The 144179-nt window shown below is 32.3% G+C and overlaps 5 protein-coding genes and 2 pseudogenes across 12 annotated transcripts in view; 3 read left to right on the top strand and 4 right to left on the bottom strand.

Moving 5' to 3' along the window:
* The window catches only part of LOC111030891 (melatonin receptor type 1A-like), a 117945-nt gene extending 102767 nt beyond the window's left edge, over positions 1–15178 (bottom strand). For both annotated transcript variants that reach the window (XM_022310600.1, XM_022310601.1), the window contains exon 1: positions 14956–15178. The gene's annotated coding sequence lies outside the window, so the exon portion shown is untranslated. The remainder of the gene's footprint in view (positions 1–14955) is intronic.
* Positions 15179–24824: 9646 nt separating this feature from the next.
* On the top strand, positions 24825–46604 carry LOC111030880. The gene is made up of 6 exons (XM_022310586.1): positions 24825–25024; positions 29105–29570; positions 33049–33157; positions 44228–44560; positions 44638–44906; positions 45129–46604. The coding sequence occupies exons 2-6, from the start codon at positions 29116–29118 to the stop codon at positions 45625–45627; spliced, it is 1665 nt and encodes a 554-aa protein (XP_022166278.1). The 5' UTR covers positions 24825–25024; positions 29105–29115; the 3' UTR covers positions 45628–46604.
* A 2020-nt stretch (positions 46605–48624) lies between these two features.
* Positions 48625–90548, bottom strand: LOC111030881 (proton-coupled amino acid transporter-like protein CG1139). Of its 4 annotated transcripts, none has more exons than XM_022310589.1 (10): positions 80524–80678; positions 80248–80325; positions 72664–72783; positions 71250–71400; positions 70030–70151; positions 69051–69135; positions 67871–68143; positions 67291–67469; positions 66678–66850; positions 48625–48715 (listed from the first exon to the last, which is right to left on the bottom strand). In XM_022310589.1, exons 2-10 carry the CDS (start codon positions 80292–80294, stop codon positions 48642–48644), a joined length of 1224 nt encoding a protein of 407 aa, XP_022166281.1. In that variant the 5' UTR covers positions 80295–80325; positions 80524–80678; the 3' UTR covers positions 48625–48641. The 4 variants fall into 4 exon arrangements, with proteins under 4 accessions (XP_022166281.1, XP_022166282.1, XP_022166280.1 ...); XM_022310590.1 differs by lacking the exon at positions 48625–48715 and adding an exon at positions 61641–62101 and having other exon boundaries at positions 80524–80677; XM_022310588.1 differs by lacking the exons at positions 48625–48715; positions 80524–80678 and adding exons at positions 63084–64394; positions 90451–90548.
* On the top strand, positions 49000–53630 carry LOC111030885 (annotated as a pseudogene).
* LOC111030884 lies at positions 54730–60980 on the top strand. 3 transcript variants are annotated; one of them, XM_022310593.1, is made up of 4 exons: positions 54730–55104; positions 57194–57445; positions 58077–58162; positions 60646–60980. In XM_022310593.1, exons 2-4 carry the CDS (start codon positions 57403–57405, stop codon positions 60868–60870), a joined length of 354 nt encoding a protein of 117 aa, XP_022166285.1. In that variant the 5' UTR covers positions 54730–55104; positions 57194–57402; the 3' UTR covers positions 60871–60980. The 3 variants fall into 3 exon arrangements, with proteins under 3 accessions (XP_022166285.1, XP_022166286.1, XP_022166283.1); XM_022310594.1 differs by having other exon boundaries at positions 57177–57445; positions 60664–60980; XM_022310591.1 differs by having other exon boundaries at positions 57177–57445.
* LOC111030883 lies at positions 83884–84607 on the bottom strand (annotated as a pseudogene).
* A 21988-nt stretch (positions 90549–112536) lies between the features above and the next one.
* Positions 112537–134014, bottom strand: LOC111030879 (proton-coupled amino acid transporter-like protein CG1139). 2 transcript variants are annotated; one of them, XM_022310584.1, is made up of 11 exons: positions 133661–134014; positions 123486–123590; positions 120381–120469; positions 117289–117417; positions 117040–117190; positions 116805–116926; positions 116629–116713; positions 116269–116544; positions 115133–115311; positions 113933–114105; positions 112537–113753 (listed from the first exon to the last, which is right to left on the bottom strand). In XM_022310584.1, exons 2-11 carry the CDS (start codon positions 123558–123560, stop codon positions 113500–113502), a joined length of 1533 nt encoding a protein of 510 aa, XP_022166276.1. In that variant the 5' UTR covers positions 123561–123590; positions 133661–134014; the 3' UTR covers positions 112537–113499. The 2 variants fall into 2 exon arrangements, with proteins under 2 accessions (XP_022166276.1, XP_022166277.1); XM_022310585.1 differs by lacking the exon at positions 133661–134014 and adding an exon at positions 123688–123877 and having other exon boundaries at positions 113500–113753.
* Positions 134015–144179: the final 10165 nt, after the last annotated feature.

The raw sequence follows: 144179 nt of genomic DNA, 5'->3' as shown, positions 1-144179 counted from the left end.
TGTTTAATATTAAAATAAAATATGATTTACATAATATTGACGTAGTTAAAACGATATCGTCGAAGGGTTTAATTATAAACAGTCGAAAAATAACATGGAATCATAATTTACATTATTCAGAATAATATATTTTCCAAGGGATCGCATATCAAACACATTTCAAACATACACGGAGCCGATAGATTCACAACGCGCCTTCTCGCATAGTTCTGACGAAATAAAAAAATAAAACCACTCCTGGGCTGAAACAAGTAACTTATTTTATGATTTTTGCAGGTTGCAAAATATATATTTGGGTAAAGCGTTCGTGTGAAAACATGTGCACATTCGATTATACTATATGTCCGATGTCGATGCTTTATATAAAACACATTTGTGTCGATTTTTTATAGATGGATGTATTATTAGTTGTGTATAATACACAAACAATCGAATACCTATTGTAATGATTATAACAAAATAATAATATTACTTAAACATGTTAGAAAAATAAACAATTCACGACGGTTATTAATATCTTGATATTTAAATGTCGACATTTTTTTGTAAAAAAAGGATTATAATTATTATTATTATTTTAGTTTACCTAACCAGGCTAAAACGTAGTCAGGCGCAAAAGGGTACTCTGCGGGGCTATTATCACTTCATAAACCAAAGGCCCATGACTCCGTGCGGTCATCCACAGGTAATACATATATTGTATTAGTATCAAAAATATTTATTACGCTTGCAGAAATTGGCATTTCTATCATCACATATAATAAACTGAGGCGTGCTCTGGAATTTTCAGTGAGGTAGTCCGACAATTTCTGTGACTGCAGATCCACATAAAAGAGGGGATATAGTTGACTTAAAATATGGTTTATGACGAAAATGAAAATAATTATGTACAAACTTAAAATTTCGAGTATTTATTTTATAAAAAAATACCTCGTAGTGAATTTCAAACAAATGTATATAGGTAGGTAGTGTATTGGTAAATAAAGTCAAACGGAGCAAAAGGTAAATACTGCAGTGTTTTCAAAGGTAATCGAAAGTTGTTGATGAATTATTGCCGGTACGCATACGTTTCAGAATAAAAAACCAAAACATCCGTGATTCTTTCAAATTATTTGTCTACCGTAAAATTCAAGGGTTAGTGTTGAACTTAATTTTAAAATCGACAAAGCCATCATTACAGTGTAAGCGAGGCATGAGAATATTACGCTCAATCGTACATAATATACCTCTCAATCGCTTAGCCTTTTACTTTTACTATATTTATAATTCGCTTTTAGCTGATAAAATGAGCTCAGTTCAGCAGATCAGATACAAAAAAGTTAAAGGTCTGACAACCTTATTAGTTATTTTGGATATTCATTTAAAAATTCGCACCATTAAATAGTTTTAAAAAAAACCGATTTACCACCGTCATAGCCCATAGGTGGTAACGCATCTGAGGCTGACAACTATGCACGTGTATATAGGTACCTATTATACACAATTGATTAAGGTCATTTGGATATACGTAAAGCATGTATACGATAACCTGTCGAGTATACTATACACAAACATTTGCGCCTCCGAATATTGGGTGGTTTATAAATTGTAATTATAATTATAATTATTTTTGTTTCTTTTTCTTTTTCTCGAATCACCTGTATGTTCGTACATGGGTATTACAGTCACTGAGTCATTCAAACAGAGTTATAAAACATCGCCCAAGATCAGAAAAAAAACGGAATAAGAATAAAATACCGGTAGCCGTCATGTTTCCCCACGCGCATCGTTCCGTCCAGTGGCCGAGCGCGTAATTATTATTACCGTTCACCGGTGTGTAATTGGACTGACACACACGCCGCCCGAGAGACCGTCATCCTCCAAGATACTCGTCCAAGTCTCCCACTCTCTCTCATTCTCAGCCTCTTAATTTATCTCTGTACGGACGCTGGTCCTCTTTGCAAGCGTCGTCAACGGGGGAAAAAAAAATCAGTAGAAGTACCTATATTAATAAATAATAATAATAATAATATTCTACGTCCGTGTGCGACAGGAGGTGTGCGTACTTTGTTCGATGTATATTTCACGTGTGTAGTTTCCATGACGAACGCGATGAAAGCGATAAAAATGGACGAATATTAAAAGAGCCGATTGGATTAAAAAAAAATCGTTTTTTCATCTGAAGACCGGTAATCGGCGCCCGCTAGATTAGCGCCGCCGCCAATCCTGTGGAAGTCCAATAATAATAATAACAATTAGACATCCTCGTGATTGGCCCGGGCATCCGACCTATAACGGACGTGACTCAACGATTGTTTCTGCAATGAACTATAATTTAATTTCATATGAGAAAATAGCAATAAGTTCGTACCGGTGTAATAATATGTATGACAAGTAATAATTTTATGTAAATAATGGTATAGTGAGTTTAAAGGAAAATAGTAAAGAGTATACAACGCATTTAACTCTCGTTCAATGATAATCGCAGTAGAGATCGACAAAAAAAACACCAACAAAATCAGTAGATAACAAAAGTTAAAAATTTGAACCAAATACTACGAAGTTATGAGTATCAGCTTCTCCGCGTAATCGGTCCATTTACTTAATCTGTATAGGTATTATATACTTGGCCAATTCGATTGACAGTAATCTAAAAACACGTTTACTAAAATACAATTTCCTGGCAATGACAAATTTTGTTTTAAAGACAGATGAAATTGCAAAATATCTCATAAAAACTAAAAATTCCTCAAAATATGCAAAACACAATTTTTAATTTGAGTTCTATGTATCATGAAATACATTTTTACTCTGTTTTTTTTTTTTTTTAAGTTATCTTATAAGAAATATACAAATGCTATAATTTATAACTATCAATAATTATTATTTTTAATTAATTCTTCAGAACATTCAGAAGTTGTAACAATAATTAATGCATCTGAATTGTTAATTATTAGTTGTGTTCTGTGGTAAAAAATGTTGTTTTTATTTTATTTATTTTTACAGATTTTATATTATTTACAAATTTTATATTTATTATGGTATCGTTTAGCTATCTAATTCAACTCTCAAATGAGCATTTATTGTTTTTTTTCTTTTTTATAAATGTTTAATAACATTGGTGCATATCGGTTAAAATAAATTGTTGTCAAATCCCTTTTATCTTTTAGTTCCCGAAATTATTCAATCATTATTAGAAACATTTTAAAAACTAGAGTATAGAAAAATGTTTATACTTACATATTATTTACATATTTTTTTCTTTTCATAAATATTATACATTTTTTTTTAGGAATACTGCTATGTGTACTGGCTAATAGAGCACATCAATTAAAGAACCCGCAAGGTGAATAATTCACTAATACTAATAATTAATTATTAATCCAACAGCGAGAATTCCAGTTGTATTGATGGAAAAAACTGCACCTTCAAATAATTCATTGTCACAATGTATACACGTCTTATAATGTTCAATATTTATACAAAAATAAAATGATACCCAGGTTATAAAAATATTTTGTATTTCTTTTATTTATACTTTCATTTTTCAAGTATAGTTAAGTTAAAAAACCATAATTTTAAATATAGATATATACTATATAGATTTATATTATTTTGTTTAAAAAGTATCTAGTTATCTAGTTATCTACTATATTTAGAGGTATCTATAATAGTTTGAACAATTTCTTCAATAAACTTATTGTAGATGAACGTCTTGTCGATTTTTAGAGTTTGGTATACTCGAAAAATAGTATATTTTTTCAACTAATAAAAATAATCTTAAAATATTGATGATGCTGAAAACTTTGACTGAGTAGGTATTATAGTTTCTGAACTAAATAAAAAATCTAAATGGGGCTTTAATTAGTTTTTACTTTATTTCAGGCATATTTTAAGTAATATAAAATATAATTGTTAAGAACCTAATTTAGGAACTATTTAAGTATCAATTTTAATACAAATAAATAAAGTTTGATAATTGTCTCTGTATTCAATAATTTTATTAAACAAGAAATATATATTCTTTTGTTAGTATAACTTTTTCAATTGTATATACAACTGTATATGCAACTAAAACATTTATTTATTTTTTGCTCGCGTACTTTTAACCTAACCCTAAATGGCGCAGCACAACATGCGCCGGACGAATTTCTTCGTCCGGCTCCAAATTGTGCGACGCTGTTTGGGATGTATAGGCTCGCTGGCCAACAACTCCTGACGAGTGACGTCACTACATTTGTCATGCGCTTCGGGTTCTGGTTGGTCCATCAGTGAACAACGTAGAAGGATGTTCGGGGCTGAGGACCACCGACGGCCACCGAATTCGCTTGTCTTCAGGATGCCAGCTGAAGTTACCCGAAGTTCCGGCTCAGACGTACACGTTGTCGTGTCAACTCTATCCGATGTATCCACAACGGGGGAACTAATCACATGGTCGACCAACTTCATCTTATCACTCGTATCACTCAATTGCAGCTCGATAGATCCAGACGAAGTAAACATATCCAAAAAAAACGAATTAAGTTAGTACAATGATATAGCAGACTCGCAAGTCGATGCTTCAAGGTAGAGTAGCAAGTGGGTAATGACTCATATGTCAATAATCTTCGAGTGACAAAAATAATTTATACTCGTCAAACCTATCGCAACGATGTTTTGTTGATTTTGTATCGGCCAGAAAAATATTAGGTTCTCTATTAAATATTGTTACACTTACATTAATTTAAAATTTTAAAAAAAACAAACGTTTTGATTATATGAGTCTTGGGTCGACCTTTATGTTTTTTTTTTTTAAACAGGAATGTGGTACTTCTGTGATAATATCAATTGCATTACACTATGGAACCTTTAGGAGGAGTTAGCTGAAGAAAATATGAAAAGGTGGCAGTGTATACGTTGGCACCTCTCTTATTTTCATGGATTATTAGCTAGATATTAAATTACTTAAATGACAATAATAAATTATATTATAACATGTTGTATACATTTTATAATTAATTATAAATTATTTTATATAGTTTGTTAAGGTAAACGGAGTCAATTTAGTAGATTTCAAAGTTCCGCAGATTGATATTGGCACAAGAAATAAACCGCACTAGTCGTCTAGTCCCCCTCCCCACAAGTACGTTTTTGAGTGAGGAATATTTTTCACGTTATGTTAACTAGGTATAGCTTAATACGTATCTGCTATTTAAGCGGTTGTATAAATTGGTACCGGTTACGACGATTAACCAAATTTCGATCGCCCTTACCATGTTTGAAAGCGAATTAAATGTTTGTATAACACCGTGGTATAGTAACAAATTATCGGAAGTACTTATAGCCTTATAGGTGTAACCACACGGTATAACAATATTCTATAAGCACATTCTCGTGGATTACGATCGCAGTACAGTGGCGTTGAATATAAGCCAAACAATACAGTGTGTATTTGGTGAGTACACAGTCTTGTGTATTTGATTATAATCGAGTGTAAGGCATTATATTTTGATAGCAAATAATTTGATAAAGTAACACATACTGCCAATCCTGGGAAAATTATTAATAATTTTTAGTTGAGTTAATTTAAATTGATAGAAGATTTTTTAAATAAGTTTAAAGTTAATACAATAATATAGTAAGCTTAATTTTTTTTTACTAACTCAGTTTATTTAAAAATTTTATGGAAGTTTAATTTGACTTAAATAAAGCTTTTTTTTTAAATGTATTATTATAGCCAGTTATATAGCTTCAAATATTAAAGAATACATGCCCATGCAATTTATCATCAATAATAATTGTATTATATTTATTATTTAATTATTTATAAATTAACGAATTGGATATGATTAAGAACAACTCGTTATCTATTAAATTTAAAACATGGAAAAATTAATTAAGTTACTGAAAGTTGAATTTTAAAAAGTTTAGTTAAAAATGTAAAACTAATTGAATTTTTAAGTTAACTTAAGCTCATTAACACGTGCATGCCCAGAATTGCACATTGGTATGGTTAAAGTTGAACGGTTTACGTTACGGGTGAGTGAAATCTCATGGGGTTACACTTGTACGGTAATGGCCGTCGTGCGATTTTCTCTGTGCATTTATCGTTACCCCGTGAGCACGAGGACACTTGAAAATACTATCGAAATACGTAAACGACAACGACAACCAATTGACATTATATCCAAAGATATAATGTCTAGCTGCAAGCTTTCGCAGACGATGAACCTTGCGTCCGCGCAGAGCAGTTTCTCAGATATCACGACCATCACGACCTGACATCACATGCATTATAATATTGGTTTCATAATAATACGACTTTTTTTTATTTTCTCCGGCGCCATCGCGTCGCGTATAAATTAATAACCCCAGACGTTCGCTTATGAATATTATTATCGTTATACCACTATAACGCGTTTACGAGTTCCCCCCGAGAAACCCTCGAAGGTGCCCACGGACACGTTTCCGGTCGAGACGTGCGTGCGGCAGCCGTACGACGACGGAGTTTCAATAGTCTGATCGCTTTGTCGGTGCTATGATAATAATAATTAATTATGCACGCGATAGCGCCACCGCAATAAAATCGTGAACAGCCGCGTATGGCCACCCATCGTAAGTCATCCGATGATAACTGCCTCGAGCCCACGTGTTATTATATTATGCCTACACTGTTGTAATATTGTTGTTGATTGTCATCGATACCTACTGGGTTAAATCGAAATTGCGATGTTTTCACCACAACATTCGGAGTCGTGTTAGATTTGTTTCGCATTCCGCGTGACATTCATTATATTTTATATGGTGCCTAATTAAATTAATTGTATTAATATTATTGTTGCAGTGGAGAGCAAATTGTGCCGACGGTGGTGTATGCTGTCTACTGGCGAGACACAATTCATCATGCTGATATCATACTCGTTCGACGTTGGACATAAGTCCTCAAACGCGTCTACGATAATTCTAAACAATAAATACATCTTCCTTGTGTTACAATATTATTATTTTCAAAATTAATAGCAAAATACAATACATCGTATGGTATATTAATATATTTGAACGTGTCTAGATTACTATACCTACTTAAAATAATATTTTTCCATTTTTCCCCGTACCTACATATATTAATAAAATTTTAATCTGTTACAGCACAAGTTTCAGATAACATTAACTCGATATTATGACTTAAGGGTAATTTAAAACTGTTGATAACTGATACATCAATAATAACATATTATATTACTTTCAACTCGATCCCAGCACCGGACCACTGCACGTCTTGTTTCAAGTCATTTTGGCCACTGTGAAGTGTACCTATATACTTAATACTTAATACTTATGTATATGTGCCTTTTGTACATCAACCCCTGCCAGAGAAACAATCGAGTGGCATGTGTGGGCACAACGATATCGGGTTCGCTGTTCGGCCGTTGGCACGGGGCCCTTTTAATCTGCAGCTCTGTCTCGGCAAAGCGATCCCTTGGGGTCGGGTTGACTATACGATATAATACGGTAAAATCCAATTTGTACGGCGATAATGACTTATATTGTTCAGTATATAATTAAATACCTAAAGTGGAAGTTGTACTTTATCCGTGGCTACATCCTACATATACGGGGTGATTCACCAAGCATGCTCACGCCCTTTTTTCCATTGTACAATGAATTTGTTCAAATTCTGATTTTTTGTCACTTTCAAATATACTTAAAGACAGTATTTTCAGATTCTTAAAATTGTTTTATACTACTCAAGAAGTGCCCTTTGCCGATACAAACTTCTTATTTCAAACGAGAATCCCTATTTTACAGTAAATTTATTTAGTGCATAATTTTTGAAAATTTGTATGTACTTAATTCAAAATTCGAACGAGTAGTTTTTCAGTTATTAAAATATTTTTATTAAGAATATAAGTAAAAAAAAAAAAAAATGGTTTTACGAAAATATAAAATATATATAATATTGGATAGTATTTAGTAAACAGTAAACTTAGACCATTTTTATAAGCTATAATCATTGATAGATTAATATAAATAAGTCAAATTTTCAAAATGTTGTAGCCCCCATATCTACCAGATCTATCATCATGATCCATAGACTTATGATCCTGAATATCTACACAAAGTTAAATAACTCAAAAACTATTTGTTCGAATTTTGATTTTGATACTTCAAAATTTTCAGAAAAAATATAGTAATTTAATAATTTGGATCTATTAAGAAATTTCAAGAATTTGAAAATAGTATAGTTTTTGAGTACCTGTATTTGAAAATTCCAAAAATCAGAATTCGAATAATTCATTATTAAATAAAAAGAAATAGGGGTGAGCGCGCTTGGCGGATCACGCTGTATGTATGTAGCCCAAATAATACTATTTAAACACCGCGGTCAAAAGATCCGATTTCGAGGCGGACTTTCGATAATTATTTGAATTATTATATTACTAGTACCTAAGTGACCGATAAAAATAGGTCGGTACCGTCAATACGTATGATAATTAAACACATAATTCACGCATAAAATAATACTTAATATAGATAACAGCGTTCGTCGATGACACTATTGTTATTTGCTGCAAACGAAATGCTCTTGGCAATGTAATATTAATAAAACAATAATACTGTACATTACACCACGGTTACGTCCACATCATTATTATCATACTTAATACCTCTAGATATAATATTATTGTAATAATAATGCGACAAAGTTTTTATCGTGTTCGCAGTTTGTACGCGCCCGAAGCTGTATAATGACATTAGGCGTATGTACATAATATATGCGTGTCATCACGTCGTTTGTCTAAAAAAAAACAAAAACGCGCTAGACATATATTACACACATATCATTAAACTGTGGATGGTTTTCTCCCTGGAGTTTTTTTATAATATTTATATCCGATCCACTTTGAAAAATTTAAGTAGAAACCCCTGTTTCGATCCCCGAGCAGAAATCCCCGTAGAGTATTTATTATGCTACATGTCATAAATATGGCTGCAAAAGACTGCGTGCATGCAAGTCATTAAATTTTACACGCGGTGCACTTATATATATTATATTTCAAAACGGCATTTGCAAATTTCCATCGCGTTCCACCACCCCCATCAGCGATGAAAGTTTTTTACTGTTATTATTTTTTCAGTATTGAAACATTCTGATCAGTGACTGAGACTGAACGGAGCCACGTCGATTTCATGACGACGTGTGTTTGTCTCTCGTTTTTCTTTTAACCAAAAAAAAAAAAAAATTGATTACATTTACTACAGACTTCCGTTTTTAATGTCGTTTATTCTTGACCCGTTTTTAACTTGTACATTCTAACGTTTCCCTGCCTTTAAGTAAAACGATGAACGGAACTTACATTACGACTCACAAGTTCGAGGATGATAATATAAATTGAACAAGGATTGACCGTTTTTGTGTAAACTTATACACAGTATAACTTATATGTAATATATTCAAACGTCCCAATTATTGTGTAACGTTTAGTAAAAACTGATAGAATTAAAGTATATTATATAGTATAATAGCAAGATAATTATGATGGAGCTGAACAAAGTGAGACAAACGCTAAACATAATAATATTATAATCACGTCTTGTATCCTGAAGTTTTCCAGGGCCAATTTTTTTTCTTTAGGAAAATTATAATTGTTAAAATATTTCCCTTAAAATAACTAACTTAATGATTTCCGTATATTATATATGGCCGTTCCTACCTACATTAATACCAATTAAAATTCTTTCTATAGCCTGGGTATTATATTTTATATACGTACAAAGAATAATCTACTAAACCTACATAATTATAATTTATCCTCGACACCCGTTCAATGGGGTAATAACGTGTACATTTTTTTTATCACGGCATTTCCTTTTTTTCATGTATAAGCACAATAGACTTTTATGTACATTTTCAAGTCAAAAAATTCTAATAGAACAATATTATTGTAATAAAATGTAAATTCTTAAATCAATTCGCTTTATTGGTTGATGTATAATTCAATGTTTACGGATAGTACATTTCACCGTTTTCGCCCATATTGTGTAATGCATTATATTATCTGATATCTATGTTTAATTGAATTCTTTTTTTATATAAAATCGCTATAATCAATCATATGGTAGATAAAAAAGTGATGCTTTTCTGAATTCGATTAGTTACCCGAAATACTCGATTGTATCAAAAGCGAAATATTTTGAATAAGTCTCATTAAAATATCCGTCATTTACAGAGCGTTCACCAGTCACCACGTCTGTCTTCGCGCGTACACATCTCCACCTAATAATGTGCACACATAACCCATCTCAAAGTCCAAGATATAAAACGTTCATAAATATTTGAATATTTAAATGATAATATTATAAGTTCACCTTTTAAAATATTTACATCAACTAAATATGTAAATTAGCCAATATTAATTGATAAAAAAAAGTGAAAAACAGCAAATTTATCCGTTTTAAATTTGAGTGTGAAGAAATAACATAAACTGAACAATAGAACTTTAAATCTGTAATAAGAAAATAATTTTCCAAAATATCAAGTGCAAAATGTATTCACTGAGATACATCTGGTGAAACATCCTGCGGTATGTAGATGGTTTTTGAATTCTCCAAAGATACATGAGGAGTAATTATACAATATTTGTCGTAGTCGACCGTTGACACTATTTACCCTTGGGTATCATGCACACATCAGTTTAAAAAATACACCGTCCTCAGACGGCTTAAAACATTCAATAGGTATACGAATAAAAATAGAATCAAATTATTCAGTGGATAAAATTCCATTTTATTCATTAAAAACTTCAAATCAAAAATTAATACTGTGAGTTATAGTGTTGTTTTTTTTTTTAGATGACCGAAGTGCACCGGTTCATATATGCGTATTGCGTATATACGATTGGATTTATTTGGATTTTATATTTCAAAATATAATTAAATTTGGAAAAGTTAATCGATTCTCTTTGAGTAAAATAATATTTTTATTTAACGACGGAAAGGGAAAAAGTATAGATATTTATGAAACGGAAATATTACTTTTTCGTTCTGAAATAATAACCCATACATTTAAATCAGAAGGATAATTTACCGAAAAATGATTAATGAAAAATTTGTAAAAATATATAATATAAAGGCAGTAGGTACACAATTTATACCATTTGCCATTTATGTAAAAACAAGTAGGTAATAAGTACAATAGTACATTACACTAATTATGATCGTATGGCGAAATACAATAAAATTAATGAATCTAATACATTTTGGCAATATAATTAAACAATCTTGAAACCTGATAAAATATAAACCGGTAAAATACTAGATAATTTCGGTATTTTAAACTTTATAACATAGTCTTACACTCTTACAACAGATCCAAAATGAATCGATATTTTTTGTTTTTAATAATTAAATCACGTCTTAAAATAAACGTTAAATAAACAACGTATAAAATTAAAACAATCACTAGTAATATTTTAAAGTTTTAAAGCGCAGTAAAAAAAAGTTTATCTTGAACTCGTATCTTGCAATAACGTGGGCGAGGGGTTTTTCAGCTTTTTGCAATTATCTAAAAAAAATACTAGATTTTAGTGGCACAATTACTCGAAAACACAGAACAACCAACACTCTATAATTGTTATAAAATGGATAGTAATCATTTAACCTCTCAAAGCCCGTGAAATTGGATCTTATCATTAAAACTAAACGTTATGAAAAAAATGTAATTAATTGCAATTATTGTAATTATATCAATTCTGTAAATAAACTAATGAATTTTCCGAAATGTTCAGATTTAAATTATGAATACTATACTTCCGTCTTTCCAAGAACTCTTCAATCACAATTTATATAGTTAATTTCCGACATTTTGAACATACAAAGACATGAAAGGTGATATTTTCTAACACACATTCAAATTAATAAAATGAAAAACATATTAACGTAGTATAAATTAAATTGTTTTCAACCTTCGTTTACAATCTAAAAATAAATATATATTTTCGAAATTCATGATCAGAAACATTATATACCAAAAAGTAACCAAAATACTAATACTTAATACTATTTAGTTCGATATTTAATCTGGTCTTATATAAATCTATCACAATGGTTATCGTCATCCCTGATTAAAAAATTTTGGTTTCTTGTAAAGTTGTAAATGATGGTACTTTCAAACGTTTACGGAAAAAGTACTTGATGACTATAATAATAGTAATAATAATACTTTTATCGTAATATAACGACTGAAACGTTTTAATTCAACCTTATCGTTAACGTTCTCTGAACTTTTTTCTCGTGGATCACAATTCACAAACCTTCTGCCCATCCTGACGCAATACAATATACCTATATAGTAACATGGCTGTACACTTCAAATTTTACACCAGCGGGCATCAAACTTTTGTTCCTTTCTCTCTTTTTTTTATGATTCACATAATATTATAAATATGTATACATCCATTAAAAAATCTGTTAAAAAATAAATTATGATTTAAGATGGTACATTTTACTGTACGTTATCATGCCTGACTACATCATCTCCATTCAAAACCAACCTTCCCCTACAAGAAAAGAAAAGAATTGTCATCTACATTGCATATTTTAAGTACATAAAAAACTATTAAAGCAAACGTCATTGTTCAGCATGGTGCAATTAAATATAAATACCGGGTATAAGCTTAAAGTCACTATTCATTCAGGACTCAGCATTTGCATACTTGCGAATCCGTAAATGACCAATTTTTTCTTCTAAATTTTGAATTTTCTCAACATCGTTCTAAATGGAACTATAATTATTTATGAATAAACTCTTTGTAGGGTCAAATTTACACTAATAGGCAGATAATACTCATATAACTTTGTGTTAACAATGTCACCTTTTAAAATTAGTAAACATAATTATTAAAAAAATTATAGGACGTTGTCGGTCTTAAAAATATGACTTCAGTGAGTGATGCGTGATGACCGAAATAACAAAATATATTCACTGTACACATAAACGATGACGGAAGCATCCTTTACTGATATTTGATTTTCAGCTTCCCCGTGGGTATATTATCCTTTGAATATATAATGTATTATAACCCATCCTATTATCCATCACGGTAGGTGGATTATTCTACTTTACACCGTGATATTCTTTGCTCGTGAGTTATGTTGATCTTTTAGTGTAAGTGTCTTGTTCAATAATACTCTTTAGAAATATTTAATTGCAGTACATGTATTACAAAAAGTATAACGACTAACGGCATAAATGTTTACAATACAATAGTGTAAGTAATTTTAATGATTATAATTATTTATTGCTTAAATATATTAATTTAAATATTATGTTTTAGTATAAAAAAAAAAAGTTGAAACTCGTTTACTTTTTTTTTTTAATACATATAATATTTCTATAAAACCACTCAATATAGAATTACTTATATGACTAATTAATTGTACCTTTAAGTCCATTAAATAAATTAATAGTAAGGGTAATATATTAAATCAAATCGAATTAGTTTCGTTGTTTGGTGGTCAACAATTAAAATATTATTTTTAAATTCTATTAACCGTACAAAAACTATTATAATGTCATAGGTAATAAAAAAAAACAGTTAAAATTAATTTTAAATAAAATTGTTATTTATTCATTATCATTTATCTCCGTTATAGATGATATGCTTTGAACTATTATTTTGGTGTTCGATAACCGTTATGTTTAAAAATAAATAAATATAAAAGTTGAACTAATGCATGTAATATTATAGTACGTTCGATTTAACATTAAACATTATTTCGGTAATAATAACATGGATTTATGTGGCTATACTGTAGGTACCTAACCTAATGACGTATGGCATATCAGTATAACATATTATTTAGTTTATTGAAAAAATTGTAATTTGACTGAAATAGTTATGTATTAATGTTCATATGTATAAGTGGAAAATAAATAAAATCTGATATTATATCATTTCGGTTTATTGATTAACAGCATAATATTATAAATTACCTGCCAGGTTACACATAATTGAATTGTACACGGTATTACCATAACATGAGTTATTCCATTGTACAGAAAGCCAACGGGGAAGTCTAAAATTGTTTCCATTCCGCACTCTGCAACTCCGCGGTATTACAAACGTCCTTTGGCTATAAAGCCCCTCCTCGCCCTCCCACCGGTTTGTTTCGATTTATAATTGTTGGTTTGAGGGGAAATCTTGCTATTTTTTCTGTATTATTTGAACTGTTCTCTCGGGCGGGCGTAATTGCATTACTGTTACCTGCTGTCACGTTCGTGTATAGCCGTTAGCGTTAGAGACCGCATCTGGACGAGGAGTGTAGATACATAGGTGATATAACAAGTGAAAAATTTAAACGGGATTATATACGTTTATGTTATACAATATATATTTATAACAGGAGTGACTAGGGGAGACGATTCAACAGAAACGTGTTCGAAATACTCCAACGTTCTGTAGATCCCGAAAGGACTATCTGCAAAGGCGCAAATCCTTTTCAAACTCGCATTGTTCGCAGTCGATGATTTGTATAATTACTCGTCTGTTGCAGCAAGAACATACGGTGGCTATATAATGTATATTTTTCTTCTTTTGTCTAGTAGGTATAGTACGCGCTACATCGTCGAATAATCGATCGATAAATAACAATTAATATAAATGTCGGAAATGATCAAACTATCGACGACACGTCAGTTCACTCATTACAATGATCATTTCCGCCGACAAACTTCCACCTGTACACGACCACGTATGGTATACCCATGATATATAATAATATGTGATACGAGGCTCTCGACGATTGCACAATCAAAACGCAAAATATGACACATCGACTAATTCAACTAGTATTTCGCCAACAGACTCTCGATTACCCCTCGGGTATATCCGCATATACATATCCAATATAAATATAGATAGTGATAATAATAATAAAAAGCGACGATAACGATATATAACGATAGTTTACATTTTACACACACCGTATACATACCTCTGTGCACTGTGATGACCGTGCGTATAATATTATGCGCGGATAAAGGCGTACGTTAAGATGATATACCGCGCTACAGGTGTGTCGACCCGGTCGGACGGTTGAGAAAAAAAAATTTGATCGAAATTCAAAATCGGTGCACGTACACTCTATATTTAGTATTTGATAATATTATATGATACGATACGCGTTCGGAACGTCCAGCTCGTGGTGTGGTCGGCTACACTACTGTTTCCCGGGGGTAGTGAACGCCGCGGGTGGAGAGCGGACAGCCACCATCGCCGCCGCCGCCGCCGTTGCCGCGGCGCGCCGGCTAGTCGTGTGGTGTGACGCCTCCGCACACGCTCGTCCCCCCCCCCCCCCCCAACGAAGGGTCTGTTTTTGCGCGGGTAAATGGCTCCCTCGCACCTGCACCCAGGTTACGAGCAATATACCACGACCATGGGTGTACGACGACAATAATAGTATGACGCGTATAATGTTATACCTACCCAGACCTGCAGTATGTGTCATGATATATACATCCGTTATAATGATCATTTGTCAGCAAACAATAATGTTAAAATGCAATTAAAAATCAGAACTCTACACAATTCATTACGTACTCATTAAAATCAAAAAAAAAAAAATGTTTAAAATTAAACATCTTTTTAAAAAAAATATTTTTCCAGGTAAACTTCGATGTCTTAATACCATTTAAGTCAAATCTGTAATATCATAAAGTTGTTGCCTGATTTTGAAAATAGTTAATATGGTATCACAATTTGTTACGAAAATTAATTAGAACTAGACGTCCTTCCAAGTCTTCTATTACTGGACTCTATCTTAGGATATTTATGCTGCAAGTAGTACCAAGTTTACTTCAGTTTTTCGCAAAATTTGACTAAAACTACAGTTTCCCAAAGTTTCCGGTTCTAAGGGCTTCTAGAACTCATGAGCGAACTTATAGCGGCTAAACTATTATTCATAAAACATTTTAAAAAATGTTGTAACAAGTCCAATGTCCGACGCTTTCAAAAACTATGGCAATCATTTTTAAAAGTATTTAAAATATATTTGAATGAATGTATTTGTATCTGTATTTAAGTTTAATTTGAAAAGTATCTTTTACAAAACTGGCTGTATACCGCTGCAAATGTGTCGTCTTAGGTGTAAACGCTTTTATGGTTAATTTATTTTATGATGATAAAATTGACAAAATTACTACTCAAATTTATCGAAATAATAAATATAGATCTAGTCGTTTTCGTTATTAACTATATTATCATCCAATATACACGGCTACATACAGACATACAGATACAGCTTTGTAGAGAAGATAAAATCTTGTAAATAATATATTATTATACAGATTAATCTTTTCTACACAATTTGCATCTTATAAACTAATAAACTAGTTAACTAGAATAATACAAGTGTGAAGTGATTTTTTATCCGTATAGACGTATAGTATAATACAGGTGTATTGGTTTTATTTCGATTTTATTTTTAAAAAATGTCAGAAAATATAAATACGAGGTCGAAATTTCGTCATGAGTGGCAATTATGACAATTCAAAGAAAAATCTTAAAAAAACCACGATGGTTTTTGTCTTCACCGGTAATTATCATGGATAAACTAAAATACTAGATTTAGATAGGTAGTCGATTCTCAATATATTATCACCAGTTGTTGTATTTGTATATCACTTATCCAAAAATAGCAGAGCAAATCCAGTGGAGACGCACCTTTAGGTATTTTCATGGGCGTTTTAGCGACGTTGTAGTTGCGCAGCATTTGTCATAATTTTAAGTTGCACGGCTTTAGTGTTCCCTGGCTGCATAAACATGGTATATTAGTACGATGGCCACACACAATAACAAGTGGTCGGGCCATGCAATGCGCCGATCACAGAACCCGAGGCCACTGTTTAAAAGTTGAAAATATAAAGCGACTTTTTAATACATTGCTTAGATACCTATATTGAATTTATCTACAGTACGCAAATGTTTCTAGTTGTGGCCTGTGGGACGGTCCTGGACAACACGTCCACAACTTTTAATATAATGACAATGAATTTTATTATTGTATTCTACATTTTAAATTCTTAGCGACTTAAAAAACATAAGTGTTTACGAAGTTTTTATGTAGTCTATTGCTCAAACTCAAATGTATTGTTAATATTATAGAAAATAATTATACTTATTACCGACTATATAATATTATATTTATGTGTTATAATATATGTAGTGTTATTTAATAAATATTATACATGCATAGCAAATATTATACGAAAGCAAAAAATCGAGGTAATATTTTAACCCAGATAAATAATATATTAGTTGCAAATCGAGCAAATATTCAATACATGCGCATAGGTTCAAAGTATGCAATATATTATGCAATAATCATCAGACCTTTGTATATTACATGCCAATGTAATGGTAATTGGTGTAGTACTATAGTATATGAACCCAGCAAGATCTTAAAATAATAATTTAATATTTAAATTAATGGTGGAAAGTTTTTCAATTAGGTACCTCTAACACGCAGAACATAAATGCATGCACATTTAGAAACTCAACTTAGCAAATTCGCTTGAAAACTTATTCTGAAACTCCACTAATACATTGGAGAGATCCCGCGAAACACTAAAAACATTATCGAACAGCGAGAGTGATTAATAACTATTATAATAATAAAATAATAGGTATGATGAAATACGTAAAGTTCGAAATTTGAAGGTGTTGTTTTTTAGTTTGCTTGTCGTCGTATCTACTCCGTCATCATATGCGATGATGATTTGTGACAATATAGGATACATTGTATATATAATGCATAAGAGTTTATTGAATAGTATCAAAATTGTATTGTTATTAGCAGTTAATGTATTTAGACACAAAATTAATGGATGTTTGTATTCACAAAACGCTTATTTGATTGTTCAGTGTTAAGTCCGTAAATGATTATATAATATAACTACAGCAGGTGTAATCTGCCAATGCAATGTGTACACTGTACAAGCACACGGTCTTCAAATACAAATTTACGATTCTGAAAATTCGTTCCCATTTACTACGAGAGAGGTGTGCTGCTGTTTTTATCATAAATTGTCCTACGAATTGCTATTTTTATTTGTAAAATATAACATAATATTGTTATTTGTAACAGCGAACGACGTTTTGAACGGAGTTTTTGGGTAAACGACCGGGACAAAAAAATGATAATAATCTTGTTTTAATATTGTTATTTACGGTGCAACAGTTAAGCATACCAAAAATCCGTTCTAAAAAAAGCTTAGGTACCTACAATAATTCAAAACGAAAAGACAGTTGTATACAACGACGTCCACGAAAACACTTCGGAAAAAGTGGAAGCGTTCGGTTCGCTTTTAAACTTGTTTTCGAATGTAATTGGTGAATTAAATCTGATTATTATTGTTTATCTTATTTTTTTTTTCATGCATACAGAACGTGCAAAATCCCATGAATTCCCTTCGCATTAATCCAGCAAAGATTGTTTTTAATCATTTTCATATTTCATTTTACAACAAATAAAATATATACCTAAAAAGCATACCGTACACCAACAACACGAATTTTTTATTATCTAAAATTATAGCGTCATATTATATAACTAGGTATTACCAGAAGTGATATAAGACTATTTATTTTTGATTAAACTTTAATAATGCTAGGTAATAATAATAATATCATGTACGATTTTTGTAATATTTTTTTATTATTTGTCCCGTAGCAAAATATTCTTATGAAAATATCGATACAAATGTGAATTTATAAATTATTGTTGATAATAATATAATAACAAATTTCAAATTTAAATGAATGATAATTGAAAGCAGAAAATTTGTTTTACTCGTCAAGAAATATAGTATCAATTGATATTTTAAAAAGTATAGAAAATCATTACAAGTCAATTATAATTTTAAATCCAAAATAATTATGATTTCATAACAATAAGTGGAATTTGCTGTTTATACTATACACAAGTATGCATAAAATATAAAATTTAAACACTCGAGAGCCTTTATTATATATTATTATATTATATTGCCGAATTACGTATACTAAAGCTCTGTCCTCGGTGACGCCCTCGGTCCAATAGTACGGACGGAGACTAAAGCGTTCGACTACTTTAATTATGGTAGATTGGTAGGTACTTCGAAAATACAATATCCTAACCAACATGATATATTTTCAACATTCAAGTATATTTTATACACCCCATCGAACAGTTAACTAAATATTAGTGCAAATATAAACTCAAGCGTACTGTAAAACCAATTCAAAGTTATAAATCTTTCTTAATTGTTAATAATATTCTCTTGAATATTTTTCCGATTACGTTTTTGATTTATTATACCGAAGTTAGTTGTATAAAAAAGCAAAACAATAAATTAAAATATTTGATCGATGGTATAATTTTCAGCTTTACTAATTGGTAGGTATTAACAATATTTTTTTTCTGGTAATTTATCTTTATTCGGAAATTAGCTGTTTCTATACTTACATATTTATCCATATCCAAGATCGTGAGAGTATCTTTTTGTTTTAGTTAAACTACTTAATATTGCTTTTGAAACCGCTTTTGACAACAGACTTCGTTGCATGTCATCGGTCCTAGTCACCTTGTCGGTTGACATTCTATTTTAGATACACCATTCATAATACATTATTGTATATATCATTTTACATTTACCACACAAGTACACAACTATAGTCTCATCGAAAACAGGCAATGCCAAGACAATAACAACGAAATGTGATATTAATATAGTTGGTCGATTGAACATTTGAACAATACCCTATCTTTGAATCAGTATTCTGTTTGGCTCCTTTAAATTCAACTCTAAATTGAAACTTACTAAGTTACTTATAATACCTATTTTGTAAATATACACACCATACTGATAAATGATAATCGTCTTTTCATATTTACTTGCCGCATTTATGAGTACCTATTATTATACATAGTGTGGCAATTTATGGTCACTTTGTTTTTCTACATAATATTATTTTAATATTAGGTATTTCTAATAATAATAATACTTGTATTATAGTCATTCGCAATATAAAAAAATATTAAACGATGGTTGGATTTTTGTCACTTAATATTTGTAATCAGTTTTAAGTTCAGTTAACAAAACATATTAGTATATTAGTATCTTACTAAATATTAAAGAATAATTTTGGAAAAATGTATTTAAATAATGATAAATATCTTTTCATTTAGAAAATATGAAGTACCTGCCAATATGTTACATATTATTGAAAATTCATATAAAAACAAATATGATGTTCGGTTAGTGTAGGTTTATTAATTATTTTAGTATTTAAGTATAAGTAAAACCATTTTTTAATCAATCACCCTGGGCCCAAAAACAACAAAAATACTCACTTAATCACTATTTTGAATCTTTAACATAATAATATCAAAAACAGGATAGAAGATTAATTTTGAACTTAAAATGTACAAAATTCGGTCCCTCCTAAAATTTGAAACGAAACCCTATTATATTGATAATATACAAAAACATATCGACATCTACCTATAAATGTATTTAACTTGATTTAAACATATTATAATGTGTTTGACAACATAATATTTTCACACCATACAAAAGAACTTAAAACTTATATCTAATTTCTAATATTATAATAACTAAACTCCTATACAACCAAACCAACTAACATTGTTTATAGTACTTTATACATTTGTACTGCAGATTATCTCACGAAATATACCACCCGACGCAATACTACATATTATACAGATAGTGTCGCGATGAGGTCCTACGTACTATTAATTTGACCTCTGTATAAATTCGCATTATATCCAATTACACTTTAATCAGCAAAGACTCAAAACATCCTTATAATTATACAAATAAACCTCACCTTGATAATGCACATTAAGTATTATGTAATTGAAGTTTATGAGTTTAATTTTATGATATTATATTATTATAATATAGTAGGAACTAGCCACTAGAAATACTGTGTTTCCACAATGATATTACAAAATGTCGCTAACAGGTAATAATACGTTCGTAAAAGCACACTAGACAATTAAATAACTTTCAATAATTTTGAAGTTTAATTAAAACGAATCACTCAAACAAAACTCGCACATAAGTCTATACTAATTATTATTATTGGTTTTTTTTACTAATAATAGTCAATAATTGTATCAATGAAGTGTTATTTAAGCTTTGGATCTGTAATATTTATTGTATTTATAATGGACTATTTAATGGAATTGGATTTACTGTAAGGTGCCATGAAACAATTTAATCAAATATTTTCAGTCATATGTAACAGAATTCACGATAACCGACCGACAATCTAATTAGGATTAAAGTTCCAAATATTATACCTAAATAATATACATTATATACCTAATATAATATAATAAGGTACCCATTAATCGGGTTGTTTTTTTATGCTTATAACCATCGAAAAGTTGATCTAAACAGAAATCTCCGAAGGTCTCATTGATTCATTGGCTTTGGCCTACAAAAAAAAAAAAAATGTGCATCACCATTGAAAAGTATTTATAATAAATTATAATCCCCATGTTTTATAAATAATTATCTGCAGCTTAGATTTTTTTTTTTTTATCTTTTTACAGAATTTAAATATTATTATTTAAAGTAGGTTTTATTCCATTAAGATTTTACGTTTAAACAATGAAACAAATATTGAATGAATACAATAATTGAAGGTCCCAAAAAAATATTTTTAAGTAATCCAAATAGTGAAATCATTTCTATGTTTGATAATTCGTAGTGCAAAATCGCAGGGAATAATAGAGATAATATGACGTTGAGTGTGTTTACCGGCGTATTTAAAAACTTTCTGGTGGCTTTTAGATTATGTATCGAAGATTGATGGTTTCATTTAAGATGTTCAGAAAGATGAGCCATGTGTCGCTTGTATATCTGTACGTATTTTGCAGAATTTAAAGTTAACTTTATGAACTTTCACGCATTAAGAGTATTTAGGAAGTGCATCCCGAGGCTAAGTCACTATTATAGCGCTCTTGCGGCTAATGCGATTTACTGCTCAATGTGCAGTCTTAAACCAGGTTCATCGTCTTACCCACGATTGCAATAGGAATGTATAGCCATATAGGATCAGATATTCAGATGTAAACGTAGTATAAATGGCAATTGCGGGAAAAGGGTTATGGTGGTTGTCAACTTTTATTTTTGTGAGGAATACTAAAAAAGTTTTACAACCATCCTAGTACTTTTTTGTTACTTTCTACAATTTCAAGTAGCTTAAGGGGGCTGGAGCAGGAACAAATAATCACGTAAAACCGGCCGAAATGTAGAAAAAACTGTAAGACTTCGGTTTGGTGGATTTTAATTTTGAAAACTAATTGAAAATCTTCAACAACTCTACCAAATCATAGATGTGGAAATGTATTATTATTGCAAATATTAACAGCATACTTATATATATAAAATAACAAAATTCTTATTTTTAAATTTTTGATATTTTATCGTAGAATTTGAACAAATAAAATCCCCTCATCCATCCCTAATCGACACAATAACTAATTTTAATATCAATTTTCAAAATTAAAATCAGTTGAATCCAAGTCCTTCAATTTTGTCTAGCTTTTTTGCATTTTGTCATTTGAATTGCATGGCGTATATTTGATAAGATCTGTATCCTTGACATGTTCTTGCGAGTGCTGAAATTTATATGCGGGCGGTGACCCGTCACCCGTCGGTGCCGGTACTCGATAACGAATTTTACGAATTGCACACACTATCATTCATTTACTTCTCTCACAATAACACAGCTTAAATATAATTGTTACATGAAATGCCTAAATGTTACTCCTTAGAACACGTCATGCTCCAGCCCCTCTAAAGGGAACATTTGTCGAATGTCGTGAAAAGTTTGACACACACTTTTATGTATTATGTAAAGCAATGAAGTGATATAGTTTAAGAAATGATAGGTACCTGAATTTTTACCACAAAATGTTAAAAAAGTGTCTGACGGGAAACGACACTAATATAAAATTACGAGTATCATTTTATACACCACCACTGAATCCAACCACATTACACATCTAACTATTTAGTAAAATGACGAAGATATACGTTCTACCTTATACTCATACATGTAGTCAAAGTTATTATACTTTGTGCGTTGAATATATGATAGTATAATAGTGGGATAAAAAATGTACAAAAAGTTCAAGACAAAGAAAAATTCTGAATAACTTATATCATATTAATATGTACTATATGTTTATAATGTCAGTTTTAAACTCTCATTTGTTCTTCGTCTTACATTCTTAACATTTTCAACAATAATTTTCAAAATTAAATATGTAAAAAATAAATTGAATTGTTTAATGTGAAAACTTTTTCATAATATGCATGAGGATGTAAAAAAAACACATTTTTAACGTAAATAAAACACAAAAGTATTTTTACATACAGTGAAATCTCCCAATAACGAACGTTTTCTTGTAAACCAACTACAAACTTCCTACAATTTGAATGCTATGAATAGCAGACACCTCCGAATAACGGACAAAATTTTAGGGACCGAGAGTGTGTGATATTAATAGGTTTCAGTATATAAAACATTATTTAGTATAATAAAATAGAGAGTTACACCAAAATCTAAATAATACTATTCTATTATATTTGAAATATTGTTGTAGGTACTCGAACATGCTCTTTTTAAATTTGCGAAAGTATGAAAATATAATTAAGTTATATTAATACATAATTATAACTTCAGCTATCCATGAATTTCTAAATAGTTATACACTTCGAGCACGTTAGGAACATGTAAAACTATCTAAAACCGAGTTTTCCCATTCCCATGTTAACAAATCATACTCTTAATGTGCTCGGAGTGTAAATTAGTGCCTATCAGGCTTCAGGGCCGGACATTTTAACCAGAAAAAATGTACAAATGTATTGGACTTACATTTTCCTTCAAAAATAAATAAATTAAGTAGCCTCGGGGATAGTGTGACTTTCTATTAGTAAAATAATTTTTATAATTTTCGGTAGTTACTGAAATTACCCCTTATATATATGTAAACAAATTGTATATCTTTGTAATATTAGTATTTATTTTGCTAAATAGATATTATACCTAACGAATTCACAAAACGCCATTCAGAAGTGTTTGAATGTTTAGTCGTTGCAGTATAACATTATTATAACTTTTTTTTTCTGTTTGAACCGACGACGCCGCGGGATCTGCTTTCGCATTGCTTCCTCGAATAATAGTTAATAATTATTATAATTTATAAGTAATTGCAACAACGTTTGTTTTATTATATTATGACGCTATATGTGATAATGTCTTTGAGCTCCGGAAACTTTTGAAAGTTTAAACGGCTTTATGCATCACCGGCGCCATCTTTGGAGATAGTAAGTACGAACGAAGACAACGCGACGTCAGTCCGGTGGATGTCGTTTGCCACGAAACGTTTTCGGCGTGTTGTCGTCGCCGAACAAACCGTCACGGGGCAACACAACTTGCACTCACGACCATGAACGTTATCACATACGATCTGCACGACTGCCATGATGTTCCGTTTCCCTTATCAAGCACCGCCGTCAAATCGGTGTCGCGTTATCGACACCGATAGTCGTGGATCACTGTCTGGTCTGAATAAAAAAAAAAATGACAAACGGGAAAACGCAACCTGAAAACCGTTGAAAAATATGAAAAACCAAACGAGTTGACGAGTGCGTGTGTTTGGGCGACGGCGGATCAGAATTATATTTTTTGCCCGGGCGATTATCGCAAAAACAATCGATTATTACTGCGCACAAAAACAATCGCAGCCGCAGCTGTTCGGGCCCGTGTCGAGTGCCCGTGCGCGTCGTCGTGTCCGTGCAGTGCGTTTCGATTTTGCTAGTCGCTTCGTCGTCGTCAGGTCGTCGCGCTGTTCGGGAGGAGTGATAAACGACAGCCACAACTTTTACACACGTCCGCCGCTCTAATCCGCGACACCGTCGACTAGTTGTGCGCGCATCGTGGTGACCGCGGCCGAAGGCAGAGTCGTCGCACGTTTGATGGTGAGTTTTTGCTTTTTACACGGCTACTTATCTCTGGGCTCGGACGATGGACGAGATGATGCCCCATGTGCTACACCATTACCTTATTACTTATTTTGTTGTATTTCATGTCGTTTGTTTGTTTGTACGTTGTCGCTCTCCGTGGTCGATTCAGATGTTGTGTCATCGGTCGTTGAGCACATCCGCCGATCGCGGGTGTAGCGGTACCCTAAATCGTTCTGGGGGACTTGTAAACATAACGCTGGGAGATTCGACAGTGTTAGATCACATTCTGAACAAATAAAATGTTAAAAGTACCAATGTCAAGTATGCAGCTTACAATCCAGCCTTCTGTAGGGTAGCATGGAAATACAGCTAGGACAGGTACCCTAATATTATTGAAGGTATTATCGTGCCTCCCCTTCAGTCAATTATTGTTGCACTCGGATGTGGAGCTATTGTACTGCTGAAAGTTTTCACTTTTTAATGATTCGATAGATAGTGGTCTACTCAATAACGTTTGAATGTCTACCTATTATATTATGTTTCACTAGGCGCTCGCATCACTAGCATTAAAAAAAAAAAAAACAGAAAAATTATATAGTTACAGGAGGGATACTCCATTAGTGTAATGTAGGTAAATCAGTCCAAGTCTTTCAGATTTATGAACTGACCAAAATCTGGTAAATAATTGTTTATATTATTATAAAATAAATTATTAAATGATCACGACTCAGTAATGTAATAGGTACCAACACACACCTAATGTATTAATTTTAATCGAGAAAATAAAACGTATAAGTATTAATGTGTTATATTACACCCTACACTTACCTATTATCAGTTATTAATTTATTCAAATATGCCAATGTGTGCTGTGATAATATTCATGTTACTCTAAAATTTGATGTAGGATCATAATTTACTAAGTTGCTTATTTACCTCTTAAACTACAGAAATAAAAATTGTTACATGCATACTTAAATCAAAACATAATTGAAACATCAATATATTTATTAGATAATTATAATAATTGTTTTCCCAATTAATTAATTAATTAATTGATATTTAGAATATGCTTTTTCATGGTGAGAATTTGGTGATAATTGTTTAAAATAAAACCTATACATTTGATAGGTAGGTAGGTCAGTCAGAAAAATCCTATTATATCTATTATGTATGATAACTTATTTACTTATTTCATGCAACTATGTCTAGTTAATCACTTTTTAATTATCAACATATTTGAGGAGGTTCCTTATTAAATAGGTATACTATGTTCTCTCTATTAAAATGTTTTCATTTGGATTTACAAAATCCAAACTTTATAAATTAGTTAGGTAGTAGTAATAGTTAGTTGTGATATTAATTGAATAAGAATGATTATAAGTTATTAGTTATTATTACCAAACCAAAGTATTCCAAATTCTAAATATTAACCCCCTCCCCCTAAGAAAAATGTACATTTGTACCTATGCACACAATTTTATATTGGTTTGTTGTTTCTATTTAATCTGGATAGTAAACCACTCTTAAATAATTTGTACACTATATTTCTGATTTTCAAAAATTGCTAGAAATGATTTCTTAAGATTTTAAGAGAATTAAAAAGGATGACCAGAGATTTCCAAAAATTACTTTTCTTTATACCTATGTAGTTTATTTATTAGAATAAACCCCAAGCAGTTTTTAAGAACAGTATTAGCAATACAAAAATTAACTGATCTTATGAGTTATAAATAAAGATGGAGAAGGATTTAAAAATATTATAAGAGTATATTAGGACCAAACAACAGCACTATATTCTAATGATATCCAATATAGCAAGCTTTGGTTATGTGTTAGAGAGGGGAACAGTAAAGACAATAATAAATACCTACACAAATTTAGTATACATTATGATAATATAAACATATCAAAGAACCTACTTAAAATATAATAAATAATAGGTAGGTAGGTACCTACTATCTAGGGAACTAATATTGATTTTTGATTAAGTATACTTAACTGTACTTACTTTACACTGTAAAAAAATATTACAGGTATATTATATGTATTAGGTATTTAACTTACTTCTTATTCAGGCTATTTTCTTACAAAGTATAAGTAGTATTGTTTTAGTCAGTATCGTGGTGTTAATAATCTGGTACCTAAATATTAATAGAGGTACCTTACTACTTTCATATTATTTGTAATTTTTATTTTTTAGTTTTTGAACAATGTTTGACCTCACATTTGATATGTTCACAAAGGATTAAATAAAATTAATATTTTACACATTGAATTAATATTAATTATTAGTTTACCAAAGGTTTGCACAATAGGTACTTACCTAGGTAATTGTTAAGTTTATTTTTGATTTATTTTATTTGTTTGAGTACCTATTTGTTATATTCAATCAAGAATTAATCCCATGTTGATTTCAGAATTTACATTTTCATTAAAATTAAGTAAACAAAAATAGCACTCAAACGTACAAACTAGATATAATTTCTGATCTTTTAACAATTTCTATATCTATCATAAACTTTTTGACCCGTTTCATGATGTAAGAAATAAACATCATTGTAAAACCATTGGATCAATTAATTTTGCTTAGAATATAAAATACCAAGATACCTTCCAACATTTTTTTTTGTTTTTAGAAGAAAAAGCAAGTCACAAGTGTGTACTATGTGTACCAAGTTATAAATTATAAAATAAAGTATGCCTAATGAGAATCAAAATAACATTGCATAAAAATGAATAGCTAAATAAATATTAATACTTTAAACCTTCTTTAAACAATCTTCTTCCTAAACTTGAATGATTTGAAAACAACTAAATAGGTATACTAAAAAAACTAAAAATACATTTTTAAATATATAAATTATAATTTAATACATTTTCTTCTTTTTGTAGGTGGGCAATTTAATAATTAACTTTATATCAAGCTTTTAATATATTTTATTATCTCTTTAAAACATTCAAATTTAACAATATTAAAATAAAAAATATTGTTTGCCATATCATTGTAAGTTAACTGTTTACCACTGGTATAAAATATTACAAAAAAATAGGATACCTACTTGAGAGATATAAGAATGGTTTCCAATGAAGTATAACATAATATTATAATTATTTTTCAATATCTTTGACAAAAGGAAGAATATCACATCATAATAGCATTAGCATTAGCTATTGATGACTACTATTTTCTTTGATTGAACATTGAGTACCTACTGTAACACATTTTTTTAAGACGGAAGGCAAATTTTACCAACACAAAATACTTTTAGTTTTATGACTACTGTAAGTTAGTAGCTCATTCATTACTTAATTAACTCAAAATAGTTAATACCTTGATTCAGTCGCATGTATGCTCAAATAATTTTTGGTGGCCCATCCCTCATAATGTTTTTATACCTATCGATAAAATGTACTATTTTCCTTCCATCAATACCTAGTACCTACCCACCCATATTTAAGGTGTTACCTGACCAAAACTCGTACTTTATGTTACATGTGACTGTCTAGATTGTAGAAAGGTAGGAGGTGTATATTTCAGATATTATTAATAATGATGCCTCATACTTAGCATTCTAAAATTTAAATATAGGTAATAAATTATTGTTGGTATTTAAACAAAATGTAAAATTAATTGCTCATTCAAGGTATTCCTTGAGGTATTCTTTCTCATATTTTATAATAGTATTGACTGGTTATTATATAACAACAGCCCTGTGGGTTAATAACTCGGTTAATACATTAATCTGAATGACCTAATTTACAGAATAATGTTAATAGTTATAATTTGTATAATTTTTAGTTTTCATTATTTAATCAATAGTCATAAAATAATTGTAATTATTAATTACTTTCATAATACCTACTTAATAAGGTACCTATTTAAATAGGTAGGTTAGAAATTTAGTTTCAGATTTGTTTTAATTTAAGCCAATTCAATTAAAATTAAGTGTTGGCTATTGAGTATTGCTCATAAGCATAACTCATACCTAAGTTTTACATAGGTAGAAATAGATTATAATCTCTCGATTAAACATTATTTTAGGGTTTATCACTCAACTTTACTAAATGTCTTACTTTAACTTTATGTTTTAGTATCCTTCCATATGAGTTGCAATCGAGATACAATGGCTGATATAATGGTACATTCGGCTGACAACTCACCTCGGCGTGAGGTGTATCGATGTGGAATGCTCTCGCCAGTACTTGGTCCACGTAGTAGTTTTCGTATGAATAGTGAACTTAAGCATAGCCGTAGTGATGATCTTATATTACAAGGTGCTCCTTATACTCCACCGGATATGCAGCACGGTATAAGTGATGCTGCATTTCAAATTCAAAAAGATGCTTGTGTGGTGTATGATGATGAAGTCAATGATCATAGAATATCTGTGGCTTGCTATGAATCACCTATCGTTGCTCCAGAGTCAAATCCAACACCTCTATTGAAGCTTACTGGGGATTTTTCATCAGAGGGTGCTAATAAAAGATGTAGTGTAATTGATCGCATTGACCCAGAAGATAGCATTGGTGACATCATATCTCAAAATGACTTTTACAGGTAATAAACGACAGTTAATATATTTAAATATTTTAGATATAAATAAAACTTAATTTGGTTCTTGTATGTATTGTAAATTTTTTTTTTACCTATTTAGGTAGTTGAATTTTTTTTTTTTTTATTAATCTTAAGCTTCGGCAACTGAGGCCATTAGCTGTAGTAGAATTTGTATTGTAGGTTTGTATTGTATATTTTTTGGGACGGTAGGGGAGCACGTGTGTATTTGTTTTTGGCAGAATTTCGAATGGGGCACCCGTAGGTTTCTGCCATGCCCCGGGGGTGGGGGATGGCAGCACTTGTTCTCCGGTCACCGCGACTTGTCCGGAGAAAAATGCCGCCTGGTAGCCGAGGATCGACCCGCGACCGGCTGCGTCGCAGCGGACGCGTCAGACCACTCGGTCACCTCATCCCCCGGTAGTTGAATTGTTCATAGTACTGTTACAGTTACAGTATATACCTACTCAATAACAATAATTTTTTTAGTATAAAAATGTTAAATTAAACATTCATTATTATTAACAAATTACGGTATGTTTATTGTAAAACATATTTTTCAAAGACTGATTTGTTCTAAAAGTATTGAGTAGTAACTATTATACCGTACTATACTTATGCATAATTTATTCAATATATATATTACATTTTTATTAAGTTTTAACATGGGTATTGCAAATAGTTACTTAATTATAAAACAATTTAAAATTATGTTTCATTTAGTAATTTAATACCATTCATAAATCATCATGAAACAAACACATGCCTTTACAAACATAATATTGTCTTATTTGTTATTTATTTTCTTTATCAATATTTTGATCAATGTGACTATTTTGCTAAACGTGGTAAATTTTAGTTTAGTATTTAATTGTATACCTATGTATATAAGATAAGATAGGTAGTACGTCAATACACCTAATTGCAATAAGATGTACTTCAATATTCGCAAAGCATTCATAACAATTGCGCGAAATAAATATCAAGCTATTTATTATACATGAGCATTATCCTTGAGCATAATGACGAACACGTTTATAACCTCAGGGTCTAACTCATGTCGAACTTACTTTACCAGTTTCGTGGTAAGGTGTGCTGTTGTGTTTTGTTCATTGTTCATCAAATGTTTGTGTTCAAAGATTTGAAAATAAAAATATTTAGCTTGAGATTTGAATTTGAAGAATTCAAAACGAGTTCTTCTTTTATTTACTATAGTCTACAAACATAAAAACATGAATCATTGTAAAACCAATAGATATCTCACTCCGATCAGAATCTAAAACTTACACACTAATAGACATGGCTTTTATATACCAACGTTTTTCATCAAGTTATATAATCTATTATTAGTTATATTACCTAGTACCTATATGTACAAATAAATATTTGCTTGTATTAAAAAAACGTCTATTTGGTACCTAATTTAATTTAAAAATTATTAAACATTTAAATAAAATTATTTTTATCCGTGTGAATCTATTGATTGAATACATTATTACGTGACAAGTACTTATAATTAATAACAGTAGGGTTTGATTGGACTTTTGTATTCTCATTAATATTTACCACTTAATTCTGTGATATTATGATGAGTTCCATAAAATTAGCCATAGCACATACTAACTTAGTGATAACCAAGGAATAGTGTAGGACATAATATTTTCAACTTTATATTTAATAATTTCAATTTAAAATTTAAATACGCCATCTATGTTATATTTACCAACTGGGAATATGTTATAATGCATTGTATTTATAAATAATTAAAAAAAGAAAATTACTTCATTATTTTGATTAGGTACCTTTATGAGTAATTTTAAATTAAAGTGTATATGGTTACCTATATATAGTATATATTCTTGTGAAGTTGTGAGCTATAAAATGCAAAAATGTTGGTATTCATAAGTAAAGTGCTTAATTTAATTAAAAAAATTGCGTTTAAGCGTAAAATTTTATTACTATAACATAATATTAAAACTGTTATTCTATAAGCTTACATTAATATATATATTATGTAATAGTATGTTCTCCAAACTAATAATTCTAAGTTTTAAGTCTTAACTATTTTAATTGTTAGGTTATACAACTTTATAAAGAAAAATACTAAGTTTAAGTTGTTAAAATGTATTATTTGCTCAATTATTTAGAGTCTCATTTTTGTTTGTGTTAACTACTTAGACGATAAATACCAAATGCTTTGTATGCGTTATAACAGCATTATAACTATATTATAATTCATAGTACCTAATATTAGTATAATACGAAAAATGTTCTTATAGTAGTTGGTAAATGAATCGATCAACTGATGTGCAATAGTAATAAATGTGATTTTTTTTTTATTAAAACCCGTTGTTTACACATGCGATATATCTAAACATCGAATTGTAACGCCGAAAGGTGAAAATTGTTACAAGACAAGTGGTTTTGCTCTGTCGAGTTCATTCATGTTACGAGAAATCAAATCACAAGGTTAATTCGATAAGATTTCCGGTAGCTAAATTCCAAAGGAATTCTATCTAATTATTTGTAAAAGAATATTGTTTCACTTCGAAGTAGTTTTGTAGCTGCATACACTGAGTGTATTTACGTTGTCTAAAACAAGAGATTATAGTAAAAATCATTTTGTGAACAACATGAAAATAATATTGAAATGACAAGATAATTACTTAAAGATTTGTTAAGACTTTAATGGTTATGCGAAAATAGTTGAAATTTCGTTGAAACTTGAACAAATTCTATTCGAGATTCAAGTTCTACATATCATTAAGACAAAAAAGTTTAATTTACATTCAATTTGTTTATTTATTTTTATTTCATGATAATTAATTGTGTAGTGGAATGTTTTCTTTATTTATAATATCTTGAAGTAAGCAATTAATGATGATCTAGATTATATTAGACAGATCAAATAGATTCAAAGCTATAAGTGGACGATGTGCGTACAAAGCGACGTATCCAGAGGGGTCGATTAGGGGTTTATAAACCCCCCTTCCAAAAAATGTTAAACAACAACATTTTCACTGACGTACATTTATTATATTTAATATTATATAACAATAAGTCATTAACTTCGTTAACATTTAATTAATAGCTACTAAAAAATAAACAGCAACAATAATAATTTTATTTTTTTAAACATAACACATTCCTAGCCTAAGATATCTAGTGATGTTTGACAATTTTCCAATTAGTTTTAACAGATTAACGTGATAATTAAAAATATTTTTAAATACTATGGATAATTGACAATTGGTAATTTTAGATATACAGAAGTAAATTGATTACAATAATGTAATAACTATAAGTAACAGAGAGGTTGTAGACTTGTAGAGTGATCTGGAAGAAGCGCATGTGTAGAGTGAAGAATTATATCTCATACACCTTGTTTTCTGTAATATATTATTTATAAACACTATTTTTAATTAACGTTCTCTTTTACGGTAAATAATAAAGATATTTAAATTATGTTCATATTTTATTTCAGATTTGTGTTGTTCAAACGTCATTACGAAAAGTATCTGGACATATCGCGAAAATACGAAGAAGCTCGAAGCTTGGCATACTATTTAGAAGAAAAATATCATGAAATAAAGGTGAGTTTTTCTCTTCCCATATACGACCATCGTTTGGGGAACTGTTTAGAATAATGCGGAACGGATACAATAATATATAGGTCGATATACTCGTACATATTGTTTTATTCGTTATTCCGTGGCTATTAGCACTTTCACTATTCCTACAGTATTCGATTTGAACGACAACACCCACAATAATTTAAAACCGCATTAGGAGGCCAAAGATGATGATTATATTCGTTTAAACTAAGCCTAATCATCAACTCTACAGAGTGGTGGGTCTCGATGACACTAATATTGTATTTAGGTCATCGACCATAATTACGCGTATGATCAAAACAGGAGAAAGCATAGTACTACATAATAATTTGATGTATTCGAATCGTTTCCAATATACTTAGGCGTTTCTACTAATTGTAGATATTAACACGGGCACCGAAAAACTTTGATCGCTCGAATAGTAATTACTGACGAAGCAAAGAAAAACCAATAATTTAACTTCCTCTCCATATAATAAGACGTGGTGTTTTTAGTTTTTGAAACAATTAAACTATTTGTTATTTAATAATTAGCAGCTAAATACAAAAAAACACTAGTAAAAGTTAACAGCCTCGTGGTTTATTAAAAAAATGTATCATTACGCTCACATAATATAATCGGCGAAGGCAAGTAGTAATTGTAATTGTTGTCCACTCATTATATAACTGCGAACGCGAAGTGAGAGTTGTTCGTGTGGGTACCTACTACCTCTACCGTTATTCATCAGGAAATCCTATCGATCAGTTTTTCGTACTCGGCTATTACATTATTATGTGTATGGTTTTGCTGACCTATTCGCCCAAGTCATTATTATACAATATCATTAAAAATAACTATTTTCGAATAAATAATAATAATATAACACACGAGTCGCCTTGATGCATACGCTTCCAAGGTAAAAGACGACTGACTGCGGGTCTCGAGCTCGACCGTAGGGGAACTGCTATGAGCGAAAAAAAATATTATAACCAGTGACGCGGTGAGGCTGTTTTCTGTACAGTTGTGGTGGTGATTGTGGTGTGTACTGTGTACGCTGCCTTTAGGCTGTGTACTGACACTATCGTTTTACGAGAGATCGACTTCTTATGTGACCCACTTTGATATCGCATATGCGAAATGGATACCGTATCGGGAAAAAATCGGTAGCGGCGGTGGTTAGAATGCGTTTCATATAGTCAACTCGAATAAAAAAGTCGGGTAGAAGTCTTTATTTGTATTTTCTTTGCCTTTTTGCGTAGCTCGAAGAAAGTATTATATGTCAGTTACTGTGAATAATCTAATAAATGCCATGCGGCGTGAATTCAATTTTACGACAAGTATATCTGTCGAACATAATATTGAAAATTATGTTTCCATTAATCTTGCTTCTCGAAGCCCAGGTATTGTTTCGTGCCGATTTCGTTAATAAATATTTACGTTTACTATATACGGTTATAAATATAACATACAAAACCAATCGGATCGCACAATTATTGACATGTCAAAATTTGAGTGCACAACTATAGCGGTACGAGTTCTGAGAATACATTACGGATTCTATATTGGTACTCTGTAATTATATTTTGTTTCATAATATTTATGATTTAAACTATGTAGATAAAAACGGAAAAGATATTTTCGATTACCGAACTAGTCTTAAATAACATACGAGGAACTATTATAAAATTATTTTAATTTTAAACGTTTTTCCTAGACGACCACCACGTTTCACAAATACAATACTTGGCTTGTAAAATTAAATTAGGTAACCAATAATATTAAGATAGTATTATGTTTTCTGGAATAAGTTGAAAATCAACTAAAATAAAAAATATCTGTAATTAGGTATCATTTTGTCATATTGTGTTGAATTGGTTATTTTAGATATTAACAAAACAAGTAGCTCGATAGTTAATAAATAAAAGTATACAAATATACAACACAAGTGTAGATTACACAATTATAAAAATAGATGTTAAATGAATGTGTTGGAAGTTAAAATATTGCCCAAAAAAAATATGAATAATAAAATTATAATTAGGTATGTTGCAATGTTGCATATTATATTCTATTCTTTTAATTGTAAATAATATGATAGGTTATATTGATGGATATTTTGTACGCCTTAACTTTAAAGTATTTGATATTGATACGTTTGTTTAATGTATTATATTTTACTATTGGTCAGCATTCATTGCTTTTGATTTTTGAATACATTTTAATGAAAATAGACAAATATTCCCAATTCCCAAAGTCTACTTCTACTTTGCCACGGATCCACACAAGACAAGACAAGAAAACAAAACATAAATCAGACTCTGTGTGGATTTGCCATTACATTTCAATTACATTATATAATAAGGGGTTCCATAGCTCAATTCCTCTTAATGGACAAAAATAATATTTCCATAATATTATAGTTTGTGTTATGTGTTTGAAACAAAGTAGATGCTCCACCCAAATGGTTCGGAAAAACTACTAACATACACGTGCGGGAAGTCGGACTAAAGTAAATGTATCTACTACTAACCGGGGGTGGGTCGTTTCTGTTTTTAGTGCGTTGTTTCTTATATTACAAAGAATGAACGTGTGCATGTTCAACAAATAAATCGATTTTTACTGTGGGCGTCTCTGGATATAGCGCTATAATTTTTCGTGTATTTGACAGTCAATCGGATTTATAAAACTTAATTAGTGTAAAAGAAACGTCGAAAGAAATTATTTTTAAGGTTTAATATTATGTTTGTTTCCAACAAAATGCTGATAACATTATTGTTGATTGATTGCATCTTTATATAATATATTACCCTCTAATTTTGTATTTTAACAGTTTATTATTGATTAATTAATTTATGTTAGAACAGATTCAAAATATACTTTAGATATATATATATATATATATGCTAAGACAGTAAGACATGCATATTGTATTTCGTTTTAAAATGTTATTAAACGTTCTCTAATGTTGTTAGTCTTATTAGTTATTAGTTTATTTTCATAATACATAATATTATATTATGCTAGTTCTTTAATATATTGCATTTGACATTTAATTATATTTTGGAATTTATATAAATACATGTCAAGGATTTTAAATAAAATAATTTACATACGTAATTATTATAATGACGTGTCTTGTGGACTACATTGAAAAATTAAATTGGACCAATATAAAATTCGGCCAAAAACGTACCTATCATTATTTATAATACATTTTTACAATTTTGAAGTATCATTATTCTTATGTTGGTAATTCAATAGTTATTTATTAATTGTTAATATAGATCTCAGTATAGGTAATATTTCAAAAAACATTCATCGTTAAGTTTTCGTATTCGCGTTTATGTAGGTATATATCATATTATTATAATTTATATGTATCTCTATAATTGCATTATGAAATAAATACACAAAAAATGTTCTTGTGGTTAGCTCCTAAAAATTTTAAAGCGCACGAAGAGTAATTGTTTGAAGTACCTAATTTGTTTTAGTATTAAGCTCACGTCTCTCACGAACGGAAATTCAGTACCTAATATGTTTTTGAAATATAGTTTATCGTGTAAACAAATGTTGTTCGACAATCGCTGTATATTTCGTGTACTATTAAAATGTTGTGTTTGAATTGTATGTATTAATATTTTGTTAACGATATTATAACCTTTAATTTCATACTTCTGCCGGTATTTTTTTTTCAATTTGGATCCGGAGAAATTTACATTCATATTTAAAGTTTAAAAATTAAACAAAATATGTGTTTGTTATTTTTTTACGTTGTTATACAGATGCCAGTAAAATAACTAAATTTCGAAATGTGTAAGTGTAGGTATTATGGATTGCATATTCTTCGAATCGTAATCAATACGTTCTCAATTCGACACTTTATCAAATAAAGTAATAAATAATAATTATTAACATTGATATCAGAGACATATCAAAAATTAATCCATTTGTTTTGTGTCACGGTAAAACGTGCTCGAACTCTCCGTGCAGGTCAATAAGAATACGTACTTACTACTTACTATTGATATTTTTGCTGCATGATAAATCGTGTGTAGACAAAATAATCCTAAGGAGATATTTTAAAATGTATATGTTGTGCGTGCACTTATGTTAAATTATTCAAATATTCGGTGTGCATCCGTAACGGGAAATCGTGTAGGTACTTCCGTTTCTTCAAACGTATGTACGATATGATAATCAGTATACAATATTATACGAACAATAGAGTAATAGACAAGTACAAGATGATTCGGTCTTTAAACAAAATGAAAGCATTTAAACATAAGATAAATATAAGATTTGACTTTAATGTTGTTTAGAGTAGTAGAGTACAGTACTAAGTACGGTACAGTAGTGCTATATTACTCTATAGTAAAATAGGTGGTAATAGTAGTTATAGTTATTGTGTTTAAATAATGGTATTGTAATTGTATGGTTTTAAGTTTGCAAGTGTTTTTACGGATTTCTATTATATTATTATGTTATCAGTTGTATTATGCTGTTGTCAATTAAAGTGGCCAAAAAATAAAAAATTACTACTTTTAAAATATATACTCAAGGACACTTTTAAAGTGTTAAAGAAAAATTTAAAAATTTCGTTTTAGAAAAATGCATACGTAATACGTAGGTGTATAAAAATAATAGTGTATTTCGGCTGTGCACGCTACGTAAATATTGTCTACGTATATAAATATAATAAAATACGTACATCATCCGCGCATTCATATCTATATATTTGTTTTGAACTTTGCTACAAAAGTTATTGTGTTATTTGCGTCGACTGTATTTTTTGTCACTATTCTGAAAGAGTTTTTGTATGAACTGCGGACCTGTTAATTTCTATTTTACCGATGCTAACAAAATGTGCTCAAATGTTCGAAATGTAATAAATATAAAAACTAATTTTATTTAAATTACTGCCTATTCTTTGATCAAAATCCAAACAATGCATATCATCTTAATATACATTCCGAACATTATAATAGAAATTTGTTTTGTATAAAAATGCGTAAAAAAATTATATTCAAAATTATTTATAACTTGTAAATCTCTATTCGTATATTTCTACTACTGCAGCTAAGTTCAATAACTGCAATTAATTGTTCATTATGTATAACTGCAGTTATAGTCATCGATTGTTCAATGGTTGACGTACATACAAATATCGTAGATGATTATAATATAATAGCAAATCGAGAAAATATGCTAACGTCTTGGCGGTGATGCGGCAGATTTGACGAAGATTATAGTAAAAACGATCAATCACAATACTTTCGAGAAAAAAGTTTTAAAACACATTTCTCGTTCAACCACATATATATACTACGTCCATATACATTTGTGGGAATTCGTGCAGTGCAAACGTGGTATAAGAGTGCGGTCAGCCAGGACATCCATAATATATATTATATATATATTTTTTTTATTATTTATATATATATTGCAAACGGATATTATCTGTAATACGACAATGTATTGTATATCAAACACTGCGAGGAAGACATTCAGTTATACATTTATGCAATTATACCGATGACGACGGCGGGATTTTTCATTCGCAACCTGTCAAACTGATTTAGCCAAATTCGCTTGAAAAAATCTCGAGAGTTGTGGGCCGTTTTAAATTTTGTCAAAAAAATAAATAAAAGATAGGTGGGCAGTAGAAAACTAGTAAGAAAAATTCATCAGAATCAAAAAATATATATTTGTTTTTACTATATAACAAATAACAGTGTATTATATATTATCATTGCATCAATTATACTATATTATTTTATATGAAAAAGTAAGGCCATTGCTAGTTATAAAAATTTTAAAAAATCAACATTAATTAAATTTGTTTTATGTTTTTATTTTATGTATCTATCTTTTGTTGCGTGAAATAATTTTTGTAACACAACACAGCTATAAAACATTTAAATTAATGTGTAATTACCTACATTTTTAAAAGGGATGTAAGTGCCCTATGTCTATATGACCCTAATATCTAAAATTCAACTGAGTCAGCCGTCAAGTGTTTCTATTCGAATTTTCTTTGAATATTATTGTACTATTCTATTTTATGTTTTGTTATACTCGTCGAAATGGCAATTCTTCCTATTGACGTCAATAAATTAATGTCAGTTTCGGTTACCTATTAAAAACAAAACAAATATACCCGCCGTAAAAAATAATACTCTGCTCTGCATGAAATTATATGCAAAACATTATAATGTTTACGACACTGTACATTAAACACGTTATAATATTTTTCACCTAGCCGCCGGTGTGACGCAGTGGCGGTGTGTTTATATATAATACCTATTTCTATACCGGACATAATTGCAATAACGTGTTTACCAAGGCCACAGAATAATGTACGTATGATTCCGTTGTACCCGGTACGCCGATGTTACCGCAAATTTGTATACACAAACACAAGTATTGTCTGTATTATATAGGTATCTATATATATTATATTATATTTATTATATACGGGTAATAATAATAATAATAATAATGCGATTTTGCAATTCGTGTCCTTTCGCGAAAAGGACACGCACATCGCCGCTGCGGCGGCGACCCGCGTGCTGCGCGAATTGTGTGTGTGTTCGTTGTGTGTATTAGAAAGTCATGATAACAAAAAAAAAGAAGAAGAAACGATATAATAAAAAATATAATAAAACTGTCTAATCGTCGTTTGCGCTGACATCACGATATAATATACCGCGTTGATGTAACGTTAAAAATGTATATGGACGAGGTGTGCATGAAACGGAAAGTAGGTAGGTCCTATGTATACATGTTATGATGAGAATATTCAGTAAAAAAAAAAAACTTTTTGTTTTTTCGTCTGTCTCATTTGGGCTGTCTCCATGCGTATTTAATAATGATATCTTCACGTCATGCGTGAGTGCCGAGCGATTTTCACATCCTATTTGACAATAAACCTACGTCGTGACGCTCTTGTACAAAACAATATACATAATATACTCATACGATGCAATTGGCGCCCAGATGACTTTCGAGTACATTAATCAAAACTATTGCATTTCGTTTCTTAGTATATTATCAATTATCATTCGCTAATAATATTAGGTTTGCATCGCGTTATTCATAATAAAATGCGGTACATAATATTATACAAATATATACGTATGCATAAAATAAACTATTTTAATGATTTTATGTGTAATAAAGGAAAAATTCTAAATATTATACAAACTGAAGAATATTTAGATAATATAATAAAATCGCTTACCTCTATAAAAACGATTATAATCATCATCCGACACCCTCCCGTTCACGTGGTTTCAAGCACAGATATGCATGCACCTCTGGCCTCTGCAGTACACACTAGTGCATTGTATATAATATATTGTTATATTTAGGTAGGTTGTATTTCATAAATAATATTACAGTCTTCCAACGTATACCTAACCTATATAGGTGTAGTGTGTACGTATAATAATAATAATACCATATGAAAACGACCGCTTTTGTTTTCGAGATGAAACAATGAACGACGAAAATCCAGGGAACTGGGCCGTCCTGCAGAGAGTTCGATACACTTTGCGCTCGCGTCGTCTAGACGTGTACGCGACCCGGAAACTCGCGCGCCTACGATACTGCAGTTTCAGTCTTCGACCGCCTTTGCGAAGTGCGTGGGAAATTCACATTATCTTTTCCAAGATCGTAGGTGCACATACGAATGATTACCCTTTCGTAAAATTTACGCTTTTATTATTGGAAAAAAAATTGTTACCACAATATGTATATTAACACATTTTAAGATATAAAAATAAATATGTAGAACAGGTTAATGCGCCTAACCTTATAACTTATGATATACATATTATCGCAGACACGAGAGAACAAGAGAAAAATCTTATTGATGTGACACACGTGGCGGTGACTACGATATCTGATTACACGGGGCCGATACCCAATACGGCGACTTCTCCGGTTATTACGACGTCACGTAGTGTGTATCGTTAGAAGTCAGAGAAAAAGTCTCACACGTTTCGAGGCCGTCCGTCCAATCACTGTCATAATATTGTAATTATTAACGAAAAGAAATTATAATGAACAATCTGAAGCTTTTTCGGTCGTGCGTGTGTGAAAACCGCAAATTAAATAGTTAAAATGTGTATTTGAAATTGGCGGAATTAGGTTTATACACATTATTTGAACCTATTTTTTATTATTATAATGAACAAAGGTTCACGCCACGATTCAAAACGGTTCTAAACTAGTCTTGGCAATGCACAATTTGGCCAAGTCGAAAATTTATATAATATGGCACACATGGAACGTTTGGCTGCAGACTCACTTTTTTGCCGCATGTGTAAATTGGCATTTTGTGGGAGTATACAATTCGAATTTATTTCTTGCGTCTTTAATTATTAATATATTATAACACATTTTGATTCTTTGAGGTAAAAATAAAATAGTCAAATCAACAGTGAGTACAATTTAGGTTTGCGTATTGATTTCGGTTTTCAAAAAAATAAATATTGTGTAAACATCTCGTATTTGCGTTATTTCTGTAATGACTTTTTATTTCCGTGTTCTTGTGTAGGTTGTAAACGAAGAAATGACATTTAAAACACCGAGCCAAAACCACCAGATATTCTGTTGACCTACTTGTTTGCCCGTCTTTTCGAAATTGAATATTCCCAATAAAACCAGTTGGCTATGACTCGTAAAGGTCGTGTGAGATACCGAATTCATAATAATAATATGAAAGGGCAATGCACTGCAGAATATATACTAAAAATACTCATTTCGTTGCGGTTCGTGCTCAACATACATTTGTTTCGAACTGAACACACTGCACAGCGGATTCCAATATAAGTTATAACATCATTTAAAATAAATACCTAATGTAATGTATCAATTTTATCGCAAATGAAATTTCCAATTTGCTTTTATTTCGATATACCGATAAAACTTTTATTCCAATGCGTGTACAGTGAACACTATACATGTATACTGTGAATTCAATCGTTTATTGCAGTTTAGTTTATATACGCATCAGTGCGAAGTACAATATACACTAGGGATTTTGCTTACCATTTTTATTCGCGTACAGTAGGTAGATGATATAAGTACCTACGTCCTACATACATGGTTTGTTTGTCTCAGTGCGATCTATTCTCAACAGACGTTTTTGTTAATTTGATAACAACGAGATGGAAAGAAGACCATTTACTTTCTTCGTTTTCGTCTCGTATTTTAGATATAATATTATGTTTTACTGTATAACGGTGGCACGTAGGTGATAGGTAGGTTATAACACTAGTTAGCTATGTATATAATATTTGCGAAGAGTATATTAAGTATATCGAACGATAGGTCGCAGTGTCCCGTGAAGCGTGTATAATATTCTATATTGACTCGAGTTGGCGGTGTCTCGCGTTGGCTTGCGGTAAAAACGAACCCGTATTTCATCGATTTTTTTATTCCATTTAGGTCTTCACCGTCGTTTAATTGTGGTCGAAGCAAAAAGTTGTCAGGATTAGCGCTAGAAATTAAAAAAAAAAATTTAATTGTATAGAAAACGCTCGCTCGTATGCGCGTTCTCTTTAAACATATACAGTTGCACAGTTATGTATTGTAAACTTCTATATGTTCCATATTATACGCAAAGAAAGCTTTTTACAATAATAATAATTATAGACTGCGTTATTCTTCTTTATATCAACAGATAATGATATACAATATCATAGTCATATAATACTAACTTCCTGAAAACGGTTCTACCTTTTTGTAGACATGTTTGTACTGTGTGCGTTGCCTTCTTTTCTATACTATAGTGCCTATTATAGTAAATATATTTTTCGAATTGAGATTCAAAATTGCATTTCTTTTTCTATAATGCTGTGCGCGCCGGAGAAAGGCAAATCGTCAATGATGTATCTCGGTGTCTTTAATTCGAAAATAATAAAGCAAATCAAACGAGTTTGAGAACTTAACCGCCGTGTAATGTAATAATGCTTTTCCTGGGTAGATACTTAATATACTAAATATGTTATTATGTGTTACATGCATAGGTAGATTAAATGTTACGATTTTGATAACCTACATATTACTGAAATTATATCACCATCGCAGAAATGTTACATAGGTGTAGGTTATTCTCGTAAACTATATTGCCTTCAGCGCAGTGGTACATACGTAAAACGGTTATGTACGGAATAAATAAATCATTTGTGGTCATTGGAGTTAAGATACTCACCACAATAACATTTCGATCCTGACGTTCAAACGATTTAAGTATCGTTTGGCAGACTAGCAGAATTCCGAGTATTGCATTAAATATAATAATAAATTGTGGTACTGTCGAGGTCAAAAGTTGTGTTCGATTTACCGTGTACAATAGCATAGCATAAAAAATCTCGACGTGTATAGAGATTCGACCTGACGTGATGATGACGATATTGGTAGCTGCTGTAACGGTACACTGTCATCGGATAGCGAGCAATCGTATACAATTCGGGAATTGCCAGAGTGTATATACAGAGTGTAACAAAATTAGCTGAATTATTTAATTACTACCTAGTCGATACACATTTGTTTTAAATATTTAATTAAAAGTTATCTTATGATATTTGAATTAAAAAAAAAATGTTTTAAAATGTTGATAAAAATAAAATTAATTACAGACGTTAGTTACTTCTATCAGTTCTTTCTGTTACACCCTGTATATGATATAAAATCGAAATGATAATAACATTAATAACTACAGTCTACGGTAATAATAATAATAATTATTATAAAAAGGACAAAACCAATCGAAATCGTCTCGTAGATTATCTACGACGCTGGTTTCGCGCACAATAGACACGAATACGTGACGTATATAATACGATTTTAAACCCGCTATCTATGCTTATATTGTTGTGCATTGCATGGTGAATGGTGGTAGCGTTACGCCGTTGGTTGGTCCATGCTCATTGTTGACCTGATTATATTGTGTACACTTGATGGCCTGTAAGCGCTCACGGGGGGGTGGTAAAAACGGATATTTAGAATACCGTATTCTATATATTTTAACGTTGGTGGTATTTTTTTCTCATTATGTTATAGGCAGAACGTGACAGTCTGATTGACACGCACCACGAACTAGAAAAACAGCTGGTGACCCGGGACCTGGAACTGCACGAAAAAGAAGAAGAACTATTTCTGCAGCTAGAAAAGGTGATCCGGCTGGAAGAGGATTGCGAGAAATTGCGCAATGAAAAAGACAAGATGGTCAAGTGGAAGGATCGTCTGGAGCGCGAGAAAAACGAAGCGTACAGGCAGCTGCGGCTCCAGGCCGAATCTTCGGAGATCACTAGACGCAACTTGGAAAGAGCACGTTTGGACGCGTACAGGCAGTTTTCGGAAATCGCGGCCGAAAAAGACAATCTCGAAAAAGAGGTATGTATCTATATTATTTGCAGAAAACGTTTGACATAATATATTTATTAATACATTTTGTCGGTTTTTGTTTTTAGAACTCGAGGCTTAAGGAAGTATTGGAGGATCTCGGGAGGAAAGCCGACTTGTATCACACCAACAGCAGACAGGCAAGTCAAAAGGCCAAACGTGTATCTGGTCTGGAACGTGAAGTAAACGAACTGAAAGTGATGGCCAAACAGTCAGCCACCCTAAACAGTCAGCTGCAGAAAGGTATGAAACACTTGGCCACGTGCAGGCGCAAGAAGTGTTCCGTTTGTTCGTACACAAGAGCCACGTTCGGAGAGTACACATCTAGTAGACACGGGTAAGTCCAAACATTAATACTACTCCCAAAATTTGATCAGATCTGGTTCTTTTTTTATTTCACTTTGAAATAGTCAACAATTGTTTAAGCTGCGAGTTTACATTAAAAACTACCTTGTTTGTCCGTAGATCGTTCTTGATCCTTATTAATATACACACTATTTTAACCAGCCCCTATATTACATAATGTTAATCCATTTTTAATGCCTGTCAAAACCTACAGAGAGAAAACTTCTTCGAGGTTCATCGGAGGTTGTTTCCCGCTCGACGAGCTTCGCCGTTCCTCTGATCGGATGTCCACGTCTGACCTCGAACACGAGTGCGCTAAACTCGCCGAACGCCTGTCTGCTTGCTCGTTCCCACACACTCCACCGTCGACACCCGAACGGTCCGTGGCCAGTGGATCGCTGTCCCGGTTCGTATCGTACATCGACGACGCGTTCTCTTCGGCCAGCGACGACGACGACGTCTGCGGTGAGATCGGCGGGCGACCAGCCAAGTGCACCGGAAGCGGAAGCCGCCGTCAGTTTTCTTCCGATTCGGGAATCTCTTCGTCGTCGGCCACACCGACCGACCCGAACAAGTTAACTCCGGCCTGTGGTGGTGGCGGTCATCGCCCTTCGTCGACCACGTCGTTCAACCGCTCCGCCAAGTGGACTTCGTCGTTCAGAAAGCTCATCAGACGCGTGTCTTCCAAGAAGCACGTCGACGAGTCTCAGTAATGATAATAATAGTATAATATTATGTACACGCAACCAGAGAGGTTCGGAATAGTTTTCCATCAAAAATGTTATCTACATCACGTGTATTGTTATTTTTATTTTATTTTTAATTTTAATTAGTTTACTTCATCATTATTATTATTATTATAAATTTGGGGGAAGTTATTACTGTCGATATACTTTACTAGTGTGTCGGATGTCTCATTTATTATTACTGGGGGGATGGGGGGTTGGCCAAAAGACGTGCCTGTTCTTTCGAAAATTATTTTTGGGAAATTTTATCGACGCCGTCGTTGTTCACTCAGATGTTGTTTGCGCTACTTACACAAAGTCTGTCATCATAGATGCATAATATATAATATTATATTGGTAGACTAGCCAGTAATTACGTAGAGGTAGGTACTGAAGTCTTGATTTTTCGTAGTGACGTACCCACGTTACAATATTTTAATATACTTTTCTCGCTATATTTCATTGTTTTTATTACGATTTTTAATTTTATTTTTTAACTTACGATAATTGCAGTATTAATATATTTAGTTTATCATATCGTTAATATTCAAGAAAACTCATCATTCCTACTTAACGATATTATGTTATTCCTATGTATATCTTTAATAATGAATAATGAATTCTTCAATTTTTTTTTATTTATTAATTCTATACGCTTACTTGTTGTTTAACAATATTTTATTTATGGAAGTGTTGCATTTATATTATATTAGGATAATCTATTAAGAAAATGTTTATATACTGACGGGGATCAGGAGTATAACGAATGTTTGTTAAAAAGACATTAAAATAAGTATTAGTGTATTAATGGTCCTATATACAAAAGATCTAATGGTTAATTTAATAATTAATATATTTTACTGTAGGTTATTTTGTTTTTTTTAGACCAATAACGTTATTTGCCTTAGGCTTTACTTTTAAAAATAAACATTTTTACTGTCGTTGAAAGATATACCTACTAAATATTATTGTAATTTAATAATGTTTAGTTTTCTTTTTTTATCATGTAAACAAAAAATATTGCTAATGTGTTGTATACTGTATACCTGTTCGTTGTATAATTAAAATTAATATGAATATATCAAACAGATTTGAAAGCAATAGAAAACTGTATTGTCTCTTGCAAGCGTACACTATAACGCTTCGAATATAATGGATTCGCGACCTCTTTTTAGGTACACGCCTAAAACGGACAAATAATCAAAAGCGCAATGAAAATATTTTCACGCGTGACAATGATTCTTGCGAGAGTCGTCACCGGTGGGGCGTAGTATCCGCTGAGCTCGGAAAAAATATTTCGTTCAATAACAATTAAAACTGCAGAATTATCATTATAATGGTGTGCAGTGTTACTCGATAATACTATAGAGCACGTATCCAATGGCCGGCGGCTGTGACAACGAAACAAGTCATCAGTTCGTCGATATTGTAAACAACGATGATGTATGTGTTGAATGTTTTTGGCATAATATCAACAACAATCAACTGGAAAAAAGTAAGTGTCTATACGTGTCTACTTTATTGGTCAACTAAGTATTGTATGGGGTTTTGAATCTAAACGAATTCAGTCGTCTTTCTACAATTTATACATGCTTCAAAATCGTAGGTTATTAGTCTGTCATTGAATTTTACATGTTGTATTTCTTAACTATTGAGTTTTACATTATAGAAGGTATAAATTAAAATATTTACGATTTTTTCTATAATATTATTGGTACTTAAAAATTTGATTATTTTCGTAGTTTGGTCTTCGGTTAGCGCTTCTGCTATACTGAGTGGTTCAGGTCTGTGAATGTTAAGGTAGATTGTGGACACTCCTCCATGAATCCACTATGTGTTAGATTGTAAGTACTTTATGGCATGTGTAGCATATTGGTCGAGGCTCTTTACTAGTTAAACATGAATGTGAGAATATGTATAGTAGAAGGAGTGTCCTATTATACTGATGCGAGTGTTTACGATAACTTGTCAACTGAAAGAAGTAGCAGTATGCTATTTTTTGATAGTTTTTTAAATATTTTTGAGTTTGTTAGATGTTGTAGGTATTGAATTCCAGTGATTTCATAAAGATGAGAGGATTTATTTATTAATAGAGTTTTCAATGTCTTTCGTAGGTATGCGTTATTTATTATTGGATTTGAAATTGTTTTCGTTACATGATCAGCATGTTAGCTGCTTTTTCGTTTTCTACAATACCAATGTGAGATGGTACCTTCATGAATTCAATGTTTTTTAAATTCGCATTTCATATCGTGAAAATCTGTAATTTTTTTTTGTCAACAATATTATGACGTATCTTGTTGAACAAAATTCGTCGACTACGACCGTAGTAGTCCGTTGTTTGATGATACGAGTGTGAAATAACAATCGACGGACGACATTATTCTGTCAGGTTTTTTGTGGTATTTGTCAACTTATGATGAATTTTAATCGTACTCCATCGTATTTTTCGTACGAGTATACGTACACTTTGGCAAATCGTATGGGTTTCACTTACTTGTTTTCATTAATATTTATTTGTACCGTTTAGCGAGATTATTAATTGGAAAGAAAAAATAAATGAAATTACCGCGCACGTGGCTCGTATGCATGTGACGTGCGATTGGCGGATGTGTAAAATATGTATAAAATATATAAAAATTATATCAAAAAAATTCAAGTATCTTATTTAGATGAACATCTCGAATAGTGGCATATATTTAGGAATTTTTCATTGGATGGTTCAGAAAGACTTAACCCTAAAGGACTGGTTTTGGAACCCCAAAACCTACCAATAACAGGAATTGGAACCGAATTTAAATATTTTCAAACAATAAATATCAAGTTTTACGTTTATTAATTTTGATTTTACATCCTTTATAATTTTTTTCTGTTCTAAGGAGTTATATAAATTTTGCTTAGAGCCATTTATTTTTAGGAAAATCTGAATATTTAAATGACTATGTTTTATTTTTATATAAATATTAAACAATTTATATTATTATTTTATTTAGGTACAAAAATTAAACAAATACTAAAGTGTGCATTGAAAAAATAAATAAATTGCATCCATCTAATACTGGTTTGAACTGGAACCCTAAAATCAATAAAAATTCACTTAAATATACAATTAATATATAGTTGTATTGGATATCAATTACGGGAAAAGTGTTCGGACCCAAGAACCTTTGAAAACAGACATTAATTTACAAGTAATAATCACGTATAATAGTGATCAATCAGTGCATTTTAGTTTAAACATGATTGTTGCTTTTTCGATGTATAATTTATTTATTTTGACATTTTAATTTTGGATACTTATTTGGAATGTTTAATTTGTTTATATTTAAATACGAAGCAGATCTAGTTATATTTTAAAAATCATCTTATTTTATTATATTAATCTAGTAAACTATCTTAATCAATTTATTGTTAATTAAAACTGTCTAATTAGAATATGTGTCGTATTAAGTGGCCCTTAAATAGTTGTTCGTTTCTCTGTATATTTAGTTTATTCTTGACATTTTTTTTAATTTGAATATTTACAATCGGTGGTCCGCGGCACAGTAAGTAAATGGTACATAAATAAAATGTTATGAACTTATGTAGAAGAATTTCTAACTTGACCTCGTTATTAGTTTTCGGTTTTAATACAAACAAAATACGCTGGCTAATATGTTATTGTATTTCAAAAGACTGCTGTCAACTAGAGTTGGTAATAATATTCAACTTTGGTTGTGTATATTATACCTAACTAGCCTTGTGTTATACGTGTTTTTGATCTCTGTATTATATATTCATAAGTAAATATTCACGATGGACATTCAGATTGATTCTTATAACAACCATTTCACTCTAAAAATGTTGCTGACTAACAACATAAACGGGGTAATTAACTGGTTACAGAATTCTGCCAATTTTGGGCCGGCCCGACAAGACGGGACACCCGTCAACCGGATGATAGTAACAAGATCGTGGTTTGACGTTTACGCCACGACAGGACTTGGCAAAACCGAATCCGTACGAACAGAGTAATCTCATAATTTTTTAGGTTGGGGGAAAATTCGAATAAAAATTGAAGGATATTGGCACGACGTGGTGCGTGCGATAATATAATACTCCTCTGTTATAATATAATATTATAACTTATATATATAGGCGTCTAAAATGGACTGTTTGATCCAAATCACGCAGCTGATGAAAGAAAATCTAGGTATTTCGCGCTTGGGTTCTCACAAATTGCCAACAGACACGAAATGTTTCGACGATTTACCGAATGCTATCTACGTGGCAGAGAATTCGTCCATGGTATGTATATAAGTCTCCGCGATCGACCACTATTGCCACCCCCTATAAGCTATTATGCTCGTTCTACGGATCGAAACATTATTATTATTATGTTTATTAACATTGGATTAATATTTATTAAAAAAAACAATGGGTATGTCTGTCCTGTATTCGAAATTGTAACGGGTTGAAACATAACGTTTTTAGGGGGAAATTGTTATAACCGTTTATATTATTATTATATCATTTTTATTTTTTGTTTTCCCTGGAATAATACTTACACAGTTTCCGAGGGAACAAATTGAGAAACTCGGTGTCTTAGGATACTTATTAGACACGGGCAACTCGAAACCGCCCTTAGAAATGCTTTATGATATTTCTAACATATTGATAACGCGGCCAAGAGGAAACGTGACGATCAAAAACGGTATACATATTTACAAGCATTACGTGAACTCGTACTGTTCGACGGGACTGGGGCTGACTGTAGAAGTGCGTATAAAAGACGTGATTAATAAATAATAACTTATAAGTACCCAATTATATAATTAAAAATAAGTTATGGGCTCTTGAACCAACAAACTTTGAATTCTAGATATTATTGAACAATTCGAATTTCTAGAAAATATAAAATTGGTTTGTTCGTTTTTTTTTTAATAGCTCGACCATAATCTAATTCGAAAAATTCAATTATAATATGTTAGAAGATTAATTTATAATGTTTTCTGTTGAATGTACTGTTTACTTTTACTAGCAACTGCCAAGTTTATTTCACTGCTATAATATTTTAAAATTTATTGAATTCTTAAAAGTTCAAATTAGTTCGAAAAAATATGAAGTTTTTATTCGAGTTTGTGAAAATTTAAGTTCGACTCGTTCAAAATATAAATATACGAATACAGAACACATAAAATATTCAAGTGTATATTAGACATAAAACACTACTGCAAATATGAAATGAATTTTAAATTTGAAAGAAAAATTATGAATAATAATGAAAAGTGTTTATATTTTGAAGTAATTACTCAAATTTATTTTCTAAATCATATTAGTATACTATTAATAATTTATAAAACAGTATATTTTGACAGAATAAGTATTGTGCTTATGTAGGTAAGTAGGTAAATACTTGTACTTGTAAGTTTTAATCGTAACTTATAAATAGTATAATTTATAATGAATATTATGCGATCGATATCGGCTATCAGCTGTTTTTAATATGTTTCTCTAATTTTGTTCTGTTATTATAAATCAGACTCTTAAGTTCAATGCTGAATAACCTGCGGTTTATATACAACGATAAAAAAACAATAATTTGTCGTTCGTGTATCGTTTTCCTAATGATGCATCCTAATACAATGGATATTATAATTTAAATATTGATAACAGTATATACATAAAATTCTTATCTTCATATTCCCCAGTGTAATATCAAAAATTTCTTCGTATTCAATTTTGAAAGTTTATTGTTGTTCGAATGATTTGCAATACCTAGGTATTTACACTGAATTGTAGGTTATTTTTTTTTTTTTTTGCCACTTTTTGTATTTGCGTCGTATTTGACAATTTTTAAATGCATATTTCCGGGCTCTAATAATTACTCATGTGTATATGCTGCAGGATGCAAAAACGAGGTCCGCTGAGCAAATGCTAAACACACTGCAAAAACTATGCGGTTTCATACCTACGTTTAAATTACCGCCCATGAGTGATCCAGGAAATGACGGAATTGGACATAAAATGTGGTTGTGCGTAAGTCAAACCAATTTGTTCGATTATCATTGCATTCAGATTTGTACGTTTGTAACAGTAATTATTAACGTGCGCATAAATATGCACAAATTTTAACGCACGTAATATCGTCGGCTTAGTTCGTACAAAACGGTTCGTACTATAACAAAGCTTCTGAACAAAAACTTAGATCAATCGTAAGCGTAATATCATAATCATAATCGTATATTTTAATAATAATATCTGATATTATTCACGTACAACAAAAAACGATGGATACACTTTGGATCGTTATTCAAACCATACTTACTGAACAGCAGCAGTTGCAGCAGTTAATCGCTTGTCCATTTTTTTTTATTCCGTCGTAGTTGCCACCCGATGACCAGTACAAAATAAAACTGATCAAATACTTTATGGATTCGCCCAACGTGCCGCACACCGTGCAGCTCAACGAACTCGCTGCCATGTTGAAAGTGGTCGTGAGATACTCGGACTCGGGGTCCAACGGCAGACCCGGGGTGGCTTGCGAATTAGGACCTCACGTCACGGTCGGCGTGGGTTCTTCAAAAATGGTACTTTTGATGTATAGTTATTCAGTAATAACACTGATAACGATTAATGACCATCACACGCGCGTTTCTGCAGATAAGCGTGTACAGAGCACGGTCGGCAATGTTGAACAAGCTGAAACTGGAGTGTGGGTTCGTGCAATATCCACGACCGTTCGTGCCACTGGACTGCTTAGATCCTACGACGGCCGAAAACCGTGCGAAGAACTGCTATGGCGGACAAAACGTTTCCTTCCAGAGCTTACTGCAGCAGGGCGATCGCCTGTCCAACGAAGTGATTCCGGCCGAACCCTCCGAGTATAGAGCCACGACGGTATCCAATCGTGCAGAAACCACTGCGATCGTGCGTATCGTATATTATATATTTTGTATAGTTACTACAACGATGACGGTTGTATTACTAATATTACTATATATTATAATATATAGCAGGTTACCCCTGTTCGTGGTGTCATCTTTCAGAGGTTTTGTTTGGCCATGGTCCGATATAAATTTGATCTATACCTTAGAACAATGTAGATTTCTAATATTGAATGTATATTCTGCAAAGATTGTATCTGTCTTTATGTGGGAGCAGTACTGCTGTGGCGAATGTATTGGGGGGGGGGGAGGCATAGTAAAATTACCGGTCCTATAAAAACTTATGTCATATAATTATAACACCCCGACCCCTTCAAAAGTGTAGTTGTGGCATATAGTGAAAATAATCACTGTGCTGGTGTAACAGTTAAAGTGTGTACCTATTTTCTTCTTGAAGCTATTTATAAATAAATAAACTTAGAACACCATTTTACCGAATTCCGAATTATTACCTATTAGAGTCTGAACCTGATGATTGTATTTTGTTTTTAAATAGCGTCTATAGCCTATAATATTGCTTCAATCTTCAATTTTAAGGTTAGTTTATGGTCATTTGGATTGATTTATGTACAGCTGATCGAATTTCCCGGTTTGTTTGCTTTTTATTTACAAAACTTGATAATTAATATTATTAAGTTTTTTTTTAATAAGTCACATTATTCACACATATCACGGGAATATTTTAACGCCTAACTATAGGTACATATAATAATATGTATTCAATGCAAATTACAAATTATTAAAAATTTGAGCACAACCGAACATCTACGAATTTACAGCCGACCGTTGTAAACGCCTGAGAAACGATAGAAATCGTCGTGAGAGACGGCGTGATTTCGAGTGGTGCGTTTAACCCTAACCTCAGACCTGGTCACAATAACTACGGTCCTATCCGACCAAGGCGCGGCCATTGTGTGATTCGGGTCTCAACGGCAGAAGAATTAGACGACAATTTCGACCAAGAATTAGACTTGGAACAGTGAACGAAATTACTATGCATACAAGCGTCATGTTATTTATGTATTTATCAATTTGCCTTCGACCATGTTTAATGTGTACATATATTGTTACTGTGTTATTGCTTATTTTTACGATAAATATCATATTATATAATGTTTACAGTAAACATTACATGCGTTATTTTTATTATTATGAGCGTATAACTGTATAATAAGTTATATAACTAGACAAATGCGTGTTTTACTTTTTAACTTGGTTTACGACCAATGTATTATTTTTATTTAAATAACTTTATTTATTCGTTGTCTCTTCGAGCATAAAACACTATACCCTAATACCTATATTATAAACACTATACTTTTATGCTCGGTTATGCCAATTTAGTTGATCTGATTTTAACGATTAAATTTGATTAGGTACTTTAATCACACTTAAATACGATTAAACATTATTCGTGCCGTGGGCAATTATTATTTTGTCATTTTAAATTTGATGTGAGTATTATGATTAATAATAAATTAGTAAACATTAAAGATATACTTATATAGGTAATAGTCGATTTTAAAGGTCGTCAAATAAAACCAACAGCAGAGCGTGGTGATAATGTCAACTTATTTGAATTTTATAATAAAACGGTTAAATTTAAAACAATGTGAAATAAACGCAACTTCAAATCTGTTATAAAAATCCTGAAGCTGATTTTGTAAGTGATGTGTCTATAAATGTTTTTTCCTTCGACGAGTGTGCACGACGTATGTACATGAAAAAGACCAGCTGGTAAAATATATATTATATTACTCTCTACATTCGGCCGTGACCGTTTAACCATTTACGTTTTATTCACTATAATATAATAATACAAGACTCCGAACGTTGGTCTCATTGATGATCGATATATGTGTACTATTATTAATTATTATTATTATTATTATTATTATTATTTATTATATCATAATATTTATAGAAACTTTAGAAACTATAAAGATATAGATTTTAAAGACCGACCGCCCGAGGAACCGACTAGGTTGTGGTCGGTGTAAAGTGTAACTGGTGTAACTTACACAAAGTGCGATAATAATATATTACATAAATTATTAACGTAACTATTATACATTTATAGCATATCTATTATTATGATCACGATGTTAATAAGTCCAATACTTATGAACAAATAAATATGTAGATATAAAATATAGCACCTGACACAGTCCAGTCACAGAACTCCAGATCAATAAACGTCTTGAAGTTTCGTCCATATTAAACGACCATATTTGGTCCTTAGGATGGTCTGGTCGGTTTGTTTCATCGTAGTCTTACGCGCATGTGTACAACAACGCAGCGATCATAAATTGAAAACAATTTTAAATCCAAACAACTAACAAGTATACATAAATACATAATTCACACTCTGAGTTAACTCGTAACTTCCTCGTTTACATGACGTGCACATCATTTATCAAATGAATCGTAGGTATAATCAGCAACAAGCGTCCATTAAACATTTAAACATTTAATAGCTATGTGTGGAAAAATTAAAACCATTACTAGAACGGTACGCGCCTCGACAACACGTGATAAAGTAATTGATGAAATGCATAATATATAATTGTATATAGTGTACATAATATATATATATAAACATATATGTATACGAGTCTTATTACGAGTCTCAAATGATTGGGACATTTGGTTAACCGATGAAGGCGAAGACAATTCGAACGTCTCACATAATATATTGTAATGAAGTACAGATAAAAGGGACCACATAAATATTTAATGGACATCAATGGGTTTAATTATTACTATTTAGTATGTACTCTAAGGAAAATCTAGAACCGTTGTGCATATCGTTTTGAACTCAAGAAAATCTATTTTACCCTTTTACACAATATTTTCTTTAAAACATTAATTCGTTTAGTTGTATCAAATAATGCACTTGGATTTATAATAACCGTTCGTCAAAAAAAATTTAATTTGATTTTAAACTAGATATATTACTACCAATTAGGTACTTAGCTGTACAAATGTAATAAAGGTCGTCATCAAAACACTATTGGAACTTAGTCGTGTGCGTTAAAAGTAAAACTTAACATTGTAGTCAGACAGCTTAAATATTATAATATGACACATCCAAAAATGTGATTTATTTGAATCAATTGTTAAGTTTTGTCCGAGAACAACTCGTCTTCGTGTGTAATATAATTTGTATAATTGTTTAGGTATAGTATTTGTTTGTGTGTGTTATTATTATTGTGTTTTTGTGAAATTGACATTGCATCATATTATCACATCATTATCGTCAAATGAACAGAAGAAAGGAAACCGAGTGACTTTTTGATAAAAATACTGAACTTGCTACACTTTAAATTACATGGTATACTTTATTATAATTGTAATAACAAATACTAGTGTTATGATTGCAACTCTGAGAACATTGTAGGACTCATTCAAAGTATAAGTACCCACAAAATATTTGTAGAATTAATTGAACTAATAATATTAATGACTAAAGTGCAAATAAAACAATGAGTTGATTGAACTATTAAAAAGTAATTTACATACCTACATAGATTTTGTCAATGTGAAATCGCTGAAATATTAGAAACTTTTATATCGTTATCCACCTATATTTTATGTTATTATTACCTTTATGTATTAATTATTATATTTTGGTGGGGGCGGTAGCAAGGTGGCATTTTCCCCTGTCTGGTTTTAAAAGCATCCCGGTGGGCTGGTTCCCGGTTCTTGCCTTTTTACCATTATTATATTTTAACAGCTACACACATGCCTATTTTTATAATATTTTGAGAAAACATTACAGGTTTCGAGTACCAACTAAGAAAATATTGTATGAAATCTGAAATCACAATTATAAATTGGTAATTAATAATAATTAATAGTTGGACCATATTTATATTTAGAATATTTAGATGCATGCGGGAACGAGCATACGTGTGGTTGCGTGTATTTTGTAAAGGAAAAGAAACATAATATTGTAACAAATAACGATATGAAGAACAATAATAATAATATCATAATCCCATATCTAAAATCTAAAATTACACTTCTACAGAGTTTTAATTTGTATGTAGAATAATTGTTTTTATAAAATATCTGCTACCTTGTATTTGCAAATGATGTTACTTAGTTAATCCATGAGTATGAGGTATGAACAAATTTAGATAACCAGTTAAATAAAACGACCACTTAGTGATATAACTCATCACCGCCGTTCAATGTTCAAGATCGATCGTAATAGTGATAATATTAATTTATTTTCCAAGGCATGTGTTTCTATTTTTACTTATAACAAATTAAAACCTATCAATATGTATTCTTGAATACCAATGTAATTATATGAACCAAATTCATAACCAAAGCCGATACTGTATTTTTTTTAAAGAACCTTATTGAAACCGAATAAAGATTCCAAGCCCGGAATTGAATATGTACTTTTTTAAATTTAAATAGATCGATCATAATTCTTGAAGTGTATTAATTATATTACGTTAATAAAAACTGTGAATAGAATTTTTATTTTTTAAAAATGGTTTTGTTTGGGATACCTAAAAATCATAAACTCTTTTTAATCGATAATTTAACAATCTAACGCGTAATTCCAAACAATTTCATGGTGCTTACTATTTCTAGGTACTTAAATCCTTCAGTTCGCAGGGTGCAGCGATATTATGGTGTGGAAACGATACAATAAAACAATTCAATAAATTTCGACTGGCTACAAAAGCGTTGCTAATGTCGACTCGCTCATAAACTATTTATGATGGGCCAGACCACAACATCAATTGCATTGTATATTTTCCAAAGTGTGTTTTACTGCAGAGTAAATTCGAAATAAAATTTTGAAATCAAACGCAAAATGGTGGATTTTGACATCAAGTCGCAACTGGATCTACTTAACGGTAAGAATTACATAGCGCGTATATTATGGTAGAGCTTGTTGCGATTAATAATCGAAAATTAATAACTTATAATGACACTGATGACTTATACCGTTAACGTAAAGACACAAAGTCCGGCATTTGTTATTCCACAATGTTTCCCTTACGATAATTAATAATAACTTAAACGTCTCCGCGTCTCATCCCGTATTTCCGTGTATTACGATTTACGAATAATACAGTCGACTTGATTAACTCGGAATTGAAAGACCGGCCAAAATATCGTAATATAATAATATTATATAATATATAATATATTATTATATTATTATATATATTATATTATCATAATATTCTATCTAAGGATAATAATAAAAAATTCTGGGGACGGGTAAAAAGTTCGAGGTATCAACGATTTCGAATAAAAAATGTTCGAGTTCACAAAGTTCACACAAGTTCGACTGTAAAACATTGAATATCGTACGGTTTACGGTTTACGCGCCACGCGAGAGAGCTGCAGTAGCTCTGCCGAGACGAAAAAAATATGAACACGCTTTCTACGACCCTGGTACCGGAACGGTTTACTTCCAATGGGTACCAATGGATTAGGACGCTGTTTTTCACGATCGGCATTTACGTTGTTTTTTCGCAGAATACTTGGACAGAGAGATGGAAGCCGTCAAAACCGAGTATTTCGTCGTCAAACCAAATGGCAGGGGAAGCGGCGGCAATCGTCCGGTGAGTTGCAACACTGCACGTTACTAGCACCTAACTATAAGTATAAAATACATCAAAAATAATTTTGTCGCCGAGCTTTTTCCGGAACAGTATACGCCTTGTGTTGTATTACGATGGTTATAAAATTACCGCAGTCTTATTGTCGTCGACCCTCGGATGGAAATTTCGAGAGCTATATTACGATATTATAATTTATAATGTACAAAATTGTAACGTAAGAATTTTAATAGTTTAATCTAAGGTCAGTGAAACTAATGAAACTTTCAAACAATAATAATTATTGAGGTTTCGATTATTTTTATTATTTTTACTCACTAGTCATTACGGTTGAATAATATAGTAGTTAAAATATTCATAATACTTATAAGGTATAACTAGTAAATAGATTTTATATATTGTAATAAAATACAAAATTATAGAAGTGTAATTTAAAGAATATAGAATGGGAAAAAACATCAAAATATGTGGAAAAAGATTTAAATTTATTGTAAATACCTATAAAAAATTTACTGAAATAATAATAAATTGTATGTATAAAAAAATAGGAAACAAAATGCAAAATAATATTACGACCTGGAAACATTAAATTTGGAAAAGTTCTCATTCGAATGCAATGTACTGTGTATCACATAATTAATATATGAGTTCTTTTAAATGATTGGATGACAATGTTGCTTATTATAGGTACCCTTAACTTCCATTATTAAGTAATCACGAACTACGCCCATTATTTTTATAAACAAAACAAATATAGAATATTCGTCAACGCCAATTAATGATATTTCCCAAATTTGCACCTTTTTGACATATAATTTTGTATAGTTTTTTTTCTGTTTCCTTTTATTCTATATCTGAACTATTGCCTTTGTTTACTTATATGTTATAAATGTAAACGCAAACTGTATATTTCAATTCTTTTATGTGTAATAGAGCTCAGTCCGTAAAATATAATAAATAAATAAATATTTCATATTACGTATTTGTATCTATCTATATTGGTTTTATTTTTGCGTTTAGTGTTTGTATTGTTCTCGTACGATATCAATTAAAGCTTGGCGAAATCTGATGGGAAGCTCGTTAACGCGACATACTAAGAAACAATTTTAAGACTTTTTTATTTCTATTTTCATAGATGTGAATATGTAATATATTAATATAATATTGAATCAGTCTTATCGGAACTGTCAATTTTCTATACATAGAAAAAAAGAATCATTTTCGAGTAAAGTTTTTAAAATGTATGTATATTATAATACTACTATCGTTGAGTATATTGTATTGCAACTATTCGTAATATCTATTGACTTTTACGGGATCATTTAAAATCGATTAAAAACGTCCATATCATAATGCACTCAATGACATGGATTTATATATGATTTCGTTTTGTTAATGGCATTTTCGACATACCTGCACGGAGAATACGCACGACATATAGTATTCTTAGACTGTTTATAGTGTCCGTATAAGAAATACCTCCGATAAATCTTGCCACATCATACTACTTAAGTGCGTTCCGAAGTGAGTCACTATTTTAATGCATATTAGAACATCAATCGAGTACTTAATTTTTAACGACAGCGAAATAAGTAATTAACTATTTTTTTTTATCCTAACATTTGTGAGAATATTTTAGGCCGTAATAAAATAAAATTTCTAAATTCCAAATCGTACATTCGCGTGACCTAACCTGAGAGCCTGGGACAACTTATACAAATTAAACAGGTGAAAATCCTACACATTGTGTAACCGATACATTGATTTATATATTGTAAACTATTTATAAAATGAACGAAAAGATTTAAATAAGAGAAACACGAGTCACTTACAGTTCAATATTCTCGGATCTATGCAATGCATACATGCGTTAGTTAAATCTGTATTTATAATTTTAATTAAATGTTCCTATAGTAAAAATCGGAGAATAAACAATATAATAATATTATCAATTTTTACTTAAAATACCTTATAATAATATGAACAAAGCTGCATACAATACACACATAACGATAAAATAGTTACCAATAATATTTCATGAATTAATATGAATTAAACAGGTATACTATACATTTCAAAAATGTATCACCTTCAGTTAAAATCGTACTGTAGAGGAAAGGAAGTAACTGATTATATATTACATAATACTTACCGAGGCCGGGCCGCCGATATAAGAGATTAAGATAAGATAAAAATACTACACGGCCCTGATACAATACCTATTATGCTTTATGAATACCTGCATGATTCAATTTGTGTTAGTAATTGTCAATCGTTGATAAGGATTATGAAGTTACTATGTTCAAATCTTCGACACTTAGAACTTCCTTCGTATTTGTATGTAATTTGAGGAAGTCCGTATTAGGCACTTCTAAGTCCTAGTCCATTAGAAGCCTCTATCCGGGCGGAAATAGGAACAGCGATAGGGTTTGTGTCGTCTAAAAATAGAATAAAACATTTTAGAGCGTTTATCGATTGTGAAACAGGCGCACCATGTGTTTCAGACGATCGTCAATGGAAACGCGTCGACGAGCAGTGCAGATGGATCGCCCTACGGCTGTGCTTTGGATCGTCAGCTGCCGCCATCCCGACTATGCTCATGGGATGCGTACAGAAGCAACAGCGTGTCATTTCCACAGACGGCCACCAAGAAAAGGAGCAAAGCCATAGACATCATCGACCCGGAGACCGGCGAAAGAGTACAACTATGAATGGATGTCGAAAAGAAACTTACCTCTGCTTGCCCAAAGCGCGTTTGTAATCGCGCATGTCATTGACTTGTTATCACATTTTGCGTTCAATAAAGAAAATTATCATTTTATTCAACATGCTATACTATTGACGCGTCGTACACTATTATTGACGTTTTTATCGGAAGGTCCTCGTCGTCGTATTCGTATTAAAATATAAATAAATGAAAATGTCTGTAATACGGCGTGTTGCATAGGCAATTTCGCTACACCCGTACGCCGTCGTTACGATTCTGATGCAAACGTATGGGCGACGAATGGAGTTTTCCGGATTTAATTATTTGAAAAGCACAAGGCGAAAGTATGGGCTATTGAAGAGATTACAGTTTTCTAGTGCAATTAATAGAAGAGAGTGAGAAATAGAGTATACTAACTATTCATTTATAAGGTGTTTAAAACTTAGCCAGCTCCGATATTGGATTGAATACCTATCATTATTGTTGGGCGGCATGCTTTTGATTTGCATCTGTCTCCATTATAATATTATTGCACTTGTACAGTACTCAAACATAAATCAAATACATTTTAAATATTACGACTGTTTATCATTTTAAGCTGAAGCACATAACCAATAGACAATACCAATCACTTATGGTAGTCCTTTGTATATCAATGCTAGATAGTTATACCTAATAACATTGAGTACTTCATGGAAATGGATAAAGAGCAGATGTCAAGTGTCAGTAACCGTTGTTTAAATAGCAATAATATAGCATAATATTAACGTATCATTCACATTTATCAGATTTAATTTATAAAAGAAGAAAACATGAAAATCAAATTAACAAATACTTCATAGACTATTATGCATATTAGCCTATTACTAATAAAATGTAAAACTTATCATTACACTCTATCCATCCTGTCAGATGAAAGCTGGAAAACCTTTCTATTATTAAAAATTGAAAATGATTTACTTAGTACCGTTAATATATTGATGAGATAATAAAGTTAATATAATAATATTATGAATATAATATAATACATTACTTAAGCTCACAAAAATCTTGAAAAAGGAGTTTAAAATAACATATTTAAATTATGAGTACATATATTTTCCATTCTAACACAATATGTGTTTTTAAGCAATAGTTTAAGAGGTGGCAGCTTTTGCGTTTTTGCATCAAATCAAAATAATATGTTTCTGTATTTCTGGACACTATTTGTTTCAACTTCTATAAAAATTGGCACTCTAAAATCACCAAAAAGAAAAACGTATAAAAGCAAGTGGTATATCAATATTAATACTTATTTTTTATTTGATATTTGTTAATCTATGCATTTATCGGCTAACAAGATTAATGAAATTGAATTAAGTAAAATTAGAGAATTGTAATATAACTTAATGATACTTTTTAATATTTAAAACTTACAGTTTTTGTAGAATAAAAATCATTATCAGTAGATAAATATTTGTTTAAATATTATATCTTCAGAAATACTAAAATGTCTACAGCAAATATAAGCTATAAAGATCTCTCAACCATATAGGTCCAAACTACTTATAAGTATAGGAAAAATATTATAATTGAAAATGCTCATACCTCATAGAAAACTTGACAACTACACTATGTTTTATAATAGGTCAATTCAGCAATTAATTTTAATATTAAAAGTAATTACACAATATTTCCATGTATGAGCCAACATCCTCTTGAACCAAAATATTATTTTTTAGAAAAAAATGCACAACTTCAATAATATACAATAGTACAACGGATCAGATTACCAAAAATTATAATTTATTACGAACACGTGTTCAAAATATGCAAATCTCAATACTGAATCAGTTCAAATTTACCGAGTAGGATTATTGTAGTGATATTTTACAACGAAACAATAGTACTAATAATACTTAAAATGTAATATATTATATTGATTTTATGAGTAGGTATGTGTCCACACAGTCATAAATTATAATTTACTAAAATAGTAGGTAAAAACAAAAATGTTAAGACGTCAAGTGTGATTCATTATCATCTGGGTGTAAAAACTCTATTGCTAATGTTTAGTTTTCAGATAGCACTTATATGATGATAGGTATTTAAATGAACAATGAGAATTAGGAAATTTGTAAAATTTACTCGTCTGCATATCTGGTATGACCTCGATTTACCATTAAACTAGACAAACATTCAGGTGCACTTATCGCATATACAGAAAAAACATATTAATATTGTTTTTATAGTGTTTATTTACACAATGTTTTAAAAAATCTTAATGTATAGTATTTAAAAATAATCAGCTTTACTATGGACGCATATTTGCCCGAACATAACAATGTTATTGCAATATTAACAAAAATATTATTATTATTTATTACTAATAGAGTCTCAGTCACTAAATCAAACTTACAATAGAATGTGGTTCTTACAACAAAAGATTTCAGCAACTGCACATAACATTGTTTTATTTTTTTAATTATGATGTATATTATTTAGAGATTATTATTATAATATAAAACTATGCATAACACCATCTAAACAGTATTTAATATTCATTAAGTTTAACATTATTATTATAATTTATTGTCTAAAGGCACTATAAAATCGGTATTTTGTATAAAAATAAAATATTGCCACTGTTCAAAATGATAACTGCGTGCTAACAACGCATTTAATATTATTATTCTTTTACAAAAAAAAATCAAAATAATTGAGCTACTCTCGCCCTATATTTTAGTGTCAAACGACTACACACGGCGGAGGAAAACATCGGAACAATCATTGAAAAAAAAAAATTTCGTAACAATAAAAAAGATTCTTCGAGAAAAATGCGAGCGGGAAATATATAGTGGTATAATTATTGTCCCTTCCGAGTTCCGGTGAATAAAAAGAACAATATTTGATCGAATCGGTCGCGAATTCCGTTTTCGATCTGTACGTGAGAAGTAGGGTATTTCTCACTACCGAGTACTATAACTGCGTTACGACTGCCATGTCCGGAGACTTTTAAGGATACAAAATTACTTGGCGAAACGTAAACCTCGCCGAAACGACGACGACCCTGTGAACACGCGCGCGGTTTACGTTCGCGCAAAATTTAAATACTTAAAAAAAAAAAATTAAATAAACTGAGATAAACATAATAATATCATACGCTCACGTCGTCGTAATAATAATAATAATAATAATAATAGTAAAATATTACGGGCACGGTCGGTAAATATGTTTTTTCGTTACATGTAGGGAATAACTTAATAGGCTAAGATAATATTAATAATATTATATTATGGTGTTAGCGCTACAACTTCCGGGCGATGTCCTGCAGGCTGATGTACGTGCCCAGCACCAGGGCCAGGATGCCGATGATGATCAATATGATGTCCTTGATGAGTACGTAATTGAAGCGGCCGAAGTTGCGTTCGGGCCACAGGACGCAGATCTCGATGAGCGCCGGGAACCCGATGCCCAACACGGACAGGCACAGGGCGCCGAACAGCGATATGAACAGCTCCAACAACGGAATGGCGACGGCCAACAGGACTGCAGACATTGGACCAATAATGGTGTTATTAGGTGTGTTACGGTTTACGTTTGTGTTAATAATATAGTTGTTTCGATTCAAGGGCGCAGTCTTAAGGTGCCATCTGAGATAGTCAGTTTTTTTTTTCAGTGGGTAAGTGTTTATATACTTAGTTGATATTATTTGTAACTGTGAATTTTAAATTATTTTAACTACAACAGTTAGTTAAAAGTAAACGCACACTATAAAACTGAACGAGTTAAAAAACAATTATTATTATACCCACACATTAAATCATCTTTTTACGTTTTATTATAGTTATATTTTTAAGGATAAAAATGCACCCCCCCCTACTTTGCAGCCATTGTCATCCATGAATCCCTGCCTAGAGTTTAAGTACATAAAATACCTATAACCTATATACTGCGTTATAAAATTCATATGGGTGCATCGAGAAAACGAACTGAAGGAATGTAAATAATGTGAACGTTTTCATGCTGTTGAAAGTCTGATAAAAATAGAAATTCGAATACTTTACAAAACCGTGTATTGCGATTGGGCCTCAAATATGTACGTTTATCTACCACCACAATAGATACTATCTAACCTAACTTACGGTGTAAGCAATATCGTCCTTTGAGCACACTTAGAGACTTGAGTAGTATTACTTTGTGCGCTTATATATCATATTAATGATGTTCGATTTTCTTTTCATCGTCACACGAATGAGCGTTTTTTTTTTTTAAGGCAGACTTTCTCAAAATAAAAAATACAATATAGTTTTAGTAATATCAATCATAAGCTTTACGCATTTTGATCCGTATCCGAGCCATCGAATTATTGAAAAAACGATATTATGCAATACAGCTTTATCGTTCGACTCCGAATTTTATAAGGAACATTTATTGAACTGAACTTACGTAGTCGAATGTTCGATGTACTGCGTATTTAAAGCTTAAGTTGTATTATTATAATGTTTTGGAGACTGTCAAGCTAGACATTTGGAAACAAAATATATTATGTTCCACACTTATAAGCCATTCGCGTGCTGGCAATCGGTATAAATAAAATAAAATATATATATTACTGTCGACAACATTTGGCACGAGTGAAGTTATTTCAAAGCGAACGTTTGGCAATTAACAATACTGAATACATACTGAAGGTATGAGTATTTTTTTCCGTGTCTTATCATTACATTATTATACAATTCTACATCATTATTTTAAACTGTTAACATAATACGCTCAGAACACAATCACGATATACGGCACTTGCCTGCATATAAAATATATTGTTAACAATTAAAAAATACTTTTGGGTCGGACCGAAACTAGAGATAAACGTTTCTTTCAATTGTTTAGATAAACACGTTCACGTTTACTGCAATATCGTGATGGAAAAAAAATGTTTATAAGATATGTAAAACATTTATGATGATTAAACTATAAACATGACAACATATAAAAGTCTATGTTTTTCGTGGTAAGTGTGGTTCAAAATTATTTATTTATTCATTTGATTTAAGGTATTTACATTTTCTCAGTCGATTTGATTTACAGGCGATGACGGGTGAGTTTGAAATAAATCCACCATGCCAAAAATTCATTTAAAATAATACTATAAATAGAAAACTCGATCTTGAAATAAACAGAGGTAACTATAGGTCAGTAGACTGTATAACTACAAATTATCAAATATTATAGCCTATAGGTACATTATATCCCAGTGTGGTCTATGCTATATTTGAGATTGATATGGGCATATGGCATAGTATATTAATATAATATGTAATATATACGAGATAAAATCAAACAAAAAACTGAACACTTTATTTAACGAGCGAGCTAGATGTAAAGTGAATATATTATACTCAAGCAACGGAGAGAAAATTATAAAGAGCAGAAGGCTAAATGCATCGAAGTCACGAAGATCTAGAAATCTTAGGAGTCTCAATGGAGAAGATCTATAATCTGCACAAGAAACATTGTGGAATCGGTGATGCGCCTAAATTAATTAAATATCAACTAACAATAATCGTAAAATTGATTAAAAAAAAATGTTTTATATTAAACTCTGTTAATTGGGTACATCTCGGTCAGTTATTTTTGTTACACCACGAATTAAATTACGTATACTAAATTATTTCCACCGAACAACTCGACAAGTCATATACATAACTTGATGATATATCCAAATTGACTCGATGTCAAAACGAACATTTGAAAAAAATATAATATATAATAGTTAACCACGGCAACATAAGTAATTGGGACAGTCATTTCGTTTATTATTATACTTACACGTGACGAGCACAACGGCGATACGGAGCAGATATTCCATAGTCGTCTTGTCCCAGTTTTGAACCCTCTTCTTCATGTACGTATTCCAGATGATATCCACCGGCACGTAAGCTTGGAGCGCGTACGTGATGAATATGGCGAACGCGAAGATGAGTTTGACCGCTTGCGAGAGTCTATGGAAAAAACAAAATTTGAATATGACTGTGTGAAATCATCCAACGGACAGCAGTACCCAGAATTGAGGCTGCTACGACTTTAATAATATTCAAGTCCGTCAGCCTGTTCAACAACCTCATCCCCAAGAGCTAATCCGAGAAATTTTTTAAACGAAATTATCTTTTTGCACGAGAAACCCATAAAAAACCGGAACACGGTTAGCAGTACCCGTTTTTATTTCATTTTACTTATTTTACACCTTCCCCTCCCCTCCTTCCATACACCACAATATTTGGTCAACTTAAATATCACATATATTGCATGCTCCGAAAGAATAGGTAAAATACTTTCAATACTTTTGATCGAAAAATGTCGATGAACAATATTAACATCATAACATCCTACATTCAAAGAATATTAATTAAAAAATAATCTGTGAACGAGTAACAAAACTTACATGTCTTCATTCGGTAGGTTAAGCGTGACGCTACCCTGTGCATTTTCGCCGTACTTGACGTACCCAAAGAAGCCCATCCCGACGTACATAATTGTGATGATGGTCATACCGACGTTAAGTACACCGGTTGTGCCACCGAAAGAAGCCGGGGTTTTCATATTGTTCTCCAGCGCCAGTACCTATATGATGTACAATTTACGCGTCATTATATTTATTACATATGATTATTACTGGTATATCGTTATTTTCGGCGGTCGAATGTTGAGGAGGGCGAGTAAAAATATAAACAATTGAACCTTTGATATTTGTTTTATTTGCGAACTTTGCATTGCACTTGTAAAATGTGATTAAACATGCAATAATGTCTACATAAAAACAAAGTCTTAAAAGCACCTATACAAACACGATATTATATGTACAGGCTACATCTACAAATATATATGACGATCAAACGATGACATGATTGATACTCCGGAGAGAAAACATTCGAACGCCGATTATTGTACATTATAATTTAATAGTATAAGATTATAAAACTTCCAAATCTGTTATCACGGTCAATCGGAAGCCGGAAACTTACCACACCGACGGCTTCCAACGCGAACAGGGTTGTGCCCACGAACAGGGTGTATTTTCTCGGTTCACCGATCAACGGTCTCGAAGATATGGGCGGCAGGTCGGTGAATATGTACCAGAGGACAATGGCGAGTCCGGCGAAAGTGATGATGTTGGCCATCTGCGAGAAGGGTGCTAACAGCTTCAAGTTTCTGATGAGAATGATGGCCACCAACGGGATCAGCATCATCAGCATGTAGTATCGCTCGTTCATCGGTTCAATGTAAATGTCCAACACCTGCGTAGCAGAGAAAAACGATTATCTCACGGAAACTTTTAGAATTTATTATGTTAGTAATCATGAATGTACGGATAATAAACATATAATTTTTCTGTCGCTACTCGCGTTCCAGAGTCGAATCCGGACCGATAATGACGTCGTCGTAATTTCACTATATAGGGGTGCCACTGATTGGTCATAACGTCATGATACACAAGCGCAGCAATAATAGCACACGATTAATTCATATCCGATTTCGTCTATATCAGAGAAACATTGTCGAGCAATAAGTTTGTTGTGTGGGGATGAAAATGTTTAGCTCATCCGGGTGGTGGCACACTTTTTTTCATTACGATTAAATATTTACTATTTATTAACTAATGATAATGTTTGTAACTTGTAACTCGCAACTGCATAATCACTTGAATGTAAAACCATTACGGAATAAGATTACAAAATATAAGTTAATGTAACATTAATTTATATTAAGGCATGGTGATCAGTGATCACTGATCAATATACGTTAATCGAATACAATTTGGTTATTTCTATAATCAAGATGCAGTGAACCACGAACTGTATAATTATTATTGTAATAATGTGATTGACAAAATATGACGAATCTTAACACGTGAACACAGTCTACGGTTATGCCAGGTTATTATTGGTGATAAAATGCACTTTTATTGTTTAGAATTGATTAATTAAAACAAAAACAGCCAACCCCCGCCCATGCTCAAAAAAAAAATTAAATTAAAATACATAGGTACACATACATCGACTTTGGAATCATAATTTTATGGTGAGATAGCTTAAATCTCGTGTAGCACCTTAGCTTAAAATGTCCAAATACGTCCCTTTGATTGACGTCACAAACTTTGCGCAAACGATAAATCTATATATTATGTATATGACAATCACTAACCTGTTTGATGCTGGTTCCGATGAACATGATGTACACGCAACATATTCCCAGTTGGTAGACGATCAAGAACCCATCAACGATAAGCCTGCACACAAACAAACAGTAATCCGTTATAATAAATTGCAAACGATGGTGCTGATACTACAAATACACAACTAAATAGTTATGTACCTGCATAATTAATGGGGTGATTTACAGTGTTTATTTTTAAACTTTTTAAAAGCCATAACGCGGCGGTCTATTTTGTTACGATAAAGGTCGCTTAGTGGTCTCTAAACGGCCCGCCAAGGTCGTAATAATGATGATTAAAACACGTAGGTAGGAAGTATGTCGTTACTGCGTTGCAATACATATATAGGCGGAAACTGAGAAATTAAAATTTTTTTTTTAAAAAATGATATGCATATTATGATGACCTAATAGTCTAACCAGTATACAATGTCACTCCACTCATTTATATTTCAGTTTCTTAATTTGTTTACGATAATTTTCAGATAAAAGCGCATATTTTTAAATATATTTTTTGTACGAAAATGTTCAATAGAAATGCATAGAATTGACTGAGTTTTATTATCTTTAACTGTGAGCACTTTAACGTTAGGAAATACTATAATTTAGTTTATATTATGTAATCATTTACACGTACCTACTATGTGGAATGTGCGTTCATAAAATATGATAGGTAATTTAATTTCAGAAAATTAAATAAAAACTGAAAAATAGTTGTCAACAGACAACCGTTTGAATATTGAATAATTTTTCAAGTTGGTACCATTTAATATTTTTTTTTTTATAGCATTTGCCACCCAAAAGTAAACTTAGTAATATTTTATGTGGCGAAGAGAATATAAGTAATATTTAATTATATTATTAAAATGTCATTTAATTTTAATCATTGTATAGTTTTTTAAGAATGAGCAGATATATGTAAGGCATCATATAGGTAAAATGGTATAAGAGTTGAAATAAAATCACCAACGCAGAAAGAGGAACTCCGAATTTCAAAAAGGCCGGACCGTCTTGTAAGGCGTATTTCATGGAATCCGGGTAACTTAGAATGGGTACTCTGAGTCTTTTGCATAACAGGTACTGAGATCTGACCTGGAAGTGAAAAAAATAGATTATTAAAAACTTAGTAAACGTCTGTAAACTGTGTAGTAGGTAAGTATAATGTATAATATTATATAATGTTAATTCAAATTATGTAAATTATTATATTAAAATGATTCTATTACTTAATAACAATTCAACATATCATTACAAACACATTATTTTTCTCAAATGTCAAAAAATAAATAAAAAAGAATATAGAATATAAGAAAAAATATAAATAAATAATATATAAAAAGAATATATACCTAATGTTATTTTGTTAAATTTCTTGTTTTGAAGTACTTGTTTAATAAAAGCAAAAAATAGTTCCTAAATACGGTACTCGGCATATTAAATAATATATTGTTAAATAGTGTCCAAGATCAATCATTTAAAAGTGTCCTTAAAAATGAAAAAAAGCTTCTCTAAAAAATGTACTGTAATCATCCCTCCCCAACCGTTCCGTTTGACCGCATCATGTCGCGGTCCGGTGGTACGGGAAATGCTGAAATGGACAGGAACTGGTTAAACGCACTATAGTGTGACTTCTACAGTACTTGATAACTAAATTAATTGTTTTTTAATGCTTTTTTTTTGGCAGGACCGGGTGAAACACAAAAGCCTAATAATTACAGCATTTTAAATTGTAGACGTCACACTATAGTGAGCTCAACCAGTTCCTGACGATTCTTCAAATCCTTCCGTTGACCGACAGCAGCACGACATGGTCGAGAGTGGGACACACCCGTTTTACTAGGATCTGACAAAACGCATCATGCATAGTATCAAGCAGTGGTGGATATAGAAAGCACCCACCATACCGCATATCGGACTTTTTTTTAATTATAATTTACTTAGCTATCACGTAGAACTAAACGTATTAGATCATGATTTATTATACACTACTACCAAAAAATAGGTTAAATTTATTTTTACCCCAAAGTTGTTCTCGAGAAGTACCTAGAGAGCTGTATATACGTAGCACCCATCAAACAAAATATCCTAAATCAGTCACCAATGCCAAGTGTGCGTTTGGTGATAGTCAATTCCCTTTCTTTTCACTCCTTTGAAAAAATCGTCTACAGTTCCGGTCCGGATGTTACTTACCAAGACGTGCAAGCAATACGTGCACAGGAAACCGATAAGTATGGTGCCCACGGTTCCGATGAGCAGTCCGGAGTTGTAGAAGGCATTGGGCATGGCCAGAATCCCGGTTCCCAAACTGCCTTTGAGCAAGTGGATGAGAGTCTCGGAATTCCTACAAGCGACGACAGATAAAACAAACATAATTAATATTATATCATATTATTATTATGACATCAATAGTCACATCGACCGGTACGGTCATGGTACATAGCAACGGGTGTGCATGTGTCTTATAATTTACAACAGTGATGTTATTACCCTGCTGTCACTCGTCATACGTCGTAAGTGTAAAATATTTACAGTCGTCACCAATTAAAGCATAATATTTATTGATTAATAATAAATTATGGAAGTATAATCGACGATATTAAACGTGGTATGTGGTTAACTACGTATCGAAATAAGCGGTTGCGGGCGTTGCGACAACAATATAATGATTATTGGTATGTTATTATTTTCTACATAATGACCGTACGACGGTCGTCGGTTGAAACGAGCGCGTTTGAAGGGTCGTCGATTTGAATTTAGCTGCGGCTTGCGAGTTCTCAATTAATAATATAATTCATATCATACGCGATACGTTTTTTAAGTATATATCACTGTTGTCTATTATTATTATCATACACAGTGATGATAGATCGAACGCGTGCACAGTCGAGTTTTGTATATAATAAACACAACAAGAGTTCGTCTGCGATGTGCACGCCGTCGATCGATGACAATAATAATAATTTTTTCACATAAAATATAACATATTTTTGTTCAAATAACGAACATGAATGTGTTTTTCAGAGCATATTTTGAAGTGTACAAGTGCATATTTATATATGTTTTAAGATTTTTAAAAATACACAACAAATGAGTAAAAAGTTAATAAACAACAGATTTCAAAATAGGTATACTATAATTATTATCGAAACCCCTCGACACATAATATATAACGATGGGTCTAATACTAGGTTAGGTTTTTGTTGAAGTATACACAACTCCCCGGTACTATTTAATTCGTTATAATTATTTAAATAAATAATAATACATAATGTCGATGTTTCGTTTATAGCGAGACAGTGTTAATACGGTTGCCTAATGGTTTATACCTAATACCTTGACCGCCATGTGCATAATATTTATGTTGTATTGTATTACAAACAGACATGGTGATAACATGTGATACAAGTGATCGCGACCCTTATATAATTATTATATTTCTCAAAACAAAAATCGAAAAATTTACGGCAACGCGATTCGATAAGTACTTAATTCGATTTGTATCTATTGTCCGTAATCAACATTATAGGTTTTTTCATCACTTCATTGGTTCGTGATAATTTATGATATTTTTATGTAAGTCAACTCGTAAATCGATGGTACTCACGTGGTGGGATGTTCAAGTATCCTGTGCGCGTGAGGATCGTATGGCGGGGATCCATTAGCGTTGAGAGAAGCATTTTCCTGCTGCACGTTCACCGCGTATGATTTTGATTTTTGATCCTTGCTGAAAATACAAAAAAAAATACAAATTAATTTTAATTAATGTATATTACTTAAGGACTGCCGTGACTATAGTCTATTCCACGAGAGAATAATCAGTCCGCCGGGCGCCGACCAATTCTCGGCAGTGCTGCGCATCTCCCACCAACTTCCCGGTGATGGTTTGATCACGTGGTTCTCTACGCGCCAATCGAATCATTCGTGATGCGCGAAAAGTGATTATTCTCTCGTGGAATGGACTATAGTGCATATATAGGCGAAATAATGTGGACTTATCTTCCCCAGTATTTTAACTATTAATTTTAGTTTCTACAAATTCAATTTCGGGACCATTAATAATTAATAAAAGTACATAATTTCATATTGCTTATAAATACCAATAGTTAATAATAAATTACGATGTTTTACAACTGATTCTAATGTAAGCTAACTTTACTAACTAGAAACAGATATTGTTCATTTTATCAACACAAATTTAATTGTTGATAGTTTTCCTTTTACATGAACTAACTTGTTTAATAATATAAAAACGAAAAAAAATAGTTATAATCTGAACCCTATAATGTCTAAAAGATTTTTTTTTAAGATTTAGTTATAATTATTATTATAAAATAAGTATTGTAACTAAGACAGTAACACGCTTTAAAAGTGAACGTTGTATCGGTTTATTTTTGTGTAATACCATTAATACCATCGATAGTAGTATCTATGCACGATGGTAATACGTAGAGTACGTCATAATCATATCAAAAAAATTACCCGAAAACAACACAGATAATAATATGTACGTGTGGGTAATTTAAATTCGTCTACAGTGCATAAACAGCGATAAATTAATAAAATATCGAATACAAATATTGCAATGCAATACCACCAATACACGTTTATTCATGGTATATGGAATATAAAATTATGCGACTACTACCGGAGAACACGTTTCAATAAAAACGAGTTTAAACTTATTTCGAATAAGTACTTGCTATGCAATTATTTTAACGCGATGCACTTTGAAAGAAATGCACTTCTAAGAACGGAGTCGAATAGAGATTCGATTTTACATAGAGCAAAAAACGTTTTAGAAATGTTGCGTTGTGTCATGTTCATAGAAATGGCTACCAGGGCCCCATGGACTATCGACACCGTCGACCGCGTTTTCAAGCATAAAATCGTAGAGATGTGTTGTCGTTATTTCATAGAACAGAACTAGTACATAATATTATAAATTATTGTAAGTCTTCAGAATATCTTTATTTCCAACCGTAAAAGATTTGAATGCACTATAAAACGAATTTACCAAAATAATTGTGTAGCGTAATAATAATACTATAAACAACAGTTATTAGTTATTTAGTTTCTAGATAATAACTCGGCGCATCAACCAACTTTTTCGGTGGCAAACAATAAATAAAAAATAAATATTTAATGATGAAAAAAAATAATTTTTAAAGGGAATTTAAACTTCACATTTACCGAAATGACCGACTTCAAAATCGGAATAAAATGTTTTGGAACAAATTCAATCATATGAAAAATACAATTTCGATAAAATACAAATTGTTACTTAGTTAATTTATAATAAATAATAGTGCAATATAAATATATAGAACACATTATATAATATGTTAAATTACTTATCTACTATTTGGTAATAAAAAGGCGCTGCTTTGAAGTATGTATGTTTAATGTTATACTGATTAATACTATTACTGTAAGTTTTAGTAAAATAATCCGAATTCGAATAAAATAAAACTAGAACAGCGTGGTTATAAGATACAAATTTAAGTTACATAAAATGACGACTTCCTTTTTTTTTTGGTCAGTGTAAATAATTTCTGGACAATTCATCACTCGAGCTTTATGGTTACTTTTGCCCAGTATATTTAATTACATTCATTAATTCGTAGGGCAAAATTTACAATTATTTCCATCGAAGTTAAAAACTTCTTTTGGTCTTTTTCTACTTATAGTATTTTTATTAACCTATTTCTGGGTTACAAAAAAAAACTCTGGTAAATGATTATAATACTAATTTTTCAATTAATATAGAATAATAATAATAATTATATAATAAATTAACAACAAATAATATTATAATTAATTTTTTAACAGATAAATACATTTTCGTTGTTGTACGGTGTTTTTCCTAGATTTTACTACAATATAATTGGCATTGTATTATAGTAAGTATCTGCTATTAAGTTGAATATTCTCAAAGACTAAAATTGTACAATTTATTTACAAAATTTAACGTAAACAGAAATATAATATAACTTTAATATTTCTAATAATAGCCTAAAATACCTTAATAACCTAACCTAACCTATATTTCTCATAATAACAATAAATTCGTAATAGTATTTCACTTTCGAGCGAATACTTACCAGTTACCAGGATTCCATGGTCATAAGACTCACAACAGTTGCTCTGCGTTATAGAATTATACTATTAAACACAGACGACATTCTTTCTGTGATGTTTTATTGAATTTATTAATGTCTGAGTTTTGGACAACCGTGTGTAGTTGGATAACTACACACATCCTGAATATAACATATTATGTATAATACGCATTATGGTCAATAAACGAGAATTCCTTAGCTGCCATACGTAACTGACTAAAGATATTATACGTATTTAAAACAGAAGAATATTGTTTAACGGGAAAAACAATCGGATAGGTTTTGGTTAAGACGAGTTTAATGTTTAGAGTAATATATTAACTGTCAAATATTTTGAAACAATCTCATAATAAGTTAAAATAATTAACTATGTATAGTATACTAAAGATAAGGCAGAGGACCACATTTCATAATTTTTTTTTTTTATGTCGCAGGCCTAATTTGTAATGAAAACATAAAATTAATAAAAAATACATACTATGCTTAAAATGTGTTCAATAAAAACTGTTAACTTCTAATAAAAACAAAAACGGCCGAGGGGATAAATAAGACCTCTGCATTAGATGACCAATATATTTATATAGGTACGTCATTTTGGCGTTTCAAGTTATATGTAGTGATAATAATAATTAATATTGTCATCATAACAGACTGCATTATTTTAAGCGTGGTAAAAAATAAAAATAAGTATCATCTAAGCACATGACGTTTCTAAGCTAATATTTAAATTCGAAATATAATATATTCATTGTTTAATATATATTTAACGATTATCGTATAAAATTCGAATATTAAAAATAAAATAAGACTACCTATAGAAACATTAAATTAAATTTTTTAATGAAATAGTTTTAAATACCTAATATAGTATACAGACCTTGTACAGTTTGTCGATATTGCAGATAAACTTTATTAGAGTACGTTTATTAACAATAATATCAACAAGAATATTAAGAACATACATCTATTACAATTTAATATTTATAGAATTGCTTATTGCCTAATTGTAAAGACAAAACATAAATAATAATTATTTAGTTATTGTAATAAAGATTTTAAGCTTAGGTACCCAAGTGTTATCAAAAAAAAGTCTACATTTAATCGCATTTAATTGAACTTCGACATTATCTAATATTCCAATGTAAAAAGATAATTAATTAATAATTAATTCGTTGGTACTAATATACTATCTTTAAAATTGAAGTACATAAAAGAGTTATGTCTACATAGACATAACAAGGCTATTACTGTACCTACTACCTACAGTAAAAATAAACTGTAAATCGACGGACGTTTTACTACTGTTTATATTATATTAAATCGAAGTTCGAATACATTATTTTCAAATGAATGTGTGGGCAAGAAAATTAGTTCAGTCAAAATAATATCAGTAACCTAAAATGGGATATAATTTTTAAATTATAACCGTATTTTTATTACTAAAATTAAAATGTACGATATTTAACTTATATTCGCTTAAATATTATCACTGAAGTGCGGCTACTTTTCTAATAAATTGTTTATTTTTTTACGCAAACCACGTTTACCCGTTTATTAATTTAATACCGCTACGTACCCATCATTATGTACCTATTACCTATAAATCTATTTGTTATGGCATAACAAATACAACGATGGAGCTGTATAATTTTATGTATAAACAAATTTGCGTCTTGTTATACGTATTTAATATTTATACACAAAAAGTAAAAATAACTGTAAATATTTAATATGGAAATGTATTAAATAAAATCTGAATTTTCGGATATCTCCGCTGTTATATAACAATGCGCAATTATAAGCTAATAACTATATTATAATATACCCGAGATTTAATAACTGATGGTTTTAATATGTGTCTAATTTGATTAATAAAATAAAAATATCAGCGTAAAGGGTATAACAATCAAGTATAATAATAAATTGATATATTCATATCAAAATTAATATCTGTGATGTCCCGTTAAGCAATCATTGACATATTATATGTCTATGTACTCAACCATTCTATGTCTGATGGTAACAATCCGAACCTAAATTCAATGACCCGTATCCATATTTTTTATTCTAAAAGTACACGACAACGAAAATAGCTACAATCGATTGAAATAATGAAAACGAAAACAAAATCGTGAGAAAATCGTGAACGATATGGAGATAAGACTTTCGAACGCCAGTGTCATGATTCCATTGAAGATGAGAATTTCTGCGATATACTAGTATAAAGCATGGTAGCATGAGCGCCCCATGGTCCATCCTATGGTGTGCGGAAATGAATGAAGCAATACGTAATATTAATATCTTTATTAAAAAGTAAAAAGATAAAATAAATTATAAGCAAGCGCCCCGTGAAAAGTATGCGTTCTAACATACTTAGTTTCCCGATGAAAGTATAAACCGCTTTTGGATAGATAAATCACGAAACGCGTCCACACCGAGGTGGCAGGTAGCACATTTTAATTTTGCAACGCATTCTTCTGACGAAAAAATTGCAAACTGATTTTGAACGTTCCTTGTTGCAACTCGCGAGAAACAATAAAAATATGTGTTTTATCTTCGCTTGTTTCGAGTTTGGATTTTTAAGGGGTAAAAGTATCAAATGTAAAATAACAAGACCACGTGTTGCAATAATTATAAAGTGCAGACGAATAACGATGTTGCAAGAAACTGAGCAACATGGTATATTGGTATTGTCGCTTCTTGAATTTTATCTCAAAGGTTTTGGTTTGGTGTGAACTTCACAATAGTAATACGTCGCAGAAAATTGCAATTTACCGCGTTGGTTTAAGTTTTCCGAAAATTTCGATTTTTGCTCCCTCCGAAGAACGACTTTCAGACAATATGAAAATACAATTTACGCGAGCCGGTGAGCAACGTTTCATCGACCAGAACCACACATGTCGCGTACGAAACACGATTACCGGTTTTTTCATCGAAACTCATTGTTTTTGTGTGCAGATTATCAGTTTTTAACACATCTAGCTCAGCGCTACCATCTCGTCTAGACGTACATTAAAAAAAACGGATTATCCGTCCGACTAACCGCAACAGACATCGTTTTACAAAAAGCAAACACGGTTAACGGATAGCGTGGGCCCTAACCAAACAAATTCGTCTGGACCGAAACTGTTTCGTTGGCAGACGTTGGAAATGAAAAAAACCGCCACACCTAAAACGTAAGAAACAGTCGGTGAAGATAAACTGCTTGATTGCAAAATCGAGTAGAGAACTCAATATCGTGAAACCGTAGTACACGACGTCACGGCAATACGGTATCATGTCAGTTATTATTAATTAATAATTATTATATTGCGTCGACGGCTAAATAATATTGTGTTTCGAACAAACGGCAAAAACTATTACACTGCCATCCGACAAAACCCCAGGGTACGGTATCCGGTTACTGGCTTGGACGTTTCGCAACTATTTTATAGGAAATACACCGACACTATAGTTGCAAAGGGTCGACGCCAAAATAAGCTAACCAATTACGAATAACACAGTAATCGATAGGCATTGAGATCTCGTACGAACGTACCCAATTAACGCGGCGATTCGAATAGTTTATGTATGATCACTACCTGGTACAAAGTTTAATGATATTATAAAAATAGGAAATATAATTATAATTATCAACACTATTCTCTTTAATCACAACAAACAATATTAATATAGATTTTGAAGAGCGAACAAGAACAGATTAGTAACAACTAATGTGTACGTTAATCGTATTTACGCAAACGTTCACAATAATAATACAAAAACAACTATTTTTCACCTAGCCACGTGGTTTAACAATAATCTGCTCCAAAATCGGGCCGACACCGCACCGAAATATTAATGCGTTCAACATATAATACTCGACTGAAAATAAAAACGAATATTATTTCGGTGAAAATTTTGCGATTTGACCGCTAAGCACAATATTCGTCATTCGAATATTCATCGTCAGCATTTTGTTTCTGTAGCGCACACACGAAATGATAAAATTAAAATGTAATATATACAGTCATACAGACGTCACGACGTCCGTGCATTGAATTATTATTGTTCTCATTCTCGTCGTATAAATGCATAATAATATATTATTAGCTAAAACCCATTAGCAAGTATAATGCAACTGCCGAATAGCACAGTGCCCAGGTGCACACCAAACGATCGTTGACTTCGATTTCACCCATTCGGTTTTAATAATATGGTAAGTGCGCAAAAATTTATCGAGAATTTTTTTAAGTTTTCCGTCACTTTTCGACCGACAACATAATATTATTATTAATATCGTTCAATCCTAAGGTCGGGCAGATCCTTTCCCAGTGCCGTCGAGTAAAAAAAAATACATCGTACCGGTATAGTTGGTACGGCCGTACGGCGGTTGTCTGTAATGTTCCATTCGAATTTTCTCGTGCACGAGTGGATTAGAGCCTATACAAGCGCGTCTTCAAAAACTGTTCGATACACCCGAACCGTGGCGGCTGCTACCAGCTGCCCACCCGCCCCCGTCGCCGGACTACTACCGGTGGAATTTTACCCAAAACTGGTTTTCCAGGTAGGCACAAGTGATCCGTAGGCCGTGTTTTTGTTTTGGTGCGCCCACATTTTTGAAACACACACACACACACACAATACGTGCGTGGTAAGAACGTAAACAACATTTTCTTCGTTTTATATCGATTTGTGTGCACCCCGCAGCGCGGAGGCGAAGAAATACCTCTGAAAACGAGTGAATTCCGAACGAACACGACGACGATTTCGATTTGCTTTGACAATACTCGAGGCGAGTGTCCTGCAAAACATTCCAAATTCGGTAGCCAACTCGCAAGACCAAGAAATAATAGTCACACGGTGTGCACCCGAGAGCGCAGTTGTAGACGACAACACATTATAATATACAATATCTAACCCTCTTTAGCCACACCCTCGGCGGCCGGTTCGGTTAACGGCCAAAAAAAAAAAACCGCGTTAACACGCCGGGTTTGTAGAAAATCGAAAATACCCAACATCGTAACCTTAAACAGATACCGTTATTACGGGGAGGTGTGCAATATTAATATTATTGTCGTTGTACTCACGTGTCGGACGGGGGTCCGATGCCAGTCAGCGACAGCGATTCAGACATGTCGAAATCGCGATGGTTCCTGTGGGTGTACCTGAAAAACAAAACGCAGGACGCGGTGGTCGATTAAAAAGGACTCGTGCCGGTGGTCGAAATAGTAGTACGAAAAAAGACACGTGAACTACGACCACGACAACAACATCGTGTAATGCGTGCAATGATAATACTATTACGATATCGTACGACGACAATACTAAAAAGCGTGCATCACCGAAGTGTTGCGGTGTCTCACCTTTGGAAATTTTGGCGGCAAAACGATTGGACGGACGGCGACGACGACAAACGATGAGGGCAAGACCGACGTCGGACGTGCGCGCGCGACGGATGACCGAAATGTCAATAACTGTTCGCCGGCGGACCGCAACTACTGAACGCGTATGGTAGCCTGCGACGGCGGCGGCACTCGTCCCGGTCTCGTGTCGAGCATGCGCCCCACTATCGCGCACCGGCGCGGCGGCGACCGTGATCGATATTATTATTATTATTATTATTATTATTATTATTATTATTATTATTATTATTATTATTATTATTATTATTATTATTATTATTATTGTTGTTGTACGATCGTGGGGTGGCGGGAAACGGAATAGTTTCCATTCATTGGACCGTCACACGTACAGTCGTGAATCTGGAACGCATTAGTGGGTTAAAACGCAGCCCCGTGATATTATCATGGAAATGAACCATGTCGTTGTCGACGTCTGCGAAAATATCGTGTCCCGAAAACCTACCCGTCTAGGGTGGGTTTACGCGGGAAAGACGTGCTCGTATATCGTTGTTTTGATCATCGTTATCGTTATTACGTCGATACGTTAAATTATTATTACATTGTATCGTCTTTTGCCGTCAAAACTCGACTTTTCCGTTTCTCGGTCACGACGACGAACTCGGAACATCGCGTATTATAAAGATATATTCATGCCCCCCACCCCTTTCGAGCACTTGCTTTTCTATTAAACTTGCCCCGTGCTTCCCGAATCGGATGCATATTATTCAGAGACCGAATTCGGGGCTCTTATAGAAAGCTGGACAGGACTTGCTTTCCGTTCAACAGCCTGTGGTGGGCCCACAATCCTCATATATATACGTATGTATAATAACTAGATAGCCTATCTTAATATTACGGCGTTGGGCATCATAATTCGATAATGTTGTTGTTAACGGAGTCGGCTGAGGCGGCTATATAGTTATAATCAGGGGTTGGAAGTTGTATGAGCTAAAAAAGGTAAAATATGCTCGAACAAATTGCAAAATATGCATTAAAAATGTTAAATATTCAAAAATATTATTCCGAATTCCAAAAATTAAATACATCAGATGTTGTTTGCAAATTAATCATATACACAAAAATTATTTATAACTAAAAAAAAAGTATAACTGGTTGGCATTTTGACATCTTATATTGAGCTGAAAATAAAATTAGTAATATTTTTTCAGTATTTTTTAAATTACGAAAAAAATACATGTTTTCTAATACCTGTTAAGTTATTGCATTGAACCACCAATATTTTCTTAAGATTTTCTTTTTCAAATGAACGACGATTATTCGATAGAAGATTTTTATATCGAGAAAACGATCTTTCAACGTTAGTTGAAACTTGAAGTCATCGGGGCATATTTATAAAATTGACCATGGCGATGACAATATATACGTTCGTTGGTCATTTTGAGTTTTATATTCAATATTAGTTGAAATATACAGGTTAAGAAAGAAAAAAATCAATTTTTTTTAGAGAAATATGAAATATGCATAATATGTGTATAAAATCAATGAAATATGCACTTTTTAGCTAAAATTGGTAAAATATGCAAAATATGCATTTTCAATTTTCAATTTTTTAACTTGCAATTGTATATTTCAAATTTCTAGCTAGGTCTGCTATAAATTGAGATCATACAGAACAATATGCAATTCCTACAACTTCCGAGCCCTAGTTATAATATATATCCGTGAGTGGGCCTGACATTTAAGACCTAAATGGATGTTTTCTATGATATTATTATCACTGAATGGATAAAGCTTATTACTTTGTTCTTCTAAGATTTGATCATAGATCAACAATTAAATTATTTTATTTTATTTAATCCATGATCTTATGTTCGGACCACTCGGGATACCTTCTTTTAAATCCGTCTCTAACGGTGTATCTATATTATTATTATTATTTTTGAGAATTTAAAATAATATTCCGAGTTTACGTCGAATTCTATAATAAAACTCGTTGTTCCTCGAAATCTACTTTTGAGTATATTATCACTGGCACAGCGGCGGCGGACATTTTACGCGCGGTTTTGCCCGCCTTGCACCAGACGTATATTAATAATGACAACCATACAATAATTTGCACTGTGCGTCGTCGTGGAAATAGAATTCCAGACGTCTGTTGTATAACGTCTTATAGCTGGTTACCTCTGTTTGGAAAAAAAAACCGAACACCAGACGTCGTCGGCGGCGACGTTTGGAATGCGTATTATAGGGGTACGATATTGTGTGCCTAGGCGATGGACGAGGCGGTGGTGGAGGTGGGTTACAGTGCTCACAATCGTGAGATGTATTCATCATAGAAATAATATTATAAAAGAGAGAGAGTAAAAAATAAAACACACTTCGTTATAGCGTATTATTATTATTAAATAGAAGAAACGCGCCGTATTGTCCTGCACTATAATAATAATAATAATAATAATAATAATAATAATAATAATAATAATAATAATAATAATAATAATAATAATAATAATATAATATCGTGTGCTACCCAGTCCCGAGAATATGATGGCCAACCGTACAGATTAGTGTTGTACTAACTGCATAGAGCACAATATTCTATAGTTATCGTCAAGATTCGTAGAACACAGCACACACGATTTTCCGAATCGCCTTTTCGTTGTCGTCGTCGTTTTCAGTCCAGACAGTCAGTTTTTGAATAATATTTTTAAATCACCGACCTGTCGGGACCAACGTCATTAATCATGCACCTACAACCTACGTATCGACAACGACGTATCGTAGTGAAAAATAATAAGTTATGGCTTATGATTTGGCCAATGATTGTAATTTTTATTTTTAACCATAAATAATTTAGATTGCGATTTCTAAGTATTGTCAAACATAACAATACAATAGTGCAAGATACTCATTAGTAATATTTAAAAAAAAAAAATGTATAGAAATATCCAATGAGGTACATATTTTGTCAATAAAAACTAAAATTTAAAAAACAATAACGCCAACCACGAGTGTTGATAACGGTAGACGGAAAAAAAACCAAAAAATAAAACCAAAGGAAAAAAAGACCACGGAAAAAAACCAAAAGAAAAAAAAACCATGAAAATAAAAACCAAATTTTTATATTTTGCTATATTATGTCATATTTCATTAGAAATAAGTTTTAATTTTCTAATTAAAAATTTCGATCAATAATCCAACTGCCCAGGTATCAGAGGTGGCTTGTAAGCACCTTTTACCGGGGCATTATTTTAAATTTTCAATCCAGTCAAATAAAGTAAAAATAATAATAAAAAAATCGTTATCGATATCTTATTGTATAAGAGATGGCAGTTAAAAAGTTTTCAATATCGCGTATACCATTATCATAATTGATCTTCACATAATTTTTTTTAATTGGATTCGTATTTTTTTTGTACACAGTTTTTTTTCTTTTCTGTTGTGATACTCCTAGTTGAATTTGGGTTAGTTTTGTTTCATCAGCTGCCACTTCTAACCTTATTTTAGCTATAATAGTCCAAATTATTGGATGTGTTTGTCCTACTAATTTACTAAACCTTTTATTCCATCATTCCGTCAAATTGTTTGTACTTTATTCATCATTTAAAGTTAAGTCGTGAACGTTCCATAAATTTGGTGGAAAAATAGGTGGACAATTTCTTCTTAATACTATTCTGTTATTTTAATTTCTAATTTGCCTGTATTTTCCATTATCGTATGTTGTATCGAAATAATTTAATAACGTTTCAGCCTCCTCAGGAACAATGTTTTTTAAATATGCCATACCATATTTAACATCTTCAACTGGTAAAAATGCCAAACCATCAATTTTTCCACAAAATTCGATTAAGTTTTGATTTTCTCTGTATTGTGTCTGTATGGTAAAAACAACCCTGAATATGTATATGTTGTCCGAGAACATATTCTGTGATAGCTGTGATAATTGCACGTTCAAAATCAACATGTACTACCACAGGATCAGGGAATAAATTTTGTTTTTCGCATTTTTTTAAAATATTTTTTCCCTCGTGTTTGATAACGAACATAATATGGCCTTTGAATGTTATTTTGTCATTACCTTAATTTGACGTAATTATTTCCATAATTAAACAAAAGAAAAACTTGAAAAACTTGAAAACTTGAAAACCCCCTTTAAACACGATAATTCAGTTCGATTGCCAATGTTATGCTACACTGTGTAACAACTAAATAATATTTATAATAATTAGCCACTAGGTAATACCTGCAATAAAATGATGCACGTGTGCCTGTATTTTCTTAGCAGTCTAAATAACTCAAACAACTCGTAGTTCCGATTTGGTATCCATAAGATATTATATACAATAATGTAATGTGATGTAGGTACCTTTTTTATCTTAATGGTAGTTCTATGCCTCAATAGCCTCATGGCTATATGCTTATACACATATTATAGCCATATTATGTAGGTACAATGATATAAGATATAAATTGACTAAATTTTTCCAACCCGGAAATACTACTCCCAAAACATAGTATAACATAGTTAAGAGGATGTCACTCCCGCATGTGTTGTCTCCGTCTTACAAATGTACAACATAGCAAAAACTGTTTTGCACGGGACAACTTTTCTCGCACCATATTTGTTGTAGAAATACCTATATATATTATTTTTAATCATTCAAAATGCACAAATTAGGTAACGATAGTCAGTGGCGTATATAGAAATAATTTATAACTTATAATTTATAATAGTACCTAATAAAATATATACCCAGGATATACGCCACTGACAATAGTATTCAACTGATAGAATACATGGGCAATTGGATTATTGATCAACATTTTTAATTAGAAAATTAAAACTTATGTCTAATGAAATATGACATAATATACCTAGTAAAATATAAATATTTGGTTTTTATTTTCATGGTTTTTTTTTCTTTTATTTTTTTTCCGTGGTCTTTTTTTCCTTTGGCTTTTTATTTTTTGGTTTTTATTTTTTGGTTTTTTTTCCGTGATTCGTTGAAAACCAATAGGAGTACGAACAACGTTTAAAAAATTATATTCTGTCTGATAATACTCAATTCTATAAATAATAGAAAACAATGATGCCAAATGTGTAAACCTTAAGAGACGCTATTGATTACTTCAAGATCGCGTGAATTGTTTCAAAGTCGTGGTTATACCGGTACACGAGTAATCGTAAAAATTTAAATACTCGCGGCGTGCGTCGAATAATTTTTTTTTTTTAATTATTGACCATCGGATAAATAGAGACAAGGCTTGGTAGATCTGGGACAATTAGTTTGTTATTATTATTAATAATACTCCTATTAATATCATTCCATCATCGTTTAATTTACCTAATGAATTCAACCGGAGTTTTTCAATTGCACAAAGCTAATTTAATTCGTATTTCTTATTAAACGTATCTTTTTAAACGTGTTTTTCGACTGAGGGCAACGTCCTTATAACGTTCTGAGCATAATAAGATTATACTTTTTTTTATACATATAAGATATTATTGCCAATACAAATGTGGCACATATATAATATACATTTTAACGACTCGTGTTCTATTTTTTAATTATATATTTTGAAGATTTTTTTTCAGATTTGTCAGTTTAGTCTTGAGTATTTCTCTGGTCCGACGGCTTTATAAACAGCTTAAACATTCGTTTAACATTAAAGCACAGCTCACATTGTGCGTACAATGTTGACTACCGCCCCACGAACGTGTCGAAACTTGGAACTAGGTTTATTTGGTCGATCTAAATTCGAAAGCGGAGATGGACCGTAACATTCTAAAAACTAATGTTTTAAGCTGAGCTAATTTATCACGAGTGCGCCCGACCGAACATCGTTCACTGCAGTCGAAACACAATAATAACAAAAATGTCGACTAACGATTTGAAAGATTTAAAAAAAAATTGTTAATCATAGGACACAGCTGCTAGATGCTGATAACCTTTGGGGTCATACCTTATAAATTATATAAGAACTTTGTTATTTTTTTCTGAAGTAAATATAACAGCACAATAATTTCTAGACTCGATATTAACTTGACAGTCAGGTACAGACGGTATAAAATTATATTTTATTGCCGTAGACAAAGAGTTGAAACCTTTAATGAGATTATAAACGTAATTTCAAATTCGTCTGTGAAATAATAATAACATTAAATAATTAAATCTACCTGCAGTCTGCTAATAAACGATACGTAATAATTTTACGAAATTCAACCTTAGGCTAGTTTATCACAAAAAGTTAAAAATTGTAAATAAAAATAATACTCTATTTAGGTAGTGGTTTCACTAAATTTCCACGTCGTGTAAAAATGTACATTAATCGAAGTGGAAAAAATATCTTTCCATCCGTTCACCAACATAATAATATATTAACATTAATTATCGTCGTGTGTGTGTACTCAATTATATGAACTATTGGGAAGGTGAATAATAATTCATTGGCAAAGTCAAATAAGTAACCGAATCATAAATATTATATAGTTTTTTAGAAAGCGAAAGCGAACGCAGTCCATCACAAATACAAGAATATGAAAACCATCGTAATTATTGTTTTTGTTTTCAAAAAAAAAAATAACAGTTGAGGAAAAAAGGAACATAATATTATATTAATATCAGTATAGTCAATAGGCATGTACTGTTTTTTGAACGGTCGTGTTGAACACAAACAATACACAAACGACCGGGCTCCGACCAGTCCGACCTAAATAATTATATTATTATTACAAAGTACCAACACATCACACGTCACAGACACAATACGAGATCTGTCGTTCCAGTAAAACGAGCAGAGAGACACGCCTACGCGTCGTGGTCGCGCGACCAGAGCGGGTTTTAAATTTAAACTTGTCTCGGACGGTACGAAAATAATCACTCAGTGTCAGACGACGCAGCCCACAGGTAGGTATGTCTAATGGCCAGATGTTATAGTGTAAATAATAATATTATAATGCAGAACACCAGAAAACGTACTGCAATCGTCATCATATACGTGCACAGGTTTATTATATACTGCATGGGTGCTCAAATGTTGTTGACGTACAAATTTGGAAAATGTTTGGGAGGTGAAGTCCTTAAAGCTCCCCCCGTATTTGAGGCTATGGCAGTCGTAAATGTTACGAGGCTTCACTTTTGGTCGATTTTATCAGTGTTTTTACCGGAAAAACAATTCCATGAAATTCGTGATATTATTGTTCGAAGTCAATCGAAGATCAATAGCTCTTAATATATTAATCACATATCAAAAGAATAAAAACATGGTTAAAATTTTAGTCAAATTTGTTATTATCTGTTAATAATATACGTTTTAAATTTTAGAAAAATTTTGTTACTACACTCATTTAGTAGAGCCAATCATGGAACCATGGGTGGCTAGCCCCCCTCTCAAAGATATATTAGTGCCTACTACTTGACATTACAATTAATTATAAACACTATTAACACTGAATTAATCACCATATAGTCAATAGATCCGTGCCTGAGTTCAACTTCTTTTTAAACGAGCACTCATGACATAGTGTTCAAGCCTCGACTAATTATTATCAATTACTATATTATCCCGCATTGACAACTTTTCCCCAATCACCCGTCATCGAACATAATATTTTGATCCCCATCCAATGGTTATATAATCACGGTTATAAAATATAGGATTGCTGTTAATATTTAAATTAAATAACAACGGAAAAAAACACAATAGATGGATTATTCAAAACTAATTTAATAATATGCTTTCTATGAAATAAAATGAATATTAGATTGTCTACATTGTTGAAAAATAGGTAACCTTTGAAAGATTAATACAATTTGTATTTATATAGCAACCAAGAACTCGAAGAAATATATAATACCATGCCAGTACAACTGAATACCTGAGGACTGAGAGTAACAACACTAATGCACCTCCAATAAATACAATTTTTCAGAAGACAGTTAACAATGTTTTAAAAATTATCAAAAAATACATTTGGATCCAACTTTAATTCAGATAAATAGTAACCAGTGAAGATATTGTTGAATTAAAACTTTATATGATCTCAAAACCAAAAAATAAAAAATTGGAGATGTCATGATGTTTTTGCCCTAAAATAAAAACTAGAAACCTCCATTCTTATAACATCTCCATTTAAATGATATCTCTGTAGGTATTTAACAATCGAAGATGTTATGCTAATTCGTTAGTTCTGTTAATTAATATCGGGTTTAACTTTTAGACTTAGTGCATATTATTATCTACTTATCAATAGTCTATACGCTATATGGAAGCACTTTTCGGGGATTTTGGCATTCGTCCCGTGGAACGCTTTATGTCTAATTTTAACGGTAAAACTATTTAAGTTGTGCACATATAATACATCCATAGGCCATATTGGCTATACATTTATTATGCGAAGATACAAGTCTCGGTCGCTAGCTGTGTATCGGTCAGCATTGAATCCGTCCAATAAAAGCTTCAGAAATTTACTCAATACGAATACAGCATCAACGGTTTCAAATCTATCACAAATTTATTATATCGGTGCTACGGGTAATGCTATTATATTACCATAGTACCATTTAAAATAAATTGCAACAAAAACTACCAATGTACATAATATACTTCGCTAATCGCTGCGTACTTATATAGGTAACACAGAAATGACAGCATAAATGGTATAATAGCATAATAAATGTACAGACAGACAGGCGCGGATCTAGAACGTATTTACGGGGGGGGGGGCATCTTAAATAAAATTTCAGCCTATAAGTCTGATAAAAATGCAAGTAATGCAAGTCCATTTAAGCGTGAGTCTACGGGGGGGGGGGGGCATGGCCCCTTGGCCCCCCCTTGGATCCGCGCCTGCAGACAGATAGGTATGTTTTGTTAAGAGCTGATAAATTATTTAAGTCTTAACAGAATCTATAAGTAGGGTTATGCACTGGCCACTGGTATATACGACAAATCTGTTGACAGTTTTAAACATTGAAAGATGCCACAGCCTGCGGGAAGTATTTTATGTACGATGGAATATCTTATGTTTTCGACACTTAGTAAATAAACTAATATCTATAGACTATAATGAAAATGTTGAAATCATACCTATTACATCAAATTCATAAAAAGCGGGGGAAACTTCGCTCTGCTGTAGGTAGCGTACATTTGGCGTAATGTGTACCTGCCTCGTATAATTGAGTAAGTAGCTGCAGTAATGTGTATATTAAATTTGAGTTCAATAATTTATCATTACAAATATTTGCATAATATTAAAAACGATTCTGAGCAAAGGCGGCCTGTCAGCCTAAATGACTAGTATATTTTATGATATATTTATGCTAATAATTAAATATATTGATTTTACTATATTAGTAATACGGAAAGTTGAATAATTTATTTTAAAAACATCGCATTTGAAAATGTTGTTAATTTGTCTAATAACATACGTTAAAAATGTCTGCAAGTTTCTCCACGGGTGAAATTTTTGAATTACAACAAAATAACCAAAATTGTAATTATATTCTTCATTTAAACCTTTAAATATCTAATTCCGCGAGTAAACATTTGAAATTCAAATGTCTACCTATATTAAAATTCTAATATATTTTTTAAATTTTTTAAAAATGCATTATGAACTATTTACGAGGAACCTTTGTATTAAATTTTCGAGAATTTGGACAGATGTTTATCGAATTTTATAGAAAAAGTTTTTTTCGTGTTCAGCCGCACACAAATAAATACACGTCGTTGACCATTGTAAATCTAAATGATGAAAATAATAATATTTTTTATATTAACTGGTAATTTTACTATTTTACTTTTCACAATTTATATGTCAAAATTATAATTTTTTCTGATATGCCATAGTAAATATTATAAGCTCTTAATACTTTCATAATTTTTTTTTTCAGTGTTATAATATATTATGATACTCATTACACGTACCTGAGTACCTCCACGGATTCACGGTCTATGGATACGTCGTCTGTGCATGTCGCATGAATTAAATAATATTGAGATTTGAGGAGGACCCGTGGCAGCAGTTATAAACTTATAAACAGTAACCAATTGCAGTAATCGAGCAGCTGACAATCGTAATGAAAATTGGCGCAATTATAAAATTCACATTTATTCTTATCAATGTTTAAAATGTATACTTCATTAAAATTAAAATAAGTGTCTATTATTCAATTATCAGAATTATAATATCTAAAATTACAAACTTCGTGGCTGTTGCTAGTATATATGATAAAGCAAGTGGTTCAATATACTCTAAAACGTTTGTCGGATGATTTCAATTTTTAAGTCACTCAATTGGAAAAAAGTCAGTTAGCCGTTAAGTACTGATGAAAATCAAGTTGTGTAATATTTGTTTGTTTTAATATAAAAATACTAAACAAATAGTATTACAAAGAGTGTCACAACTGTTCGACACAACTGCAACGATAAATATTATTATTACAGGTACAATATCGGTAGGTACCTAGATACATCGGCTCATCATAACACGTTATTATTAATTACTATTGGGGATTATAAGTTATACATTGTTCTTATACTCTCTATTTATAGCACACTACGTTTTATACTATAATAATTATTTTGAAAACAAAACTTTAAAAAGAAAATTTTTGCATATTTGGTAAATTTTTTTTTAAAAAGTCCATATTTATTATTAATTTACTTTTATATATTTGTCTGTATGCATATTTAATATTTTCTAAAAACAATTTTTCTTTTATTACCTATTTTAAGTTTAATTATTTAACTTAAGTATTTTCTTTTTCTAATGATTTGTACGAAGTAGCAAACACCAAATTTTCCTCTGTAACAAACCTTTTTGATAATCTGCCATGTATTTTATTGTTATGGCTGACCGAAAGACAAAGAATTGTTATTTTTGTTGAACCAGTTTTCAGCCACATTTCATTAATATCATTATTGTTCTTAAAATTAATTAATATTTAATAATAATCAATAGTTAATTAAAATAATAATAATGTTAATATATAAGTACGCTAAATAATTGATAAGTATTTTTTTTTTGCATATTTAATAATTTTTATATTTAACATTTTTGTTTGCATATTTTGGATTTTTTTACATGCATATTTGCATGCATGTCTTATCAGTTTTAATTACTATAAACACTTCCGAGCTCTAATTTGTTTCTATACAAATCACGTCACCACGATATAATAGTTTAGTATTTCAGTCACGTATGGATAGCGTATAAATGTCGGTTAATTTGCACTTATTACACAATAATATAATGTCAAACCACGTTGATTTGATCTAATAGATTTTAAAACATTGATTTTTCGTATCTTGTTTTTGTGGCAACTAGTCGTTTTGCGTTAGCGGTAATATTATTTATTAACATTTAATGGAAATAAGTTAATAACGTTGAACATTTTTGATAAAACTCTACTAATAATTAACGCTATTATTATAAATTTATGTAGTCATGAGGTAGAGTTTACTGTGGTAGGTACAGCTCAAATATTTTAAACGAGTACCAAAAATCGACATCACAGTTCAAGTGCTGAAAGTTCAACGACACTATAATCTGCCTTTAAACGTCTGTATGATACATATTCTCTTTATAGGTCCCAATTATAGAATATGCTTCCATAATAATTATAAAAACAATCATGACCGAGGTTATTGGAATGCAATTTCAACGCGTACTCTATTGCTCCATGTATGTTTCAATCATAACTTAAATATAGGCTTTAGTGTCATATGAGCTATGTGTATGATGGCAGATATCGTATATAAAATATTGAGCTTTTCGAACTTATCATCTTTCGAATCGATGAAGAATTACAGTTTGTAATTTGTATGATTCTTAACACAAATTATACTAATAACGGGAGACGATTCAATTTTTTTAGGCCGTACCTATATATAAGACTTTTAAGTTAAATTTGATGACATCTACAAACTGATATTAAACTCTTTATCCATTTTATAATATATATCGCATAATATTTTGTACATTAAAGTTTGTATATTAAAATTCTTATCTAAATATAAGAACACTCGTCTCGGGCGTGAGGCTGAAGTTACAAATTTTGATTTATATAATATATTACAAAAAAATCGAAGTCAGCATTTTTGAAATCGAGGTGACAAACCACCCGATAAATACCCAATTCTAATTTACCAGTGGAAATAATACATGTTCTAATTAAAATGTACTTTAATTTTAGAAAACTTTACCATTAATCTATATATTACCTTAAATGCATAATTTATGCATATTATGTATAAAATAATTATGTTTCAAGTACATATTTAACATCCGTTTACGTTTTGTACTTTTGGTTTCTAAACATATATTTAGAAAGTTAGTACATACAGTAAAGTTACGATTGTTGATATTTAGATATTTATTTATTCATTATTGTTCGTAGATACTTTACAAGTTACGATTTTTGTTTTTAAAAATATAACTTCTTATTGTTAAGTATTTATAATACAAATTCAAACCATCCAAAATATTAAGGTTACCAAATTCTTTTTAAATTTTATTTGGAATTATTATAGTCTATTGTTTGGTGTTGAAATATGTTTAGAAACCAATAATTCAGCACGCTCACAGAGTGAGCTTTCCTAATTTGTTGTAAATTGTAATATATAACACATCACAATATATATCATTATTACGAAACTGTCGTATTAAAATGTGCACTTAATTAGATAATTATGTTTTTATGTCTGTAATATTGTCGATAAATAAGTAGATTATGAATATCAATCATTAATGTGTAAATTACATTTCGACATAAATCATAGATCTGGATGTTGAAATAATGTTACTAATAGGCAGTCAATAAAATGCACACACATGTGAACGCTTCATTAAAAATGCCGATTAATGATTATACCTATACTAACATAAAGAATGTGTGACGTGTGTACAATACCACAATGTGCATACAATTTAAGTAATATATTAAAGTAAACATCATATTATTAAATTAGCAGACGTGTACTCTAGCTTTTGCTTATACATATATAGTTTCCGATTAATAGTTTTGACGCATTATATTTTTTTCACGTACACTCAATAGCATATAATTTATTGTAAATAGGCAGTGATTTACAAATTAAAATGATAAATTTACACTGTTCATCTTCTCATAGTTATTAGTATTTAAATGTAATTACTTCTTATTTCCATACTAATTCAAATGCTACATTTTAATGATCAACATACTTGTTGAGTTATACTAGCGATTAATTAATAAACATTTTATATATACAGGATGATTCACCTAGCATGCTCATCCCTATTTTTTTTAAACAATTATTTATTATTTTAAAATTCTGATTTTTCAAATTTTTCATTATACTTAAAACCCGTATTTTTAAATTATTTGGATTTTATGTATTTCTTAAGTTTCTGTTTTTAAAATGAGAACCCCCTTGTTGACTGTAAATTATTTAGCTGATATTTTTTCTGAAAATATTGATCTACAAAAATCAAAATTAAATAACTTTATGTTCTCAACTACTGAGGATAATTATTATAGGTCTATGATAATAGATTTGGAAAGATATGGGGGCTTTAAAGAAATTAAAAATTGTTTTATAATTTATATTAATCTATTAATATATATAATTTATAAAAATATCCAAGTATGCCTAATAAATACTAGATCCGATATTAAATATTATATTTTATATGATTATAAAACCATTTTTAAGGACTACCTATTATCCTTAATACAAACATTTTAATAACGGAAAAACTGCTAGTTTGAATTTTGAATTTGGTACATCAACATTTTCAAAAAATATAGTCACTAAATAATTTACAGTAAAAATGGAACCCCCATTTGAAAAACAGAATACAATTTGTATCACCACGGTATACTCCTTAAAAATGTATACTACAAAAAATCTCAAGAATTAAAAAATATGGTATTTAAGTAGATTTAAAAATTTCAAAAAACGATATTATTTAACGAAAAAAAGGAGGTAAGTATGTTTGGTGAATCACTTTGTGTAAAATTATACAGTTTTTCTTTTTATAGGAATTCGTTCAATTCCTCGCTTCTCTAAAATGTAACTACAGTAACCTAGTTTACCTTAAAACTTTATAAAATTGTTTTATTATGTACCCTAAATATTTTAATTTTTAGTACAAAATATTATTTAAAATATTTCTTAAATATATTACCAATGAGCTAAGTATGAAAATACATTTAGTAAAACACTTAACTCATCCACGAAGTTGGTTGCAATCATTTGCTGAATGTTGGCACAAGTCAGTGTTGGCTTCCCAGTTTTAATATGCGGGTTTTGGTCGCAAAGTCATAAGTCTCAAACGTTTTAATGTTGGTTGTTAAATATTGGCACTAGATTGGAGTCTCTGTATATGTCAAATTCGGGGGGGGGGGGGGCAACTTCATGGACGTCAACTACACTTCATTCATTATTATAAAAACACATTTCTGAGAAAAACCAAATATTTACAATAATTACTTTATTTTTCCTAAAAATATGGAATTAATTAGGGTTAATTTTTCATTTAAAAATAATCAAATAATAGAATAGAATAATAGAATCAATTCCAGGAATCATTCCTTGAGAACGCGTTCAACACTGTCATTATGACGTTTAGTTGTGTGGTAATTATTCACCGTTACCACTGGTTACAGCGACATATTTGGTTCTCGTTCAGATTTATAAAAGTGTATTAATATTTTATTGGCAAATTGACTGTGACTAAACAAGCCATCATAATATCGACATTCTATAGTGTATATTGACACTGTTATTATACTAATTAAAAATTAAACTATTTCGACATTATTATCTGAATGTACGTAATATGTATTTTAATATAGTTATAATTTTGTACGACAATAACGTGTTTAAATATTATACAAAAACGTAGTGTACGTACCTATGTCGTATACTTATAAAATTCGAATTAAATATATTAATTAATATTCGTGTGTTATTATCATAATATAGATAGGTAATTCTTACCACCACATATCATCTCAATTAAATATTTTAAATAGTTAATTATTTTGCAATACAAGAATGATTACAATATTGATAAAATATATTATTTTGAACATTTAAGTGTAGATAATATATCTCGTTACAATTAGTATCTTATATTCTAATAGTAACGATTTGTTTTCGTACTTTTTGAATGTTTGTCTATTAAATAAAATTACTCCATAGTCCGATGACAATTTTGAAAACATTAAATAGATTTAAATAATTTAATTTGTGAACAACTTTACTTTACCTTTTGACCTGAAAAATCGTCATTTAACTTTTTCACTTTAAACTTTTATGTTGCAATACACTCAATCGTAATGGCAGTGGTTCTAGACCGATTTATCACGCTGTACGATTTTATTGCCTGAAATGTTTTTCAAAAGTTAATCAAATGTATATATTTCTCTGGGAAATCACATTTTGCATATATACTTATAGTTTGGAATGTGCTTCGGAGATATCTTTCTCTCTTCTTTCTTATAATTTATTTTTTATGCTCAAATAAAAACCTATCAGACTTTTTGAAGAAATACGTCAAGGCGGACACGTGCCTAATATTTGATACTGCCCAATTTGGATTTTGGGTCTTACTGCCTGCCAGAATAATGCCGAGTTAGATGATTAGATATAACTACTGTGCCGTGCAAGGGATGCATATTTTAACATAATAAAGGCCAAATACAGTCGTTTGAATAATATTATAATATTTTTTCTCATATCATACTTCAGTAATAACACTATTGTTGTATTTTATTATAATACACTGAAATCATTGAGCGTTGATAGTACTTTACAATATAAGTGTTGTCGACAAATCTATATAATACTGTCTGTTAACTTCACTTGCTCGACGAGCGCACACCGCAACATACAGTCCTGGTACGGATATCGATGGACGTGACACAACACTTGAACCGAGTCGACTAGATACAGCGACCAGCCGTAGACCAGCGAAACCTAGGCCGCGGTTAGTCGGTTTCGCAGTCACTAGATCTGTGCACCGTCTTGTGTCCGACCCGTAGACAGATTGAAGGGAAATCATCGTAGCAGAGACTTACAAGTTATTACTTAATTTAGTTATAACGCGGGACAATCATATTAATAATTATTAATATTAAACTGTTATTGTGATACATTATCGCGTTGTCGAGACATCGAGTTACTGTAACCTGGTTGATGGTGGAGGAAGAACGCTCGAAACGAAAACCACGGCTGCACTGGTCCCGCCGATGTTTGGGCATGTTGTCCTGGTACGTGTAACACTTGAATAGATCGGTGGCTCGAGCGCCGAGCGGACGGTTCGAGATGCTATCCCCGAGCACGGGCTCCGCGGTCGAAACGCCTACACCGGTGCATGAAACCCTGGTACTTGATCGCGGTTTTGTGACATAATATCCGCGGTTGTGGGAGAACAAGCCGCGGTTGTTGCGCAAGGGACCGCGAGGGAAGTCATCATATATCATACATATATATATCATAACCTAATATTATAATGTACGACACTATCACACCGCCGCTGCCACCACCACACCGCCACGCCGACACTGCCACCGCCTCCACACTGCCGCACCGTCACTACTGCCACCACACCGCCGCGCCATCACTACCGCCACCACACCGCCTCGCCGACACTTCTACTGACGGTAGACGCTGTCACACAGATCGCAGACACGGCGGTCATCGGATCGCTGTGGTATTTACTATTTACGATGTGTTAAAAAACCGTCCAAATAGGGTTAATTTTTTTTTAAACTTTACGTTATATGCCACTTTAAATACGATTATGATTAATTGGCTGAAACTCAACCGATTTTGACAAAACTCTCGGAAATCGTTCTTAGAGTCTTCCATGAGTCTCTCGTGTACTCAATAACTCGTAACACAAAAACGAATAACCGTAGATTGTAGGAATTTTCGGCAAATGTTAATCTAAACATGAACTATACAAAACGTGACCATACGTCCCGCTTTCGAGCTTTGTGTCCCGCTGTCCCCGAGGTACCTAAAAATGTCCCGTATAGTCTATATACAGGATAAAAATTTTCATAATGTTTTAGGATTTTTGAGTTATTTATAGTACCTTTTTGTTTTTTTCTAGTTTTTATTCACTAAATGTCGAAAAAGAGAGGTTTATTCACCGGTTATAAAAAAAAACCAAAAGTTTATTATATATTTGCAGTACAATATAGTCACGATTTTCACAAGTCACATACATTTATCTTCCACTAACGTGATGACGCGTTTATTAATAACAATCTATCATTTATTAATATCAAACAAAAACCAATTAGATAGGTAACACACCAAAACGTTTATTTGTGTAAATCATGCCAGGATTTTCAGTATAACGATCTTATAATCTTGGTAGGTACCTATGATTTTTGTTTCCAACGGTTACAACCCGATCCTACCAGATGCGTTTTTTTTTTTAAAGGTCAACTAAATAAGCGCAAGACGAAGCGATTCGTCACTGAGCTGCGCTAGGGTGGTTACCCGGTTAGCTGTCCGGGGTCAGCACCGCGATTTTCGGCACAGGACTAGAGTCGCGGCGGATCCGCGAGATCGCGCGGCTTGATTGCTGCACGTCCGCTTCGTCCGGCCGAACATGCAGCGGCGGGCGGCGTCTCGATTTTGACTTTGGCCGGGTGTCATTGTCACCGTGCTCGTCAACGACATGCGTTTTAACGGAACTCTGGACTGGCATCATGATTGGCCACGAGCGTTTGTATCGAGTCGCCGGTAAACGGCGGTGAATCGATCGGTACCTGCAGCTCTCCTTCTTCTAGGTGGTAGGTGGCAGTGTGGCACCCCCCCCCCCCGCAGAAGCCGTCCGATGTTCGGCATCGAACTACTTGCAATCGCTACTTGCCGACACGATTTATATAGTTTCAGGTCGGCCCATTTCTTAGCTCGTCGAAGATTCGGTGCATCGCGATCGCAAGGACGGTGAGCGAATCTCCATATCGGACGATGTATTCTTTAAACTGCAAGTGCAGTATTGATATTCGACATGGTCATAGATAATATGCACTAGCTATACCTATATTGCAATATATTATTAGGTATATAAGGAAAGTGTGTTATAAACAGCGTTCGGGACTTTATGCATTTGCATATTTGTTCGGGAAGTAAATATAATAAATCTGATCCGGTACAAATTTGTGTTGTGGTGTTTGGAGTTAAAGTTTAAAAGTTTACTGTGCATTTGTTTGCATATTTTGGAATTTTTTTCTACTAATGCAAATTTTTAAGATTTATTGATTTTTATAGTATATTTTAAAACAAATTTTGATTATTTACTTTTAAATCAAATTTTTAGTAAATTAATTTAGTCTACATGACTTCATCGGCAATAATACCGAAAAGGCGATAATCAATGATAATCAAATGTTATTGGGGAACCCATTTTATTTTTAGCTCCGTGGACAATATTATTTTTATTTTATCTGCCTATTATAGTATTAATTTGTTTGCCAGTATATAGTGATCGACGGACCACGAACGTTATCGAATACGTGTATCGTCAATCGTTGTCGTGTTCGTATTTGTATTTGTTATTTGTTGTATTTATTAGAGCTCGTATTTGTGGTATAATATGTCAAAAGAAAAAAAACACAAATTAGTCGGTTGAAGTTGTATTTTGGAATTTGGGGATAATGTATTTTCCGCAGACGGAAGAATTTGATTTTGCAAAATATGTGAAATTAAAGTAGTATATGAACGGCGATCTAGTGTAGTACAACATATGCAAACAGTAAACATATGAAAATGATTAAACGGAGGGAAATATTCAATACAAGAACCCAGCAAATGGTTACACAAACTAATACAACTAAAATATAATTATAAAATGATTATTTTGTATTACATACAATTTTTAATTGCTAGGTAAAGAAGATGCTGAGTGTCAAAAATCCACATTTTTATTACAATATAGTATGCATGAAACATAACCTTTCAGTAATATGTACAAGATATGTATTTTTAACGTATTTTTTAATTAAAAATAAATGCATATTACAGCTCATATTTTGATATTTTTTTGGTGCATAATATGTATACGCATATTTTTAAGATTTTAAGCACATAAAGTCCCGAGCCCTGGTTATAACTTTTCAAAGATTAAAATTAATTTTTCGTATAACAGTGTTCGCTGTAACAATAATATAGAAATCATATTGTAATAAACTGTGATACAGGAATGAATAATATATATATTTTAAACACTATACATATTATATAGGGTGGGCCACGGGAATTGGGACAAAAATAGTATATGTCTACACATAGCAACAATATTTTCAAAAACAATGTTGTCTAGGGAATTAATACATTACCTTATTATTAATTATTAAATGTTTAAAAAAAAAATTGTCCCGAGGAATTAACCTGTAAGTTAGGAAAATTCACTTTGCGAATATACTAAATCCCAGGTTTCTTAACGTATTTCAAATTTTAATACAATCCATTTAATTATAATCCAATATATTTTATGGCACAGTTAAAAAAGATTATAAATAGTAGGTAATATTATACTAATATTGCAGAAATAATTGTATATATATTTGATGTTAAACATTTCAGTAATTATTTTAACCTGAAATATCATGTCATTACAATAATTTAAGAATTGCATAGTCTGCAATGAAGTTTGGTTTTAATAATATATTATTAATTTTTAAAAATAACTTTTATAACTTATTGATCTGTCGTGGTTTAAAAATAATAGTAATTAATAGTTTATAAATTTAATTTAATATTTCAGTTGTTTTATTATGCTTTAGGTATATATCTATACGTTGCATTTTACTAAATATGCCCGTTTACATCTACACTTGATTTAAGATATACATATTTAGTATATTATATCTTTAACTATGCATTTAAATAATTTACATTCGCTTGTTGATTAAGGAAGACTCGTACCAAGAAACGTGCTCTGTACAACGATTATACTTTTTGTTATTAGTTGTTTACGTTAATTCTAAATGATTAGGTAATGTCGGCATAGGTATGTGAAATATTGCAATATTTAAAAATGCTCATAACTTGCGTAGAAATTAAAATATCGGAAAAAACCAACGTACAAACACAGATAAAGTATGTTGCTGCCATCGAGTTTGATAAGAGGTCAATTCACTCTAACATCAAAGACAAGCGCACAAAATTGGTTCTGCCTAACAGAAATTTGCTGTAAGCCACATCGGCAGCGGCAGTTCAGCAGATTTTCAATTCGTTACCGTGTTCATACGACCCTGGTAGTGGTTTTCTCGAAAGCGACTCAGTAAACAGTCACAAATTGAGTCACATTCTCGATTTTGTTCGATTATTCGATTTTTTTTTATTGCTTGAAAATAACTTGAAATTAACGACGATGAAAATAATAAATTAAAGATAATATTAAATATTATGGTCATTTGTTTTTAGTTGCGTTTCGTAACGTTTTGTTTTTTACCAACTCGCTCGGACACAAATTAAACAAATATCCAACTCGAAACGATGTCAAAAGTATTTCGTACCAGAAAACTGAAAGTCACGAAACCTGCGAAATATTCTGATGAATATTAAATCTACATTGTTATTACATAACACGAAAAGACGTGTGTGAAGTTCCAAGTCGAATCGTCGAGGACGTAAAAACCTTAAATCAACAAGTCGCCGCTGGCGGAATTTCGTTTGAAAAAAATTAAAGTAATTAAAGTAATCACGGAAAACCTAACAATATTGTCGACAAAATAGTAGTAATAGTACCTAAAAATCACGTCCGGCTGCGCGGCCGCGGCGTCGAGAAATCCGGGCACGAACATTGTTGACGAACCGTGACCGATGAGGTTGGTGGCGCCTGGAGGCCGGTGAAATAATATAATATATCATCGCATTATGAACTGGATGATCGAAAAAGGAAAAGGATATCGTGGGCGACTGGACGAAAATGAAACTGCCACTTTCCGGGTACCAGGGAATCATGGGTAGGTAACCGCGTCGCGACTAGTATTTTACAATATCGTGCGTATCACTCCGTCATCGGCGATGTTGTTGTTGTTGTTGTGGCGATTTCCGAGTCGGCCGATGACGGGATAGGTTAGGTACGACGTCAAAACCGAGTCATTAGTATCTCGCAGAGTCGCTGCTGTCGGACAGGAGTCAAGTCAAACGGAGTTATGTCACATTTTGTGAATATTTCTACCGGGGTCCCATGCTCACGAAATCGCTCTACAGCGCGACGCGTTAGCGCCACGATGGCACCGCGCCCGAAAAACGCATTCTTTTATAATAAAATATAATATTCGTTTATCACGCGGTCGTCGTAAACGAAATACGAAAATCGTTTTGACCTATTATTTTTAAAAATATTCCGACATAACTCAATCGCTATTGAAGGCGCCGGCGCTCCAATAACCAGATAAGTCAATTTTCTCGTGCTGTGACACTATGTGTAAAAATAAGACGCACCAAATAAAATAATTTAATTTGGTGTTCATGCTAAATTCGTGATTATAGTTAGCTTATAAGACATAAAAAATATTGATGAATACGTCATTTTCAATAGATAGTAGTTGCAATAACCGGGTATGTACAATTTGATTTTGGACGGTTATTACTTATTGCAGCCAACCAGAAAGCAAATAGTCTAGATTTTGTTATACCTGATGTACTAAATAAAGACCAGTCTGATTATATATGATACTTCTCAACCCGACTTCGCCCGGGAAAAACAAACATTTAATATAAGTCACTGCGCTTTATAGATGTATGGTGTATCTCGGTTTTAGTGCACCTCAGTCCGCGGGCAAATCGACGTCAAAGTATAGTCGCTTTGTGTACAATGTGGACTACATGTCTACATCGATCGAGATGTGCCTTTTCCGCCTGTTCCCTGATATAGCAGTTGGTATATTTTCGAAACTTTAAAAGTGGTTAAAACCACCCTCAACACTGTCATGTACTCATGTTATATTTGTATATCTTAGAACAATCTTTGAAATAATCGTCGTCAAAATCGGTTGAGTAGGTATGATATAACTAAATATAAGTGTGTAACAATAGAAGTTTTAAGTAAATCTGTTTATAAGACAGATTCCTTTTTACGATATTATAGTTATCCTGTCATTCAGGGAAGGATTTCTATTCATTATATTAATAAGTTTTCGGTAGCTCAGGGTTTGAGCACTTGTGCAAGAAGCGCTATCGATATAAATAATTAAATAAAGCACGTTCGGTTTACAAAATATCTAGAATTAATATATTTGAAATACTATTTAATTATGTTTACCTATACTTATATTGTTAGATGACCGTTAAAAATTGAATATTTGAGTGTTGATGGTGAATTTCGAACCACCTGTCATGTAATTTTATTAATTTTAATAATAAATAATAATTTGGACAGAGTCGAAAAGTGTTGCGAGATTGTATATTTTGTGTTGGTAAATTTTATAGTGTATAATTTATACATAGAATGTAAAAAAATGTTACTGCTGGCTAAACTGTTATGAAAAAACGAATACAGCATGGCTAAATATATGGAGAGTACTGAGGGCGAGCGAGTACCGATGTGTCTTTACATTATCCCCTATCATCGTCATCGTTAGTTATATTATTATTATTATTATTATTATTATTATTATAGATGAGGCAGATATTTTCAAAATGTCTGTGAAAAAAAATGTTCTCAAAACTATCGAAGTGAACAACCAATTTACAATACAGTTAACTTAGAGTTAATTATAATCGTGTCTATACAAAACACTATACTTAGTATCACGTCATATGCACTTAATATTGAGAATGCTGTACATTTCGGTACTGGTAACTACTATCTTATATGATAAATATTGATGTGATAAGAATATTGTTCGATTGAGAATGATCGTAACTACGATGGTTATAACTTATTATTTCAAGGCATCATTTACCAATCAATATATTTAACTTTAAAAGTTAGAAAAATATTAATTTAATTCGGTCAAAGACAAGGTAATTCGTTATTTTTAATTATCATCCCAGTTACAATTAAATAGTACATTACTCGTTGGTCGTTACTCGTTAGCTGTAAGTGATTTAGTAACTCTCATTTTTGTTGAAATCTAACCACTATTAATTCACTCTACAAACAAAAACAATATTATTCATTTTTTTTCAACTTAATCCTATTAATTCTTCTGTACAATGTAATAGTTTAGAATGTTTAGATAATTATAAGTTTGCGTGTACTAAATTATTGAATCAATTATTTAAAATTGTTGTCTACAGTGTGATTAAATAAATATCTATATAGTTAATTAACTTGCAATTTAGATCACAAATCACAATTATTGATTTGAATAACAATGTTTTTAATTTAATGTATACCTATAACTGTGACAATAATTTTTCAAATTCACTGATACAAAAATAAATAATTACAATTCACTAATTAAGTTATTATGTTAATTAGATAATTAACTAACCTAGTTTAGTTTTAAAGCTTAACAAATATAACCTTTTATAACTAGTTAATGCCAACCTTTAGAGTTATAGCCTTATAGCCTAATAGCCTATAGCCTATATAGGTGTACTTAAAGTTACACACTTCCTACAATATGATTGATACTTGATAGTACTAACTTGATGTAAATTTCCACTCATTTTATAATTCTACACGTTTTCAAAGACTACTATTTAGTAGATTATTGTTATATTATTTGAGGGGGTGGAAGAGCGTTATCTCTATACCTCTCCCTCAGTTAGATATTGCAATAGGTATAAAGTATTTTTATATTTTGCATCCCAGGCCCCCTAAAATAATAACTTCGAGTATTATTATTATTATTATTTCATTTGTTTAATAATCGTACAATACGTATATATTTAATTAAATTGTAACAGGAATGTAATAAAATTACTATTTATTTTTTAAATAGGTAAGTAATTTTTTTCAAACGTCATAATCTAATCTTCTCATGTTTTATATTATATAGGTATCCAAAAACAAAAAGTGTGAGATAAAATCCAAGGCTAATAGTTTTTAATAAGCTATTTAGTTATGTTACTATAGTATTATACATGTTAATTTGTCTGTAATGTCACAGCTTGTCGTGCATAAAACAAGATAGCCATTATTTTAAACGCTTATCAAATAGCTTACTGTATTAGTAATTACTTTCTAAATTAAGTGTAGTTAATATTGATTTTAATGAATTGCTTTCAATTTGATATGCAAAAACCACAATACTACTTCTTTATGCATTTCTACGAAAATACACTTTTTTACGGTAGATATTTAACACTAGTCATAACTGATTATAATACGGTGGTGTAGGGAAAAATAAGTAATGAAAAAATCGCCAATCAATATCCAACGTCATCTACTCCCGACTACTCGCATAATAATAATAATTAAATTTTTTAAATTTTTATAAGCTTCAACTAAAAGCTATTATAGCTCGACAATTTATTGAATATCTTGAACATAACGATAAACTTAACTACTTAATAATAATAATAATTAACAACATAATATTGTAATGTAGCAGCATAGACATACACATTTTGTACACGACCAACAGTGTATCGGTATGTATCAAAATCTGATTGATTTATCAACGAATTAATTACTAAAATGTTGCCGAGGTCAAATTTATGGAGATAAATATATAAACACACTCTCGTTTTGAACTGTAATATACTAAACTAGAATTCAATTCGAGACAGTTGATTTTCGTGTTGTTTGGTATAGCGACCTAACCACGGCAATCATATAATTATAATAATAATGGACTTTTTACAAATAGAACCCACCTTTTTGCTCAAGTACAGGAACATGACGAAGTATTTTCTTACAGTGAAACGTCTAGCTTACCAAGTCTGAATTTGCATATCATTTGTGTCCCATAACTATGGTCAAGTAGACGTTTCAATTTCCTTTTTTTTTTAAAAATCGTCCTCTTACATCTGGAATCTGCAGCTTTCGTTTCGGATCCATCCGACCACAGAAGAATTTATAAATTTAATATTTACAGAAATCGTGTAATGGACAGGACCGGCTGATTTCGATAACCGTAATCTATTCAGCGCTTATCACTTACAACCAGATAATAGATAATAGGAAATCTACATTCTACCACGATTCGTTGTGTTTATACTCAGGTATAAAGTCTATGATTCTACATCGTGATTTTAGAAATTTTTGTTCATATACGTAACGAACCAAATCGATTTTTCAGTTAGTTTTATTATGGAGCTTAAACTTTTAATTCAATAATGGAAAAGTTAGAGAAGAACCGGACTGACGGAAAACATCGGAGAGAAGGGGGGGGGGGGTAAAGTTTTGTAACTACATATTTATAACATTGGTTATAAATACGGTAGGTATTTAATTTTATTTAGGGAGTGCGTAAAATATCTATAAATATCTTCAGAACTTTTATTAATATAAAAATATGAAAATACTAAATATTAAATAATGTGAAAATAGTACAGGAATACATGATGACTGTAGTGTGGAAAAGTGGATTTGAACGATATTTCATTCGCCAAAACTCCAATGCTCGTCATCTTATGGTAATCGGACAGGCTGAGACTATAGCTGCTCGGAGGGTGGCGCACCACGCCAGCAGCACAGCCTCCTACCGACTTTACGAAGTCTCCTCCTTAAAGCCGATAGGAATGGCCTGCGTTTTTCAGCTTTACTTGTCTTGTTTCCAACACCGTTGCAATATCGGTCGACGAAGTTGTCTCAGACGGCTGTTTTGCACAGGAAACGCTTTCAGCACCAGATTGATCGAAGCATTTCGTGTCGTCTACCGTTGTAGGTACTTTCCTTGGAGCCTCGTCCTGTCTTTGGTAGGTTGACTCAGTCTGCAAATCATCCGATGCTGTTTCCAAAAGTGTCGGACGACCATTAGTCACACGAAGGACAGGTTTCCTCGCAGGGTTCCAAATCGTAGACGCTTCCCACGTCTGTTCTATAGTCGATCTAAGTATCATATTCATGGATCTTTGGACCGCAGCAGATCGCAGGCACTTGTCTAAGACGTCGGATAATGCAAGCTTAGCATTTTTACGGCGTTCCTTCGATAAAATCTGAGCGGTGGGGCGGGGGCCAACTTCAGAAGGCACTGCTCCTAGTCCACCGTCAGCCCATCTTTGCTGAATACAATTTTTCGTTTGGTGTGCCTTAGATTTCTTATTGTTATTCTTTTCTTCTCTGACAGCCTTCCGAGGCGCAGCAATATTAACTTTTCTGTTATACATGTTTAAGGTTAATAACTTAATACGTGTTAACACAATAACATTTCAAAGTCAGAATGTCGAATGATTCAGAAAAATGCACAGCCGATACTATACCAAAAATAACAAGTAATCGAACTTCATGGCAACTAAATGTCTAAATATAATAGTATACAGCCAAAACATTATTTTTTCATAATGAAATAATGTATTTCTTAGCCCGTTAATTTATATCATAACATTGAGCATTAACGGTCGGGTTAAGATATTGTCTTTTATTTATTATTTTGTACATTTATTTAAACCTAACCACAGAATTGTGTTGGACTTGTTATATGTGTATATAATGGGTGGTTTGTGCGAAAACAAATAGCTCTGTAGTCTGTACATCATTGACATAGTATTACATTATTCATAATATGATATTTAAAGCTTATTTATTGAATGTGTATTTATGTATGTAGTTGTATAACTAATATAATATAGATGTACATAAATATATTACTATATTAGCAATATACAATAAGTGTAGGGTATATTGATTTCGTTACATTGATGGTTGGTTTAGTATAGTGTCTTTTATTTATTATTATTTTGTATTTTTGAGTAGATTTATTTAAATCAAACCGCAGAATTGTGTGTTTATCTCCCTGAAATCGCCTAATAATTTAATTTAATTATGCCACACAATTTGATATATATCACATTCGGACATTCCACAGTTGCAGAATTATTCGTTTAATTAGGTATCAATATGGACTTGACTGTCGACGAAGAGTTCTGTTATATATTATTTGTATTACAAAGTCGCAAAATTTAAGGGGTCACTCAGATATTTAACCACCGACATGTGCTACCCTTACTGACACAGTCGAAAAAAAGTTCTGTTTCATATTTATGTGTTTCATTTAATATTTAACCAAGAGAAGGACAAAACAATATATATATAATTATATTAAAAATAAAACAGTAAGTGTAAGCCTCTGCTCTGCGACTTTGGTTCGGTCTGTAAAAGCGATTTCGAAGCGTAAGAACCTAAGGGGAAGATAAACAGCACGTGCATGGATTTTAAAAGAAACAAACCCGAATAGGGCACAGAAGGCGGCGAACAGAGGTCGAAAAGCAAACATTTTGAAAGAATCTCGTCGCGGTGATAAGGCCGAGGCTTGATTTCAAAACGATAACGTTGCGATATTTTTTCTCACTCCCATTGGCCGGGAAGCGAAAACCCGCGGAAGAAACGGAAAAGAGGCTTAGGATTCTAGAAGAAAAAACGCGAAACGTTACCATTTTATATATTGAGAAAGAAGAAGAAAGATATACCCAATAGAGTTATATGGCCGTTTATTATTCTTATTATATATTAATATATGTATCATAATATTGTATCGAAACGATAAATCGGTCGTGAATTGAAGGAATAATGGACATTTGAAGCATGCGGGCTCGAGCGATGAAAAAAATTGAAGTCTCTCCCGCCGTTCCCACGTGTTACGACTTACGAATGTTACGATACAACAGTGACGTTCGTCTGTGTATTGTGTGTACCAAACATGTTATATTATAATTTATAATGTAATTTATATTATGCCGAGTACAACTGCATTTACATAACAATAATATTATAATTATTATACGATTTATACGCAGATAAGCTGCCATTGTGATTTGTAATGTTTATTTCGAATTTATTATAACAATAAATATTATCTCAATATACACAGCCACACGAGTCACAGACGTTATCCATTCAGTAATACACTATTTTCCTTCGATCTCAGATTTTTTAATCTTGAGTTTGGCATCTCACTAGATATCCTCTCCTCCCTCCAACCACGTTATCGGTGTCGTCGATGAGTATTGAAAACATTTCTACAAATGTAATTCTGTATATATTATAATAATCATTGTGTATTGACGTATTGTAACTGATAGTGCAAGTGATATTGTTTTTAAATGAAAAAATGTAAAACATTTTTGACTGTTTCTTTTTGTATAATTCTCTTTAAGTCGTACAAGCATAACATTATTCTAAAGAGAAGAAACTATATCGATTTAAATACTACATTATTTCTACAAAATTAGTAATTACACTTCAAAGGGTAGGTATATGAGCAGGCATGTCAAACTTTGGTATTGATTTCTTCAAATATATTGAATAATTTTGTATGCGGGTCGCACATAATAATGTACCGAAAAAAATATTTTATGCAAATGTTTAATTTCATCTATTACTTGTATTTACAATACTATACAATAGTTATTCAATTACAGTTTATTAGAAGATAAGACAGAAAAGTAACAGAATTACGTCATAACGTGTATAAAAATATTTTATGCAAATTTTTAATTTCATCTATTACTTTTATTTACAATACTATATGCAGTAGCTATTCAATAAAAGTGTATTAGAGTATAAGACAGAAAAGTGACACAAATATTGTATTTGAAATACATAATGTGTACCTCTCACTAACATGGTTGTGAAACGAAAGGAAAATTGTAAAATATTTTGTATCAATATTTTTTTTTCAATTACTTGTTTATTAAAATTTCTGTTTGAGGACCATAAAAAAATGAGCAGAGAACCACCTGTTTGACAAAGTTAAAAAGAGTAACTACAGGGCTACATAGTTAACACAGGCACATGCATGTGATATAGAGATAATATTATATAAAACACAAAAGTTAAAAATAATATTTCCATTATTCTGCGCACCACACATTTTCACTGCGAGCAATCATTAATATCATAGACGGGATTTCTAGTTATTAAAATGAGATTAGTTTTAAATTCAGATTTAGATCACAGTATAAAATGCGATGCATGTAGGACGTATAGCCTAATCTACAGGATATAACAGTATAATACCGAACATTCAGTATGAATTTATATGTCACATTGTAGACTGTAGACTGTAGTATATTGATTTAGTAGCCGATAGGTTAGGTTAGGCTCGCTGTTTTTACAAAATAACTATTGCACCTAATCAATTTGAACTAAACGAGCCCAACCACTGACCAGAGTGCATTCGAAAGAAAAACAATAATCTGAGGTCTGGAGTGGAACTAAGTTCACAATAATAATATGTGCATACTGTATGGAGTTTAAATTATAATAATTGGTTATTAAAGTTTCAACAATTTAAGTTATTCAAAGATCCAACACTTTAAAAGTGTAATGGATTTTCTATTATAGTATGAATACATGAATAATTGTATGTTGCCAGGGGCTTGTTTAGAGAGGCTCTGGGAACTATTTACTTAGATCTTTTTACGTTTTTAACTGAAAATATAGGTGAAAATAAAAACAATAAAATAATATGCGTAAAGGAACTTGATAACCAAGTACAAGTTTAATCCGTAAATCACAACAATGTTTTCAGTTAATTACAATAAGCATTTTTTTGTAATTTAAAGAACCTAAAGACTATAATTTAACGTCGTCTTTTGCGACTCGTTGATGAGGACTACCGTTTTGTTCAGCATCATAAATTGACAAATAGTTATTTTAATTTTTAAGTAATTGGCTAAATAAGTTAAATTGATTTCTATTTAATTATGCGCCTATTTTTGTTTCGCCTGAATAGTTAATTGAAACAAATGGACATACCAATATCAAATACATAATATTACAAGTCGATACGTTTTTAAGGAGTTCAGAGTAGGCAATATTTTAAGAGTATAAGAGTAGGCATACTCGTACGTGTCCTGTGAATTGTGAATCGTGAAAGTGTGAGTATCCATTGACCATTAATGTGTTTGAAACACTGAGTGTACTCATAATATGTCAACAACACGAATAATATCAATTTTTTTTTGGTCTAAATGTATATATCTATTCTGTAATGTAAACGTATGTTGAAATTGTTTTGCCAATTGTATTGAGTATTGATTAACATAGATATCCATCCAATATTTCTATAACCGAATTTAAATTCACCCTGAATTTATGATGAATTAAATTTATATTTTTATCTAATTACTTACCACGACAACGGACAGTCGACACAATAAAATTAGCAGAATATATATGTTTCAGTAGAAAATTTGGATCAAATCCATAACTGACTAAAATGTACTGAACGATTTAGACTGTATGGTACTTAATTACTAACATTGACTATAATATTTATAAAGAGTATTGTGTATCTTTTTATTAAATCATGTACAATAGTAATTGTTTTTAGAAAACAATGTTATAAAAATATATATAATGTTTATGCAAAAAAAATTATACCGTAAGAACTAAAAATCACCAATTATTGTTGTCATATTGTATATAATATATTACATTAATAAAAAACTTTTAACTAAAAATATTGAAATGCAAACTTAACACTGTTAACACAGACATTTTTTAAAATCAATATTTACTTCTAGACACTTTATTATAATTATGAAATTTGTTAGAAATGTTTATTTATGTTCTAACTATTTTTTAATTGTCCATTGATACAAAATTGTCTTGAACTAATGTTTGACAATTTCAGTTTATCACAAATTATTTTTACATCATAAATAAGTCTAAGAACAACTATACTTTGTTATAAAATAAAATGTTCACTGAGATAGATGAGATGTTTAATCTGTCAAATTTAAAATTTTTTTTTTAAAATTTGTATGCATTTATCTTGAGTAAAAATGTGGTATTTTAATGTTTGTTGCTTAGGCTAGGTTATTTCATGTAAAAAAATTAATTCTCTAACAATAAATAACAGCTATTACCTAGGTATAATTTAAATAATCAATGAGCTTCAAAATCATTATATTGATTAAAATAGTTTAACATCCATAATTTGTAAAGTAAAAAAAGACTCAATAACCATTGAAACACACAGCCCATTTATAATAGATCAATAGGTACAAGATCAGTTATGAATTATAGTACAAAAATCATCATTAACAGTGTACTCCAGTCTCTTAATTTCGCCAGTAGCTTTATAGTTTTTAATTTAAAACAGATTAATTATTATTCATAACACATAAATTATTTAAATTTCAGTTTAAAAAGTACCTACTGTACACTGAACTTGACCCCTTGACCTTTATTAATTAATTTTTGTTAAAAAAAAACATTGTTATCAACAAATTACATATTTTATTTTCAAATGCTAGTAGCTAGTGTACAGGTAAGTTTTCAATGTGTATTTTAATCAACAATAAAAAAGATATCTTTTCATCAATTTAACAATTTTTAATATACTTGTGATAATCATAATATAGAGTATTTATCTTGCTAATTTGTAGCCATCATTTTACAATTATTTTGTTTTCTAAGATCAAGATTTGGAATTGGGTGATTAAAATTTAAAATAACACAATTAAGGTTGTAATAATAAAAAAAATGTCAGTATGATAATAATCATTATAATATTTTTACATATAATAATTAGCGAAAAAACCGCTTTGTAAATTATGTCAGTCTAAAATACATTATAAAAATCTAATTTATTAAAAAATATATATTATCTTAAATTTACATAAGTATATAATATATATACTTAAAAAAAAGAATCAATTAATTATAATCTATAATAATAGCCATTAATGTTATTTTTTAAAATAAAAATATATCGAACTCGTATCACAATAATAATTTCATAAGGTTAATTCGATTTAAGTATCTCCAAAGGTAAAAAAAATATAAAAAAAAACAAAAAAATAATTAAACTAGAGATCTATCTCAACAACAATTATTTTTATTTTACTAACCAATTTATGTCTATTGATACAATTTATAATAGTATAAATAGGTAAAATAAATATAGTATTTATTGAGCAATACAATTCCAAATGGTTCATCTACACCGTATGTTACATATACAAAATATTATTGAAAAATTTATTCAGCGAAGGAATGTTAAAACGGCTGAGGTTTTGATACTTGATTCGTAAAGACAAGAATTCAAAAAGAAACTAAAATATTTTATGTCCTGTTATGTGATCTTAATTTAAAAAAAAATAATGGCCATGAGCCAAATAATTTTGTTTGCACTCTACATATAATATTATACAGAGTAATAGTTCAATATTTAACATCAAAAATAGAAAAAAATTTGAAAAAAAAAACAATGAATATTTTTTTTTATATTTGTTCCGAGCGTTGCTTCAAAGTCAATAAAAACTATTGTTTTTGCCAAACGCACTGTGAATCGCATGTATTTTCGTGTGAATTAATAAAATTTTGATTAACACTAAAATACACGGTACCTAGTATAATATTATATTCTGAAAAAACCAGCCCGTGCCGCACTCGGACCGATTGGAAAACTAAACACCTACGTTGGTATTATTATTATTATAATTATTTTGATTTTAAACGTTGTATTCCATTAACAAGAGTTGACATTATTAATAAAACCAAGTACGATCATTTTAAAACCACAATAAAAATACTGAGTTGGCATTATCCATCGACAAAATTCTAAATCAATAACGCAAACTATTGTAGTTCAATGATGTGATATAGAATACTGGATTTGAGTTGTCTAAGTCGTTACACGGTTTAAGAGTTCACCGAAGTAAACGCGTAATATTGATGTAATAATATAAACAATGATTGGTCGTTACTCGTGAGTAAGGTGGAAAAAAAAACGTTTAACTACCCGACGCACGACAACCAACGGTCGCCGTCGTAGTTGTTGTATGTTTTTTGTTGTTGTTGCAGTTGTCGTATAGTCTGTTTTCGGTGTGGGTCGACCATAAAACCCGTCACTGAAACGAACTTCACGCTGATTGAAACTGATGAAATCACGTCATGTGATGTATGATGTCGGACACGCTCGTGGACACGCCGATGACGAACGCGAATATGGCGATGAGGATAATCAGCAGGTTGCGCAGGCAGAACAAACCGAACCGGAAGTTTCCTTCGTCCTTATAGACGTCGGAGAACGTCAGGAAGCTGACGATGGCTGGTAACGCGATACCCACGGAAGACAAACAAAACGCACCGATCAGCGAGATCAAGTGCTCCAAGTTCGGTATGGCGATGGCGAAGAAAACTGTAAGGAAGGAGAAACAAAATATACAAATTAATTCAAGTCAAGTCTCGGTAACGCAAGGTGAGTAAAGGGGAGGGCAAGCCATTGGTCGCGGGGACACGTTTAACCATTCATCGATATTAACTCGGAATGGTTAAAGTCTTCTGGCAAAACCCTTTCCTCCTGTGAAGATTACTTACATGTGATGATCACGATGGACGTGCGAAGTGCGTACTCCCAGCAGATCCTGTGCTCATTCTTTTCCATCTTCTGTTCCATTCCCTTCCAGATGATGTCGAACGCCACGTAGTTGGACAGAGCGTAAGTAATGTATATGGAAATCGACAGAAGGAGTTTGACGACTTGAGCGAGGCTGTAATCATAATTACGATTGATATTAATTTACACGTCGGTCGGTCGGTCTTTAATCACTTCAATATTTCGATATTATCATATTATGATGTGTCTAAATGTCTGATATTATATAGTGTTTGGAAATTCCACTTGGAAATTATATTATTAAATGGTTCAAGTTCGATGAGTAAAAACCGAAAACTCGAAAGTTCACTTCTTTTATAGAAACACGTTCTTAAACAAATAAACTGCACGTTAATCTAACAGTTCATTAAACTAATTATTATTTTATAAATGTAATGGTAATAGCATACCTTATCTACGAATATCTTAGTAGTTTAGGTATAAATGATTTTAAAAAAAGTTGTTTTTTGTGTATGTGTTATAACTAAATCTTTTATCATAATAACATAATATACAATATTGTCAAATAGATTATCTATTATAATACAATGAATTATCAAATACAATCCCTTTACTCGTATATTTAATATAAAGATAATATGTAATTTGGTAGGTACTTCATTTATGCCCTATAAATGAAGTACCAACCAAATTTATTAAAGCTAAATTAAAACATACAATCAATATCTAAAAAAAATATTTTAAAATATTTCTTTTAGAGAGAAATGTAATACTTTGAAATTTAAGCATTTTGGTCAAAATCATTCCCTCTCTACACTAGCTAATTGTAAAATAAAATAAATTTCCAATATAAATGATATTATACCGAATATAAGTCTTAACATGCATACAATTAATATAAAATTTAGTAGCCCGCATTGAACGCATATATTCTGTACCACGAATTTTTTTTATCATTGTGTAAAAATTTAGAACAATTTTTTAGAAAATATTGTATGATAATAAATTGTTTGATACCACTTTATATATATATACACACGAAGATAACATATTGATATAGTAATAACGCACGTTTTTTCCAAACACTATATAAATAGGGCAGAGCAATATTTTATTGCAAACAACACCAGTGCACCACTTAGACTATACTATTATTATGTCTTTGTTGTCTATATACTTACACTTCGGTCTGGGGCATGTCGAGTGTGATGCTGCCGGTGGTCTTATCTCCGTATTTTAGGTAGCCGAGTAATCCGACAACTGTGTACAGGACGGAGATGGGCAACATGGATGCGTTAAGCACGCCGAACACACTACCAAATTTCTTGGGGTTCTTCATTTCGTTTTCAAGCGGCAAGACCTGTACGAAGAAACCAAAAGTTCAATTACAAGGAACGTATAATCGCTAACGAGGTTATAAGGTAAGCAATAGAGAAAAAGTCATTGAATTTTGTTTGTCAAGTCAGGGAACACTTAGAACTATATAAGTAATAGGTAGGTAAATAGAAGTTAACTTTTTTTTTTTATTAAACATAAATAATTACAATTGTATACAGAATTGTGTACAATGAATATTTTTTAATTTTGATTTTGTGTAAATTCGACAGGAGTACATTACGGGAGTTACTGAATGTGTGGCACTGGCACACTGACACTTTATTATTAAATTAGAAATTCTCTAGGTCAGGTCTATTTTAGGCGTCTCCGGGAATTTTCAGGAACTGTGTGGGATAAAAGTGGATTAATTAACGGATGTTTTGACGATGGGTTAACTTTAAAAGTAAATTAACTGTAGTAGGTGAGATTTGTTTAATTGAATTGGCGTCGAAAATTCGAGATTGTTTTATTCTTGATTAAGCAAGTATCAGAGACGGTTTGACGAAGGGAAATTAACAGAAAGGCCTGAATTTATTTTTTATAGATTAAGAGTTTGCTGCCAGTGGATATTTTGGATGATGATAGAAGTGGACGGAGCAGGTGGAAGCGTCTATCGAGTAGTTAATTAAAAATAATAGTCAACTGTTTTACCGAAAATTAATTATCCTATCTGTTTAATGCACACTATAATATAATATGAATATAGCGGCCAGGCAAATACACGGGTAAATAATTAATAAAACATTATATACTCAATAATTAAATCGAGAAATATTTATTGGTTTGATATCGTTTGAAACGGCGGTATATACAGCGTGATAAAAAAATCTACTAATATTTTAGTTAAGTTGAATTTTTAACGTCCGACTTTGCAAGTCATAATGTAAATATTGACATATAATATTATAAGTAAATATATTATTGCGGTTTGAACACTCACCATGCCGATGGCTTCCATGGCGAAAAGCACAGTACCGAAGAACAGCGGTATGCTTTTGACGGTGCCGACTGGTTCGCGGTCGACAAACGACGGTGCTTCCCGGAAAATGTAGTAGAAAATCAGTGTAAAACTCACGATGGTCAGGCAAGTGGCTATCGAGGAAAACGGCGCCAGGAGTTTTAGATTCCTTATCCAAGAGATCAATATTAGCGGGATCAATATGTACACCATGTACATCCGCACGTCCGTGTTGCCGCCGAGGTAGGCGTCACCGACCTGTAAAATTTTCAAAAAAAAAAACAGTTGTCAATATATGTCAGTCTCCCTAAAGACCGCAGCAGGATGGCCGCTCCAACTTACCACTTTGAGATTGCTAGCTATAAACACCACGTAAATACAACTGGAACCGATTTGGTACAGGACTAGGAACATGTTTGTCATCATTCTGAAACGGGACAACGAGTGTTAGAAAGGGAGTCGTTAAAGGGTGGTTTATCCGACAACTGTCTGAAAAATATTATTGCAGTGGCCCTTACCTGGCGTAAGGAGCCAATACCCTGGTGAACTTGGGGCCCTCTTCAAAAGCCGCCGCCACGGTACCCGGGTACGTGAGGCTGGGCACTTTTCTCTTGATGCACAGCTCGTGCGATGCGGTTATCTATAAGCAACAACAAATAACGGTTATAATCTTGATAAATAATAACAATAAATGTCGTGTACGATCCAAACGAGCTCATTATTGTTATAATTAATATTATTTTTCACACTTACCAGCAGATGTATCGTGTATGTACACAGTATTCCGATGATGATCGTACCCAACGTGCCCACCACGTAACCGGCGTTTTTGAACGCGCTGGGCATGGCCAGAATTCCCGTGCCCAGGCTGGCCTTTAGGAGATGTATCAGAGTGTCGAAATATCTATATTTTATAATAGACGAGATTAAAAATAGCAACAATATTCAACAATATCTACTGCTATAATTTGACACGATATTGTGTGTTATTGTTGTACTCACGTTGTGGGGTGTTTTACGTCGCGGTGTTGGTACGGATTGTAAAAGTTCTGTTTCTCGTTCAGCTGCTGGGCGGTGTCACCCTTCATGTTGATGCCGACACACTTGTTGTTGAGGCTGTCCATGTTAATACTGTAACAGAAAACGAAATATTATATTAGTCGTCGTCGGCCATTTATACGGACAATCACTGTTTATGCAATGCAGAAATAAACATATATCTTGTATAGGTATATGGCTGTATGGCTATATAATAATTATTTATAAATAGTGTATTATGTACAATTCATCAAACACATTAGTACATTACACTCGTCTCGGAGCTTTTATATAAACAGACGGAGATAAACATCGATTCCGTGCAGTGCAGTGCACTTGATAAAACGTAACGACTCGAACGTCCATTGAGTATTCCTAATATGTACGAGTGCGCCACAAATCTAAATCGTTTCGAGTTCAGTAAAGTTTAATCCCCCGGTCCTTCCTATAATATTTTATGTATGTAGAGAAATCTGCAAACACTTCAATCTCGTATACGAACTTCAACTATATCGTTACATATATTATATAGATATTCTCGTTCGTTTCGTGTGAAGCACGTGATGTTTAAGCCCGAAAGAGATGAACAAACTTTATGTTACGTCATATCGTAGAATTCACAGCGTTTATTATTTATTAAGGTTGTTACACATCTAGCGTTTTAGACGCAGCGTTCAGGTTAGGTTAGGTTAGGTTGGTTCTATGAAATAATTAATATTAAAACACACAAGAATCATTTTGTATATTTTTTATTATTGTGTTATGTTATACAAACTTACTTATGTTCCAAATACTTTCTTCTTTATTCACTTCTATTATAAAGAATTCTGTATCAAACATTTTGCCTAATATACTTAGGTCTTTTCACTAATTAAAAAAAATGTAATTTAAACTGAAAAATATATGGCCAGTATGCGTTGTGTCGTAATGATGATACATTGACGAATGGAATAAATATATTGAAACGCTTCAAAACGCGACTTCGAAGACGCACAGTGTGAATGATAACATGGAAAATACTATGTTTAAATTTAGATATTGCCGCGTACAAAACGCTAAAATTTAAACCAGCGCGTTTCGATGCGTTCGTACTCGTTCGGACGCGCGGTTTTTCCCCTGGTGTGAATATGGCCATATGTAGACGCATGTTTAATTTTAAGCGTTCGAACGCCGCGTCCTTAATATTGTATAATACACTACGATATAGTATCCTGATTTATGGGGTTACGTTGAATGGATTGCCGCTCAACTTGCGATAGGTACATGCATATTTGCGCAAATCGATCGTTCAATTTTTCACGAGGAGTGCTCTGTCGAACAACGAATCTTATTATGTATGCAACATGTGTTGTACTTTAATAGTATAATCAAGTTAATATAAGCAACGAGAATGATTACGCCATTGATTGGTGCCGGAATATGATATATGTATTCTAATAATACGTGAGATGAAATTAAAAATTAAAACGATCGTTTTAATTAAAAAAAAAAACGCATTACTAACGATTTAACGATAAGAATACAAAAATCAGAATGATAAGAAACAATAGGAAAACATTGATCGATTAATCAATCAATCATTAATGTATACCTTCATAAAAGAGAATTAGATAATTTAATCATTATGCATATACCCGACATAATAGAATACCACCCGACTTAATATTAATTTCGTTAATATTATCAAATATTAATAGGTCAAGACCGTCTATCCGTATATTTTTCGAGAAACAACGAGTTACTGTGTATAATTTAACCTCCGTGAATCGATAGTTTCCAATGATTTAAATTTTTTTTGCTCGTATGTACGTAGAATATATTATTAATTATTATCTATTACATATTATGAGCAATTATAAATACAGTTTATTTAGGTTTGCAATAACTATGAAAAATTAACCCAAAGAGGACTTTTTTGATTTATTTTTATAGAGTTAATAATATAGTGTGGAGCCTGACATCGACTGTGGTGGACACTCGTCCTGTAGTACATTCATCGATAAGTAAAATAATTTATATAACGTACAGGTTTATAATATTATGTCTATAGGTTCATAGGCTGTAACAAATTATAAGTATAATATGTATATATTTATGGTTTTAAATGCGGCCAAAGTGTAAAACGATGTTTCTTGTTTGTAATAAAACCGCTAGGTACGATATTATAATATGGTTATCATATTGACATATTGTCAGCAAATATTATAATATTATTAAATACACAAAAAATACAATCGTACAAAGCTGTACCATTTTCGAAAGAAAAATTTAGTAAAAAACTAGAACTGTTAATTGTGCGATAGGGGTACATCATAATGTATGAATTCAGAACATGTCTGATTTTAATTTTAAACACACGTCACAGATATATACGTATTACGATATGCCGATTTATATTCGTATATACGTAAGAATGTGGTGCTATTGTTTGAACTGCTCTAAACTATGTAAGTAAAAACAAAATCGGTTCGTCATCCGGCGGAAGGTTTTTCGTGAAAACATATTATAATCGTCTGAACTTTGAAACCGGTAGTGTAATGGTTAATGTTTATGTATTTACAGTTCCCCTCACCAATGTGGGCATAAATATAGGTATACGTCGTACATAATATAATATTATAATATAGAGAGGAGCATCGCATAGCTGATTAAAGTATGATATTACGTCCGGCCTACGTCTCGAAATAATTCGACTCAGCAGCAGTAACCTACTCTCACAACCGGATATAATAACAAAATGGTAAAACACAAAAACCATGTTGAATCGACTAGAGTAGAAAACCCTAAAATAAAGGGCCTATATCAAATATACAGTAAAATTTCGATAACACGAATTTTTCTTTAAAGTTGTGTTTGGGGTAGACAGTAGGTACATGAAACGACAAATACAGAAGTCAAATTTATTTTTAATCCTATTGAGATTCCAGTTACCGAGACTATGCTGTATGTACATTTTGATATTGTAAGGTATACATCACAAAACACAAAAAATCTCTAAAAAAGGGCTCGTGTGATGCTGTCGTTTAGGGTACCTCTAGATATTATGACAAACTCACCACGTGTTTCCGTTGACAGGTTTTCCGTTGATGTCCAACTCAGATCTCAGCATCCCTTGGTTATCGTAACAGTCTGCCGCTGCCATTTTCTGTAACGATAAAAACAGACGGTCATCAGTTTTTGCTTGTTACACAATATAATGAATATACAAAAAAACCGTTTGGCGGTATGCAATAAAAAAAAGAGAATTTGTCATTGCGCGCAATTATCCTACGTTTTTTCTCCCCTCCCCTCCTCCAGTGATAGAATTAGAATATAAAGGCAACTCGGCGACGTTATGACAATAATAATAATAAGGTACGATTGTGATAACCTCCGTGCACCGGCGGCCATTTATCGGACTGGGATTTAACCGTCGAGCGTTGAACGACGATAGCTGCAGCAACAGCTGCGGCTGCATGCAATGGCGGGTGGTGAGTACGTATAATGTGATGTAAGTACATCATATTAATAAATTATATTATAAATTAAAATATCGGCAATTTTGTCGTCTGGCCTGGGCTAAGTGCTCGAATTATTCGTAAGAACGATAGCAACGGACCTACAATTTGTATGAAGTTATCTCTGAGCGTTCTATATTATCTGTGCCACGCGGTACCTTTTGCAGAAGAGCACCATTTGTAACTCGAGCCGCGCAAACACATATTATTATTGTGCGTGACGGCGAGCGCACGCGCGACCGAAGTATTTTTATTTCGTTTTACGACAAAATAGCTATGCGGTACGTCTTCGTGACGTATTTGATTTTCTGCTCTTTTTATGGGTGCCAAAAAACATATCTGCCACAGATATTATAATCCGACACTAATATAATTGGGCGACATTATATATATTTACTGCGGTCGGTCGGTCGGCCGACGAAACGTCCAGAAGTCACGGCATATAATAACGTGATAGACGCAATAAGAAACCGAATTCGATATAAGATCCTATACTATAATATTTGTTATATTTTGACGACGTGAATCCCGCCGCTGATCTCACTTATGAGGTATTATGCGAATAGTTGTAACATCTTATAATAGCTAAAAAAAAGCTCGATAGCCTAAGTCGAACGGAAAAAACACATCATGTTATTATTTGATGTTATTCATCACACCTGTTGAATGGTGCAGCTTTCAAAACGGGCCTTAGTCATTCTTAGCCTATATGTTCGTCAAAATTGAATTCTTTCTTCATTTTTTTTAATAATAATATTATACATACAGTTATAAGTTATAATTTTTCCCGTACTCCAGACACGCCGAAAGTGCCACAAGTTTTAGTCAGAAAAAACACGTAAATTATTATCGTTGTTAATGGCACGCGAATATAAAATTATTATTATTATTGCGGACTACCGTCTATGGTTGCGGGATCGTATATTAAAATATTATAGTAACCGCTACCCGAGCGTCGACTGTAGGTACTTAATCGTAAATTATAATTTATAATGCGTGTACATACAGGTGTCGGTCGCGGATCGAGCGTGGGTATAATAAACGATGCTCATAAATAATGTCTCCGAATTATGATAATATTGCGGTTATGAAAAAACGTACGTACGAATGTTTTTTCTCTGTTCGAATAGAACAATAGGTTCTCGGCCGTTTCCGTTCTGTTCGCATTGGTGTGTATTTTAATTTCGTTAGATTGTCACGAGAGCCAAAACGGTAATTATATAGGTAAATATGGGTATATACTGTAATGAACCACAATAATATTACATGAGTGATCAAAATGTTTTCGGTCTCGGACTTTAATGCACTTTTTATCATTTAAATTTTGATTTGCTTAATACTAATATTGCAAGTTTTTACCCTGGTTATAATTATCATAGTCGGTTAATTTCAAATTCAATTCCTAGTAACTTCATATTATAGGTACCATAGGTACTGCAGAGGTTATAATTTGAAAGCGTTAAGCTACAGAAAAGAGTTCTTTGACCATCGCGAGATCGCAACTTAAACGTTGGCGTGCAAGTAAATAATATTATTATAGTCGGATAATTACACGACGGGTTCAAACGGCGCCAATAACGTTTAAAATAATAATGTGTTGTCTCGCAGTTCATTGAATTTGTCCACAAGAGATTAAACCAGAACTCGTAGTGTATGCAAGCCACGATGCATCTCTTAAATTCGAGATGTTGGCAGGATTGGGAATAATATAGGTAATATAAACATCCCTTTACTATGGGTGGTCAGATCGGTGTCAGTTTCCACGAGTACCTGTACCTATAATCTATATATGTGTCGTCCGGAGGGAATGTTTGGTGTGTGTGTGTGTGGTTGAGGGGTGGAAATTGTTTGTGTTTATATAATATTATTTTAACCCGTTGACCTCTTTTGTACGACTTCCTCCGCTAGCAGTTGTAGTTGGGAGTCTTTAACATTACTACTTACTAGCCGTCACATGATTTATCAGGATTCAATATTTTCAGAAATCTATGCACCGTAGGCAAATTAAATACAAACAAAAGATGCGTTTCCCACCTTCCGCTTTAAATTGTTTCATATTATGCGATCAAGGTCGTTTGCATTTTTATTATTATAATTTTTTTTTGGCACGCATCGCGTCGACCGCGGAGTAAAGGACGCGGCTGCAGAAGTACAATAATATTATAAACCTTCAATACACACGCGACCTCTAAATACCTACCAATAAATAATCGTCAACAACAGCTATAAAAACTTTTAGAAAAAACCGCATAATCGTACGAACGCGACTCGAAAGCCGCAATGCCGGATAGTTTATTAGGTATATAGGTTCGGACTGAATCTATGTCTCAACCTAGTCTCCACGTCTCGTGCTGTATCGCCCACCCGTCGCTATATTTCTTAACGTTTGAACCTACGCCACTACACCGAGACTATTAAAAGGCGTGTCTAAATAATATCATGCTAGCTGCAGTTATAGTGGCCCCAGATTTGAGGAAATTAAAAAAATTACTCCTCGGGCCGTTTGATCGGGTTTATATATTTTTTTAATAGTCTGCAGCATTAGTTATCCACAATAATTATTATGAATAACCGACTGGACATCTACGTAGGTTCGGTGCGCCACTGTGATAATATTATTCGTGTAATACGCGCTTAATAATATTGCTGCAAGCTGAAACTCACTTGTTTGGAGAAGTGTTGTTCTGGTTTCGCCGTGGAAGGGTAATTATTGAAGTTCCGCGTCATGCTGTCTGTCATTTCTACCGTCTTGGGCTGCGTGTATGCACACTGAAACGAAAAACAAACAACACACGTCGTCCATCAGTTGAATGTTATATTGTTATAAACAGTTTGATAAAATAAAAAATAAAACCGATTTCCGTACATTTCTGCAAGAGTAGTAAGATAGTCGCGAGGGGTTGGGTTGAGGAGGGAGAGACGAGTCAAATTTTCAGTGTTTGGGGAACGACGAGTCGACAGTGGCACGCGGGTGCAGTCTTTTTTTTTGGGGGGCGAGCTGCAGCAGTGACCACTGTGATGAATGTCCGAGTGCGGCGGAACGTTCTGTACGACTGCCGATCGGAGTGGAGGCGAAAACGGCGCGCGTCCGACAATCGTAATTCGATAAAGGCCGACGAATCTTATCGCACTGAAACACGATACGGGTACATGTGCGTGTTGCCCCGGTGCCCCACCTAATGCACCTCGTTACTGGCTGCGAATTAAAAAAGCTGTTGTTGTTGAGTACCCCTGCCTTCGTGGTACACGGTAATATATTATTATGTGTAAGCCTAAGTACGTTTAACTCTCTTGGGCGTCATAGGCTTTTCGTACGGTCACTGGTCAGCGTTATCGGGGGGCGCAGAACCTCTATAATACTTCTAATAATATTAAGGCTGGCGATTGATTTCGAATCACATCACATCATCATCATAATTATCATCATCATCATCATCATCATCATCATCATCATCATCATCATCATCATCATCATCATCATCATCATCATAGCCAGCAACACGACAGAGTCCAATGTATCATTTCGGCGTATGCCTATTCACGCTATACAGTGTTATTGAAACAGGTATAATGTACGTTTTGAAAGAGAAAGGACGATTCATAAAATATTAGATAAAAATATATAATATATTATTATAATTAATGATTGTTGGTCCATGCGCGAACCTCTCATACGCGATAAAGAACCAATAATAATTAAGCTATCGATAGGAATAACCCTGTAAACCGCGGAGATTCAGTCATATATAAATAAAATATTATAAATTATTATACACACTGTTTTCGATTGCGTGTAAGTGAAAAAAAAATTATAATATCATGATAAAATAACAGTATAACTTACGCTACGAAAAATATAAAATAGCCAGAAAAACAGCACCACTAACGAGTATAATTTTAGTTTGCAATTTTTTTCCTCACATCTATGGACAATGCTACGATTACGACAGTGATGATGATGATAATAATAGCAGCTTTAAAAAAAAAAAAGCCCGGCTATTTACATACTGGTCTGTCACGCTCGGCCGCCGATATTCGTAGAATATAACTAATTGTTAAACATTTTTTTACAAAGAAATATTGTGCCTCTAATAAAAACCCGTATGGAGGAAGCTCAAAACTATTCATACTCGTATCGTGCGCACTAAAGACCGTACACAGGTGGTCGCAGTGCAGTCCGAAATCGTTACAACTTACAATAACTAATAAGTATTTATGCCACGATGTTGATGGAAATCATCACGATAAATATGTATATAGGTACACTATATTATAGGCATTGGACTAATACTATATATAGACGACAGATGTTTAGGGAATTAAAATAATATTATCAGTAGTAATTAAATCATTAATACTATTATAAATTATTATAATTGCGGAATATTAAGATGACGGCGGTAAACAATTATTATTATAAATCGTAATTTATTTTCGTTCTGGATGAGAAGTTATACGGGGACTTTTCAGAGAGGTAGTGAAACAACAGTATATAGTGCCGTGACCACGATTTCTTTTGTTGGCGGTCACACTAAAATAATATAATATTGTATTATTACCACTATTATAGTATTATATGTATAGATGACGACGCCGAAGAGTTACTTGGACAACCACATTATAATATGTGTGTAGGCTAAATTATAATATTATTACTGTAAAATCGCGATCGAAACCGTAGTAAATGAAAAAAAAAAAGTAAGGCACACCAAGTCCACATCGACGGCACGCGGCGGGCAGAATGGCCACAGGTTCTCTGCAGCTTATGTTTTCCGACCGGTATGAACCTTGGCCGATTCGCGAGATCGAATCCAACCGATTATGTCGTTGTCGGCAAAAAAACGTTATTTTTTTTTATAATTTCTTAACAATAATAGACGACAGTATGATAATTGTTTCGTAATCGCAACCTAACAAAAACCACACGATCTGTGCGCGTGCGGTTAACCCGAAGTCATGCCATTACCATTTCCCCCGAGACCGTTGTCAGTTTTCTCGCGGATCGTAATGATTGAACGAAAGCTACTGTACCGTAGGCGGAAATCCATTACAATTTCATTGGGGGAGGGGGACGGGGCTAACATTTTTAACACCGATGTGATCGGGGAGGGAGGGTAGGGCTAACCTCGATAGCTAAAAGGCTGTCCATTTTTTGGAAGGCTAATGGGACCTAACCCTCGATTTCCTCAAATGAGCTGTACATAACAATAAAACGGGATGCACGTCTGCATTTTTTTCAAACCATGTAAATATTAATACAATTTAGTCTCTTCGTAGGCTCAGCAGCACGATGGATATAGCTGCAGATGATGTGGACGTAAATAATACTAATAATATACCATATTGTATGTGAAGGTGGTGTGTGGGTGGGTACTGGATACGCGTTTTTATATAAATATTTTCGGATGACCTTGACGGTCCGCGATCGTAGATAGGTCTAAGAGAAGAAAAACGTTAATAGCGGCGCGAACACGTCTTCTTTGTATCGTACCTGCCTACGTGCGACCAGAAGATTAAAAAGGTAATAATATCACAATAAATCGCGTTTCCGGAAAAAAGAAAACGTGTTCAAAACGGACACTTTGGCTGCACATGATTTCAGCGGAATCGGGCATTGCGGGGTTTTCGTAAAACACTAAGTCGATGAAAAAAAAGTGTACAAAAGGCGTTCGTGGGCGTGTTGCGGAAAACTATCGGAGAAATTTCCAACGAAACGTTCGGTTTGTTGATTCAACAATTTCTGACTTTACGCCGACGCCGCAAATTATCGAAACACCTGTACCTAAGCCTCGAAAACCATTCTGGCTGTCACGATTGCCTTAAAGTTTTAATGTGAAAGAAGCGTATCGATCCGTGTGCGGTATGACACAAACGGCGTTAGTTTACCACAACAAATATTATAATAATGCCGATAGCAGGATAGGAGTGGTATATATACCCGAAACGACGTCGTTCTAATGATTTACGACGTAAACATTTCCCGAGCAATTATAATTTATATTCACGATGAAACAATTGATCCTATTGCATATGCACAATGTGTTAAACGAATGTCTATTTTTGCATTGCAAAAATAGATTGCCACGTCTGTTACGTAACAGTCTTTACCTACCCACCTACTTACCTACACCAACCTGTGGCTCTCCCGACTCCCGAGGCACGTCCTGCAGTATTGGCCGTATTGTATACAATTCGCGATATGATAAGAAATGACTTTTGAATATTTTTAATCGCTCGAATTTGTATAAATAAACCTCAAGGTTAGTAGTTCGATCATACAAATAATTAATGAATGTGTATAATGTATATATTATTCAAATTTAATTATAGCAATAACTCTCCAATACTCCTCTACGGGGCGGTTACTAAATATTATGGGCTATTAATATTTTGCAAACATGATTATTTAATCTGGCAAATAATCATTAAATCGCAATTTGCGAACATGCTCCGGTGCTAAATATACACATTATCCACAGGTAGTTTCTAACTATATAAGGAAAATTAAAAACAAGATCTGAGCCTATAAAGTCTCGTGCATCATATTATTATATATTTTATATTATAATATAAATAATACATCTTGAAAAAGTTAAATATTATAATGTTATCTGCAGTTATCACCCATCACTCCTCATTCAATGATACCCCGTGGAATTAGAAAGAAGACTAGACACAACAACGGCACCGGGAGATAGGGAAAGGTTATTTTTTGAAAAATAAACAAGGCGAGCGATGACACCACCTCGAACTTGTGACCTCCAAATTCTTCCACGTGACATGGTTAAGAGCTTCTCAACGGGACCTCGGGGATTGCGCCAACTCATTATTTTGGTGCTTTTTTTTATCGCAATCATAAAATACGTACGAGTAGGCCGTGCATGTGCCGTTTAATGTAAAAAAAAAATTGTTGTAGAGATCCGTCTTTATATCGACCTTCGCAAAAGCCCGGCGGGGAGCGTTTTCAGCTCGAACGCTGTTGTGTCGAGATGACGATTTTATTCTATTTTACACGCGTAGGCCCAATGATGAAATTATTTGAATACCGCTATGTGGAGCCGGCTCTGTTTGATTCGATGGGACAACGGTTTTTTTTTCGCACAGAAATAAAAATATACGCCTGGACCGGATCCAACCCACGCTTGCCACCGCCACCGCCTCGATACAAACAAGTGTACAGTTTAATACATTTTATTATAATAATATTTTACACAACGAAATAATATAATCGTATCGTGTCCCGCGAGATAACGCCACACAGTGCCGACCATACATATTGTGCGCTGTGTGGCTTGGAAGTGATAGAAAAATCTATTGATTAAACATTGAAAGGTTATAAAAAAAAAACATACAAAAAACGATCCTCGATTGCGTAACGCACAGAGTCGGAAAGTGCTGCTCAACAAGTAGTTGACGAGTTGACATTTTTATAGTTTAGTTGTTTGGTTATTATTTGTAATTTTTTTAGATTCCTATACAACGGTAATTTTGGGGCGTTAAAAGTTCTACTTCGGGGACTCGGGAATCGGTGTTTCGATAATCGATTACCGGTTAGGTAATATAAATATAATAATAATAATAATAATAATAATAATAATAATAATAACAATACAATTTGAATTATGTCTTAGCGTTTGTACCCGTTTGTCAACAATGTATTTATAATGTATTCATTATGTTATTTTTGGACATTTATTGTATATTTTATTGTTGGTGCACAATCATTTGTAGAGTGAATTTATTCAACTCGAATTAACGACCGCTGTTACTTGGTTTCCACGAGTATTTAATACACACATCGTATCGTATCATTGTTCAATTTATACACACACATAACAAAAAATAGCTCACGAGTTATTTTTATTACGTATAAATGAGTGTAGGCACCCGTAAATATATCAATCGACACCGACATCACGTTATTGACGAATTCGCGATGTTGTGTTGATCTCGTGGTCTCATCGTGGCGATCACTGTAGAGTACAACGTAATCCCCCGAATCCGAGTGCGATAAACTGAGTACTTATGTAGGTACTTAATACGGATTTTTTTGTGGTTTAAAACCGTGAGGATTTGAATTATCGCCGGATATATGGTGACTATTGTGAGTTCGGAGTTTAGTTATAAAACAGTAAAATATTTAATTGGTGATTAACTGTGTCGCGTCACCGCATTACCATCTACCACTTTTTCATATATTAAAATAATCGCAACGAGTTTGCCCGACTAAATCGCATTAATCAGCAGTAATAAAACAATTATTGAAATATCTTTGGCTATTAAAACCCGAGTGTCGAACAATATATTATTAAAATAAATCGTCTAGTGCAATAGAAATAATAATAACTATTTGTATAGTAATACCTATTGGCTATTACCTACCAACGTCACACCCTTTATCCGTCTTGCAAACGTAAGACATGGACAATTTGCGTTCAGCAGTTCCGATTTTGTGTTTTTAGGTTTAATCATGGTGAGTTGATGACCACTGGCTATCATCAAAGTAAAATGTGGGAACATTGTCCTGTGTTTTATCATATCGTTTTTGAATATTTTACATATTATACACTACTAGCTTTAAAACCATGATTTTACTTTTAAGTTTGATTATAGTTTAATATTAACTTTAACATTTATTTAAACACCAAATTTGAACTGACGAACGTAAATCTCGGTACCGCTATGTCATAGGTATAAGAAGAGTAAGGCAACATAAGCGAGTACTCTCAATAAAATGATCACTAAAGTATAAAACTTATCTCAATATCAATGTGCACTACATAACATAATATTGAAATATATTTTATAGGGATTAGTTGAGTATCTGAGTTTTATTCATTCAGGTCGAATGGATAAAATCACGGTACTCGCGAGTTTATTGTATAGCTGTAAGCGTTTATGAACCCCATATGGTAATAACACAGTCGTGCGAAACTCGATCGGAAGCGAACGTATAAACGAGACGTCGACACTTCAATGTATTTATTATTATTATGCCATATGTGCTTTGACACGATATTATTTTAATTAAAATGTGCATATTGTGTCACGTAACCACAGATGCCTACACACAGCTACCACGATTTGCATCGTGCATGGTGGAAATAAAAACTCTCAAATCACTCATAAATCTCAAATATTATACTTCGTATTTATTCGACGAAAATTGATGTAATTTCTAATTTTATTTTAGCGTTTAAATACACTATTTTAAAAGTATTTTACCCATCCCTGCAGGTTGAAACGCACAAACGGAAGACGCGATATTTTATTCTCACGACTTATTGTTTTTTTCTCCGGATGACAAAAGTAGGTCCTTCGTGAGACACGCTTTCTGTCTCGTTGTCATATAACTCGCCTGTTGTTCAAGCGTTGACCACCGGATCTACGAGCTACAGACATTTGCAGTCATAATAATTATACCTAGGTAATGGTCGTCGGCGAGTAAAATATTATTAGTTAATGCACTACGTGCTATGCAGTCGTTATATTTTTGCCTTCCGCCGGCTTGCCCATTTATGTTGGCGCAGTGTACAGTCAGAGATTACCAGAGATTGGGAATTTGTAGAATAATTGTAATTGGTACAAAACACTATTACCTGCGATTATTGTCATTATATTTTATGATACGTTTATCACACGTTGTATGCACCGAAATCGAACAATAGCCACGAGAGGGTGTTACTACGCAACGGCGAAATTCGAAATGACGAAATGTCCATCGTGAGGTAACGGCTGCATCGTTTTTATATTATGCTAGTCGGGAATTTATTTATTTTCAGCTGCAGGTATAAACTCGCGTGCCGCCGTCGTGCGTGACGAAAATTTGGACAATTTTTTTATCACCCCACTTTATTATTTTTTTTTGAAAACACGATCGACCTTGAACGGGGCATACAATATATTAAAATGAATTATACGCGGGTGGGAGGAATAATATTATAATATTAAGTAATACGAATATACGTAGGTATTAGTACGTACGCACGATGTAATAATATTATTAAGACATGACCGGTTTGTAAACTACGTCATATATACCTACCGTACTCGACCATAATATTATTATTTATTCTTTGCTACAGTGTTATTCATAATATATAAATATCGTCCCAAATGTGGTTCGCTCACGTTTTGAATGCAGACTGTATTGTGTATAGTGGAGAAGGATCACTGCAAGGGTACACGAACGTCGCATCAAGACGTTTTGTCCGAAATGTCTATGCAGGTAGGTTGCACTAGTCGTGAATTTTGAAGTTTATGTGAAAAAAGTGTCCCCGCCTCGCCGGTCGCCGAAAGGGGACACCAGTGATGGGAGGGGTTAAGCGGTGAGCACTTTCACCTGGAACGACGTATCGTCACGGAACGGAGGTCAAACTTGCCTGTACAGGTATGGCTGCGACGATAGGTATTAAGAGGGGCCATGACGGGGACACGACTTGTGTGGAAAGTCGCCGTTCCATCCGCGGTTCGATTTTGTATTTTTTTTTTTTTAATATATTTTCGAACCACTTTTGCGAAAGTTTTGAGTGCCATTGCGTAAAATCTATGCATGTATATTGTTAGGAGACGGCGTTAAAATTCAGCCAGCGTGAGGGGGGGTCTTGGTAACAAAAACTAGTTTTTTCTACTTCCACTCGTTGACTCGTCTTGTTGTCATTGGTTCGTTACTGGCGCGAACGATCAGCACGTTAACGACGGATTTCGTAGTTCGTATCGACTTAACAGTCGTATGTGCGACGACGACGACGAAAACAGCGTTATTGTAGGACAACCTCCCGATTTTCCGACCGGCATAATAGTCGGCTAAAAGTACTGGCACAGCTCACGTGACTCGTTCGTGACTAGTGACTACAACCAAGTGAGTATTATGCTTATCGGTTGTATATGTATAATAGGTATACGGTATACAGTATGCGTGTGTAGGTCTAAACTCACAGGACTGACAGTCGACAATCGAAATATGCGTGCATGTGCATGTGTGCGAGTGTGTGCGTAAGTGGTTATATTGGGTTATTATGTGTGGACAGGGTGTGGGGGCCGAAAAACCGGTTAGGAAAACTTCTAATGGATTTTGGAAAGCAAATAAATACGTCGACGGAACGCCATGATAATAATGAAATATAATATATTAATATATACATTGTAAATTATAATGGACGGGCCAGGAGAATTCCTAATATTGTTATTTTCATATAATATTACATTATACATAATACTGGTGTACGAGGTAGATTTGGTAGGTAGGTTTGGGCGCCCAATAAATTTCGGTTTTTATGTCCGATTGGCGATCACCTGTATGTAATAACTAATAAGTATGCAAGTCCAGACGCGTCTCGGATCACGCCCATCGTAGCCGTAAAATATATTTTCGTATTTAAAACGACCATGACGAGTTCTCTCACCCTAACAGTTATCCCAGCGCTAAAGGGTGCACCACCGTATTAATGATATTGTGGTGACTGCCGTCGATAACGTGTACGAAATAGCCGGACAAAACGTCAAAAATAAGAAACGACTTCAAAACGGTATGGTTTATGGTATATAGGGTTTTAGAAGTATTTAAATTCTTGTAATACCTCTGGTACGAGCTTTAGCGAAGTTCGAATATGAAATCGGGAAATCAATAAGTAGGTAGTAGTTTTGTTTGAAAAACCCGAGTGCGCCGTTATAACAATATACCACGTGTGGACTTTGATCGCTGAAATTCCAGATTAACAGTGTTCCCGGTTTCGACGAACATCTTGATCGGATGATTCATCTCGGGTTATTTTCATATGCGATCCGACCTACATGCGCTCCCGGCCAACGAATATAATGTACGCGTACCAGTAGCCAGCGTACGTGCTGTTCGTGCGGCGCATACGGAACGAAATTTGAAAAAAATATTAGTACTTCTATTGTGCCATGTTTCTTAGTAAAAAGGACGTGTTTCGACACGTCCTTTTGTTAACGTACCGTAAGGGGTGGTCCGACCTTGGAAGTTAGGGTTCGACAATATATACAGAACCGAGCGACCGGCCGACCTCCCCCGAATTTCAGAAAGAGAACCCATTCATCCTATTTCTCCCCTTTTGCTGCATACTGCATAAATAGTCGAATGGCGGGAATTTCACCGGTTCACAATAAAATAATAATCCTAGTAGACGTTATTGCGTTATCAAACGTTTACTCTCCTACATAAAGCTTGTGCGGATACAAAGTTCCTACTTCCTATACTTATCGTTATCACCGACGTCAATCCAATTTTCGTTTTGCGGCCGGACAACTCTCATGAGATTTGTCTACGCACAATAATATTAACAATAGTAAGACCCTCGTATAAATACCAATTATAAGTGATACGAGGAATAAACCAAACAGCCTGTACGGCAAGATCTAAGGTCCAAAATGCTCTCCCGGATCGCAGCTCTCTTCGGTTAAAGGATTTTTTTGATAGCGTTCCGTATCGTACATTCAAGGATTACGCAACAACAGTTGTTTAAAAATAGATTTTGCGGAACAGCGGCTGCAGCGCGACGACGACGACATGATTACATTATATTATTATTATACGAGTGCATAGCATCAAATTAAAAAAAGGTTATGGTCTGTAGAAAAAAATGTGTCGAAAATATATTATTATAATCGTCCTCGCCGCAAAGAGCACGCGCCCAAGCACCGCGCTAAAAATACGCGTCGTAAGTCCAAAGACACCCTCCCCTTAGGGAAGGGGGCAATCATCGATCTATACGTTCTATTTTGCTATATTCCTATGCTTTATCACAGGTTTTGTCAACAAGCAACGATGATAATAATACGTTATACAAATCAATTGTACATAAAATTATTATACTCACATCTTCTGTGCATAAATTGTTTCCGGGGTACGGAATCGGAATGTATTACTCGTCTCGGTGACCGAACTCGCCGTGTTCAATAATTTACGATCAAACTCTAATATTCTAGTATTGCGGACGACGACGACGATAGGTTGCACTCGGAAGAAAATCGATCTCGGGCACGCCTCGGGGCGAACGTACGTGGAATTGGAAAAAAAATTAAATATTTAATGGGACGTAGGTGGGTATTTTTTTTTTTCACACCGACAAACAAACAACTGTTCGGATGGTTGGTGACGGTTGCTTCAGCGGTGGTTGTACGCGGGACGACGGGACGGATAAATGAACCGGCGGCGGGCGTACGATAAACTGATCGCGGTGCTCGCCGGCCGGCCGTATATATATAAGCCGCGGCGGCGCCCGTTTCCCTTTCCACCGCGCGGTGCACGGAACGCCAGCGCCGCTACCGACCCGCCGCCGCCGGGGTTGTCGGTGCCGCGGCGGTGGCGTCGAGGGGTCGAGCCAAGTCCAGGTGGGGGAGGGGGTTTCGCGGGTAGTCGGGGTGGTGGCGGTGTGATGGTCGAGTGGTCGAGTGGTCGAGTGGACGAGTCTTGTGCACGTGGTCGGACTGTCGAGATTTTTATTGTTTCAGCTTAGGCAATAGGTGTGTATTACAATGCGGTGCAATGGAATTATCTGCAATAATTATTTATCATCATAATTCGCGATATTTTACGATACGTTTTGCCCGAGCACACACAATAATAATAATTGCCGTGGATTTGCACGGATTTGGCTTTGCCGTTATCGCGAACCGCGGCGGGCGGCACGAGGGGTGGTTCACGTGTTTTCGGGCTGCACTAATACATTGGTATTATTATCCGAAAAGCCCATGTCATATTTCATACACGCCGAGTTATATGCATCGTGTGTCGTTATTGCCTATTATAAAACACCTTATGGCTTATGATACGATACACAGTGACGCGGTCACACGGCTTTGTGGCAAGTGTGTGTCGCGCCGCCATCGCGGGTTATCAGCTGCTATAGACCCAACGAAAAATAGAGTACGTACGTACAAAAGAGACTTACCCGAATGGCTATCGTTCACAGCGGGGTGGGAGAAGTGCAGTATTTGTCCAACGACCGCAGCTGCAGGTGTACGCCATAATCTTATTTAGATTCGTATAGGTATTTTAAGACTGCAATGATATGATATTGTTATTTTCGTAACGATAGGTTCACGAAATTACAATCCCGTCCATGCCTCTTGCACACACCTCTTTATCGGACACGATGTCAAATGTACGCCACCCGATCGACGGCGATATTTGATCATATTGAATACGTTGATAAAAAATATTAAAATTTAATATTATAATATAACGTCGTAATATTAGCATGAGCCCTGCTCGGATGATGCTACTGCAGTAGAATCAAGTGTGGTCGATAAGGTACTCAACAATCAACATATTATTTTATAAATACCTTCTGTTACATTTAAATCATAATAGTAAAATATTATTAAAGTATTATACACAATATTATATCATTTATATCTGTCGCACATGTCGAGTCGACACTAATAATTTATTGTTGGATATGATGATTTAAGTACCTCTACTTACATATGACTATAGAACAGTAATAAGTAAGACAGAACACAGAAGTAGATCAGAGTAATACAATGTTATTATTCGTATTATTAAATACGTATAGGTATTCGTTTTGAAACTGACGACCTTGCTGTGGATACCTATATTATACTACATTATGATATTTTAACAATTTTAATACAACTTGATACGATGCATATTATATTACATTTATACAATATTATTGTGTCAAGTCTGTATTAGCTGCTGGCTGCTGCAGTATATAATATTATGTATTATGCAAATGATGCGGTTGGACTTATGACTTTAAAACTGTTAGACTATCAGTTTCCAGCATTCTTCTCAGGTAAGGTTATTAGATTAGACTTAGATCTACATTGTTTCTCGACGATAACGCACAAATCCGTCAATTATTATTTGAGTATCGTACAACAAATTATAATATTATAATAATGTAATAAATAATAATATATATAATGCACTATGAACCTCTTTAAATACCTTTATAATATTATACATTGACAAAATGTTTAAAATATACGACGAATACCTTGGAAAAAAACGACTTACTTGAGCAATTATTCGAAATCCTGAGATTCGGTGAAGAAGCGAACACCGAAGTTTTAAATTTTTTGAAAATGACAGAATTAGGTGTATACCTTATTTTAATTAATTTAGTAAAATATCAAAAAAAATATGGGTTTTTTTTTAAAAAAAAAAGGAAAAATGTAATTAAAAAATTGTACGCCAACAACCATTGTCGTTGATGAGTTTTGTTCAAGAAAAAAAAATTGTATTTGTATATTATAATCCAACCCGTAAAATAACTAATTTCACATTTCATAAGTACAATTACGTGTTATCCAGTGATCCGATTTCCCGGAAAACAACTCACGTTGAATCAACCGAAAAAAAACCAAACCTTAAAGTGGGCAAGTCTGTTATTGTTGTAGTAATATACAATTATGTATTATGTTTATCGTTTAATAATTTGAACGTACATTCTAATAAAATTCCTTTCGATTAAATTGAAGGGCTCGTTCGAATCGTCCTCGGATATTATAATATTATACTATATATAGCTGTTATAACCTACCTATTTTTTTCTTTGTTGACGGGTATTCGCCGTTTTGTACAATACTCGCCCCAACCTGTTAATTGTTATAGGTACCTTTATACTTATTTATAGAACCCAACCGTATCTTTAATATTAATTATTGAGACATAAGGTAAGGTTACGGCAACGGATTGTAAAACGTTGACAATTTTATTCATACTATACACAAATTGTACTTAAATATTATAGTGAATTTTTCGCGTTTATTAAAAGGAAGTTTTTAATTTTCCAACAAGAATAATTTAAATAAAGTTAATTACAAAATGATCCCTTATAATACCACCACTATATATAGTCGCTACAACTTTCCATTTTGATTATTTTTGTACAATCTTTAGGAAATCCTGTAAATACTTACAAACACACACAGTATATACGAAAGAGTATATTTTAAATATTTATGTGTGTTTTATTATCTATGTTAATTTTGTTTTAAAACGTTTTACACATTATTCATATAGAATTAACTTAAATAAAGTAAATACTTCGTTTAAACGGTAATCCATGGTACATATTAATTACAATGAGCGTATGAGAAATAATTAACTACCTACTACAAAATATTATAATTTATAGCTTGAAACCATTTGGAAATTTTAACCTACATAATATTTTAGTTATAATCGGTATACTATAATAGGAAGGATGATTAACCTTAGATTAAAATATTTTTTTTCGTTTCGCCATTCATTCAGGTGGGATAATCGAAATCATCGTCTAGTAGTCGTCATATAATATATTTGTGTGAGGCTCCTATATAAATTAAAACATACATATACGGTGTATGTGTTTTTGAAAGTACGACGTAGTGACGTCAGTATAGCTTATTTCCACATTTGACATTACCTATATATATATATAATTTGTAGGGGCTGTCAAATCAGTGCCTCTGTGATCGACGTACTTCAAAATCTATCGTTCTGGACAATACATGACAATGTACAAGGGTGTATTAAAAAAAATTTCTTCCCACAATTCCAAAACGGCGCCACCGATCGCTGACATCCTGTTTACACCGTGTGGTTATATTTTCGTGAACCTATTTATTATTAAACGCGTATTTAATAACAAAAAGTATGTAGTATATAAATACCTATAAATACCTCTACGTATAATATACTATAACCGACCCCGCGAACTTCATTAATCATAAAAAGTACAAATTCTTACTTATTAATTCAAACTTTATTCAATTGTTTATTTAAAGTATTTGGTGTAGTGGTATAACATTTAAAAAAAAAAATAACAAATAAGTAGCAAGTAGAAATAACCGCATGGGTTACGAATTTAATTTTTAGTCGGAGCAAGTAAAAATTGTGGTGCTTAAATATCAGTCAAGTTAAAATTATATCCAATCACAATCATAATAACAATTTTATTTTATGTAACCATCATCTATAAACAAAAAATTTCAATCTTGAATCTCAAAATCCTTGTGTGACTGAATAAGCACTTCTTTAAAATGCGAATTTTGAAACATCCTTTCTTATTGCATCACTATTATACCTACATGGTGGTACGGAGGTCTACAGTAAAAATGTCAAGTTCCTAGCTATCATAATACTTTAGACTTTAGGCTCTGAGTTGATCAGTCGTCAGTCAGTCATAACACATTCAATTGAATGCTTTTCATTGCTGAATCGATTTCGATATATACATTATACATAAATTCATACATACACTATATATATATATATATATATAGTATGTAAACTGCCAGTTAGTAATTTACGTTATCCGCGAACTTTCGTTTGAAATTTTCGATCGTATAAATCTCATTTTTATTAAGCTTATCGGTGCAGTAAAAAAACGAAAGCCATGTATAATATAATAAATGGCAGTAGGTACGTAATTAATTGTATAGGTACACCATCATATAGACGTATAATATAGGATCATGTATCTCAAACGATTTGTCGACTTCTTAAGAGACACTATTCGAGTGTAGCAGCAATACGAGTATAAGTAGCTTCGAGACATTTTGTAATTTAATTGGACTGGAATGTCGAAGATTATTTTACCGACAATTTCTACGAAATAAAATAATAATTAAACTCTTATTTTAATTGAAAGAATGTTGCTGTGTTGAAATGGATTATTAATAAACATGGTGATTCACCAAGCATGCTCACCCCCTTTTTCCTTCGATAATGCAGTTAGGTATTCAAAATCTATTTATTTAATCATCTTTTCAAATTCTTGAGATTTTTTGTACTACTTAAGGAGTACAAACTTCTGCTTTTCAAATAAGAATTAATTCATAGTTGAATAAGGATATTCAACTATAAATTCTTAGATAATTTTTCTCAAATTTTTGGCGTATTAAAATCAAAACTCGTACGAGTAGTTTTTGAGTTATTTAACTTTGAGTTCTAAGGATAAAAAGTCCATAGTAATGAATTATAAGATATGACAAGGCTTTAGTGAATTGAAAATTGTAGTCATCAATATTAATCTATCAACATTAATAATTTGTTAGTATGGTCCAAGTTAATAAATACTAGATCCAATTTTACGTATAGTTTGTATTTATTTAAAACCAGATTTAAGGATTATTATCAGTATTATCCTTAATACAAACATTTTACTAACTATAAGAAACTACTCATTCGAATCTTGATTTGAACATCAACATTTTCAAAAAATTATCCAGTAGTTTGTATCATCACAGGATACCCCCTGAGTAGTTAAAAAAAATTCAAGAATTTGAAACTATCGTCTTTAAGTACATATAAAAATTCCAAAAATTAGAATTTGAATGCTTGGTGAACCACCCTGTATGTAATAATAATATCCCGAAGACCACCTATATGGTACATGTGTATATAAAAATATACGCTTTCCTCAAAAAATGTGTTTCATATAAAAAAAAAAAACTAAGCAGCATATTATAGAATGAACGTAGCGGCGGGTTTTGCTGTGATTTTTCACTCGCTTTGACAGTAAAAACACGGCGTTATGCGTTATGATGATATTAAATTTGAAATCGATCGACGGAGTTGAAAATTAATTCCGAACGGACCTTTTAAAAATGTGCTAAATTTTCTTCAAAAATATTCAACGAATATCGGATGTTTTTCCTTACAAACGAATGAGAAAATATTTGATGAAGTCGATTGTCCACGGTAAGCTGGTGCAGTTATGCAAAACTCATTGAAAATGTTAATTAATTAATTCATATAATATTATGTACTCGATTCAAAACGGTGATTTGTTGATATTCTTTTATGCAAATCTGGACGGACATCACGGTGACCTACAACGTATAATATAGTATATAGGTATATCAATGGTGGATCGTTGAATAGATAACCGTGCTCGTTTTATACCGCAGACTATTAAAATCTGACGTTGGATTGACATTGTCATAACAAATAAAAATACCCGTTTATGCATATTTATGATATGAATATAAGTTTACTGCACTCGTCTGCTGAATATAGAGGTGCGATTCCTAAGCCCTATATCTCTTAGGCACTTTTCAAACGACGATAGCCGTTATTGTGACATAATCACAAAAAAGTTGTCAAAGCGATAGTTATACGACACTTTTCTTCGAGTCTCGTGTGCCCGTGAATGGAACACGTCTTATTTTGTGTGCTATTTGTCGGCTTAGAAATATCGGCAGACAGTATCAACCAAAATATATTGTTTCTTGATTATGCAATATTTTTAACACATGTTTTAGGTATTGCAAATCAATTCAATACAATTCGACATATTTGTACATCAGGTACTGCGCGATTGCACTTGTTGAAGTTGATGGGTATTAGTATAATTAACACATTACTACTTGGTCTATTATACTTAGGGATGAGGGTGTTTAGTCTGAACTTAACCACATGGTTTTAATTCTATACATTGCTGTGTGATAAAGGCTATATTTATCATATATAGCCTAGGATATATACTACGATATTCCTAAATGACAAAGACACCGGTTACTAATTACTAATTACTATCATTCCTATGTACAATGTTGTTAGCACTTAACACATTACAATATACGATAAAGAAAGTTCGATGATGTTTTACGTTTCAGGAAAGTCGAGTGGATTAAAAAAAATTTTAGGAAAGCCAAGAATTTCCGTATACTTAACATATATTATATTGACGCATCGTGTGTATAACATAATACTACTGAGCGTTGTTTGAGGTGAAACTGCGTATCGGAAATCGGTCAGCCTCAAAAACTTATTCTCGGTATATAATATTATATACGGTCCTGTGTACACTCAAAGATACAGATGATGGGATTCGGTTTACATTCCGCGAATTTAAAACGCTTTTTCTCTTGAAAATAATGTTCAATATTATAATATAACACACACGCTCTATACATTCGTACAGACTAGACCATGCCTTGGTGATGCGACATGCATGCAACCTGCGGGTGCTGCAGCTCGTGCATAATATATTTATATAATATTTTATTATTTGCGATGAGTTTTCGGCATCTCAAATTTGCATTTCGTTGACGAATGACGAGATGTATTGGTTTTTCGTCGGAACGCGCCACCGAATATTATACAGTTGTGAAAGTATATTTCTTTCGTTAGGTTTTTGTGTACACAACAAAATACATTATTATTATTATTATTATTATTGTTATTTATTATTATGTTATTGCTCGGTGCCACACAAACGAATTTCTCGGAAATAGGTCTTTTGTGTTGCCTTTACAAACCGCCGTCAAGGTGGGAAATGAGTTGAAAATTATTATTTTGAAACTAAAATGAATGTTCAATAACAATAACGAGGTTTATAAGGTATATCGTAGAGGAACTGCGTTTTAAGTTTTTCAAACGAATCGAAATGAAAAAATATACCTTTCGGCATTCACAACAATAACATACGTCACTGTATATATAGTGACTAGAGGGTAAGGTCGAACTGTAAACTTATATTTTAGTTGTATAATAACAATGTAATAGCATTCGATTTCCAAAAAGGTATAATGTGTTAATGGTTCACTAGTATTGTGTCGCATGCCTTTGCCTTCCATCTAAGTTACGGTTATCTATAATACTGACGAAGTTAAAAATAAGTGGTTTTGTTGGTCATACAAAAACATTTTAAAATGTATCCAAACGATTAAGACTAAAAGAAATAATTAATAAATCGAATGTCATTAGTAAAAAATTGATGTTTATATCTAATACCTACTACTTTATAAAAGTGTTTTAATCGTATTGATTGTGTACCATACGCTAAAAACCGTTTACAATGAATAAGGGTCGTTTATACTCGGGCTATAGTGTTATGGGTATAATATTATGAATCAATCTGCTTCAGCCGCTGTATCACAAACAGTATTTCTTTCAAAAATGAACAATTTAATGGGCATTTGTCGTTCGCATTAATTTCTTTAATATTATTTCATAATAATAATTATAAAGCCCATTGATTGTTTAGACGCTTTCTACTGCGGTACACAATCGGTGTACTATATATAGGTACCGTACCTGAACGGACCAATGTCGGCTTTAAATATCATCATCGTGTCCGCTCGGTTACAATAATAATAATTATAATAATATATCATATCATATTATTATTATTATTATTATGTATTATACACACCTTAATCCTTAATCCTCCGACGTCGACGTCGTTTTCCCCCGTCGTTCCGAGAACACAAACTGTGTGCAGTACAACAATATAATAATATTATAATACTGTACCGACCGCAGCTGACGACAAACAATGAGACGGTACACGAAAAAAGATTGTTTACCATTGTAACGCATTTTCTCTAAACATAATAACAGCTAGACACTAGCCGGCTAGGTACACAACACAATGCGAGTACAATAATATATAATATTATTATCATTATTACAGCGTCTTCAAAAACCGAAGCTTTCGTATTATAATAATTTATAACGTAATAATAAATAATAAAAATCATGTAATGATGTATGTGTTGCAGAGGGATGGAGTGAAGGGAGTTAGGGAGGGGGGGGGGTGCTGGGAGAGGCCTAATAATGGATCTGAGCCTCCCACGGTGTTGTAATATTATTAACGGCAAGCTCACAAAAATGAATTTCTTCACACACGATAAAAATATAATATTATTATACGAAGAAATTAACTCTTTTGCTCCAGAATTTAAATGTTATATAAGATGTAATCGTGTACCTACAAATAATTGTACGTCATATAAACGTAAATCGTAATAGATTGGGTGTTAAATGTATAAAATTGTGTTTAAACTTTAAAGGCGTAGTATAGTAGCTCGTATGCGATAAAATGTTGTTTGGAGTTTATGACCGTTATTAAAGGTAAGTATATATATTATGGTATTATGATAACATTGTACGAGGATTTCGTTTTACAGGCGCATATAATGGAGACTAGAATATTGTAAGGTGTAATAACTAATTTATAATGATTTACTGCAGTAATTGACTGTGAGCACTAAAGACGACATTATTAAACAGACGATCCACTCACACATTATATATTATGACTATAAAAAATAAACTTACTTCTCGCTCGTTTATTGGGCGGGGGACCACACCAACTGTTCCTCGAGGCTCCCCCGACATATGATGATGATGATGACGATAATTAAGCCGAAATAGCTCGTATAGGTATCAACGCTTTCGACACAGTTTATACTGTGCTGGACAGCGTTCGCAGGATACCGTGGTAGGTCCTTAGCGTATTATAACCTATGAGCCGAAAGAAATTAACGTCCCGTGCGTAGTAGCACAGTCGTTCTGTGAAAAATATTATTATTTTTTTGACTCATCGACGTATAATATTATATTATAAGTGCTTCCCATTAGAAGACACGTGTTTAAAATGCGTCGGAAAACCAGAACGACCTAAATAATTACAGTCGGCTGACGATGTGTGTTGTGATAATTATTACGCAGTTACACGACGACGTATACATGTATTATGTGTATATAACAACATTAATTATTAGAATATTCATATTTTATTTTTAAATGTCGACCAGCGTAGTGTGTATATTTCTCCGTTTTCTCGAACGCTCTGAAAGTCATTCCGGTGCGGCGCGTTTTCAGACGTTCGTGATATTATCACTTATTTATTATTTGTGTATATATCGTGACGTCGTCGCGTACACGGTACATAGTAATGAATAATAATACAAGTTCATGCGACGTAGAAAATAGAAAATATTTTATTGTAAAATGACGACGAATGAGCCGACCGATCGATGCAGATCGACCGTGTCGCACCGAGTTTCACGGAAAACGTCCGTTTGATCGTCGCTCGTGCAGTGCAACAATAATAAACATAAAATGTTTTCGCGTCACAGGAAGTGCGTATATTATTGGTTTGTTCGGAAGGATCAAAGCGAACGAAAATACGTGATATATATGTGACTATCGGAGCGAAAATCTTGGGTGAAAGATATTATATTGTATTATATTACATTATAATATCATGTTTATTTATATATTACATCCCCAGACGCCTGCAGACGTCCGTTGCAATAGACACATTATATTTTATCTCTATACGACGCTTCCCCGGAGACCAATAAAAATATTTTTGTTTCGATTGATGAGAGTGATATACTGATATGATTATATTACACCCTTCTATACAAAGACATCTTATCAAAGATAACAAGACGTATATATTATGGACGATAGGTATGAATAATAATTTGTCACCCTTATTCACAGTAATATCCAATGACGAGCGGTTGATTTCCGACAAATCGCAATTCAACTATGAAAATTAAAAAATTAAAAATCAACAAAAGTTCATACGATATTATGATTAACGGCCTACGTATGACATTGGGTGGATATGAGTATAT

Source organism: Myzus persicae, unplaced genomic scaffold (genome assembly GCF_001856785.1).
Source record: "Myzus persicae strain clone G006 unplaced genomic scaffold, MPER_G0061.0, whole genome shotgun sequence".
Classification (NCBI taxonomy): domain Eukaryota; kingdom Metazoa; phylum Arthropoda; class Insecta; order Hemiptera; family Aphididae; genus Myzus; species Myzus persicae.
This window is presented reverse-complemented; position numbering and strand designations above follow the sequence as displayed.

What these genes read in the sequence shown, in the direction of transcription:
- LOC111030880 (XM_022310586.1), top strand. Translation starts at nt 29,116, where the DNA reads ATGAGTTGCAATCGAGATACAATGGCTGATATAATGGTACATTCGGCT. An exon ending in TCTCAAAATGACTTTTACAG is followed by an intron (nt 29,571 to 33,048) that starts GTAATAAACGAC and finishes ATTTTATTTCAG; the next exon opens with ATTTGTGTTGTTCAAACGTC. An exon ending in TACACATCTAGTAGACACGG is followed by an intron (nt 44,907 to 45,128) that starts GTAAGTCCAAAC and finishes CAAAACCTACAG; the next exon opens with AGAGAAAACTTCTTCGAGGT.
- LOC111030884 (XM_022310593.1), top strand. Translation starts at nt 57,403, where the DNA reads ATGGTGGATTTTGACATCAAGTCGCAACTGGATCTACTTAACG. An exon ending in GCAACTGGATCTACTTAACG is followed by an intron (nt 57,446 to 58,076) that starts GTAAGAATTACA and finishes GTTTTTTCGCAG; the next exon opens with AATACTTGGACAGAGAGATG. An exon ending in GAAGCGGCGGCAATCGTCCG is followed by an intron (nt 58,163 to 60,645) that starts GTGAGTTGCAAC and finishes ATTGTGAAACAG; the next exon opens with GCGCACCATGTGTTTCAGAC.
- LOC111030881 (XM_022310588.1), bottom strand. Translation starts at nt 80,294, where the DNA reads ATGTCTGAATCGCTGTCGCTGACTGGCATCGGACCCCCGTCCGACAC. An exon ending in CGTATTGCTTGCACGTCTTG is followed by an intron (nt 70,152 to 71,249) that starts GTAAGTAACATC and finishes TTTCACTTCCAG; the next exon opens with GTCAGATCTCAGTACCTGTT. An exon ending in TCGGAACCAGCATCAAACAG is followed by an intron (nt 68,144 to 69,050) that starts GTTAGTGATTGT and finishes TCTGCTACGCAG; the next exon opens with GTGTTGGACATTTACATTGA.
- LOC111030879 (XM_022310584.1), bottom strand. Translation starts at nt 123,560, where the DNA reads ATGACAGACAGCATGACGCGGAACTTCAATAATTACCCTTCCACGGCG. An exon ending in GACGTAAAACACCCCACAAC is followed by an intron (nt 117,191 to 117,288) that starts GTGAGTACAACA and finishes TATAAAATATAG; the next exon opens with ATATTTCGACACTCTGATAC. An exon ending in GACATGCCCCAGACCGAAGT is followed by an intron (nt 114,106 to 115,132) that starts GTAAGTATATAG and finishes TTATGATTACAG; the next exon opens with CCTCGCTCAAGTCGTCAAAC.